The 144,179-nt window shown below is 39.3% G+C and overlaps 4 protein-coding genes and 1 pseudogene across 13 annotated transcripts; 3 read left to right on the forward strand and 2 right to left on the reverse strand.

Annotated features, from left to right (window-relative positions):
* Positions 1 to 4,040: 4,040 nt before the first annotated feature.
* RUFY2 (RUN and FYVE domain containing 2) lies at positions 4,041 to 48,674 on the forward strand. Of its 4 annotated transcripts, XM_045842175.1 has the most exons (18): positions 4,252 to 4,368; positions 6,153 to 6,326; positions 8,826 to 8,943; positions 12,747 to 12,848; positions 14,583 to 14,706; positions 14,908 to 14,969; positions 15,991 to 16,056; positions 21,277 to 21,346; positions 23,528 to 23,629; positions 23,757 to 23,873; positions 24,736 to 24,903; positions 25,583 to 25,680; positions 28,099 to 28,218; positions 36,700 to 36,829; positions 37,142 to 37,236; positions 41,567 to 41,615; positions 46,461 to 46,538; positions 46,628 to 48,674. In XM_045842175.1, the coding sequence occupies exons 2-18, from the start codon at positions 6,197 to 6,199 to the stop codon at positions 46,769 to 46,771; spliced, it is 1,773 nt and encodes a 590-aa protein (XP_045698131.1). In that variant the 5' UTR covers positions 4,252 to 4,368; positions 6,153 to 6,196; the 3' UTR covers positions 46,772 to 48,674. The 4 variants fall into 4 exon arrangements, with proteins under 4 accessions (XP_045698128.1, XP_045698132.1, XP_045698131.1 ...); XM_045842172.1 differs by having other exon boundaries at positions 4,041 to 4,267; positions 46,461 to 48,674; XM_045842174.1 differs by lacking the exon at positions 4,252 to 4,368 and having other exon boundaries at positions 6,122 to 6,326.
* A 583-nt stretch (positions 48,675 to 49,257) lies between these two features.
* On the reverse strand, positions 49,258 to 60,865 carry HNRNPH3 (heterogeneous nuclear ribonucleoprotein H3). Of its 4 annotated transcripts, none has more exons than XM_045842380.1 (10): positions 60,687 to 60,865; positions 55,571 to 55,705; positions 54,916 to 55,054; positions 54,226 to 54,410; positions 53,702 to 53,788; positions 53,280 to 53,395; positions 51,919 to 52,054; positions 50,792 to 50,887; positions 50,611 to 50,703; positions 49,258 to 50,502 (listed from the first exon to the last, which is right to left on the reverse strand). In XM_045842380.1, exons 2-10 carry the CDS (start codon positions 55,680 to 55,682, stop codon positions 50,426 to 50,428), a joined length of 1,041 nt encoding a protein of 346 aa, XP_045698336.1. In that variant the 5' UTR covers positions 55,683 to 55,705; positions 60,687 to 60,865; the 3' UTR covers positions 49,258 to 50,425. The 4 variants fall into 4 exon arrangements, with proteins under 4 accessions (XP_045698336.1, XP_045698333.1, XP_045698335.1 ...); XM_045842377.1 differs by having other exon boundaries at positions 60,706 to 60,843; XM_045842379.1 differs by having other exon boundaries at positions 54,271 to 54,410; positions 60,687 to 60,818.
* On the forward strand, positions 59,710 to 105,606 carry PBLD (phenazine biosynthesis like protein domain containing). Of its 4 annotated transcripts, none has more exons than XM_045842385.1 (10): positions 59,710 to 60,157; positions 87,144 to 87,287; positions 97,828 to 97,927; positions 98,271 to 98,369; positions 99,804 to 99,913; positions 99,997 to 100,026; positions 101,479 to 101,567; positions 101,836 to 102,014; positions 103,894 to 103,956; positions 105,192 to 105,606. In XM_045842385.1, exons 2-10 carry the CDS (start codon positions 87,204 to 87,206, stop codon positions 105,302 to 105,304), a joined length of 867 nt encoding a protein of 288 aa, XP_045698341.1. In that variant the 5' UTR covers positions 59,710 to 60,157; positions 87,144 to 87,203; the 3' UTR covers positions 105,305 to 105,606. The 4 variants fall into 4 exon arrangements, with proteins under 4 accessions (XP_045698341.1, XP_045698339.1, XP_045698338.1 ...); XM_045842382.1 differs by lacking the exon at positions 59,710 to 60,157 and adding an exon at positions 66,325 to 66,416; XM_045842383.1 differs by lacking the exons at positions 59,710 to 60,157; positions 103,894 to 103,956 and adding an exon at positions 66,298 to 66,416.
* A 30,092-nt stretch (positions 105,607 to 135,698) lies between these two features.
* LOC123821086 lies at positions 135,699 to 141,380 on the reverse strand (annotated as a pseudogene).
* On the forward strand, positions 141,353 to 142,252 carry ATOH7 (atonal bHLH transcription factor 7). Its single transcript, XM_045842386.1, has one exon. The coding sequence runs from the start codon at positions 141,353 to 141,355 to the stop codon at positions 141,809 to 141,811; it is 459 nt and encodes a 152-aa protein (XP_045698342.1). The 3' UTR covers positions 141,812 to 142,252.
* The last annotated feature ends 1,927 nt before the right edge of the window (positions 142,253 to 144,179 follow it).

Raw genomic sequence — 144,179 nt, forward strand, 5'->3', positions numbered from 1 at the left:
TGATATTCATGCCAAGGACTGAGACAGCAGTGGCTACCAAACACTAATGTTACAGGCACTCACTTCGATCAGTTTTAGATTATAAGCACCATTACCCTAATAAGATCTCGCTTGTAGTGTAAAGCCAAGATTTGATGACAGTGTAGCCATTCCAGTGGCCTCACTCCTGAATCAGTTCAGAGTTCCTGCTAACATCTCCCTCTTGCCGTCTCTGATTCCATCCCTCTCTCTAAAGGCAGGTCTTCCCCAGACCGACCTGTGTGGTGTAATCCTCTTCTCTGTCCTTGGATAGTGATGGCTTCAACTATCACCTGTGTGGCTGTTTACCAAATCTATACCTCACACTATGTCTTTTAAGTTTTGCATGTAACTTTTCTAGCTCATACTTCCAGAATCTCCTATGAGCATTTCAGACTCAGTGCACATAAAATGTAAATTCCCATCTTCATTTAATGCAGCAATTTTCAACCAGTATGTTGCCGCAGGCACACTGGTGTGCCACAAGAATTTTTAAAACATGCAATGCCTGACGATTTAGTCAGGGGCACTGACCTCTTTCCCGTTAGACTGTCAAATAAAAAATGAGAACAGTCAATGCAACAATATCCAGCAATAACTGAGAATGAATCAAAATTATACTTACTTGTTTTGTCAGATTGGCAAAAAATACAATATATTTTTTGGTGTACCGCAGAACTTTAGTAATTAGTTTATGGTGTGTCATGAGATGATGAAGACTGGAAATAACTGATGTAGTGCCTCCTTCTTGTGAGCCCTATTTTGGTTAACACCACCATCTACCTCACAGTTATCTGAGCTTTAAAGTCTTTGTGTACCTTTCTTTAAATATTTTTTCTCTGATTTTAGTGAGAATTTCAAGCACTGAAGATTTTGGAAAATTAAATTTTTTTGTAATCTCATCCTTTAATTACAGCTACTGGTACTTTGTCATATGATATAGTGTGGTATTTAAGAAATAAAAATTACAACAACCCATAAGAAATACATTTATGTCATGAGTTGGCAGACATGTGCCCATGTGTACATCTGAAACAATACTTTAACAAAATATTTACCCTTTTTATATGTGATACACCTTAATATTTCCCACTCTATTCCATTAAAAACAGCTGGTTGTAAGCTATTAAAATTATTTTCATGTCCCACTGTTAGGCTGGAACCCATGGATTATAATAGAGGGTTGGCCAAAAAGTCCATTTAGTTTTTTCTAAAATAAAAGACATTTTTCATTTTTACCAATAACTATTGATTTGGATATTTTGAGTATGTTGGCTATCTCCTGCTGTTGGTTTCTAGTGGGTTGAGGCCAGGGGTGCTGCTAAACATCTTCCAATGCATGAAACAACCTCATAGCAATGTCAGTAAACTAAGAAACTTCTCAAACCACTTTTAACACTTCAATCAGTCACAGCACCATCTCCGTATATTGCACAAATTTTTTTTGCACTTCAGTTGTGTTTTTACCTTTCTTAAAATAATGAAGCACAGTGCACCAAAAATATTGCTTATTTTCTTCCATCTTCAACATTAAAATGGCTGCACAAAGACCAATTTTGATAAATTATTTTTAACGCACGCTGGTATGACAGCTGTCACAATGCAGTGGAACAAAATTGTTTCAAATTAAAGATAGCTAAACACTACTAGAGCCATCATATGGAAAAAAACTAAACAAACTTTTTGGAAAACCCAATAGAAGTCATTCTCTAATATTTTGTTCATATATTTGTTGTAACTTTAATGGACTGTTCAGTCCAGCAGAGTAATACCTGCTTGAGTGTGGTTGGTAGGGTAGTAATATGGGTGTAATAATTTATAGTTTTAATTTGAACATTTCACCAAAAATGTCATAATGGTGTGCTTGAGTGTGATATTGTTATGTTACGGAATTACATGCTTATGATTTTGTAATAAAAGTTTGTAATACAAAAGGTGTTATTTGTGCTGGATCCTGTATTTTTGCTGTTCCCTATACATGTCTTTTCCTCTTCCCATTCATATCCTCAATCAAGATTTGTCTTTTCCTCCATTATTTATGCAACTTTACCCAGTCTGAAAGAGTTTAATAGGTCATCTCCAAAAAGCCTTGTCTGATTTTTTCCCTGACAAAAGAATTATTACCATCTCTATACTTAGACTATGAAATAGTGCTTTACATAGCTTTATTAGCACTTACTGCTTTTTAAAACAGCAGTAGTAATATGTAGCATGCTTTAAAGTTTGTCAGCAATTTTCATAGATATTCTCAGCTGTATTAAACCCTGCAGAGTACCTAGCATAGATATTCTTTATTAGTATATAGCCCTGGGCAGGTCACCTGAATTGCTAGAATTCAGGTGTTTTGATTAGTAATTCAGCAATTTTCCTAGTCAGTATGTGTTCCCCATTTGGTGTTGTACACATTTTTCAAGTGTGCAGCAGTCTTACAGTTGTCATTGTAAGCAAATCACATTTTAGGCTATCTGGGTGTATGACTGGAAGCTTGTGGCATGATGTGACAAGCTGGTCTACCTGGACTCAGTGGAGAGCTTTGCTGGTTGAAAAGACTGCTTCTAGTTATTAGGATAGGCCCATCCAATTCCAATCAGGTCACCGATGACCCTTAGGTGACTGAGGCTCAATCCTGGGAGGTATGAATCACGATGGATTCAGGGGATGAGGTTTGCATCTTTTATGGGTATTGCTTTGGCATATAAAAGATTTTTACATTGATTTACTTCAGCTTACATTTTATGAGATTTAAAAATTTAAAAATTTTCAAAAAAACACAAAAATAGAGTAGTACAATGAACTCCTGTATTCACCCATCACCCATATTCAATAGATTTTGCTGCAGTTTTCAACACCCTTGATTTTTTAAAAATCTGAGATGTTATAAAGCAAATTCTAGACATTTAGTTCCACCCCTATACGTCAGTGTGTGATGAGCTTTTAAAAATAGTATTTTTGTTACATAATATTTGAAAGCGTTTTTTAAAACCTAGATTCTTAGCTTTAGTAGATCAAGGACTCAACAGATTGATATTCTACTGAACCCTATTAAGGGTAATTAAACATAACACACTAAATTCTAATTCTCTTCAACACGAGGGGGCTAGAATATCCAGCAAATGTTTATTTTAAGAATATGCCCTCAAAGGGAGAAACGGCTTTTTGCTTTAAATAAACTGGGATTTTTGCTGAATTAAATTTCTTTTTTACATGTTATCTATAGAGTCCATGGGGCGGGGGGAGCAGTCTAGGAAAAGTCTTTTCCCTGTTCTTATTGCTTTATAAAATAATTAAATATACATTTAATTTTACTCACTTTTCTAAATGCAGTTAGAATTCCTCTTTAAACCATGAACAAGATGCTCCCTTTTCAAGAAATACCTCGATCTGTTTCTAGAAACTGCTGATCTAACTAGGTAATAGCTCTCTTTTCCCAAACTGATGTAACTTAAACTGTGTCATTTGACCATGAGGGTTTTTTGCTTCCTGAAATGAAAAAAAAAACACTAGCTTTATGTTGACACTAGTTTCTTTGTCAACATAACGAGTAAAATCGTTCCCCAGTGCATTTTTATCACTTAATTTTTTTCAATTATAGTTGATATTCAATATTACATTAGTTTCAGGCCTATGGGATAGTGATTAGACGTTTGTATAGTTTACGGAGTGATCCTTCTGTTAATCTAGTATCCTCGTTGTTTTTTACGAACCAGTGTATTTAATGGTTTGAACGTCATGATTTGGGCTGTATAGTTTCAGTAGATTCTTGCCAACTGTTAATCGCTTCAGATTTTCTAAATTCTTTAATTTCCTACTAGTATGTGAAGATGAAAGGGAAGAGGTCAGGCGCATTAGATGAAACCCTGGCGGACGGGCGGATGAAAACGTTTGCACGTGGCTCACACCCGCTAGGACAGGCCTTCTGAGCGCCGTGGCGTGGAAGCCCCGAGGGTGAGAGGCCGGTCTTCGGACCAGGGTCCCGCCCTCCGGCTCTGCAGAGCCCCGGTCTCCTTCCGGTCCGGGTGGACTGCGACAGGTTTAGCGGAGGCAGGTTTCACCGCTGCCGGCCGTAGGCTCCGCGGCCCCCGCCCCACTGGCAGCGCTGCGGAACTCCCGGGCGCCCTCCCGCCGCCGGGAGCGCTGTGGGCCGCAGCGGGTCTGGTCGCTGACGCCCTGGCGGCCGCCGCGCGTCTGAAGGGAGCTGCTGGCGCGGCCCAGGCAGTCCCCGCCCGAGACCGCGCCGCCGCCGCCATGGGTAAGGGAGCGGGCCGAGAGCGGAGTCTGAGCCCTGCGTCCAGGGCCGAAGGCCGCGGCCGGAGGAGGAGGAGTACTGGTGGAGGGCTCCGAGGCCTCCGGGTCGGAACTGGGGCGGAACCCAGCCTGCACTAGGCCGGGGCAGCTAGGGACTCAGGGTCGCGCGGGGTCACCATGGCAACGCGCGGCCGCCCGTCGTTCCATCCAGCCCCAGCTCTTGGGCCTAGGAATCGTGGGGTGTCAGTCCGCCGACTCTAGCTAGCGAGGACAGGGTCGGCCGCGGTGTCTGTCCCTGGTCGGGGGAACGGTCGGGGGCGGGCGATTACAGCTCAGGTTTGTGGGTGGCAGAGGGAAGACGGGTCTCAGGTTTTGGCCTGGGTCCGGGACACCAAGGGCGGGGGAGGGGCAGCGATGCAGCGTAGGACCCCGGGTGAGCCCTCCACGAGGGTCGCACGGGCGTCCCGAGCTTTTTAGACAGTCTTACTCGAGGGAGATAGGTGGGCATGGAAGGGGCTCTAGGGCCGGGCAAATGCCGGGACTGGCCCTTGGCTCTGCTTAGGGGCCGCGAGCCCGGACGCCTCCGGCGGGGCGCGGCCGGGTGTAAAGGCTCTGCGCGAAGCTGCTGGCGCCCAGGCCGGCCCTGCCAATGCACCCTTTGTCTAGTTGTCGCATCGTGCGTTACAGATTGTGATGGGAACTGTTAAGAAAAATGGAGAATTTCCATAGATTATGAAACATTAAATGGTTTCGCCCCCGAAAAAAAGAGGGAGTCATAGCACTGTGCGTATTTAAAGCAGTGACGTGTGTGGAGATTTTCCACCTGCTGGCCAGGTCACAGTACTTGTGGCTGTTTGCATTTTTTGCCTGACTATATGAGATTAGAACTAGAATACTAGATCATTGGGAACCCTGGACTTTTTGTTCAATGAAGGAAAAACGGACACTTGGTTTACTCCGGGGAAGTAAACTTGTCAGAGCTTACGAAACGCTTTATTAAGTGCTTCATTTTTCTGCATTTCATTTTGTCATCTGTGTTTGCTGAAAATATTCCTGCCACTCTAAACGGTAATGGCAGTATGGGGAAGCATCTGAATTTCTAAGTAAGCGGAGAATAAAATTCGTGGGAAAGAAAAAATATTTTTTTGTGTATTGAAAATATCAATTGAAATAAATTTTTAAATGTATGTGTTAACTTGTTACTCTACTGAATCAGTTGTGTGGAAAGAGGGGTAGGTAACCTTAATGTGAAACTGGATCCTGTTTTTTTATTTCCTCTTGGAAAGTAAAAAACTCACGCAACATAGAACAACAGTTATGATGAAAACACAAGATAATTAAAATGAGTGAAAATTGAATGGTTTCCTCTGTGTTCTCTTGTCAGTGTGTTTTTATGTATCTGTCATGATAGTTATGAGTAATACTGGAATCTTAAAATTTTAAGTATCTTTTATTTTATTGCCAGTTTATTCTGAAATTTTTTTGCCTTGGAATTCATTCTTGGATGGTTCCTGCTATCCACCTTTTGTGTGAGACGCTTAAACATGTTGCATATTAGTTCAAATTTACCTCTACAGAAAGGCATTTAAAAAACCTCATACTCCCTGAAGGGGTATCATAAAAGTAAAATAAATACCAGGGAATAGCCACATTGCAGGATCTTGAAAATAATTTATAAATGTTGGCTGGAGTGGGCTTGATAGAGTTCTGTAGCTTGTGTGACAGAGACATAAAGTGAAGTTAACTAGGGGTGTAGGTTAGTTAGGAAGACAAATTTGTTGACCAAGGAAAAACAAGCACTGTTGGTTTTATAGGGGAAGGAAAGAGTTTGTATATTTTTCACTGTCATGTCTTGCAAATGATCTTGGACTCCTTTCTTGTGCTTTCAGCTACAAAAGACCCCACAGCTGTAGAGCGAGCAAACTTGTTAAATATGGCTAAACTGAGCATCAAAGGACTCATTGAATCTGCTCTAAGCTTTGGCCGCACTTTGGATTCTGACTATCCCCCCTTGCAGCAGTTCTTTGTTGTTATGGAACATTGTCTGAAACACGGTCTTAAAGGTATCATGAGACTTAAAAAAAATTAGAATCAATCTCTCTCCCATCTTAAACATCCTTGAAAATATGTTATTTTTTGTTTGTTTTGAGGCCATAATTATTACTTTACATTTAAAAATACTCGGGTTGGTTTTGGGAGAAAATATCCTACTGCTTTATGTTTTGAAATGGGTGGTCTTAGAAAATGATTACTTGTTAGTATTTAGTTAAAAAGCATATTTAACTTAAAACTTTTTCAACATACTCTGAATTGGTTTCCATTTTCTAGGACATTTATAGAGTTATATTAAAAATGTCAAGTTTGGTGATTCCGATATGAACTCTTTATTAGTCTAAGCCCTATTGAACAAATATATTAACATAATTGATTATTGAAATATAAACTTCCTTAGCACATGGGAACATATCTAGAAAAATTGTCTTCTAAATTGGGTTATGATAGAAATGTGAGTACTCCCTGAAAACAATATTACTAGTGAATATTGTGTTCTTCTATACAGTTCATGTTGAATTATCTTATGTGTAAAATGTATTATAGTACTTAACATTTGTTACATAATAACTGTTCTTTTACTTATGATCATTGGACAGTTTTGGTCTCTAATTCATATGATCAACAGCTGTGTAGACAGCTAGCTATGTGAGTGAAGTTGTTTACTAAGGAAATTATTATAAAGCAAAAGAAACGTGGTTTCTTGCACTAGGAGCCTGAGTAGGCTGGGAGGGCTTAGAGATTCTGACTATGGTGCATGAGAGTGTGGGTAAATGTAAAAAGCAGAAGAAGAGATTTATCTAAACATGGTTTTAATAAAATGTACTTCATACTGAGAAGGAGTCTTAGCACCAAAATTTGAGAAATTCTATGTGATGTTATTGATGTACTCATTTGTTTTTTAAAATTTTATTCATTTATTTTTATTGGGATATAATTGACATATAATATTATATTAATTTCAGGTATACAACACAATGATTTGATGTTTGTATATATTGTGAAATTATCACAAGTCTGGTTAACATCCATCACCACACATAATTACAAGTTCTTTTTTTCTTATCATGAAAACTTTAAAGATTTACTTTCTTTTTTAAAATAAAAAATCAAAAAACATCCTCATCCAAGAATATGTGTATTGATTTTCAGAGAGAGAGAAAGAGGAGGAGAGAGAGGGAGAGAAACATCAGTTGGTTGCCTCTCGTATATGCTTTGTTGAGATACTGAACCGCAACCTAGGCATGTCCCTGGTGACCTTTTGCTTTGCAGGATGACCAAACCAACTAAGCCACACCAGTCAGGGCTTGCTTAACTCTTTCTTTTTTGAAGATTTTATTTATTTATTTTTAGAGATTGGGGAAGGGAGAACGAGAGGGAAACATCAATGTGTGGTTGCTCTCCCTCACCCCATATTGGGGACCTGGCCTGCAACTCAGGCATGTGCCTTGACTGGGAATCAAACCACTGACCCTTTGGTTCACAGGCTGGCACTCAATCCACTGAGCCATACCAGCCAGGCTAGGACTTGTTTTTGAAAATTTCCGTTTCATTTAAAAAAAAAAACTAACAGTAACATAGATTTTTAGTTTTTCCCAACTTGCTGAAATGCAATTTACCAAAAGATGGCCAAAATAATTAAATTTTAAACTTCTCTGATTTTATTTTCTTTTACTTCACAAAATATCATGAGCCATCTCCTAATAGTCATAGGCTTATTTTGATGAAACATAAATCTACTTGTGCTGTTTGATTTTTTCCTCCAAGGAAAAATTGCCTCCCTTCATGGTCGTCCTTGGGTGGTGCACATGATAGGCACAGTGCATCTGCAGGAGAGCTGTTCAGTCTTAAGAAAGAAATGGATAGTGATTTATGGTTTTGTATTACCCAAATCTCAGAGGGAAAAAAAGGAAAAAGGAAAGCCTCAGTTTTTCATGTTTAAAACTAATGTAACTAGCCCTGGCCTGTGTGGCTTGGTTGGAATATCATCCTGTAACCAAGGATTGCAGGTTCAATTCCCAGACCAGGTCTGTCTGAGAGGCAACCAGTTCATGTTTCTCTCTTGCATGGATGCTTCTCTTTCTCTCTCTTCCTCTCTCCGTAAAAGCAATGGAAAAAAAATGTCCTTCGGTAAGGATTTAAAAAAAACTAATATATTTATTTGTCTTTGCTTTATTTAATAAACTGATAAAGATCAGCTTTCTAGGGCCCTCAACCTTTCCATTTTGGTACTGGTAAAGAATGGGCCCAGTTGTTTTTTTTACTATAATTATCTGCCTACATATTTCTGATGTGGAAGAATGGCCAAGGTACATATTTCTGTTAAGGAAAAATATCAGGATCCTGATTAACAGGCTCTTGATCAATAGGACTCTGCAGTGTGATAAAAGATGTAAGGTCTCTGAATAATTGTATGTTGTTAGAAATGTTGAAATTAAATATTTAAACAGAAGTTACTGTATTTATATACATATGTTGAAATCATATGCATTATATTTTCTTTTTTTCAGTAAGAAAATCATTTTTGAGTTACAACAAAACTATCTGGGGTCCTTTGGAACTAGTGGAGAAGCTGTACCCAGAAGCAGAGGAAATAGGGGCTAGTGTCCGAGACTTACCTGGTCTTAAGTAAGTCATATTGTTACTTGTTCATCTGTAACCACAGAAGTATATTCACTGTTCCTTAAAAGTACTTCATATTCTAATTCATCTTTTCTCAGCCTTAAGTAGCCTTCTCCCATTGTCTCCTAATATAATTCTGTTCATTCTTCATGGTTCAGCTCAAATTTCTTGATTTTTCTTAGCCCCTTCAGTAATAAGTAACTGCTTTTTCTTTTTATGTTCTTATCACTATAGTCATTTCTTTATTATATCACTTACTTCAATTCTTGCATTGTATTGCAGGAAATTGCAAGTTCTTTTAAAACAGAATGTATCAATTATGCATTTCTGTTTCCTGAGTGTTAAGATGTTTTGCAATAGTAGGCAGTCAGCAACAATTTGTTGGAGACTAAATTCAGGCAAAGGCTCAGGAGATTTGAGTTCTCAGATGAGCCACCTATATCACATAGGACATGTGCAAATGACTTTCTTCCTTTGAAAATTGGGACCTATAGTATCACCTCCCTGTTTCACTATGCAAATATTTATGAAATGTCCTAAAAGCTGAATAGTTTAGCTAATAACTCATAAGTGTTGAAAATTTTTTGCAGGCAGAAAGTGTTGTTAAGGCTAAGGTCTTACACTCTTTAGGGTATGATTGAGATATTAGAGCTCTCTTAGTTTATCTTAATTCTTGTGAATGAGATCATTTTTTTTTTATGCTTAGTATTTTCTGTCATCATCAGTTTGCTTTCTTTCAGTCAGGTTTACAATTTAGAGAGGATTTTATGTTATGGGGAATATGGTAGCGTTTTCTGGTTATCACAACATCTACATGTTTACAAGTTGTACTTAATTGAGTGATAAAAGTAAGCTATTATTTATTAAGCACTGTATTGGTAATAAGATCATTATTTTACATGGGTTATCTCATAAGATTTGGTTTTATTTTAATAGGAAAATACATGTTGATATTGTTTTTTTAAAATATGTATTTACTTTTTAGAGAGGAAAAAGAGGGAGAAAGAGAGGGAGTGAAATATCAGTGTGTGGTTGCCTCTCAAGGGCTCCCTACTGGGGACTTGGCCTACAACCCAGGCATGTGCCCTGACTGGGAATGGAACCAGTGACCATTTGGTTCACAGGCCGGCACTCAGTTCACTGAACCATGCTGGCCAGGGCTCATATTGTTTTTAAAAAGCCAAATTCTACAAAAGTAAAAAATGTTTTCTGAAGAATAGTAGTCATTAAAATGCTAAGCCTAAGAACCTCAAGCTGTTAGAAGTGAAGGTTAAGTTTCCTCCCATACTACCTGCTTAAATGTTCTGTGAATAAGAAAATATAGACTTCCAGCTAAGATGGAGGGGTAGGTAGACATACTGTGCCTCCTTGAACAACCAAAAGGACAACAGATTTAAAAACAAAAAACAACTAGAACTGCCAGAAAATCGAACTATATGGACATCTGATAACCAAGGAGTTAAAGAAGAACCATTAATCCAGACCGGTAGGAGGGATGGAGATGGGAAGCTGGGCAGAGAGGACTCACAGCAAGGTGGTGGCTGGAGGACCGGGCGGTCCTACATTCACGTGCAGATAAACTGGGAGAAACAACTGGGGAGTGTGACAGACTGCACAACCTAGGGTTCCAGTATGGGGAAATAAAACCTCAAAGACTCTGACTAAAAAACCTGTGAGGGTTGAGGCAGAAGGAGAAACTCCCAGCCTCACAGGAGAGTTAGTTGGAGAGACCCACAGGGTCCTAGAATGTACACAAACCCACCCACCAGGGAATCAGCACCAGAAGGGCCCAAATTTGATTATGGGTAGTGGGGGAAGTGACTGAAAACACAGCAGAGAGCAGAGCAAGCACCATTGTTCCCTCTCAGACCCTCCCCCTCACATACAGCATCACAACCCAGCAACTGGGTTGACCCGCCCTGGTGAATACCTAATGTTCCACCCCTTACTAGGTAGCAGGCTCGCTGAGACAAAGAAAATGGCCCAAATGAAAGAACAGATCAAAGCTCCAGAAAAAATACAACTAAGTGATGAAGAGATAGCCAACCTATCAGATACACAGTTCAAAACACTGGTAATCAGGATGCTCGTGGAATTGATTGAATATAGTTGCAAGGTAGAGGAAAAAATGAAGGCTATGAAAAGTGAAATAAAGGAAAATGTATAGGGAACCAACAGTGACAGGAAGGAAACGGACTCAAATGAACAGTTTCGAGCAGAAGGAAGAAAAATATTCAACCAGAACAGAATGAAGAAACAAGAATTCAAAAAATAAGGAAAGGCTTAGAAACCTCCAGGACATCTTTAAATGTTCCAACATCCAAATCATAGGAGTGCCAGAAGGAGAAGAGGAAGAGCAATAAGTGGGTAACTTATTTGAACAAATAATGAAGGAGAACTTCCCCAATCTGGCAAAGGAAATAGACTTCCAGGAAATCCAGGAAGCTCAGAGAGTTCCAAAGAAGTTGGACTCAAGGAAACACACCAAGGCACATCATAACTACTTTGGCCAAGATTAAGGATAAGGCGAGAATCTTAGAAGCAGCAAGAGAAAAGGAGACAGTTACCTACAAAGGAGTTCCCATAAGACTGTCAGCTGATTTCTCAAAATAAATCTTACAGGCAAGAAGGGGCTGGAAAGAAGTATTCCAGGTCATGAAAGGGAAGGACCTACATCCAAGACTACTCTATCCAGCAAAGCTTTCATTTAGAATGGAAGGGCAGATAAAGTGCTTCCCAGATAAGGTCAAGTTAAAGGAGTTCATCATCATCTAGTCCTTATTATATGAAATGTTAAAGGGATTTGTCTAAGAAAAAGATAAAAAATATGAACAATAAAATGACAACAAACTCACAGCTATTAACCAAACCTAAAAATAGCCAAAACCAAAACCAAATGAAGCAAACAACTAGAACAGGAACAGAATCACAGAAATGGGATCACATTGATGGTTATCAGCGGGGGAGTGGGTGGGGGATAGAGGGGGAAAAGGTACAGAAAATAAGTAGCATAAATGGTAGGTAGAAAACAGACAAGGGGAGGTTAAGAATAGTATAGGAAATGTAGAAGCCAAAGAACTTACATGTACAACTACCCATGGACGTGAACTAAAGTGGGGGAATGTGGGTGGGGGGTGATGTGCAGGGTGGAGGGGAGAAAGGGGGGGAAAATGGATAACTGTATTAGTATAATCAATAAAATATATTTTAAAAAAGAAAATATAAAAGTATAAATGATATCTTTCTCTTTAATAAATCATGCATATTCTCTAAAACTTTTACTTTTACTAAATGATAGAAAAGTGTGAGATTTAATATTTAAGGGTAATTGGATAAAGGAAACATTTGAAAAAAAAGCAAGCAGCCTGGTGACTTTTCTTTGATTAGTTACCAGGTTGGTACCTTCTTAGCTTTGCTGTGATTTTTTTACAGTTGGATACGATGTCAGTTATTTTTTACGGCATTATACTGCTCTATTGATGCATTTTGCATATTCATTTTTAGAAGGCTAAGCCCATTGTGACTAAATGCTGCTTGTAGAAATATTCTCACTTTTTAGAAAGTCATTTGTTCCAATCCTTAAACTGGTACCTAGGTGTCCTACAGAGGCAAGTTTACCTTAGAACTTAAACAGTTCACAGGGATTGGTTTGCATGCTTGAAGAGCTGGCTTAAAACTAGAGAAACGAAGACAAAACCGTGATGAATTGCTTTTTTTCCTTATTAAAGTGTACCTCAACAGAGATAGAACATGTAGTCCATTATCTTTGGGCTGGGGCTGTTTTCTTACCAATTGGTTTTACTTTTTAGGACCCCCCTGGGTCGTGCAAGGGCGTGGCTTCGATTAGCCCTCATGCAAAAAAAAATGGCTGACTATCTTCGTTGCTTAATAATTCAAAGGGATCTCTTGAGGTTAGTACCCTTAAATTGTATTCATTTTCATTTTTTATTTCATTTATATTCTGTCTTCCAAAAAAGATTGAAGATGTAGTAAAAAATGATTCGTTAAATACAATAAGATGGCATGAAATAAAAGGAGGAGCAAAATGAGTGAGAAAATCATTGTGGAGGACATACATTGATTAGGAAATAATCTAAAAATGAATATTGCAAGCTTTTTATCAGCTGATGAGGGGGAAATTTATATTTCTAAGTTTCATTTTTTAAAGTATAGGGTACATTTTTTTTCTAAATTACAGTTCTATGAATAAAAATGTATAGTGGAATTTGGGGCTTTAGTTCAAGAGCCCTCTTTATTTTATTTATTTATTTTTAAAGATTTTATTTGTTTCTAGAGAGAGGGAAAGGGAGGGAGAAAGAGAGGGAGAAAAACATCAATGTGTGGTTGCATCTTGCACACCTCTAACTGGGGACCTGGCCTGCAACCCAGGCATGTGCCCTGACTGGTAATTGAACTGGTGACTCTTTGGTTTACAGGCTGGTGCTCAATCCACTGAGCCACGCCAGCCAGAGCTCAAGAGGTCTCTTTTTAGATCTTGAATGTCCAAACTACTGCTTTGACTGCATTGTAAACCATCAGTTTAAATTGGAGGCCAAATGGTTAAGACAGACTGTCAAAGCAAGGTAATCAGTTTTCAAAGGAAGTGGGCCCATGGTAGCCCCTTAATTCACTCTTGTTCTTTTAGAGTGCATGTCTGATGTTCTGGAGAATTTAGTTGTTTTGGGTTTACTTGTGACTCTAGTTGTACATCTTGGTTTTCCCATATTTTAAATGAGAATGACCATACTTTAAGCACCTGCAATTTCTCAATAATATTCTGAAGGTTAATTGAGTGATTAAATACTATACACGTGACTTCTTTTTTCTTTTAAGATTTTATTTATTTTTAGAGAGGGAAGGGAGGGAGAAAGAGAGAGAGAGAAACATCAATGTGCGATTGCTGGGGGCCATGGCCTGCAACCCAGGCATGTGCCCTGACTGAGAATCGAACCTGCGATGCTTTGGTTCGCAGCCAGCGCTCAATCCACTGAGCTATGCCAGCCAGGGCTTACATGTGATTTCTTGAAGAAGGCATGAGACAGTGATAATTAGTTCTTTTGATATAAATTGTCAAGTATTAATTTTTAAATTGTCCAATTTCTTTCATGAGTATCTTATTTGAACTGTTTTTTTAGAATATAGATACCTATATCTTTTATTGGTTTTCTATTAGTAACACTTGCAATACACATATCAAATGGTCTGACTTGAACATGGGCTTTGAAATATGTCAAATGTTCATTTAGTTACCTTAGTCTTTATTTCAAGGGTCTTAATAAATCCTAGAATTGAAAATTCAACTCTAATTAAAGTGTTGTAATCACATCAGCAGCAGTCACTGTATCTTCTGAGAGTCACAAACATTCCAGCCCTCAGTGATGCCTCTTTTTCTTTTGATCTATCTTTGCTTCTCCTCCTTAGCATTCAAAATTTCTTTTTCAATTTTATCTTTTTTGATCTCTTTCTTTTACATTTTCTGTATAAACATTTAAATTTCAAAAATTTTAACTTCACATATAGAAAGGCTAATTTGAAGATACCTAATATTTATTGGTTTTATGTTTGTAATAAGGTACTGAGATTACAAAATTTAGTTTTTGAAATAAATTTTTGATTCAGTGTTTTTATTATTTTAATTTTCACAGTGAATTCTATGAGTATCATGCACTAATGATGGAAGAAGAAGGAGCAGTAATTGTTGGGCTACTGGTTGGCCTGAATGTGATAGATGCTAATCTGTGTGTAAAGGGAGAGGATTTAGATTCACAAGTAAGTGAAAGTGATGAGTACCAGTGCAGAGTGTTTTCAGTTTGCAGTGTTCGTCTTTGATCCAGATACAACTATTACTTTAAGTTGTAAACAGTGTGGTTAAACAGTAAAGAAAAAATAAGAATAAAATTCAGTTGCATGTTAAATGTACTTCAGATATTTCTCCCCTTTAAATAGAAATAACTTTATTTATAAATTCAGGTTGGAGTGATTGATTTTTCCATGTATTTAAAGAATGAAGATGATATTGGAAATAAAGAAAGGTATGATTTTCATAAGTTATTTCACATGTATTTTTTTATGCAGGTCTTTACAAATCAGTATGAGGTTCGTCTGTTTACAGTGTGTTTTTATTGCCATTATTTGTGTGTAGTTCCTACTTTATTTAGTTTTCACTTCCATATACAAGCTTTAAAAAGCAAAGACCACTTGGAAAGACACCTTGGTCTGATGTATGACTTTGGTTATACTGGTAGTTTCTATAACCCATTTTATAATTTTTTTTCATCCTCATCCAAGGACACATTTTCATTGATTTTAGAGAGAAAGGAATAAAGAGAGGAACATTGAAGTGAAAGAGAAACATTGATTGGTTGTGTCCTGCACGTGACTGGGGATCAAACCTGTAACGTAGGCATGTTCCTTGATTGGGAATCAAATCTGCAACCGTCTGGTACACGGGATGATGCTCCAACCAACTGAGTCACCTCACTGGGGTCTGAAACCCATTTTAGTAGTATGCTGTGTTTTGTGATAAAAGGGATGAAAGCTTATTGTTCACAAGCTTACATGCACTAGTTTATTTCAAGATCTAATTCTGTTTAAATTTAAATTATACTTACACCAACTGCTAAAAAGAAAGGATAATTATATAATGTGATAGAGCTGCTAATTATTGCTACAATGGCAATCATATCACAATATAAATATATCGAGCTAACATGTGGTATGCCTTAAATTTACACAATGTTATATGTCATATATTTCAATAGAAAATAAATCATATTGATACAAAATTTTTAAAATATACTAATGGTACATTAAACCTAGTATTAGCAAGTTATTTAATAAATATTATAGTTATTTAATATAATCAAGCAGCTTACTGCTACAATTATAAAGATTATTACATTTTAAAGGCAAGATAATGTTTCACCATTATGGTATTAAAATTTTAAATGGCTTAGATATTATTTTACAGCAATTTTAGATGATTTAGACATTGTCTTTGGTACCCTCTAAATACCTTTCCAATTAGCACAAAACTACTTTTCCCCCCTTTAGGAATGTTCAAATTGCTGCCATATTAGACCAGAAGAATTATGTTGAAGAATTAAATAGACAACTAAAGTAAGTATTATGGGTACTTGGACTACTTAGTACATTCTGAGTGTACTTAGAACAGTACACTCTGTTCTTCTGTGCATCTTTGAGAAAGGGTTATAATGAATAGAGAAAATAAAAAAGTATAAGGATACAGAGAGTTATTGGAGATAATTCATTTTCAGTAGAAAATGAGAATCTGATCTTTAAATGGAATCCTCAGAGAACTTAAAAATAGAATTTCAAACACATCCCTGTGCCCTTAAGAAAAAAGATTAGATAGGGTGGAAGTTTATGTCATTTTGATGCTTCAAAAATTCATTTTCTCCTACTTCAAAGGGCTTCATGTGTAAATGTGGCTTTCATATTCCATGGTGGAAGTTTTCTCCTTCCAATGTCACCTGGTCATTGGAACTGTCAGTGAATACTCTATCTGGGGAGAATTCCTGGTATCTGTTTGTAAAGTACTATAGTGCAGTTCTGTCTGATAAAAGTATAATGTGAGTCACATAGGCAATTGGAAATTTCTAGTAAACCTTATTAAAAAGGTAAAAAAAAGCTGAAGTTAATTAAAAAGGTTTTTAACCCCAGATATTATCATTTAAATATTTAATCACTATAAAATTATTAAGATATTTTATATTAATTTTTGGTACTATCTTCAAAATTCTGTATGTATTTTACACATAGCACATTTAAACCTGGATTAGTCACATTTTAAGTGGTTAGTAGTAGCCACAAATGGCTTATGGCTACCGTACTATATAACACAGGTATAGTGAATATTTGCTACATAGTTAGAAATAGACGGTTCTCATTAGTTAAAAGGAAGAATTAGCAAAACTGGCTAACTCTGGATGATAGGATTATGAATACTTTATATTTTTTTCTTTATAGTTTTCTGTATTTTCTGCATTTTACCCAATAAACATGTATTATAATCAGAAGATACAAATAAACATTTTCTCATTGAAGAAAAGCTAATAAGCTGTAACTCTTGCTTTCCCTCTGAAATTGGAGACAGGGAAGATTTTGTGTCAGTGTCTTCTTCAGTCATGGAGTTTTAATAATAGATATCATAGGAAACGTGTGCATTGTATGTATCTGTATTTTTGTCATTTGTATTTCTGAAATTGTATTTTTTTAATTTTAATTATTTTTTTAAGATTTTACTTATTTTTAGAAAGAGGGGGAGGAAGGGAGAAAGAGAGGGGGAGAAAGAGAGGGAGAGAAACATCGATGTGTGACAGAAACAATTAGTTGCCTCTTACACACCCCCAACTGGGGACCTGGCCCTCAACCCAGACATGTGCCCTGACCAGGGATCGAACTAGCAACCCTTTGGCTGTCAGGCCAGTGCTCAGTCTACCAAGCCACACTAGCCAGGGCTATTTTAATTATTTTTTAATTGATTTGAAAGAGACATTGGTTTGTTGTCCCACTTATTTATGCATTCATTGGTTGCTTCTTGTGTGTGCCCTGACTGCGGATTGAACCCACAACCTTGGCATATGGGGATGATGCTCTAACCCACTGTACTGCCTGGCCAGGGCTCTGAAACTTCATTTCTAAGTGCAAACTTGTGCTACTTATTTATTTGCTTTTAAACTTTTATTCACTTTTTGGGAACAGGCAATATATTCCCACAGTTCAAACTTAAAAAGGAGCGTTAAATGAAAGGTCTCCCTCTTCCCTGATCTTTAACCTTTTAGTTTCTCTCTCAGGGATTTATTAGCATACTAGGTTCTGATGAATGTCTCTACAGATGCTTTATGCAAATCAGTAAGAATATGCATATATTTTCTTTTTTTTATTTCTTTTTTTTTAAGATTTTTATTTATTTATTTATTTTTAGACAGGGAAGGGAGGGAGAGAGAGAGAGAGAGAGAGAGAGAAACATCAATGTGCGGTTGCTGGGGGTTATGGCCTGCAACCCAGGAATGTACCCTGGCTGGGAATCGAACCTGGGATACTTTGGTTCCCAGGCCACGCTCAATCCACTGAGCTACGCCAGCCAGGGCTATGCGTATATTTTCTAATATTTCTCATCTTCCTCCAGTTCTTTACACATAAGGTAGCATACTTTTTTTTTGGTGTTTTTATTTATTCATTTAATATATTTTATTGATTATGCTATTATAGTTGTCCCATTTTCCCCCCTTCACTCCCCTCCACCCTGTACACCCTCTCCCACCCATATCCCCCCTTTAGTCATGTCCATGTGTCATACTTAATAAGTTCTTTAGCTTCTACATTTCCCATACTATTCTTACCCTCCCCCTATCTATTTTCAACCTACAATCTATGCTACTTATTCTCTGTACCTTTTCCCCCCTCTCTCCTCCTCCCACTCCCCTGTTGCTAACCCTCCATGTGATCTCCATTTTTGTGGTTCTGTTCTTGTTCTAGTTGTTCACTTAGTTTCTTTTGGTTTTGCTTTAGGTGTAGTTGTTAATAGTTGTGAGTTACTGTCCTTTTATTATACATGTTTCTTCTTTATCTTCTTTTCTTAGATAACTTTAACATTTCATATAATAAGGGCTTGGTGATGATGAACTCCTTTAACCTGACCTTATCTGAGAAGCACTTTATCTGCCCTTCCATTCTAAATGAAAGCTTTGCTGGATAGAGTAATCTGGGATATAGGTCCTTGTCTTTCATGACTTGGAATACTTCTCTCCAGCCCCTTCTTGCCTGTAAGGTCTCTTTTGAGAAATCAGCTGACAGTCTGATGGGAACTCCTTTGTAGGTCACTGTCCTCTTATCTCTTGCTGCTTCTAGGATTCTCTCCTTCATTTTTACCTTGGCTAATGTAATTATGATGTGCCTTGGTGTGTTTCTTCTTGGGTCCAACTTCTTTGGGGCTCTCTGAGCTTCCTGGATTTCCTGGAAGTCTATTTCCTTTGCCAGAATGGGGAAGTTCTCCTTTATTATTTGTTCAAATACGTGTTCAATCTGTTGCTTTTCCTCTTCCCCTTCTGATAGCCCTATAATGCAGATGTTGGAACATTTAAAGATGTCCTGGAGGATCCTAAGCTTCTCCTCGTTTTTTTGAATTCTTATTTCTCCATTCTTTCCTGATTGGTTGCTGTTTTCTTCCTTCTGGTCTACTCTGTTGTTTTGAATCCCAGTTTCCTTCCCATCACTATTGGTTCGCCATACATCTTCCTTCATCTCTTTTATGGTAACCTGCATTTTTTTAACTAATTTGTGCCCAAAATCAACCAATTCTGTGAGCTTCCTGATCACCAGTGTTTTGAACTGTGCATCTGATAGATTGGCTATCTCTTAGTCGCTCAAAAGGGTGAGTCCTGGGGCATTGATCTGTTCTTCTGTTTGAGACTTGTCTCTCTCTCTCTCTCTCTTTTTTTTTTTTTGGTCTGGTTGCTCCTGTTACGGTGAGGGGCGGAGCCTTAGGTGTTCTCCAGGGCTGGGCACCCCAGTTGCTAGATTGTGACATTGTATGTGAGGGTGGGGGTGGGAGGGAACAATGGCGGTAGCTCTGTTCTCCTGGGACCTCAGTCCCTTCTCTGGGATCCTGGGTTGCGTGCTCTGCCCTGGTCCACAGTCGCTGCCTCACTGGGTCCACCAGCTGTTGCTTGCGTACTCAGGGTCCACCCGCTGTGGTCTTGCATGCCCCAGATGCCTTATGCGCTCCCGGTTGCCTTATGCGTCCAATTCACCTTGTTCCCTGCACGCGCCACAACCCACGCCCGGCGCTGCTCCTTTCTGTCTCTCCTACCGGTCTGGATGAACGGGTCTACTTCAACTTGGCTGTCCGACTTCCATTCAGATAAATTCTATGTCAGTTCTGGGTGTTATTCTGCCTCTAAATTGTTGTTGTTCTAATCTTGGTTGTGCGTGGAGGTATGGTGCGTCCACCTATGCCTCCATCTTGCCGGAAGTCTAAGGTAGCATACTTTTTTACACTATTCTGTACTTTACTGTTTTTACTCAACAGTTTATCTTAGAGACTATTCCATTTGGTTCAAATGAGCTTTCTCAGTCTCTTTTAAATTATATGTTTGTCAATCAGTTACTGTAATACTAGTGCCTTTTTTATATTTTATGTATTAAAAGCATTTCTTTGTTTTTCTTATTGGAAAATAGTTCATGAACATTTAGAATATTTTGAAAGTGTAGAAAGCAGATAAAAAATAGAATTCACCTGTGTTCCAAAGAAAACCACTATTGAGGGTTTATTGTTATTTTTTTATTCTTTCATTCTCACATATACGTGGGGCAAATATTATTGTCTGATTATATAGGTAAGGAAACTGAAGCTAGGAAAGGTTTTATGAGGTGACACAATTAGAAAGTAGAAAAGCAGTGTTTCTAACCTTGGTCTTTCATCTCCTGGTCCTGTGCTTGTTATAGCTTATCATCAGTGTGGTATTGTTGGTGAAAAATGATTTAATATAAATGAAAAAACACTTTTCCTGTTTCACAGCATAACTAAAATGCCAACAGTTGTTTCTGAAAATGGTATAAAATTTGTTGAATCTATTATACATCTTTACTGTGATGTGTACAGCATATTACATTTTATTAGATAAAGTTTGAGATGGTAAAATCAAGGAGCCGTTGAAAATCAGACTCAGTAAAATGTACAGTAATGTCCAGTATTGATTGATTTAAACAAAAATGCAAAAAACAAGTGTGTTTATGTGGTGTAACCTGACTTTTGACTATCCTTGAAAGATGAGGTGTTTGCTTAGTGTCAGGCTGACTACATTCCTGATACTAGGTATCACATATTTACATTTCTCAACAACAGGTGACTTTGGAGGTCTTTAAGTTTTTATGAAAGTGGAGAGGGGAAACAGAATGGGACTTCCGTTCATTAACATTGTTTATAAGCATCATTAAGCCACTTAATTACAAAATGGACATTTAAAGTTCACCCTTTAAAAATAACTTTTAAATTTAGTTTTAACTATATTTAATACTGTTTTGTGTAAAATTTTTATTCCTAAATATTAGAAGTTAAATGTAAAAAGGGACCCTAAGAATGCAAAAAAGAATGAGCAGCATCAAATAAAATTTTAAAGAAATATTGGTTCTTTTGCTACAGTCTTTACTGTTTTTCTAGCTAAATCAAGTTATCCAACGTATTGAAACTCCCACACTCAAAATTCAGTTGGCATTTGGTACATGTCAGTTAACATAGAGTCCAGGATAACATACTTTTTCTTGCCTTTGTGAGTTTGTGTGATTTTGAATGAGTTTTTTCTTTATTAATTTCAGCAGCACAGTCAGCAGTCTCCATTCAAGAGTTGACTCATTAGAAAAGTCAAATACTAAGCTGATTGAAGAGGTATTGTCATCCGGCCATGGATAATTGTCTTTCATGAACCGAGAATTTGTGATCCTTTTTCATGTTCAGCATGAGTGTAAAAAGCACACACACACACACATTTTCATCATTATGATGGAATACTTACATTGGTTTGGCCAGCAAGTTTGTTTTTTTTTTCTATAAGATGGCTCCAGTAGAGCTTAGTTATCTTTAACTTCATTTGAAACAATTTTGTTAGATTGTATTGTGACAGCTGTCTTATCAGCATGCATTTTAAAAAAAGGCTTATCAAAATTGATGAATTTTGGGGTAGCCATTTTAATATTGAAGATGGAAGAAAATATGCAACATAGTTGTAATTGAAAAGTTGAATGGTAGCCTCTTCAGATTTGTGGTGGTTTGTAGGCACCACCATCTCAAGAGTGGGTGGCTAATCACAGATGTTTCAGAAGGAGCCTGGAGAATAAGGTATTTATGAAGGGTTGCTGGGCTTTCATCAAAGGGCACAGTTCTTCCTAGGATCTTTGTCTCTCTCTCCAGGTTCCAATAACTGCCTAACTTCTTCCCATGACTTCCTGCTGTTACTTGCCCAGAGTATTGCACTGTCCTTCATGGTTTCCCTACACCCTGCTCACATCTCTGAGAAAAAGGCCTTTTAGGAAGGGGATTTTGGGGAGTGGGTGAAAAAGGTGAAGAGACTAAGAAGCACAGATTAGTAGTTACAAAAGTCATAGCGATGTAAAGTACAGGGTAGGAAATATACACAATAATATTGTAATAACTGTATGGTGCCAGTTGGGTACTGGAATTCATATGATTGGCTACCCATATGCTATACACCTGAAAGTGACACAAAATAATATTAAATGTAAACTAATTGAAAAAAAATTAATGAAATTTGCCCATGCAAAAAAAAAAAAGTTTGAGAGAAACCACATATCTTAGGTGAATCTTAATTGTTTTGAGATACTCACCTTCTAGGAATGAACGTCAAGGATGAAACTCTTACATACTCTTCTATAAGTAAGCTGTGCTTCTCATTTTTAAATCTGGATAGCCTGATTTTAGATATAGAGTCACCTATAGTTAGAATTTCATGCTGAAATGATACTCTCCCTCTTGTTCCACTATTCAGATTGCTTTTCTTTTGAAGCATGATCATATCCACTCTATATTCACCTTCCCATGTGTAAAACTCTTTGCATGTGCTCTGGTTTCCTGCACTGTCAAAGTGGCTCTCTGGTGGTCCCAGAACCAGAGATTTATGTTAGCTCTCTTTTTTATACTATTTTTTAATATGTTAAAAATCTATTAAACCATAGAAGTATTGCTTTCTATTTTCAGAATTATTTCAGGTAGATTAAGAAATCTGTTATTTTATTAGTGCTATTAACCCTGTTTCCCCTGTTAATTAAAATTTTTATTTTTTTTAAAACTTGCCCTATGTTTTCAAACCAGGGAAAACATGGTTGTTCGTATAACTGAAGTTAAAAATGCATCTTCGTTTTGATAGTTTGGGACCATGAGAGAGAGCTGCTCACAGGTTTGTGCTTCTTCTTGGCCTTAAGCACACTGTGAAGTTCAGTCGTATCCTTGACAAATTATTCAGAGATTTATTTGCAAGCCAACACTGGGAAGTGGTCCCTGATTTCCTTTCCTAGGATCCTTTTTATTCTGGGCCTCAGAGGCAAGCCATTCATTCACTTAGTCATTCAGGTTTAATTCTGATTCTGAGAGCTGTCTCATATTTGCATTGGTCACTCAGTGTGCCATGTTTCACAGGGCATCCTGTTTGTTATCACAAATGTCATTTCCAATGACAGCAAAACCTTTTTTCCTTATAGATGTTTCTGTTTTTGCACAGTCTTTACAGTTTTATTGTTTACCACATATTTCTTTATATGCTGACTCAGGCACTTTTATTCAGGGCATATTGTAAACCAGATAAACATAATATGTTTTGATTAACATAATATATATTGACTAAGAAAAGGAAACAGTAGAAATTAGTAAATTTCTTTAATTGGTATTCTGGGGTAATAGGAACACATATTTCTTATTAAAGTTTCTGTAATTGTGAGAGTTGTTTGTACTAGTTTTATGATTTTATTTTCTATTATTTATAGCCATGAACATAACCTGTAAAACAAATATAAAGATGTTTAAAATGTTTTTTTGCCCATGTTTCATAATTTTTAGTTAGCAATAGCAAAGAATAATATCATTAAACTCCAAGAAGAAAATCATCAATTACGAAGTGAGAATAAATTGATTTTAATGAAAACACAGCAACACCTAGAGGTAAGTACAGACTGATTGCAAATAGACTGGTGTCAAAAATTGTTACTTTTTGGGACTTTTGTATAGATTGGGTATTTCTGTGCTGTATTAATAGCAGTGATGATAGAATTAAAAGTTTTCTTCCTAGGTTACCAAAGTGGATGTGGAAACTGAGCTTCAAACATATAAGCATTCTCGACAGGGTCTAGATGAAATGTACAATGAAGCCAGAAGGCAGCTTCGAGATGAATCTCAGTTACGACAGGTAGATTGCATTTAAGTTACATTAGCTAATAATAATAATAATAGTTATTATTTACCCTTAAGCAAGCACCATTTAAAATCTCTTTCAGCCTTATCTTCCTTGGTGTGGGATGGCAATCCGCCTCACTCAAATCCCTCAAATTCTTTAAGCTCCCACTGGATCAGTGTTTTTTTAAATGGTGTTTTTAAGCTGTTACAGTGTGTGTTTTTGAAATGAATAGGTCATGACCAGCATTACAAAAAAGGAAATAGAATGCTGTATTCAAATATTAGTAAAATCATACTTAAAATTAACTTTTTTACCCTTTTAAATTATTAAATATAATACCTACAGAAAAATACAAATGTATAGCTTAATGAATTATAATGTAAATACCTGTGTAGCTACTACCCAGGTGAAGAAGAAAGTATTGTGAGCCTTTTCATTACTTTTGCTATTTGTCTTTAATATTAGGAAACATCTTTTCTTTTTGATGTAAAATTCCTTAAGAGAAGAAATTAAAATTGTGAAATAGGATTTTGAGTTATCTTTGGCTTTCACTTATATGCATTGCTTTATTGTTTTACTTAAGGAAAATCAATACTGAGTCTATGAGGCATAAAAATACTTCATCCTTGAGCTAGTAGAATAATGATAATTGACAATCTAGGAAATGCTTTCATTTTTAGCAAAATATGCATTTGAAAATATTTAGAATGTTGTTTTAGGGCTTGATTGATCCCCTTTAGTGGGGCTTATAACTTTGTCAAAAGGAGTAGTCTGCATATTGAATAGAAACTGTTTCGTGGCCTCGTTAACTATCGTGTATGTGATTTTGACATCCTGAAGTGGCATGTGAATTGAGGATACGTTGCAATTACAGGATGTCGAGAGTGAGCTAGCCGTGCAAGTTAGTATGAAGCATGAGATTGAACTCGCCATGAAGTTGCTGGAGAAAGATATCCATGAGAAACAAGATACTCTGATAGGCCTTAGACAACAACTAGAGGAAGTTAAAGCAATTAACATAGAGATGTATCAAAAGTTGCAGGTAAGGAATGTTCTTTAATTCTTGGAATTTCTTGTTATATAATTTGAAAATGAATATTTGTATATAGGGTTTGGTTTTTAATAGATGAGCCTATTTTAACTCTGCCATATTGGTTATAAAAAGTGAGGTGGTTTTTTTTTCTAAATGGAAGCTTCAGATATGTAGCAATGAAAAAATGTCAGAACAAACAAAATCACCTATCTGAATTTGTTTTTTACTGCTGTAAGGTTAACAGTATGAAAGTTAAATCTTTTAGGAAAACTCAATCTAATTATGCAGGACATTTCTGTGAACTTTTTATATAGCATAGTCCTGAAAAAGATTTAATTTTGATTGAAATGCTTTACTATAATGATTATGAATTCTCTAATAAAGTGACATCTTTGTTCAGTAGACTTGTTGCCAAAATCCTTTTACAATTTAATTTCAAAAATAGCATATTTTATAAGAGTTTATCCTGTTGTCTTCCAAAAACAATGAAAGCTGAGTGTTTTTTCCCTTTATTATATTTTTAAATGAAGACTAGTAGTACTACTGCTTTATATCATGAGAGTATTTTAATCTATAAATTAACTGTTCATTGCAAAGTGACAATCCCACAGCAAAATGGTATACAAAACTTATAAATATTCAGGTATAAAAGTCAAAACCACTGTAGCTTTTATGTTTTTCTAAATAGGGTTCTGAAGATAGTTTGAAAGAAAAAAATGAAATAATTGCTCGACTAGAAGACAAAACCAATAAAATTACTATAGCCATGAGGCAGCTGGAACAAAGGTACAGCATTTCTAGTCTTAGTTTCTTTTTTTCCTTTCTTTCTCCCCCTTTCCTTTATTCAACTCTGACACCTGCCGCAAAAACCATTAGGGAAATTTAGATTAGAACATGATTTTTTTTAAGCCCAGCAGAATTTTGCCTTTGTTGTTTTGGTTGTTGCATGGAATCAAGTTGCTTTATATTAGGCTGATTCATTTGAACTTGCCATTGTATAGATTTTTTTAAAAAGGCCTAATATCAGCAATTTCATGTGGTTCAGTCTGTTACGTTACATAAAACAAATACACAAACAGAAACGTTGAAAAAGTGTAAAACAAACAAAATCCGTGGTAGAATTATCCTTGATTGATTTCCATGCATATTGATTGTCATACCCTTTGTCATTCACCATCTCTTTATCTGAAATCGAGCTTTCCGAGTTGACAGTTTAGTTCTGTTTCTTTGAGCTAGGACCCCTAACCCAACCCAAGAAATAATTTTGTTTAAATTGAATTGTTTTATATTGGCATTTTTCACTTTTATTGTTGGAAAATGTAATGTATTTCCATTGATCTGTCATGTTGGTGTCAACATATGTCTTATCATTGCTTTCTTTGAATCTACTTATGAAAAACATAACTATTAATGCTTTATTGACATGAATATTCTTTTATTGACATCCTCTTTCTTCTTTTTTCTTTTTTGTTTTCTTTATCCCCATTTTTACATTTTGGACATCTTTATTACCTTTTTCTGTCTTTGATTTCTGTCCATTCCATTATGAAGTGACAACGATTTGTTAACTCAAACTAGGACAATTGCAATGTCATTGGTGAAATGTGCCAGCAGTGACACTCAGGACCAGTACAAGCTGGTCAAAGATATATCTTTCTGAAAACCACTTGTATTTAAATAGACTGAAAGAGAATCAACAATTTTATAATATATTACACAGAAAAGAATTTATGCTATTAAGTCTTCTAAAGGGGTATTAGGGACCCTGTACACTTCTTGATCAGCTGCTATGGTAGCACACTGCCATAAAGCAGAGTGGGTGCACTTGGATTTCCAAAAACACATCCCTCAAACCTTGTGCACAAGGGCTGATTTTGAGTATTGACCTTCAGAGGTCAGGATTTTCAAATGCAGTTTTATCTTTTTAGCTACTTTTTGATGGAAAATATATAAATTGTTTAAAAATAAGTTAACCTTTGGTTTCACAATGTGTTGGCACAGATTTTTTTTCCACCGTTGGTCCACGGTTTGCCTAATGGCTCTTTTACTAATTTTTAAAATGTTTAAAATAGTTTGTAACCCAGATTGGCCATCATCTTGTGCTTCAGCACCTCAAGTTTCTAGTTCCCCTTAATTGTTTTCTATGATAGCACAACTTCAAGGCCTACCTCACTCTTTTTTTTTTTTTTAGTTTCTATAACATTAGACAAAAGCTCCCTCCACCTTAATATTTCAAATTTAGATTTAAAGACAACTTGAATGTTACTCTTTTCCTTGGAAGTGGCATTCATACCTCTGAAGTATGTGAGGGTTGCCCCATTGGTATGGTTTTAAGGAAGAAAAGAAGAGGCTTTTTTGTTGTTGTTGTTAGCTGAATGGAAGTTTATTTTAGGATTCCCTACAAGGAATTAATATCACTTGAATACTTGGGAGATGTTTTCATATAAAAATACTGAAGTTAAATCTAAGAAATCCTAGGTGACCGTAGGAGACAGGGAGTGGAGCTAAGCACAGGGAGAAGCAATGACTTAAAAATAAGAACAAATGGAAATCACATTTTAGCAAGTTTTAAAAATTCAATGACAAAATTCAAAGAACAAAAATAACCTCTAGAGAATGTTGCCAACTGGTACTAAATACTTTTAAATCTTAAAATGCACACACATATACATACAGCTTTGGCGTAATTTAGTAAATGCATAATGATCCTATAGGGAGGACTAGGCTGTTATTTAAAGTAGTTGCAGGTCTTTGCTCTTGGCCTTGTTAGTGCACTTGATTCCTGGCATACACATCCTAACATAACAATGGGGCTTCTTCACCTAGTATAGGCATAAATACTATGCTTTTCATGGTTTTTGTAAAAAAGTAGTAACACACCTATTATACTTTGAAATCTGATTCATTATGCTCTATAAAAGTGGTAAAGGCTGTATTGCTTTGCATTATTAATTATGAACAAGAAATAAAACAAATTTGAAGATAGTATTCTGGGCATATTATATGTTATATTGAAAAAAATCACAAAACAATTTCTAGACATTGTGTGGCTCTTTCACGTTTGAGTTTGTGAGTTTTCCCCCAAACTTTGTTTTCATTTAGAAATGTTTCTATTTCCCCATTTTTCTTTTATTTGTCTTCTTCACCCTTTTACACCCTAGTTCTAGCCTCAGTTTTACCCAAAGTTGATTTGAATTACACCAGATTGCAGCAAGCAGAGAAGGCGCAAATGGAAGCTGAAGATGAGGACAAGAAGTATCTACAAGAATGTCAGAGTAAATCCGACAGTCTTCAGAAACAAATCTCTCAAAAGGAGAAACAGCTGTGAGTATTTCACTCTTGGAAAAATATACTTATATGAACATAATGCCTACCCAATCCCCTTTCTTTTGTGCATATGGTAGAATACCTTTTTTTTATTTATTAATGATGTCAAGTAGATTGTAGAGTTCTTAAAAAATATTAGAAAACATACGAGGGGGGTAACCCCCAAAAACCTGAATTATCTTCTGGAGGGCGGACCCCGTGTAGTACAGGGTTCACCTGCTAGGTGAGTGTTCTAGGAACCCATCTGTATCAGTGTTGCGAGAGGCTAAGTTTGGCCTCAGTGAATTTTTCTGAAGACTCTCTCAAGGTGTTTGCCCACTTCATGATGGGTAATTTATGAGCACACCTGCCCACACCACGCTGAGTGTTCAGCAGTTTTTACCAAAAAACAGCATGACCTCCATGCCTCATCCTCCCTATTCACCTGATCTTTCTCCGAGCAACATTTTTTTGTTTCCCTGGATGAAAAAAGTCCTCAAAGGGAAACATTTTGCCCATGTGGAAGAGGTAAAACAAAAATGGCAGAAGCACTAAATAACATCAAAATCAAGGAGTTCAAAAACTGTTTTGCACAATGGAAAAAAGTCTCAGTAGATGTATTGCATGAAATGTAGAGTACTTGGAAGGTGAATGAAGTTTAAACATGTAAGAATAAATACACAATATTTTATAGATAAATTCTATTTTTGTGTGTCCCCCCTTGCGCTTATGATTAAAACTTATGTTTTTACTTTTTTACTACTTTTATTGTTTATAGAGCATTTCCAACTGTCTTGCTATGTTTTTGCTCAAGGGCAGTTTTATTCTTTCTGCTGTTAACATTAATCTGATAGCCATTATGTAACTGTAAGGAACATCTATTATCAAAGAACATGATGTTTTCTGGGAACATTTTTTATGAGTACTTCACATGTTAGATCTGTATGTAGCCAACTAGGAAGGATGTCAGTATATGTCACTGAGTTGGAAAAAAGCCAAGTTGCAGAAAGTATGCTATGCTAAGTATGATCCTATTTTTTTATAAAATTAAAATGGTCCTGCCCTAGCTGGTGTGGCTCAGTGGGAGGAGTGCAGGCCTGTGAACCAGAAGGTCACTGGTTTGATTCCCAATTGGGGCACATGCCTGGGTTGCAGGCCAGGTCCCCAGCTAGGGGCATGTGATAGGCAACCTATCTATGTATCTCGTTCTCTGGATGTTTCTTTTCCTCTCTTTCTCCTTTCCTTCCCTTCTAAAATATATCAATAAAATCTTTTAAAAATTAAATTAAAACTGTCCATAGAAAAGAATTTAAAGAATACATATTCTAAGGAGTGATTATCTCAGGGCAGTGATGACAAACTGACAGGGGTATTTTATTTAATTTTAATTTTTATTTTTTATTTCATGTGTCCCCCACCGAGACCTGGCCTGCAACCCAGGCATGTGTGTCCTGACTAGAAATCAAATCAGTGACCTTTTGGTTCACAGGCTGGCACTTAATTTCCTGAGCCACTGGCTGGAGCTGACAAGGGTATTTTAATTTTTACTTCACAAACATCAGTATTTTTCTCCAGTAAATATGTATCACTTTTGTATTATTAAAAGAAAACAATAGAAAATAGTTATATATTATGTTTAACAGATCATTAAACAAGACCACATGCCATATATGATGTATAATTTGCTGAGCTGCCTTTAAATCTACTGGTTGAGGTGTTGTTAAGTTCTTTTCTCTCCTTACTGATTTTCTGTCTAGTAGTTCCATCAATTACTGAGAGAGGACTTCTTGTAATTTCCCAACTATAATTGTGTACTTAGATATTTCTACTTTCAGTTATATCATTTTTTGTTTCTTACATTCCAAAGTTCTGTTGTTTAGTATCTACATGATTAGGATAACTGTATCTTCCTAGTGAATTGACCTTTTTATCATTATTTAATTTGCCTCTTTTTCTCTGGTAATTTTCTTTGCTCTGATGTCTACTTTATTAGAATTAATTTAGCCACTTCTGCTTTCTTTTTATTAATGTTTTCATGTAGTAAACAAAAGATTAATGTTTGCATTTTACTATCTTTTTACTTTCAGCCTAATCTTTATCATTGTAGTTGAAGTAAGTTTCTTATAGTTTAGCTTTTATCCATTCTGCCAGTCTCTCTTTTAAAGATGTAGATAGTCCATTATATTTAGTGTAATTGTTGATATATTACAGCGTAAGTCTGCTATTTTATTATTTTATTTTTCTGTTTTTTATTTCCATTTCATTTTTTCTGCCTTCCCATGGGTTACTTGAACATTATTTAGAATTCCTCTTTGATTATTTGTAGTGTTTTTGAGTGTATTTCTCTATATAATGTTTTAGTGGTTGTTGTACACATTATACTATATATTTGCAACTTTTCACAGTCTACTGATATCAACATTTTATTGCCTTTAGTAAAGTGTGGAAGCCTTACTCCCATTTTATGCCCTCTCCCCTTTATAATATAATTTGCTTAAATATTTTCCCTATGTAAGCATATCAGACAATGTTATAGTTTGTGCATCAACCTTAAAACACAATTTAGAAAACTTTTCTTTTTATTGTTCTTTCTTCATTTCTGATGTTCCAAGTTTCCTTATTTGTGTCTGAAAAGCCTCCTTTAGCCTTTCTTTCAGGGTAGGTGTGTTGATAACAGATTCTCTTGTTTTTTGGTTTCTTTTGTCCATCTGTAAACATCTTGATTTCACTTTCATTTTTGAAGGATATTTTCAGGATATCCTTAGAATTCTGAGCTGACAGGTCTTTTTGTTCAGCACTTCAAAAGTGTTGCACCACTTTCTTTTGGTATTCATAGCTTCTGGTGAAAAAACCCCTGTCATTTGAATTGTTCTGTTCTCAAGATTCTTTCTTTGAACTTATCCTCTTTTGGGCTTTGGGCAGCTACTTGAATCTTTAGGTTTATACTTGCCAAATTTGGAAAACTTTTGACCATTATTCAGGTATTTTTTCAGTTCTACCTGCTTTCTACTCTCCTCTAAGAGTCTAATAACATGAATGTTAGATTTTTTTTTTTTAAATAGTCCCACAGGTACTTGACACCTTTTTTAAAAGAAATTTTTCTGTCTGTTTTTCTCTCTGTTGTTCAGATTGGGTAATTTCTGTTTTTTTTTTTTAAATTTTGAAGTTTATTCATTCTTTCCTCATCATCTTCATCCTCCCAATGATCCTATCCAGTGGGATTATTATATGTTCCAGTTTTAAGACTTCCATTTAACTCTGTATTTCTTTCACCTTTTTTTTTTTGGTAGTACTTTGTACTTTTTCATTTGTTTCAAGCATGTCCTTAATTGATCATGGGAATATTTTTATATAGCTGCTTTAAAATTCTCATCACTTAGGAACTATCTGATATGTTAGCATGTCTGTTTTTTCTTATCCAAGTTGAGATTATTTTCCTGAGTCCTGGTGTTGTTACCAGACAGCCTTGTGCTGTTAGAGAACAGCCAGTGTGGTCCTAGCACTCGCCACCCATAGGCAAAGACTCTGGAGACAGAGTCCGGTGGAAAAAAAACAAAGGAATCCTTTCTTTAAAGTATACATGGCTTGACATAATGGCAGGTTTCTGCCTCAAAGCCTGTTTCCTTTAGAATGCCTCAGAGAAAGCCACCCTGCCACTCTCTGCCAGCTTAGGTCAAGGTTGCACCAGGAACCTCTCCTCCCACCCAAAGTGCCATCCTTTTCATCCTTCAGAGTCTGTGCATCCAGGCATCCTACTCAAGGCTTTGTCCTGTGTAGGTCTGCTAAGCCCCATGCTGCTTGTGGTGGGTCCAAGGCCCTGCCTGGGCTGAGTGGGCAGAGTGGCATTGGTGGCAGGAACTGTCATTTGTTGCAGTCACCACTGGAGGCAGGCAGGTGGCTGCTGTGGCACAGCTTCCAGGCAGCAGGCCACTGACCCACAGGGGAGGGGCACAGGGCCTGCCACTGATAGGTCTTCTCTGGAGGCAGGCAGGTGGCCGCTGCTAATGGAGGCCCCTCATTAGAGGAGTGGCCAGATGGATGACTACAGCTGATGGCCCCTCGCAGGAGGGGTGGGGGTGGGGGGCGCGGTTGGCTACCACTGATGGCTTCCCATGATTTCCTGCAAGGAGGAGGGGTGCAGGGCTTGCTGCTCCTCACCCCTAGCCGCCTCCCTTCCCTTCTTACCAGCCTAGTCACAGCAGTAGTCCTGGCCAAGGAGGACTCCTGGACAGGCAGGTCCCGGAGTGCTGCGGGAGGGGCACTGGGAATGATCCCAGACAATCCGGTTCTCCCAAGGCCAGCCTGTTCAGGAGCCTGAGCCCCTGGCCAGGGGAGGAGAGAGCAAAAGTGCACATTTCCCGGTGCTCAGCTTTTAAAGATTGCCCCCACAACCCCCAGCACTGCGGGAGTAGGTGGGAGGGTATATCCCTCGCATCCAATCCCCTCCCTAGCTCCAGTGTCAGCCCTTTTTGCTGCTTTTCTGCTGAGTCATGTGTGTGTCCTCCCAGTTGTCCCAGGTTGTCCCAGAGTGAGGAATGCACATGCTGACTTCGGTGCTCTTCCATTCCTTCCCCATTTCGGGGGTGGGGTGGGGTGTGGGAATTCCCTCCCCCCTTAGAGTATGTCAGGTGTTTCTCTATTAGGTCCTGAACATTTGGGGAATTGTGAGACTGTATCTTATTTAAATCTTGTTTTAGCAGCCCTCCACTGAACCCACACCAGCAGGGGAATGTGGACATTGAGCATTTATACTAAGTGGGGGTGGCAGCCTGGGACTGTTGTGGATGAGATGGAGAGGGGTGCCTGACCATTGGCAGGGATTGAAACATATTCTTTCCATTCAGTCTCCATGGACACTGTGGAGGGAGGGGGAGTGAAAGTCCAGGCATCCTGGTTGGTCTCTGCTGACACCGTCCTGGTGGGGAGAGGGAGAGGTACTTCATTACCACAGCACAGGTAGAAATCTAGGCTCTCCACTGGGCATTTGCTGCCACTGTCGCAAGGGTAAGCAATACCTTGTTACTGATTCATGCGGGTAAAAGTGCAGGCTCCTCATGTGGTCTCTACTGATAACATAGGGGTAGATCAGGAGAGACCTCGTCACTGCTGGGTGTTGGTTAAAGTTCCACTTCCCCTTTTGACCTTCTCTAACATGGCCACAGTGGGGATTGAGAGGGACACCTCATATCACCCAGTGAGGATGGAAATTTAGGTTTCCCACTGGGCCTTTGCTGACAGTGGTCAGGGGTCCTATGGTTTTTCATCTGGTGTTTTACTGGAATAGGGCATTTATTGTCAAAAAGGTTTTTTACCATGCTAGGCTGCCTCTTCCAAGCTCTTTGGCAAGGAAGAGCAGGCCTTTCTTGAGGCTTTTTTTGTTTGTGCCCATTGGCGTTTGTGGGTTGCAGGAGGCTCTGACACTAAGTCTGAGTTGTATAGGAGGCAAAAAGAAACAGGTGACTCATCACTGTGTTATTCTGTGAGTCCTGGGGGTTTTTGCTGGTCTGCTGCATTCTTTTCCCATTTCACAATCTTATGTTTTATATGTGATGTCCAGGGTTTTCTAACTGTACTTAGTGGAGGAAATGTGTTTACTCCATCTTGTCTGGAATTAGAATTCTAAGTTCCTTTAATAATGCAGGGAGTATGACATTGACTGAACACTTGAATCATTTGTACATTGTGAAACTAAAACCCAGCCCCCACCCCTAAACAAAAACACTCAGCAAAGCATTTTCTCTTAATTTTAAGATTTTCACAAAAGGACTGACAGCACTTTCAGAGCTCCCTTGGCAACAAAAATCACATGGGACGTTTAAGCCAACAAGTTTATTAATGATGCCAGGGTTTTGTTGTTGGAGTCCCTTTGCCTTGCTAGATGAAAAACAAGAAAAGCCAGCTTGGGACATTTTGTCAGTCAATAGAATACTACCTTGAAATCCTGGTATTCTGTGTTGCTGAATTTCTTTTCTAGAGTTTGACAAACCTGTAGGTAAGGCAAATCTGGTAATTTTTCTGCAATAATGCAACTCTTTGATCCCTGCCCAAAGGATGACCTAAATAATGCTACAGGGATCCTCAGTGAGATGTGGGTATAAGCTGCAGAGAGAAGATGTTTGTCTGTGTTTAAAACCATGAAAGTAATTTTGTCTCTCAGTCGGTGCGATTATGGAGAGCATGAATGTGGTAACATTTGGAGATCAGGCAGTGTCCCTGATTACTCAGAAAAAAATGGAACCATTACTATAGAAGTGTTGGGACTTTTTAAAAAATAGTTTGATAAGCATCCTTATTTATTTTTGGTATTACATTATATTGATACTACATAGATACTGAGTTTCTAGAGTGTCATGGTATATGCTCTTTAATCTCTATTTTATTGTATTTACTATATCATGGACTATCAATAAATCAATGTGTATTAATAAATACAGCTCTTCACTAGCATATCACAGTTAACCTAAATGTGCTTTTTTTTTTGAGTTTACATATCTTTGTCTACAAATGATAGATTGCATTTCTTCATTTTGTGAATTGCCAGTTTATATCTATTTTTCCCTTTATGGTGTTCACTGTTTCTTTCCCCCCAAGAGCTCTTATGTATTTACTGTGGGTTTTTCACATATAGTGAAAATGTTTTCTAAAGTTCATTGTTAATTTTTAAACATCGTTCACAGTGGTTTTTATTTTTTTTTTAATACTCACTGTAGGACGTTCTTACCGATTTTAGAAAGGGGAAGGGAGTGAAAAACAGAGGGAGAGAAACATTGATGTGAGAGAGAAACATCAATTGTTGCCTTTTGTACGCTCCCCAACCGGACTGAACCCTCAACCTAGGGAACTGAACCTGCAACATTTCGGTTTGCAGGTTGATGCCCAACCAACTGAGCCACACAGACTAAGACCATAGTAGTTTTTTAATTTACAAATGTATAACTTTTATGTAGTTTTATTTCCCCTTTTTAAATGATTTTCTGATTTTGGTGGTCAATATATGTTCTGAGAATATATTTATTATAACTTAAAAACAAAACTTTTTTTTTCACTGCTTTTATTTTAGTGTATGTTCGTTAAAGCTGGGATCAGTGACACAGGAAAAGCTTAGGATAGAAGAAGCAAAAAGAGATATGCTAGGCAGGGTTGCTTTGGCTCCCCAGAAATGTTATAGGAAAGTGAGCCATGCAGGGCTGTGTGGACCCATTGAGAAGTAAAAGTCACAGTGACAGAAGTGAGCCAAGGTAAGGCTCACTAAAAGGGGAAAAGGGGGCCTTGGAGATAGGTTTAGGGCACTAGCCTGGGAGGAGCTGCTGCTGCCCATTGCTCCCCTGGCTGCAAGTATCATGGGGTCCCTTAGAGTTCAGGAGATGCACGCCTGGGAGGGAGGAAAGGCCTGGGCGTACTGGGTGAGGGTGTGCAGTTTTTTTCTGACTCTGGATGATAACCAAGGCACTCTGTAATGTGGTTTACTTCAGTGTTAGTAACAGTATACCTGTCCCTTTGTATTCCTTTTAAATTTGTAGTACATGGTATTTATCAACAATTTGTAAATTTTGTTTCGAAGTATTTCTTCTCATCAGCTCAAATTACAAAACCTGAAATCTGTTTCACTAAGAAAGAATGTGGCTGTAAATGGAAATGCTAACTTTAATGAGGAAACAAAAGTAATAAAAATATTAATGCAAAGTATTAAAATAATATAATATTCTAAGTACTATATATTGCAATTAAAATGTTAGGCATTAGAAACTAGCATTATTACTATGTACCTCCCCTGTTATACCTACTTATGAGCAATAATTATAGAAATGATTTTTTGTCATTCTAAAATGTAGGAACTTCACTACTTTTGTTTTGCCAGCTAGCATCTGTTGTTAGAATGTCGACATAGTGCTTTCAAATGGGAACTAGTATTTCCAGGCAGTGTGGATTCCCCCAGTGTCTCCTCAATCTTTACCTGTCCTGTAATAATAGGTCAGCTTCCAACAGGAAACTGAAAAGTAGCTCTTTGCACCAGAGCTGAATTTTCCATTACTGATGTTAAATTGATTTAGTGGTTGCTGTAATTTTTATATCAGAACAGTACTTTTCATTAGTTTGTTGTAAAATTTTTCACACAGCACAGAAATGTAAATAATCAAAACCCCATGTTTCTCTCACACTAGATACAACTGGTATAATTACAGCTCCAACCAGTTGTAGTAGTATGGTGTGGCCTTGCAGGCATTTTCTATGCTTGTACAGCATTTACATATACAGAATTAATAAATGACAAATTATTATTTAGCAAGGAGTTTTTGTGGTTGGCAAATAAACTGGTACTTTGGGATCAGAAAAGCCTATGCTGCTGAATTTACCAAAAATATTTATGCAAGGAAATATCTGAAGAAATGAGTTATAAAGGCAAAAGTTATCAACCAAAAAGATGCTCTTTTTAAAGAATATATAAAACCCTCATGTAAACAGTAGTACTGAGCTTCTGTTTACTGTTTGTCATTCAAGGGTGCAACTGGAAACTGATTTGAAGATCGAGAAGGAATGGAGGCAGACTTTGCAGGAAGATCTTCAAAAGGAGAAAGATGCCTTAGCTCATCTTAGAAATGAGACCCAACAAATCATTAGTCTTAAAAAAGTAAATGGTGGTAAAACTTTTAAAATTACATTTTTATAAAAGTTATTTTAAAAGATTCAAATTATAATTTGCCTTTACACCAAGGAAATAACATACTAGTCATCTTTAAAAATATCAGCGAAAAGAGTAAATAGTGGGCGGAAAGTAGCTGATAATTGATAGAGCAGCTATGAACGCGCTTTGGACATAAAAGTCTGTTTTTTGTAAAAAAACTAAAGGACTTGTGTTTCTAATTAACGGTGTGTGTATACAATGTGGAGTTTCTCATTTTTTTCTTTTGAATTACATTGTCTGTTTTTTATTGTTTTGAAGGAGTTCCTTGACCTCCAGGATGAAAATCAGCAGTTGAAAAAAGTGTATCATGAACAGGAGCAGGCTCTTCAAGAACTTGGCAACAAACTTAGCGAGTAATTTCTCTTTTTTCCTTCAGCTAAGTAGTCATTGACTTTTATAAAGGTTTGAGTGTGCCAAACCAAATAGGCAGAAAGGTTGAAATATAGAAAAGAAAGATATGAACTATTAAAAACAAAAGCAGACTCAGCGAGCAGGATGACAGCTATGGGCGGGGGCAGTGATGGTTAGGGGCGGAAGGATCCAGCAAAAAGGAGAAAGGACTCATGGACATGGACAACAGTGTGGTGATTGCAGGAGGGAGGGAGAGTATAACAGGGATAAATGGTAATGGAAAAAACAATAAAAAATAAAAACAGAAACTTTAAAGACTAACAAGACTATAGGTTGGAGAGATTTTATTAAAAATTTTCATTGTATTAGCTCTTAGCTCTGAACGTTTTCTTAAGAGATGAAAGCTAAGTCTCTTGATTTCTTCAAATCATAGTAGTCAGGAGTTAATATATTTTTCTCAGAGCAACAGAAGCTAGCTCTTTCAGAGTGTTTTGAGAAGGACCCAACATTTTCTCCCAATGTTGGGTGAAGGGTATTTCATCCCATCTGGAGTAGGGGCTTAGCTTCATAGAATGTCTGTGGTTGGTTCTGTTGCAATGAAGTGCTGGGTCCCTATAAAGACAAGAAAGAAATGGTGTTCTGCCTCACATATTCCTCCTTGTTCCATAGTCTGTGTTTTGCTAAAGATGAGATTCCATGAAGAAGTCTTGAGACCAGTTTCCAAGGGCAGAGGAAAGAGTAGTTTACTAAAACCTCAAAAGGAAACATCAGCCTTCAGAAAGATAACAGTGTTTAAGATTACAAATTCAAAGAACAATTGCATTGTGATTCTGATAAACGAGATTTCAGTTTTATTTTGGCATCCATTTACTGACTCCTCTGAGCCAGACCTTATGCTAAGTGCTTATTGCCTCATTTCCCATTTGTTCAGTCTACTTGTTGAGCTTCTGCTTTGGGCCAGGCACTGTTCTAACTGCTAGGAGCTCAGTAGTGAATAATCCCCACAACAAAAAATATGTTTGCATTAACTAAGATCATAAAGGTTTAATATTAAAACAGATTAGAATAGTAAAAGAAGGAATTACTTTTTGCCCATCTCGCATTCAATACTAGAGATGTTATAGTTGTATTATTAAAAGCATGATTTAGCCCTGGCCGGCGTAGCTCAGTGGATTGAGTGCAGGCTGTGAACCAAAGTGTCACAGGTTGGATTCCCAGTCAGGGTACATGCCTGGGTTGCAGGCCATGGCCCCCAGCAACCGCATATTAATGTTTTTCTCTCTTTCTCCCTCCCTTCCCTCTCTAAAAATAAATAAATAAAATCTTAAAAAGAAAAAAAAAGCATGATTCTTTGGCTGTCCAGATAACTGAATTCAGACTTCTGTTTTTTTATCTTTAGCCTGGTTCATTGTTTCTCAGATTTTAGTTTGCATGAAAATTACTGCTCAAGATAGGGTATACCTAATAATCTGTACTGAACCTCATGGACTACTTAAGGAATTCTCAAGGGTTATTCTGACTACTAAATTTTTCCCTTGTAAACCGACTACATACCTAATTCCTGTGTAACTCCACACTGTATGCATGGTTTTTTGAAGTTTGTGGGGTTTTTTACTTTAGAATATGCATTAGAGGTTTTTCCATATCAGTACATAAAGATATTCCTTAGGATGAATTTGCTATCATTAAACTGTTTCTAAAATTTTTTAAAACTTTATAATATTTAAAATAACCAGTACTGCTGTGAACATTCCTATAAGTGTATGTTAATATCTCTAGATATACTTTAATAAGTATATCTAAAAAGTAAGTTCCAAGAGGTGATTGCTGAGCCACATGGAATGTGCTTAAAAAATTTTGATAGTGCCAGTTTACCCTACACCTCCAATGTTAGACCCCCACCAGAAGTAGGAGAGAGTGTCTGTTTTTGCCATTCTGATAATTGAAAATACTGTTTGATTTGTGTTTCTTTAAGTATGAGCAGGGTTGACATCTCTGTGTTCTATTTGTACTTGCAGTTTATTTCCTGAAAACTGCTTGTTCATATACTTTGTACATTTTTTTTGGTTGAATTGCTCATCTTTTTCTTATGGGACCTTTGTAAATTAATTGTTGTACAGTGTACATCTTTTTACCCTAGTTTGTCATTTGTCTTTTTACTTCATTTATGATATATATGTCTTTCCTTGCTAATGTTTGTATTCTTTTTTGTTTTTAAAGATTTATTTATTTTTAGAGAGGAGAAGGGAGGGAGAAAGAGAGGGAGAGAAATATCAGTGTGTGGTTGCCTCTTCCCCACATTACCAAATGGGGACCTGGCCTGCAACCCAGGCATGTGCCCTAGACTGAGAACGGAACCGGTGACCCTTTGGTTCACAGGCCAGCACTCAATCCACTGAGCCACACAAGCCAGGGCAAATTCTTTTTTAGACATTTTTAAAATTTATTGATTTGAGAGAGAGAGGAAGGGGTGAGAGAAAGAGGAGAGAGAAACATCAATTTGTTGTTCCACTTATTATACACCCATTACTGGATTCTTAAAAAAAAAAAAGATTTTATTTATTTAGTTTTAGAGAGGGGGAAAGGAGAGAGGAAGAGAAACATCTGTGTGAGAGAGAAACATGATTAGGCTGCCTCTCTCACTCCCCCACCTGGGACCTGGCCTGCAACCCAGGCGTGTGCCCGGACTGGGAATCGAATCAGCAACCCCTCATTTTGTGGGATGACACCCAACACACCGAGCCACACCAGTCAGGGCTCATTGGTTGATTCTTGTGTGTGCCCTTATCTGGGACCCGCAAACTTGGTGTATCAGGAGGGTACTCTAACCAAGGGAGCTACCTGTCCGGGGCTAATGTTTGAGATTTATGGTGCAGCTTTATTAGTTTTCCTTCTCTGCTTCTGAGACCTGTAGTCCCTAAGACATGAGTAGGGCCCATTGTGAGTCAGAACATATTTTACTTTTGTCGACTTTAGTTCTTTTCTGCAGTGACAATAATTTTATGATGGCTAGAGGAAGGACCAATGGCCCAAGAGTTTCCCCAGATGGTACCAGTTGTTTTTTCTTTAAGATTTTATTTATTTGTTTTTAGAGAGGGAGGAAGAGAGGGAGAAAGAGAGAGAAATATCAATGTGAGAGACAAACATCGATCGGTTGCTTCTTGTAAGCATCCTGACTGCAACCACTGGGACCAAACCTGAACCCCAGGCATGTGCCCTGACCAGGAATTGAACCTGCAACCTTTCACTTTGTGGAATGATGCCCAATCCCCTGAGCTACACCAGTCATGTTCCAGACTGTACCAGTTTATCTGCTGAAATACTTACTTCTCCTTGTGGCAAAAAAAATGGAAACAAGTTGAAAGTTCAGCAGTAGATAATTATGTAAATTACTTTATATTCTTTTTCATGGTATACTTGTAATCATTTAATATAATGATGTGGAAGATACTTAATAAGAAGTCAGTAGCTCTGAGCCTTTCAGGTTATATTGTTAAGTGAAAAGGGCTGGTTATGGAAAACTGTCAATAATGATTCCATTTAAAATACACGCACACTCATCAACATATAGAGATTGTCATCTCTGAGAAGTGGGATCACAGGTAATTAAATATTGCTATTTATAACCTGCATGTTTGTTAACACTTATTTTCAGAAGAGAAAGTGTTACATAAAACTGAAACTCGGACACAGACAACAGTTTGGTGGTTACCAGAGAGAATGGGGTGGGGGGAGTAAAGGGGAAGGGAGCCAAATACATGGTGATGGACAATGGTTTGACTCTGGGTGGTGGGCACACAGTGCAACATATAGATCATGTATAATAGAAATGTACACTTGAAACCTATATGACACAGTGTCACCCCGGGAAGTTTAATAAAAAAAGAAAAAGTATTAGTACTATATATTCCTTAATTTTTCCACTGCCTTTTGCATCTGCTAGACAAATGATGTGCATGGTGGTAGAATGTCACCTTTGGGGTCACATTAGAACAGGTTTTGAATCCTGGCTTCCCTAGCTGCCACCTCTGTGACCTGTTACAAATGACTAAACATCATGAGAATGCACTCTCTTCAACTTTAAAATAGGATTTTTGAAGATTAAATGAGATAATGCATGCAAAGGTTATAGCATAGTGTCTGGCATACCATAAGCTAGTAAATGATAGCTATTATTAATATCGTCATGACCACATGAAAATACCAGTATTCTTTAAAAAGCAATTTTAATATTTTATATACTGTGTAAAAGCAATACTTTCCTAATGAATTACTAGATGTTCTATATTTAAATACATGTACTGAAATTTGGACCTATTTGTAATTTTTTAGGTCAAAACTTAAAATAGAAGATATAAAAGAAGCCAACAAAGCATTGCAGGTGAGTAGAAAGTATTTTCCCCAAGTAGGAAAGTAGAGAGATATGTGAAAGTCCTCAACAGAAGGTAAAGCCCTGTGTACAACTAAAGTGTTGTTATTGAGTCCCAGGATTTATTAGAGGCAAAACCACTGAATGGGGAGCCTGAGTGTTGTGGGTCCACTTCACTTTGTCCACTTTCCTATAAAGTGTAGCGTGATCAATGAAATTACCTTTGAATTGTAGAATCCTTGAGTTCCTATGCTAGTCTATTATTAGTTTTTGACCTTCAGTAAGTCACATATCCTCATTAAGTGTCTCCTCTTCTGAAATGGGCTTATGATTTTGCATAGGGTTGCTTTGAATATTGGGTAGGTTGAAATATGTGAAAGTAATTGGTACAATTTATCAGTATTTGGTTCTGAATATGTCTGGATGCAAGAATTCCTTCTATAACATAGGAGAAAATAGTCTCTATGAGTATTTCAATAACATAACTTCTTCTTGCACAAGTTACCCATTTTTAAAAAGATATTTATTTTTAGAGAGAGTGGAAGGGAAGGAGAAAGAGGGAGAGGAACATCAATGTGTGGTTGCCTCTTGTGAGCCCCCAACTGGGGACCTGGCCCTCAACCCAGGCATGTGCCCTGACTGGGAATTGAACCAGCGACCTTTCAGTTGGCAGGCTGGCACTCAATCCACTGAGCCACACCAGCCAGGGCCCCATTTTGTTTTTTATAAAAGTGTTACAGGAGAATAATTTAAAAAGTCAAATGGTACTAGAAACAAATAATGGTAGCAGTCTCTTTTTCTTCATCTTCTTGTCCCTTATCCACCCTAGTTCCCACCACCTGAAGGGAGCTTTCTTCTTTTCCTTTGGATATTTATCCCCCTATTTGTAAATAATATGCAGTATGTATTGTTTTCTCTTAATTTGTTTAAGACTATTTTAGACCTATCTATTGCCTGGTTAATGTGCTGGATGAGGAGTTTTGCTTACTTTCAAAAGTTTTTGTGGAATTCACTTAATGTATATTCTTTATTATGGCTGTTTAAGTACTGTGTTTTGCTGCGTCAAGTAGTATATTGTAATTATATTTTCTTTCTTTGACTACTTTTATTTCCTCTGGAGTTAATTGCCTTTTATTTTTTAAATTTGGTTGTATTTGAACATCAGTGTTTTCTTAATGTGTCTCTTTAAAATGCTTCTTAATAAGAGTTTTGCATGTGGTAAATGAATCCAGTAACTGGTTAGTTGTTTTTTTCCTTTGAATCATCCTTCTTGGAGTTCTCTGCTTTTCTCTACACCTGTCTTACCTGTTCACCCCTGCCCTGACATTTCCTTTTGCTGACATTCTTCGAGTTCCCTTTGCTGTACTCACATGGGAGAGCCACACCATCCAGGGCTGCTCTCACTGTTTAAAGAGATTGATAGTGATGTTTGCCTATCACTATTTAAACTGTGAACTTTTTTTTCCACTGTGAAAGGTATCATATAGTACAGCTTTAAAATACTTGCATACTCCCCCTGCTGGTGTGGATCAGTGGATTGAGTGCCAGCCTGCAAACCAAAGGGTCATTGGTTTGATTCCTAGTCAGGGCACATGCCTGTGTTGCCGACCAGGTCCCCAGTAGGGGGCGTGTGAGAGGCAATGACACATTGATGTTTCTCTCTTTCCTTCCCTTCCCCTCTCTCTAAAAATAAATAAATAAAATCTAAAAAAACCAAAAACTGGCATACTCTCTGCTTTAGTTTGTAAAGTAGAACACATGTGCTCCTGTTTGCAATCTTCTCCCTATAGTAATAACCTTGTATTTTGTATTAATAATGTTTTTAATTTTTATCATTCATGTCTATCTTTAACAAAATATTACCTAGATTTCCACATTTTCACATGCATGAAAATAGATTTACATGTCACATACTCTTCTTTTTTGACCAGCTGTTGGGTCTGGGACAGCTGTCCTACAGTTTACCATATGTTGGGTTTTGTGATTACTTGCTCGTAGTAGTCTTAAACTTGTTCTTCTGTGCCCTTGTCGCCTGTAAACTGGAAGTTAAATCTAAAGGCTTATGCGACCTGCATGGAGACTTTTTATTTCTGCTACCATATTTTTAATATTCAGCAGGCCCCTATTTGCTCACTTTTCCTTTTAAAAATAGCATCCTACTTTATATCTCAGTATGTTTATTGTTGCTTTATGAAGTTTTGTTTTGCTACTGCCACTCTTTATTTGTTCTGAATTTATTTCTTTGAGGTAGCTCTTGCCAAGGTCATTCCTCAAATGTTGGATAATCCCCCAATTTCAATAACACAGAAAATCTTGGATACCCTGTATGTGATGGTTGGGTGGACTAGGGTGGGTTGTTATAGACGGATAGGCTTCAGCATAGAGAAATCTGTTGCTAGTTAACAGAGTTCTGGTTGCTAGTTAGTACCCTCTCCAAATAAATGGTAGTATCAATAGGACTTTTCTCTGGGGCATTTGAGTTTCTCCAGAAAAGGATCCTCTGTCTGGTGGTGGTGGTGGGGTTCCGAGTTCTAGTTGGGTAACTGACATTCTGGAATTGGGCAGAAAAAATAGCCATTTGTTCTCAGAGCAATAGTTCGCTCTCCTCTAGACTTGAAACACCTGTGTTTCCTTGAGAACGGAGCTACAGCTCTCTGGATTCATGTTAGCTGACAGGTGGCAAACGCAAGGCCTAAGGGCCAAATCCGGCCCTCCAACTTGTTTTATCCCTCCTGGCACCTTGTTTCTACCCAGCAGCAGCACCGAGCTCTTGCTTAACTATTTAGGAGTAGTTAACATTTGTACAGTCCTAAAATTACATTCGGCCCTTTGAAGGCAACCACGAGGCTGATGTGGCCCCTGGTGAAAATGAATTTGACACCCCTGTGGCTTACTGATAAATAAGAACTATGGGTATCGATCTCTGAGGTCCCTTTCAGCTGACACACTAAGCTTACTCTACAGCCTTTCTCCTTGGCAGACAAGCAGGGTAAATTCAGTCAAATTGAAGTAAGTGTGGAAGGCCCAGCTCTGCAGTCAGAACAGTTATCTCTGAACCTAATGATGCTGTTTGGAAATCTGCTTTACGTCAGGTTCCCCGTGCTGCTTCCATTAGGTGGCTTTGGGGCATTTGGCAAGTCACTTCCCCTTTTATGGTGTTCAAGTTATATTTGATTATCTTTTAAGGTCTTGTATCTTTAAATAAAAATTTCTGTGATTCAAGTCATTTGATTCTTCGCTGGTGGTGTTTGTGTTTGTCTGAGCTGTCTAGATTTTGTTAACCCTTCACTACTTACAGTCCTGTTTTAAGGAGCCTTAGACTGCCTCGAGTGCATTAACCCAACACAAGTCATCTTACTTCTGCTACAATAGGTGTTAGCTATTAAGACTGTAAAACAAATACGTGGAATTAACCTTGTGATTTTTATCTGTAAACTTAGTCCTTTTTCATTTTCCTCTTTCTTCAATCGTCTGAAGCCTTTTAAGAATTTTGCTTGGAGAATTTTTCTCTAGTTAGGTGATAAAAGGCCCCTCTGCCTCAGAGGTATTTTATAGGTGGCACATCTTCCACCTCCCGAGCTGGATTTACTTGTTCTTTGGAAGTGGCAGCAGTGTGGCTTAGGCTGGGTTGTGTTTAATTTTTTTTTTTTAAGGTTTTATCACTTTTAAAGAAAGGAAGGGAAGAGGAAAACATCCATGTGTGAGATACATCAAACATTTGCCTCTCGTTCACCCCCAACTGGGGACCTGGCCTGCACCCCCAGGAATGTGCCCTGACTGGGAATCAACTGAACTGGCAACCCTTCAGTTAGTTAGCAGGCAGGCACTCAATCCACTGAGCCATAACAGCCAGGGCCAGGCTGTTTTTAAAAGGAACAGGTGATAAGATTAGTCAGAAGCATTGAGGACTCATCCTTCCACCTGGGTCTTTTCATTATAAAACTGGCACCATCTAAACAAAGTTGTTTTACTGGGGAAAAAAATGCTTTCTACCCAAGATCTTGGTTGGTTAAGAATGGGTCAAATTAGGAATTTTAGATACTAAGTTAACTCCCACTTGTTTAAGACTGCTACTAAAGTTTACATAGCAGCTATTAAATGTGTGAATTATAGACCTTGAGGGAAATTAATGACCACATAAAACTAAATTTAATGTGGTCTTAATCTGATTTCCAAATTCTTTAAGTTTTATGGAATTACTGTGTATAAAGTATATATATTGCCAAACTCAAGTGCATTCTACAGTGAAAATTTATCCTTAAGTGTTGGACTAGATAATCTTTAAGGTTCTTTCCTTAATGAAAACTCCCATCAGTAACAGATTTTTATTTTTAAAAAACATTTTATCATGAAAATATTCAAACATATGTAATCGTAGGGAGTAAAACAAACCTTTACCTAGTTTTAGTATTTACCACTATATGGCCAGTCTTGTTTTATGTTCAACCCACATCCCTTCTCCCTCACTGATTATTTTGAAGCAAGGTTCACACATTTAATCTACAACTATTTCAGTATTCCCTCAAAGAAAAAGGACTTTTTTTTTTTTTTATTTTTAGAGAGAGGAAGGGAGGGGAGAGAAACATCAATGTGTGGTTGTCTCTTGAGTGCCCCCTACAAATACCTGGAGCCCAGGTGGAATACCACAACCCAGGCACGTGCCCTGACTGGGAATCAAACTGGCAACCTTTTGGCTGGCACTCAATCTGCTGAGCCACACCAGCCAGGGCTAAAGGACTCATTTTTGATTCTTCATCTGTATACATTCCTGTAAAATATTTTTGGTGGAAAATATTTTTTAATGTAATTTTTAGTGTTATAAATTTGAGCACTAATAGTTACTTTTCCTCCTACTAGGGACTGGTATGGTTGAAAGACAAAGAAGCAACACATTGTAAGCTTTGTGAAAAGGAATTCTCACTCTCTAAGAGAAAGGTAAAGGAAGTAGAGGCCAAAAGTTTTGGTGCAAATATGGCTTTTAATTTTACTCAGTTTTTTCTCTTTATTTTTTCTCTAATGACTAGCACCACTGTAGAAACTGTGGAGAAATTTTCTGTAATGCTTGTTCTGACAACGAACTGCCTTTGCCTTCTTCACCAAAGCCAGTACGGGTTTGTGATTCCTGTCACGCATTGCTGATTCAGAGATGCTCATCTAATTTGCCGTAAGACTCCAGAACTAAATCTTCCTTGTATGCAAGTACCTGTGGTGAATGTTATGTGTGAATATGTGCACATATTCAGACAGCCCTTCTGAAGTGACTTTCGGACAGTGCTGGTACCAGTTCTGTTCCACATTTCAATTCATGGGAATTAAGTTGTATAATTTGGTATTTCCTTTCCACTATTATTCAAAAAGAATTTTCAACAGGGCATGTTTTTAAAGAACTGTAACCTAACTGCAAATTCATGTAATTACAATGTAACTGTCAATGACACTGAAAGGCCAGATAGCATAGCTAACACTTATCTGCCTTACTTTATAAAGGCCTTCTTAAAAATAGGGCTTCAGATTGTTTTATTCTCCAGATGGTTGAGTTTATATTTGATGGTGCCTATAAGTTTTATTAATGCACTTTAAAGCTTCATGGGTCTCAGAGAAAGACTGGAAATGTGCAGAACTTTTCACAAGTGTTAAGATTCCAATTCAACATATTTCCCATTAGCTTAGTAAGATGTCATCTATATTTATTTGGCCCTTTCCCCCTCCCTTCTTTTGCCTACTTTGCATTAGAAAAAGCCAATGTTTTATCCTGTAAAATTTCTTTTCATTTTCTTCCTCTAAAATCAATGTTGTAGTTGCTGATACCTTTCAGATACAGTGGGTTAAAGAGGTTATTTTGCCTCATCCTTTTCCTTATTTTGAAAGGAGGTTAAACCATCATCCTTTTACCTTAAGCTGCTACTTGCAGATCTCATAACTTTTAAGCATTACATTGCAGCCTTCTGCTACTGCAGTATAGAGTAAAAAATTTACCATAAACTGAGCACCTCTAAGCTAGGGTCAGTTAGTGAAAATGTGGTCAACCCTGCCATTAACTATGTACTTGAACCATTTCAAGCATGAGACTGAATAAACACTAACCTTGTTATATTACTTATAGCATACCAAGAATCTGTAAAGTTACCTTTGTATAGTCACTTAAATGACATCACTACTAGGGAACCTACATTAAAAAAAAATTAGTTTAATACCAGCCATGCACTTTGACTGTGTACCTTTCAAACAATGTCCTGTTAGGATACCCTTACATTATTCCTAAAAGCATTATATTTAGTGAATTTAATCATGGCCAGCCCCCTAGGATGGGGGATACCCTGCAGGATCCTTTCCTCAAGAGTACATACTTTCATTAAGCTTAAAAATTATTTTTCTAAATTCCCAGAGTATGAAATTAGTATTTTACTTGAAGATTTTTTCTTCATAATCCAGGTTGAGGTCTTCAGTTAAAACTGAGATTTTTAGGTGGTCTTTCTTGAATACTCTGATAGAAATGTCCTCAAGAGATAGAAATGTCCTCAAGAGATAAATTATATTCTTGAAAAGTTTTGTATTGATGGGATGAACATTTTTATGATTGCTGAAAATGAGATTAAGGAAAAAAGGAAAATTTTCAAATACCAGATGTTTTTTATTACTACTGTGCTTAGAACAAATTTTAAAATGTGACTCCTGCTTAAATTCCAAAGCTGTTTAACCATGATTTTTAGCCCCTACTCCCTTAAATTCTTTGCCATTTAAAACTCATGTATTGCCATTGATTTGGGATTTTTGTAGGTAAGCTTTTATGACAGCAATACAACTTGCTCCATTTAGTTTGGCTTTTATAAAAACCATTTGTACTAATTTTGAAATTTATGTTACAAAGTTTGAATTTGTACTTTGTGGTTGTGAACCTAGTTTTACTTTTCAAGATCTGCTCTTACAGAAACTATAAACTTCACATAGCATTCCCTCATCTAGCTAGTACTACCACAATAATGCTATCATGGTGCCAAGGAATTGTGATTGTAATTCTCCTGCCCTGTAATATTTTAAAATGTGAATTTTATAAACTGAATAAAAGATTTGAAAAAGATTTGCTTTAGAAGGGCAACTTTCATTGATAACATTTTATATTTTTACTCTTAAAAGATTTAAGTACTCTCCTTTAAGTACTCTTAAAGATTTTAAGAGTACTCCTGGGAAAACAAAAGCACATGTAATCTCTAAAGCACATGTAATCTCTAAAAAATGTTAAGTGGGCCCTGGTTGGTGTGGCTCAGCTGGCTGGAGCATCAAACCACAGAGCTGGAGATCATGGGTTTAATTCCCAGTCAGGGCATGTACAAGAAGACAGCCAATCAATGTTTCTCGCTCTACCCCCTTCCTCTCTAAAAAAAGCAATGAAAAGATGTCCTTGGGTCAAGGATTAAAACAAATTAAGTAACATGAAACCAATATTTAAATGGGTAGGTAAGGGAGTAGGTATAGGCATTAAGATTTATCATTGCTTTAGCTGATGATAAACTCCATTTAGGATCACACTACCTTCTCTAAAGCAGAAATCACTCTAAATTTAGGAGTCATTTTGTTTAATCTTCAGTTAGAAATATTTAGTACCTTGATTTATAATCAGAAATTGACACAAAGCATTCTAGGACAGACACCATACTATTATCTCCCACATTGATATTTATTACATTAATATTTCTAGCAAAACAAGTTAACAAGTTCAGTAACTGAATTCACATTAACAGGTTTCATTTTGATCCATTAGCCAATTTGGAAAAAAGCCATACTGATCAAAAGGGTTAAAAGTAAAAAGCACCTTTTCCTTGCTACAGGTATAGTATTTTTTTAAACACAATGGCTCTAAAACTCCAAACAGATAGCAAATGAAAAATCCAACTGTAGGACTATCATTTTAAGACTACAACATGGACTTCTCTTATATCTTTAAAGGTATTTATACAAATATATATAAAAAAACACAAATGTTTTAACTATTGGGCTGAAAATAAAAATACATCTGTGAAAATTATACCCCACAGTAAGTACTTTTGTACTGAATTCTCATTTTACTTGTAGAAACTTAACCTAGTCTAAGACATTTTTGAGATAACTTACAACTGTCAGTTTTTAGAAACATTTTTTGGTACTTCAGTCAGTCAAGTGCCAAGGGGATTTTATTCTAAAATCTAGGGCTAGAGTTTAAATGTCCAACACTGCTATCCTTGGGTAACACAATTATGAATATTCAGAAATCCAGATACCTCTTATTTAGATCAACATTTCAGAGCTATACCTGATAAGTGACATTTGAAAAAACACTAATAGAATTAGCAGAACTCTATACTCCTGACACCATCTAAACTCATCTTTAGGTTTTATATTTACAGTATTGTCCAGGAGAAATTAAAAGTTATACTACTTTCCAAGTTCTATTCCAGGTGTCTGCTTATTAAGACTTGCAGACTATGTAGAGGTGAACCATTCTCCTCTACAATTACACTGTACTACTACTACATGTAGAGCTGATAATAAAATACACCAACCCAAAGCTTATGAAAGCAGCTCGTCCTTAGGAATAACTAGTATATAAAAAGTATCAACATCAGTGGTTTGAATATAAAAATTTATTTTTAAGTCAAAGTATGCAACAAATAAAACCTACAGAAAACAGATTTTCCCATCACAATCTGTTGCTTTACCAAATAATATTTTGAAAACACATTCCTTCAGTCATTATAAAGTTCTTAAAATACAAAAGAAATGAAATCTGTAAGAAAGTCTAGTAGACCAGATGCTGTTGTCAGGACTATTATGTTGGTGGTTATGCTCTAATACATTCCACGCCATCCACCTCCACTCATGCCACCTTGCCCATAGTAACCTCCACTGCCTCCACCACCACGACCTTAGGAGAAAAGACATTAAGAATTTAGTACAAGGTATCAACATAGAAGTTAGTCTGCATCACATATGAGGACTAACAAACTGAACCAGAGTAACCAAAAACACTTACCATAACCACCCAGGCCATCAGGAGTCCCATATCCTCCACTGTAATTGTTCCCCATTCCCATTCTTCCAACAGATCCATAGCCGCCCTGATTATCTTAAAAAAAAAAAAAAAGTTTGAGGTTGACTGCTAAGTGTCTAACTCCATTTACTTAAAACAAAACAAAAAACACAACTTTACATACCCATTCCATCTCTGCCGTAGCCTCCCATTCCAGAGCCTCCCATTCCAGAGCCACCTCCAGGAGTGGAATTCAAGAAGAGTTCAATGTATCGATGTTCTTTAGGAAAAAAGAGGAGAAATGATGGATCAAATTTAAGTATAAAAAGGCTATCTAATATTAATCTAAATGTATGCTCACAAATTCAAAGGGGAAAAATAAAATGAATGGTGAACAGGGCTAAAAAAAAAAAACTAGGTTTCTTTCAAAATGAACACGTTTCTTGCCCTGAACAAGTAATTAAGTATTTGGGGCCTCAGCTTATCTATCTATAAAAAGAACTAATTCCTTGTTTCAGAAACAACTGTTATATTTCTTAAAAACAGATCCCAGGCCCAGTCATAGAACTAAATTAAAGTCTTAAGAGCAGTGTCCAAGAAAATTTAAAAAACACTTCTTTTAGAGAGGTGGGGAGAGAGAGAGGGAGAGAAACATCCAAGTGCAAGAGATACATCAACTGGTTGCCTCTCACACACCCCCACTGGGGACCTGGCCTGCAACCCAGGCATGTACCCTGACTGGGAATTGAACTGGTGACCTTTCCGTTATTAGCAGACCAGTACTCAATCCACTGAGCCACACCAGCCAGGGCCAGGAGAACTTTTTATTAAGTACCAAGTGACTGAAGATGTGTAGCCAGATTTGGGAATCCCTAGGTGAGGTGAAATTTAGTGGATTAAAAACTGATTTGATAACATGCAAAAACAACTCACTTAAGTTGATCAATGTATAGATTAAGAAGTGGCACTAATTTGCAAAAGGCATGGGAACTCAAGCAAGTGCATATAACATACCTATTTCACCCCTTTAATAACTTAAGTTCTGATTTGTCAAGTATTAAGAGTGTGAATTAATGCTTCAATAAAAAGACCTTGAATCATGGGTTTGATTCCTGGTCAGGGCACATGCCTGGGTTATGGGCCAGAGGCAACCAAATGATGTCTCTCTCACACACTGTGGTTTCTCTCCCTCTCTCTAAAATAAATAAAATCTTAAAAAAGGCAGCCCCCTTGAAAACTATTAAAGCCTGATCATAGAAGAAACAAGTTCACACCCAGGAAACAAGACAGCATGCTAAGGCTACTACTTACGCATATTATTCTTATCTTTAGACATGGCAGCTACCGCATCTTCGTGTGTCACAAACTCTACATCTGCTTCTCCTGTTGCTCTGCCATCAGCTCCAATATCAATATGCACTCGTATTGGATTTAGTGGTGAGAAGAACTAAAGAAAAGAACTTGTTACCTTTCTATTTATATTACTAAAATTACCCCATGCCTTTATTTTTCCTTCTCCATTAAGACAAACCCTTCTATTGCCCTGTGTTGCAAGGCCAATAATTACACCAACTCCAGAGGTTCTCAGAATATTAAGACTATACATACTTAGGAAAGCAGAAATTATTTTCTCCTAAAATAATGTAGGTGATATTAGATTTGAGAAGAAAAATATATCTAACCCAGAGAATAGTTTATCCTAAACAGAGGAAAAAGTCTCATGCCCTACTTCTGAGAGGGAGAAGAATAAGCACCCCACTCCCAAGAAAAGTATTTTGAAATTGGGTATATGATTCAAAATGATGGTGTTTGATAAGCCTACCAACTATATATGGATGGCTCCCAAATATATCATTTTAGTTCTAATCACAAGTTAACCAGGTTTACGTGATCTTAAAAGGCACCCGGAACTTAGGCCAACTGGTTCCCAGTAAGAGCTAAAGCAAAATTTTCTTTAAAAGCTAGTAAATACTCTTGGCTTTGTAGGCCACTGGGAGTAAACTACCAGTAAGTGAATATGACTGGATGGCCTGTCAGCTGATATTTGCTGATTCTCTAGCCAATATGAAACAAACCAGTTTTAAATCAGTAGCAGCATCTACTTCCATTACTTTTAGCTTATCATACAGCCCTGAAAGCCAAACCAAACTACTTAAACTTTTCACTTGTTAACAAATTTCTATTTTCAAAACTTCATACAAGGGAAACAATCCCCCAGTCATCACTACTTTATGATGGTTAGTCAGCTTTTACTAATTTATTTTTTTGGTATATATTTAAAAATTCTCACCCGACGATATGTTTATTGATTTGAGAGAGAAAGGGGGAAACACTGATTGGCTGCCTTCCACACACTCCCCAATTAGGTATCAAACCCACAAGATTTTGGTGTTCAGGACTCGGCTCTACCTAACTGACCCACCAGTCAGGGCTTTCACTAAATTCTTAACAGGACTTTATCAATGTAGCCTTTACTTGTTTGAATCCTATGTAGGTCACACAATGGACACAAAAATATTCACAAACCACTGAAGACACACACATATACACACTTTTTTTTTTTAACATTAAAGGTTTCTGATATCAAAACTAGAAGGATGAGAACATTAAGAATGCTTCAAAATTTAGATACCAGGATTAGTATAAAACCATAAAATACTAAAATTACTCACATTAGCAATGTCATTTTCAGTTGCTCGAAAAGGCAATCCTCTCATATGTACAAAATGACCACCATGAAAACCTGAACTTGCATCACCAGCTCCACCATAGCCATGTCCTCCCATGCCTAAAGAAACATTTCCAAATTATAAACTGATACATGTAGAAATGTATTTTAACATTTCTTTCCTATACATGTTTTTTCCTATTCACACCGTTTTGATAACCCCAAGAGATCTAACACTTATAGTTGGTCTAATCATCAAATGGAGAATATACCACTAAGTATACATCTATATAAAGCCCTATGTAGAATACACTAAAATATGCCCTAGCTGACTTTATATAAGTCACCTACATTACAACTAAGTGGCTGTAAAGCAAATGCCAAAATTCACCTAAAAGTGAGTATGTTTTTAATTATTTGGTTTACCTCTTCCATCTCTCATCCTGTCATCAAAGCCATCATTTCCATAGCCGTAATTATTATAGCCACCATAGTCATCAAAACCTCCATAACCTGTACAATTTGAGAAATACGTGACTATACTTTAGAGATAAATTTTATAATGTAGTTTACAAAAGCATACTTTGTGGTAGGCAATTTCGTTAATCATTACAAATTTGCAACTCTCAACATGTGAAAAAAGCAGTTAACACTTGGTAGAAATTAAAAATTTCAAAAGGATACATTTAGACATCCAAATTAATTTTCACCCCAATATCAAACAGACGTCAAACACATGCCAACACCTTCATTTTAATTTCTGTATACCATTTAGGAGACAATATGTGCATCAACCAAGTCCCACAGCTGGCCACGGGAATTCATAGTTTCATGAACAGGTTTTAAAACCTAGTAGGTACTGAAATTACTGCCATTTCTATATTTCTTGACAAAGTGTCAGGAACATTAAGAAAATGACAACAGAACCTTTGTTCATTAGATACACATACCACCATCATATCCATCACCTCCTCGGCGCATTCTGTCATACATACTTCCACGCCCAGCTCCATAATAACCCCCTCTTCCTCCTATTGGTCTATCATATGGTCCTGGTCGCTGGCCCAGCAATCTTCTTGGTGGATCATAAAATCCTTTGATTTCACTCCTGCTACTTCTGAAGATCTCAATATACCTATTTAAAAATGGTTTAAGGTACAGGTTTCAGCTTAAATGTATTAGAGTAAATAAAATATTGGGCAAAATGCAGTATGTTTTTCTATATCCAGATATATAACCCAATTTAAATTCCTAAATACAACATAAAGTTAACATTTTTAAACCTTCAAACTTAAATAATTAATATTTAAGTTTCACATAGACAAATTAGCCATTTGAAATATAAATGTATTTTAGCTTTTCTTTAAGTACACGATAGGTGTTTAGAGAAAATAGTTGATTATACAAAAGCATTTATCAACATCCTACAGAGAAATGAAAACAATCTAATTTTAATTTAAGCAAACTATTAGTATTAATTCCCCACCCAAATCTGTAGTTTCCAAGTTAAATTTAGATAATTATCAATTCTTTTAAAACTACCCCAGAAAAATGTTACTGTTACCCCCCCATTTAAGCAATAGTGACCCACAACCCCCAAAAATAAAAATTTAACACCATCCCAAACTCTCCATCCCCACCTGTGCCCTATTCTTTCCTTGTGTTTCCCCAGAGCATTTTCTGCTATCTCCTTTGAAGCAAACTGCACGAAGGCCTCCCCTGTGCTTCTCCCCTGGTAGTCCATCGTCAATGTTATCCCATTTGGCACGATTTCCAACCCTTTAACCCAAGGACAAATAACCCCATCAAGGGGAACAGTGTTAAAGGCTGAAACATTCCCATCTGAATCAAATATTTAAAACAAGTCTAAACAAAACAAAACAAAAAACGCTTAGTTCCCCATCACCCCATAATACAAATGGAAGATTTTTTCAAATACTGGATTACATAATTATTTTTGCGACCAGTATCTTTTAAAATTACACTCTAAAAGCCCACCTACATTACATTAAAAAAGCTCAAATCAAATTAACTATGTTTCATATGCTAATTCACGGTTCATTTCATCACACATAATTACTTTCAATTAAGTTTATTGCACATTAGTTAGGTGTTACATATTCTATACATTCTGTATGGAATATTAACTGGAGCAAACTTTAAACTTTATACATTAACGAAGATATCATACTCAAATTAAAAAGTCCCCCAAGCAAATGGGTTTTGCAAATTAAAAACTGAGTAATATAATGTACAATTAAAATACTACTAAACTTTGACTAATACTAGAGGTACCTTGAAAGAACTGAACTATTTCCTCTTTGCTGCAACCAAATGGCAATCCACGAAGTCGTACTGTCCCATCACTAGCGTCATTTGGACCATTATGTTTCATAACCCAATCCATCTCAATACCGTTTGATTTAAATGCTATAAAAAAATAAACAAGCACATAAAGCAGTCAATCAAAATATACTCTTGTCAGAGGTACTGAAGAAACACCTCTCAGTGGTGCACAACAGGAAATGTAACATACAGCTCAGTGACTCCAGTGACAATGCTACACAATACAATGGCACAACACCTTTCTGTTTTCAGGTAGGGAGAAAGATGGAAAAAAGGCAGTGAAACTTGACCCCTCCCATGAAAAAGTACTGAATTTATAAGGAGCAAATATATACTGCCCAATTTTTAAAAAGCTTACATAATTCCTCATAAGTCTTCAAACTCTTCCTATTTCTCAATCCTGCCATTTAACATCAACTCTACCTCTTCTTCATCTCTCAAATTTTCACTTACATTGTCCAGGTTTTATTATTCACTTGAATAGCCCTGCAAAATCTTTAAAACTTAACCACTCAGAATTTTGCACATAGTACCACCATCTACTCAGTGAGAACCAGAGTCAAAAGTACAAGTACTTCTTTGATGCACTATAATTCTGAACATATCAAATTGTTTTTGAAGGGGGAAAAATTCTTATCATTTTTAAAACTAAATCTGGTCCAGACACTCCACAAGGTTTAATGACTAAATTAGGTTGAATTTTAAAATGGAGGTAAAAAAGGCCTTCTGACAGTCATCAGTATTTTTTTTGAAGCCACCCATTTTGGAAGTTATTGAAGATAGTGTTAAAAACCAGTTTACTCACTGCTTTATTTTTTTATGACAAATTTTTTAAAATGACAGTACATTCACATTCAAAAAGTAAGCATTAAAGAGTATAGTGAGAAGCCCTCTTTCCCCTCCAAAATGAACCCATCCACCCTGTTCCCTTCCTGAGACATCCATCCTTCCTTTTAATGTTCCAGAACACTTTTAAAAGGTTAATGCAGAAGTCCTTCAGCTGCAGAAACTTACCAGAGCTTATAAATTTCATTATGCAGCTGTAGGAATCCTACTCACCTGATTATTTCAAAACCTTCCCTCACCACCTCCTCCCCTGTAAATAAAACAATTTTGTTCACTCGATTCCTGTATGCTCAAGAACTGTATTGTATTTCATATAAACAATACTCACTAATATTTAATTTCACACGAATGAATTATCAGTTCAACTCTTAGGGGCAACATCTGCGAAGAGTAACACCCCCCACAAGAAATTCATGCATTTCAAAATCAGCTAAATGTAGAAATTTCCAAATGTGCATCACTCAAATCAAATCATCTCTGCATATCGATCACCTCTAGTACCTGTTCTGTTGTTTGTTTTTTTTTTAAAACCAAGAATCCTACATGCCACTCTAAATAGAGATCCCAAATGGCAAAAATACTCATTTTTATCCGATATTATAAACGAATTCTTATTCACACAAATAACTGGTATGAACTTTTAAAGAGAAAAGAAACTTGGTTTGAATCGTTGGTCTGTCACTCACTGACTACCTAATTTAAGCAAATTACCTGACTGCTGTGACTAACTATAAAATACAACAGAGGTGCTTATACTTCACTGGACCGTTTTAAGAATCATTCAGTGCTTGGTCTGTGGCATGGTAACCACTCAGTCAACAGTGGCCATTGTTATTACATTTTAAGGGGCCCTGTGGAACTAGCAAAATGTACCACTAACAAGATAACTGAACCCTAAGGACAGGAAAGTATCCTGAGTCTTAAAAGGAAATAAACATTGTCACAAGTTCTCACATTTCTTTAGAAACTGTCTAAAGCAGAGAAAAGAGGTTTTTTTTGGAAAAGTTTGCTGTAATATATGCATTATTAGCTAGACGATTTAAAAATACTGGTCTAGTAGCCCTGAAAGTAGGCTCCAAAAACGGGGGTGGGGGGGTGTAGTTAAGAGACGTTTTGAAGATCCACCATTTTCTTAAAAAACAAAAAAACACCAACCTAAGAAATAGCTGCTTCCTATAAAAGAGGTTAAGAACAAAATAGGAGAAAAGTGGAGATCTAACACATATTACTTCCTCATGAAAAATTTAAGAACTTTGCAAAGTCAATCTGTTGTTGAAGCCTTGGCTGGGCAGCTCAGCTGGTTAGAGCATCGCCCCAATTCGCCAAGGTTGCGGATTCTATTTCTGATCAGGGAACATACAAGAATCAACCAGGGAATGCATAAATAAATGGAATAACAAAAAACCCCACAAAAACCACAAAACATTAATATGCTTTTTATAACAGCACATTTTATCAATGTGAAGATACTGTTTTGGGAACAAATACGAAAGTTGAAAATATTTTACTACAAGAACTTGCAAGCAAACTAATTTTGACTTTCTGATCAGTGTATACCAATTAGACCTATATAAAAACAACAAATAAAAGTACTGCTATTAAAAAAAAACCCCAAAACACAATAATAAATTGGGGAAAACTTAACCAGACTGGGGGGGGGGGGGGGACTCTTTAAGAGGGCAATTCTCCATCCCATGTGCACTGAGAAGGCACACAAAAAAAGAAAGCACATTTGTCCCCACTGGTGTGGCTCAGTGATAGGTATTGTCGATTCCCAGGCAGGGGACATGCCTGGGTTGTGACAGGCCAGGTATGACTTGTGGGTTGGGGGCATGCAAGAGGCAGCCTTCTGAAGTATCTCTCACACATCTAGTCTCCCTCCCTTCCTCTCTCTAAAAATAAATAAATCCATTAAATAGAAGCACTCTATTATTTCCTCAAAACCCCAAATCTGAGTCTAGAATTCCACTTAGAAGACAAAACCAAGACAAACTCTAAATCTAAAGGCATACAAAAAGACAATCTGCTTTAGTATCTTAATAAAGCTGTTTCAGAAACTACCTAAATAGTTTCTTCTTATTCAGAATAATCTAGCTCACCCTTTCTTTGCAACAGCATTATGACTAATCACAATTGTTAAGATTTCCAGGTGTTAGCACCAATTAAAAATACCAGCAGTTGAAACATTAGGACAACTTCAGTCCATTTTGTATGAGACTTTAGTTTGTCAGAAAAAGCATCTAAGAGAAAATTCCTTCACAGCAGAGATTATACCATCTTTTGAAGTTTAATGTGTAATGGATTTGATGCATCAATAACTTTCTAAATGACAGCCCGTTGGTTCTAAAAATGAGAATTCCAAATTTTGGCAAAAAAAAAATAGATTTTTAACTAAAATGGAAATTTTAAATTATCCCCTCTTCCGATGTGCTTACCCATTTTAAGTTAAAGACAGACACACCACTAATACCTAAAGGACTACAATGAGTTCTTTTCTAGAGCAAAGTTACCCCATTCAGCTGCTTGTTTACTATGAGACCACCAAAAAAAGAACACAGTTGTTAAAAATATAAAGGCAATTACATGGATTTCCAGATTATAATGCAGATGAGGGCAGAGAAAAATATTTCTAAGGCAATCCATTTAGGAAAGCTGTTACATCATATATGTACTACCTTGTAAGTAAACTCCGGCCTGTCTTTTAAAGCTGGAAATGTAGGTATAAGACTTCTTGTAAAGATTCATATGCATTATTGGAACCTGTTATTCTGAGGCCTTGCTTGTCCCTTTCCTACTGCCGCCCTCGGTGGAAATTCCCACCCAATTCTGCTGTGTTCTAAGGACGAAAAATCACACCGTATGGACTGCACTTTCAGTTTGTCTTGCTGTTGAGCAGGGCTATGTTTTTGGTGAAAAGACAGTCCTAGATTACGAGAGTCCTAGATTAAATAAAGAACACGCTTAGCTACAAACAACAACAAACCCCAATTGTATTTTAAAGTATTTTATACAGCCTAATGCAAAAGAATCTTCGCACAGTAACTCAATTCCTACATTCACATTTTTGTCACCACTGGTTGTTTAACCTTTTCCCAAATGTAAAACACCTACTCCAATTCTAACTCAGTATGTGCCAAACTATACAGAACCACTGCTAAACCACCCACCCCGCCCCAAAGTTCAATAAACTGTATCACTAAGTTCACTGGGCCCAGACGGCCTATTTGAAATATGCGCATTTCACATTCCTATTTGGTAAGTCACCCACTTTTCTGCTTACAAAACAATTACCCACAAACTCTTTACGTTTAAGGTAAGCGTGGAAAAAAAAAAAAAAACCTCTTTGGAAAATGAGTACGTACTCTTTTCGAAGTTCCAAATCTGGAATATAAGGGCCGGCTAAGCGTCCTTTATTCCTCCCCGGAGACTTTTCGCTTATCTAGCTGCCCTGGAGACCAGAGAGCTAGGGAGAGTACGCCCCTTCCCCCGCCTCCCCGTCCGGCAGCCAAGCCTGGCTTAAAAGCCTTAGCCACCGGGCGGCGGAGTTACAAAGGAGAACCTCTGCCTGCCTCCTTTGTCCTGGATTTGGGAGTTGAGCGCCTTCGTCGCCATTGGCTTTCCTCCCCCAGCTCCAGCCTCTCTCATCTTGAGAATCTGCGTCAGAAGTCACTGGTAGTCCCGCCAGCCCAGGTAGCCCTGACGAGACTGCGAAGGATGGGAGGCCGCGGTGGGAGGCCAGGCCCATCCAGCGCCATTTCCATCGGGAGCGCGCCCGTCAGCCCAGATCCTCCCCCCACCCTCGCCCAACTGCCCAGCGGTTCCCAGTTCGCTTCGTTCCCCACCCTCATCCCCTCCAGGGCGCTCTGACCACCTTCCAGGCTTCTAAATCAGTTTCGGAAACTGAGGAGCAAAAAGTAGAAAGAGAGGAAGGGCGGGAAGCCGAGGCGGCCGCGCCACCGTACCCAAAATGGCGGAGGCCAAACCAGCAGGGAAAGGAGAAATGCTGGATGACCCCCATTTCGGGCCTCGGCTTCATTCACTGAATTCCACATTAGCAAAACCTCCCCCCGACATGCCTCCCCGCCTTGAAGTGGGAGATCGCCTGGGAGGCGTAGCCTGGCCGCTTCCAAGCAGCGACCTCCACACTTCCCCCCCACCCCCTCCCAGTCTCTTTCGTCCTTCTCCCGACTCCGCTCACGAAACCACCAGCCCAACCTACCCCCTTTTACTTCAGATACCCTGTCAAACGACAGCAGAGCCGACTCCAATGCTTGCGGGGTCCGGTGGAGAGGAAGAAGCCGCTCGCCTAATGTAGAGCTCCCCACAACGGTTCTTCCAACCGTCTCCGGCGGAGGGAACCGCTCAGGGAGCTGCGCAGCAGAGCGAATGGCTTGGGGGGATGGGAGAGAGCGAGCGAGGAGGGGGTGGGTGGAGCGAGAGCAGCGAGAATCCACCGCCCCCGTTCTCGCGAGACGAGAGAGTCGAAGCCACTTTGGCGCGGGCGACGAGTAGCACTCTAGCGTGCTAGTAGGCTGACCAGTTGGTGGAGAGAAGGTTAGGCAAGTCCAGTTAGAGGAAAAGGCGGAGAGTTCCTCCCTCCTTGCCTACTATACAGCCATCGAATTCCCAGAGCCCACATTCTGGCCTCTTTTGGAGGGTGAGTGGTAATAGCGGTTCTGCCAAGGTGTTTGGAGGAATACTGGTGTCACAGTTTGGGAGAGTTCTCTGGTACTCTGCCCCACCACGAACAAATTCCATAAAAGCCCGCCCTTACCGTAGCGTCACCTGCGTGGAAAAGGCGCCACGCGGTTTTGCCACCAAACAGGGAGCATTTTCCTTGTCCACCATGTTTGCAATATGCGGTAAATATAGGAGTTTTTCAACGCTGGGGAGAGTCAAAGTGTCCACTAGCCCCAATTTTGGCCCCTGGCACCTCCTTCCTTTCGCCCTGGCGCTGCCGCACCGTTGTCCACCAGTGGGCCTCGTCGCAGGGGTGGGAGTCGGGAGGGGCTTCTTGATTGATTTCCTCCGTACCCGCGTTCACTTGCAAATACGTAGCTCGCTCTCTGCCCTCGCCTTCGCTTTCCTCTTGCTTTTCATCTCTCGCACTTTGTAACCTGAGTGACCGATTAGCCCCTCAAGGCCGGCTTTGGCTCGTTTTCTAACCAGAGCTTTGCATCCTTGAAAATTCCAAGTACAAGTGACACCGAATAAGTACTTGTTGGTTGTACTCTCACAGCACCAAGGTTCCTAGCGACACCTAATGGCTTTCTATTTTTAATTAGAAAAATGCAAGCTGAATTTCTGCGAAGGGTGGAGGGCAATCCTGGTAAAGAGATTAATGCAAGGTCCAGAAGTAGGAAGGGACAGGAAGTGAGACGGAGAGAACGAGATGAGTTTGAGCGCACGATTGTTTCTGTAGGAAAGGTCGGTGAAATTAGCTTGTATAGAACGTCAGTATCCACTCAGACTTTGTAGTAAGGGCATTGGGAAACGTAGAGGGTGGGATTGGGGGCGCAAGGGGTGCTTACAGTGAAGAAGCTTGCACGTTCCCCCCATGAGATCTCTGTGTAGAATGGACACAGGAAGCCAGTTACCTTCAGTTTCCTTAAATTTCATGGCTAGTTACCTTACACATATTTCATGGCGCCACGTGGTTCTGTTTAAGCCTGCTTCATCCTCAAACCTGCTTAAGACAAGTGTGGGACAGCACCCTCCACTCCTCTCCCCCTGTCTGGCATGCAGAACCAGGGGTTAACCTTTACCCTTCTCTCCTAAGCTTCAAGGGCCCCTCCTTTTCCCTGGGTAACTTGTTTCCTGAGGCCTATTTCCTCGATGGCTCATATCTTTTACCTCTGTGATTTTTTAAATAAACTTTCTCTTATAGTCTGGGGGGCGGGGTGGGGGAAGCCAAGTGCAGGGAACTAAGAATTGGTTAAGCCGTAGTCCTGTAGTGCCTTTCTTGAGCCCACTCCTTTAAAATACCCCTCAGAAAAGGAGAAAGTTACTGTGGTCATTACTAGAGACAGAAACAAAACCAAGATAATGTATTAATAATAGCTCACATTTATTGAGAACTCTCTTGAGCTAGGTGCTGTGCTCAATTCACTGACTCTTTACAACTATGAAATACAGTTGAAATAATTTATAATAATAATAAATTATTCCCAATTTACAGAAAAGGTGCCTGAGATCTAGAAAAGTGAAAAAAAAAATGCCCAAGGTCACACACCTAGTGGCAGAAACTAGGATTTTGAACTCAAATGATTTCACACCAGTGGCCACGGCTTTAAACATACATCATTTTAGGCAAACTTAAGTTACTTCCCCGGAACAAACACTGAAATTACCACCTCCGGAAAACTGCAGTTAACAATTTATTGGCTGGAGACTTTTGAACAGGCCGGAAACTTGATGTTCTGGTGTTGCTGACACTGTTAGCACCGCCGACCCCTTCTTTTTAAAATAGTGTCCTATTGGTAAGACTCCGAAATTTCATACTTCAGATGGAGTTCTTTCTTCGTTTCAAGTCATTTCCCCACTTTATCCTTTTAGTCTTTCCACCCGATTTGGTAGATGGAATTCTGTAATTATTTTCACCCCTTGCCTGAATCCATACAATTTATTTACTGCTTGATTGAGTTTGGCATTCTTTCCACATACCTACTTACTTTGTGTGGTTATAGGCCACAAACCTAAAGGCATTGTAATGACTTTTTACTACCACACCTTGATGTTTTCTTTGGCCATTTCTTTGTATTGTGCACTATGCTGTTTGCCATTGTGAATGCTTAGAAAAAACTTGAAATTAGTACATATATTCCTTTTGCTTTTTTATCATTATAGCAAGTAGGAAGTTTTAAGTTTTTAAAAAAGTACATTATGTAGGGGAAAATCTGATTTTTATTTGACTACTTTACCATTTTTCTTAAAAAAAAAAAGTCTATCAGCTATTTCTATTTGCAAGTTGGATCCTGCAAGTAAAGGTTAGTGAGACAGGCTTACCACTGCTCCTGTAATCCCTACAGAATTGTTTCCAGATGGATCTCTGTGGAATTGTTTCCATAGAGATGGTTAGAGCTAAGGGCTCCCAGCTGCTTATGGGATTTTTTTTTCCTCTTTTGTCTTCCATTCAGTCACTTCAGTGCTTTCCTATTAGCATAGAGATCAGAGGGACCCTGGAGAGGATCTTGTTAGAGGCCATAAGGATAGAAAAGATGAAAAGGGAGAAGGAAATAGAAGTACCCACACCACCCAAGGGAAAACAAGACAACGAACACGTGATCATGTATTACATCAAGAGGAGAGGAGAGGAAAATTCCATGCAGAGCCTGAGAAAGAGAAATACAGAAATCGAAAGAGATTGCACTTTTAGGGGAGGGAAGGCATATTAACTAAAAATTGGTTAAGATAGTTGTTCACATACTCCCTGATGACATTCTACCATAAAAACTGGATTATCATAATCTTTTTGCCTATACAAAAAACATATAAGCTAAACATAGCAAAACTTATAAACAAGTTTCTAGGAGTGTGTCTAAGGTAGTTAATGCCTTTTGAACGCTAAATCTGTTTTACTAATGTTTTTTGAAATGCTTGTTCTTGGATTTATATCATATATATGAGGTCTGTTCAGAAAGTATCCAGCCAGGTAATATGAAAAATAAAGACATTTATTGAAGAAGATACAAGAAACACTGTACATAGGACAATGACACCTCAGTCCTTTTTTCTTTTCAAAGTAGGCACCTTGGGACCTCATACAGTTCTTCCAATTGCCGTCAGCTGCTCTGTTGTATTTTCCTGAATCTCATCAATGGTCTGAAATCTCTTCCCTTTCAAAGATGATTTTAGTTTTTGGGAAAGCCAGAAGTTGCAGGGCACCAAATCTGGGCTGTAGGTGGGCTGAGTCATCTGGGTGATTTGATGTTTTGCCAAAAAACTGCATGAGACATGATGCACAAGTGGGTGCGTTGTTGTGATGAAGCTTCGAGTCACCAGTTGCTCGTAGCTGTGGCCTTCTAAATCATCCTAATATTTTTCCCAGAGGAACATGCAATTTTAATGCAAAATTTGATGCAGGTTTGTTGCTCTGCTGGCCCAGTCTTTTTGCATGCAGCAGCCACACTGTACACATGCTCACTCAACTGGTGTCTACAGTGAAGTCATAGTTCACACATGGGTATTCTAGTCCACTCTCCTCGGCCGCCAGGCTACATCGATATCAAACAAACTGTTCTCTTTATTTTAACAATGGCTGGACTTCTTCTGGACAGACCTCATATCTACTATCTTTAGAAGTGATCTTCCTTGTGATGCTTCAAAATTATTTCTCAAAACAAGGCTTAATTACACAGTTAACATTCTTAATACTTTTTTATTTCTTTAAGTCATATTAAGAGGTCATCTGAGACTAGGGAAATTCAAAGGTTTCATCCAATTTTAATAATTATACACTAAGCAAATTTAAAAGGAAGTCTAAAAGAAATGTAAAAGGAAGAAAGCAGCTAACACACCCTTTCTCTAATTTTTGAAAATAATTAAAATTATTGAACATTCTCTCTGTTCCAGTGGACTGATGTGAAGAACAAGGAAAACAGCTACAAAGAATAGCTACTTAAGGAATTGAAATCAAATTATTGTGCTGCTTTCAATGTGTCATAAGCACATTAATAACTTAGAAAACAGCACAGATAATAGAGTAACAGCCATTTCCTACCTTCCCACCCACATGATTTTAAACTTCTGACTGGTAGATAAATAAAAATACAGGTTTCACTATATATGTACCTATGCCTCTGAGTATAGGAAATCATCTCACATTTATAACATACACATATAGATATACACCGACAGACACGAAAGACAGTTGGAGGCCTTTTACACTTATATCTATCCTTGACAAGCCAAGTTCCAAATGACCTTCCTCCTTTTAAAATAAGGACAGCCATTTTTAATACTGCAGAGAATTGGGTTGGCACCTAAATGGCATTATAGATTGATCTATTTATCTAAATCCTCTTTTTGAAGCTTTGAGAGACCAATTAAATATGTTTTCCATTCATTCTGCCTAATTTTATAACCAACTTTTTCTAATTGTGCATACAAAATTAATTTAGAAGGATCAAAAGATCCTCATCTCAGCCATCTCAGTTATAAATGGGAGGCTGGCTATGGTGAACCTTGTTGGGTTGAGAGGCATGATTTCCCGTTAATTTTGAGCTCTGTAGAGTCTGAAGAAATTTCTGGAGAAAACCAGCCATGCATGTGTCCAGGTGAGCTACAGGTGCTGGATATCCCTAGGACTGTTTTAAGCCCCAGAGGATATTTTTCCTCAGGCAACCCCACAAAGATTCTTAGTTACGTAAGAATATCTGAACAAGGGCCAGGGAGAGCTTGCTGGATGCTGCCGAAACAACCATGCTTTCCAAAGCCCATGCTTCTCTCATGGGTCTCTCTTAGGGTGAACCCATTCTAGAGCACCCTGTCTTCTCCCTGGGGCTCCTGCTGCCTTTTTTGGGATTGACTGTATTACTGCATTGGGTGCCTCATGGCATCCATCTCTACCACTCTGGATTTGGGGATCTGAAACAACGGTTGTCACCCCATTTGCTGTTTGGGTTGGGGAAGCAAGTGTCCTTTCTTTCAGAGCTAAAGAGAGTTGAGCCACTCATTTAACCAGCAATTCAATTAAAAAGCTGAATTAAAAACAGGCAACCCATTTTTTCCCCACTGGGTTATCTCAACCCTTATCCAGCTTGAGGATTTTCTTCTTCTTTTTCTTTTTTCTTTTTGTTCACTCAGACATCCAAGGAAGAACTGGCCATCATAAGCTTGAGGATTTTCTAAGGGCAGCTCAAATAAAGTCATGGCCTGCTACTTAAAGCAAGGAGGGTTGAAGTTCCAAGAAAGATTCATCCAAGTTTACTTGATGCAAAGTGGGAAGCTGGTAGGTCGCAATAGGCCCTTGCTTGTGCCTAGTACTGGGTCCAGGTCTGCAGAGTAGTCCTGGGTGGGCTTTGGAATCCTGCCTACTACACCAAGTAAATGTTGATGTAAGAAACATCCAAACCTGTTGAGAATTTTTATGAGCTTATTTGAGCCAAACTGATGATATACACTAGGGAGCAAGATCTCAAATGCTCCCTGGCTTTTGTTTTTAGGTTGATAATCAACCTCAAATTAGATAATTTTGGCTGAATGGGAAGGGTGGATATTGAGAGAAGGAGAAGAGAGAAGACTAGGAGAAGGTCCAACAGAAATGAGGAGCATTTAAACTAGAACAATGGTATTAGGGATAGATATGAGGATGTTTTTGAGAAATATTTAGGAGTTCCTTTTAGCAGGATTCAGGGGCTATGGATGGGTGACTTAACAGAAGTCAAGGATGAATTATTTTTGGTTTAGGGTTGGATGGTGGGGGCAGTAACTGACACAGGAAATATAGGAATATTGGGTATGTTGGTTTTGAGATGTCATGTACAATCCAAGTGGATGTATCTAGGGGGATATTAATATGTGCTAACTAATATAGATTTGGCATTTATCAACATATATTTTGCTTTTGCATTCTGGAAGTTTTGGTGGATAGGCTCAGGCCAAGTAAACTTGCTATAGAATCTGTTGTAAAAATTGGAATGAGAATTTATTAACTTACATTGAGGAATAATGAGGAATATAACCATCAAACAGATGATAGTTATATTTAATGTAATTACTGATCAGGTAGGGTTTAAGTCTGCCAGTTTGCTATTGGTTTCTGTATCTCTTATGTCTTTATTGTTCCTCTATTCCTTCATTACTGCTTGTTTTGCATTAACTAGGTATTATATATATATATATGAATATATATAGTACATATAGTAAGCATGCATTTGTGAATATACATAAAAAGAACAGAAGGATGCATATACAGAGGGCTACAAGATTTAAGAATTATTATTTTGTTTACTTATTCATAAGATTGTAATAATCATAACATTTCCAAAACCACTACTTCCCACTATTGCTAAAGTTAAATCCAAATAGTATGTATGTAAAGATAGAGATAGTCTTTTTCTGTAATGACTTTGTAGACCCAGTTTTACTCATTTAATTTCAAGATAGAGCAAGATGCTACCGTGCTTTACAAAAAGATTGATAAATTTTTAACTGTGAGACTGTCCAAAAATTCAAAATGTAAACATGCAATAGAGTTGGATAGTCAAATACAGCTTCTTCGTAGAAGAAAGAGCCTAAGGAATTTTTGTCATACACTGAGGGTTTTACTAGTAGCAAACAGTACTGAATCATATTTTTCCTACTTAGAAAGGATCTTAAAATCAGTTTATAATTTATTTTCTGGAGTTTGCCCTAATCCCTTAAACTTCTTTTTTAAAAATAAAATGTATTAAATCAGGGGTGATTGGTTAATAAAATTAGGTAGGTTTCATGTGTACATTTCTATAACATATCATTTGTACACTGCTTTGTGTATTCTCCTCCCAAAGTCAAATCTTCCATCACCATATTTTGAATCCTTGATCATCTTAGGTGACAAGAATGTGGGTCTTATTTTCAAGCAATCAAAATATTTTTTAAAAATTTGGTTGATAGCTCGGACTGGTGTGGCCCAGTTGGTTGGGCATCGTGTTACACAAAACAAAACGTCACCGGTTCAATTCCTGGTCAGGGCACATGCCTGGGTTGTGGGTTTGGTCCCCAGTGTGGGGGTGTGTGAGAGGCAACTGATTAATGTTTTGGCCACACATTGATGTTTCTCTCTGTTTCTCCCTTCCCTTTCTCTAAAAAGTTAATGAATGGTCCTTAAAAAAAAAAAAGGAAACAAAAATTAAAAAACAAAAATTTAGTTGATAACAGTAAGGATGATGAGGGATGTAAAATTTAGCAGAAAATTGGAAAATTTCTAAAACAGTTGGTGTTTGAACATAAACGTAGTTTAGTAATTTGGAACTAGTCTATAAATATTTTAACAAAGGCAGCGTTCCAGAGCTTCTATTAAGTCTAAGGAAACATGCATAAAAGTAAACACAAAGTAGTTGAGTGCCATATATGTATGATATTAGTAGCTAGGTGAAACTAATTTGGAAATAATTTTTCTTCCAAATTTTGACTTAAAAATTTATTTTACTTAGCATTCATAATTTTTATGCTTATTCTTTTCACCAGCTAGTAGACAGTGTTCATGTACACTTAGAATGCCAGTACTCTATTATTAACTATTTACCCTTTTAAGGAACTAAAGGTCATTTATTAATGAGTAGCCTAGTTTTGAGGCAGCAGTCATGAACCAAAGCTAATGAGTTCTTTTATGCTAACAGCTATAGAATAACAGGAATTAACTTTTTGTTGTCTGTAGCCACTGGATACTGTAAACAAACTAAAACTATTACAGAGGAACAAATAAACATCAGTGTTACCACCAGGCCCACCCACGGGCAGGTTTCAAGATCTAAGCTATTTGAAGGAGGGAGGCTTATGATTTTTCTACATTTACATGGTAAATGGAACCAAGATTGGAATTCAAGAAGTGTTTGCAGTGTTCTCAAAAACAAACCTGATGAACCTCTGAGGAAGGTAATGGGATAGGAAATCATCAAATGGGATTTTAGTTGTTTTTCTTTACTATCTTCTTTATAAGAAGATTATATTCATATACTAAATTAGTGATTAAAAAGCAACTTTAACAGAGAGTTGTGGCTGGGTAGCTCCGTTGGCTAGAGCATCCTCCTGATACACCAAGGGCATGGGTTCAATCTCCAGTCAGGGCACATATAAGAAGCAACTAATAAGTGCATAAATAAGTGGAACAACAAATTAATCTCTCTTTCTCTCCCCCCCTCACCTGTCCCCTCCCTCTCTAAAAATATCAACAAATAAGACTAAAAAAACAGTTATAAAAGAGATGAATACATGAGAAATTATATGATTTGTAAGCTTTACCCTCAGGTGATTTTATATAAACAGAATATTTGTTTGGCATTATTGAGGGGCATATGAAGCCACTCTAGAGGTCCAAATGGACTGTGAGTGAAACTAGAAAAGGATAATTTAAAGTATTTAGGTTACTTGAGAAACATATGCCTATAGCTGTACAGAGCCCAGCCTGATAGCTGTGATAGGGGAACTCAAGAGTTCAGGATTTTAGCTTTAGTTGTAGTTGATAGGCTGTCAAGTGACTAGTGTGTGTAGAAAACTGTTGTTCCAGGAACTAGAATACATGATCTTGTGACTCCAGGAGGTCAACAAGAAATTGAACCTTTGTGCCCCAGAGATCTGCAAGTTATCAAGATAGAGGATATCTATGACACAGATAAAGAATTATTGATTAGTAGATAAAGAAATACTAGGAAAATCGCTGCCAGACTATAACTCTTATCTGATTTATCTTTTTCCAAGCTTCTTCCCTATCCTTTTCTTCTCATAAAAAGATTGACTTGAGATGAGAGATTAAGATGGTTTTTAGGGTATATAACCTGCCACATTCTCAGGTCACCAGCATCTGAATAAAGCTCCCATAAAGACTCAATCCTTATCTCTACTTATTGGTTTTGGTAGTGATAGACAGCATGAACACCAACTTTTCTGGTTTCAGCTGCACCTCAGGTCTAGCCATTGCGTTGACCAGAATGCCAGAATTTGTACATGCCCACTTGGTAAAGAAAGGCAAGTTGCTTAAACTTTATCTGCTTCAATTTTTTCCTCAGTAATTTAGGGGAGGTTAAGGCTGCCTTTTCCTTACAGAAATAAAATTGAAATTAATTTAAAAGTGAGATGGAGGAAAAGATATCTTCAGAAATAAGTTCTATCCCTGACTGGTATGGGTCAGTGGATTGAGCATCAGCCTGTGAAATGAAAGTTCACCAGTTCCATTCCAGGTCAGGGCACATGCCTGTATTTCAGCCCAGGTCCCCAGTTGGGGGTGTGCAGGCAGCAGCCTATCGATGTTTCTTCACACATCAGTATTTCTTCACCTCTCTTTCTCTCTCCCTTACCCTCTCTCTAAAAATAAATTGATAATAATCTCTAAAAAATAAGTTCTAAAAAAAAAGAGATGACAATGAAAGAAATAAGTTCTAGAATTAGATCCTCGGGATAGTGGGTTGTGGCTCTTTCATGAGCCTTTCTCCTCTCCCTGGGTGCCTAGCATTGGATGCTAACACACAGTAGCTGTTGAACTGAACTTTGGATTTCTGATCCCACAAAGACCAATCATGAACATTGGCTCCAGCTGGCTTTTATAGCGTCTCCTTTTGTCTGTAGCCACAGAAGACTGTGAACAATCTATTACAGAGGGACAAATAAGCATCAGTGTTCCCAGGCACACCCATGGGCAGGTTTTATCTCTACCCTCTCTATCTGCTCCCTGCCCCCTCTATTTCCACATCCTATTGCTTGCCTTCTGATCAGTCTGTATCTTGTGCCTAAAATGCCTGTTGCCACCTACTGGAACTGCAGAACGCATTTTTGTGTGTGGTTTTAAACCCACTCAAATGTCACTTCATTTCTTGGGCTCCCATTGACATCTGGGTAGAGCTATTGGTCTCATTGGGTTCTGAAACATTTTATCTGTATCTTTTTATTTCATATTACAATTTTTAGATTGATCTTCGTACTGGCTGAGAATTCCTTGAGAGAACTAGTGACTTATTTTATCTCCAAAGTCTAGCATATGCCTGGCATTTAGGAAACACAGTAACTTTTGAAAATAAAACTGTTAATGGGAGTCCTAGCGTAAGCATAATCTGTCACCATAAAGTTCAGAGATATTAATTGAGTAAATTTAAAAAAAAGCCCTTTCTCTACCTTTTGACAGAATAAAAATTAAAGTGAAGTTACATAACACAGTTTATAAATATTTTATACATTTACGGTGTTTTATACATTTATGGTGTTAAATGTTATAGTGGTTCTCCAAGTACAGCATCAGCATTACCTGAGACCTTGCTAGAAATGTAAATTCTTAGGCCCCCCCTCAGACTTACAAAATCAGAAATTCTGGGCATAGAGTCCAGCAATCTGTGCTTTAACAAGCCCCCACAAATGATTCTGATGCATGCCAAAATCTGAAAACCAATGTTCTAGAATGAATAAAAATGCTTTAGAAATGAATGTTATTGGATGGAGTCTGGGCCCAGAGCAGGCCCAGTGTACAAGTTTTAAAAATAATGTTTGTTAAATAGTCTTCTGAAGTTTTCTTAATCTAATTCAGTACAGAAGAATAAAATTTTACAACTCAGTATTTTATCAGGCCTCACAGGGTGGGGCAAAATTAGGTTTACAGTTGTAAGTACACAAAACAGTTTATTCTTGTATCATTATTTATTACTATATTATTTTCCATACGAACAACTATAAACCTAATTTTGCCCCACCCTGTATTGTATAGCATCTCAAATGAAAACATTTCTTTAAAGGGAAAAAATTCTCAAAGACTCTAACAGTCAATATCATTTGTCTGTTTAACAGCTACCTCTACCTGCTGCACTCCCCTCCACATGCCTTCACTGATAAATCATAAGTTGTGTAAGCCAGTCAGGACAGTCGCATTCTCCTTTGTCATATGCTCACTCTTTAGATTCTCTTGCAGGTAGAGATGGCCATATGACCCAATTAGGGCAAGATTGCTAGAGGGATTCTGGAGAAAATCTTGCTTTCTGATAAAAAGGGAAGATCTAAGAGGACAATGGACTGCCACTGCTGATGCCTAGAAATGCAACAATCATCTTTTGACCATGAGGTGACAAATATGAAGATTAAAATCTAACAAAGTAAGCCCTGACTGATGTGGCTTAGTGGGTTGGGCATCATCCTGCAAACTGAAAGGTTGCCAGTTCGATTCCTGGTCAGGGCACATGCCTGGGTTGTGGGCCAGGCCCCTGGTTGGGAGCATGTGAGAGGCAAACAATCTCGATATTTCTCTTGCATATGGATGTTTCTTTCTCTTCCTCTCTTTCTCCCTTCTCTCTAAAAATGAGTAAATAAAATCTTTTTTTTTTTTTAAGAAAAGTTAAGTAAGAAAGAAAGAGTATGGGTACTTAACAATACATTTAATCTGCTAAATAAATATTAGAAGCTCCTACTTCCAAATTTCTTAAGTAAACAACAAATGTCCCTAAGGTATAAACTATTATTAGTCTACATGGCAGCCACTAATGGCTCCCCAAAGATGTCCACATCCTAAGTCCAAGAACTTTTGAAAATATTATGTTACATAGCAAGGGGGAATTTAGTTGCAAAGAGGATTAAGGTTGCTAATCACCTGACTTTAAAATAAGATTATTCTGGATTATCCAGGTGGATCCATTGTCATGGGATCTTTAAAAGTGAAAGAGGGAGGCCAAAAAGTCCAACTCAAAGAGATTTGAACATGCTATGGGCCTGGCTTGAAGATAGAGAAAGGAACCATAAGCCAAGGAATAGAGATGGCCTTTAGAAATTAGAAGAGGCAAGGAAACAAATTCTCCCCTAGAGCATCTAGAAGGAACATATCTGGATTAGTCAATTCAGGATGTCATAACAAAATACTATGAACAGTGTTTTGAACAACAAAAATTTGTTTTTTCAAAATTGAGAGGCTGGGAAGTCTAAAACCAAGGTGCCAACAAATTTGGTTCCTGGTAAGGACTCTCTTCCTGCCTACAGACAGCCACCTTCTTTCTGTGTCCTCACATGGCAGAGAGAGGAAGGGAGCAAGCTCTCTGGTGCCTCTTTTTGTAAGAGCCCTAATTCCATCATAAGGGCCCCCACTCATGACCTCTTCTAAACCTAATAACCTGACAAAGGCCCTCCCCCTTCAAATCCCATCATATTGGTGGTTACAACTTGAACATATTACCTGGGGTGGGGGGTGTCACAATTCAGTCCATAGTAACCCCCTGCCAATACCTTTATTTTATCTCAGTGAGACCCTGAGATTTTGGACTTCTGACCTCCAGAACTTAAATAATAAATTTGTGTTGTTACTAACCACTAAGTTTATGGTAATTTGTTATGGCAGCAACAGAAACCTCATATAGTTCCAATATTCTTTTACTTGCAGCCCAACAGAATTCAAACTGCTGCACAAATTTCCAAGAACAATAAGTTAATATTTATTGAGCACTTACATGCTAGACTTGATTCTAAGAGCATTTATTCCTCAGAGCACCCCACGAAACTGAAACTATTATAATCTGCATCTTCATTTTACAGATGAATAAATGGAGGCTTGGAAAATTTAAGTAACTTGCCCAAGTTCACACATTTAGGCAATACCTACATTTGAACCCAAATACTCTAACTCCAGAGCCCATGTTCTTAGTCACTGTGCCTTAGAATATATCCAAGGACCAGAATTTGAGAAACTCACTCGAGGAGCTAAAATCTTAGTTCCATGAAATTGTAAATCATCACTGAATAACAAATTTTGTCTTAAGTTTAAAAAATATTTATTTATAGAGAGAGGAGAAGGAAAGAAGAAAAAGAGGGAGAGAAACATTGATGTGCAGAACATTGCTTAACAAGCTGAGCCACATCGGTCAGAGCTGTCAAGTTTTAAAATAATGTTTTACACTATCATTGAAATGAACACTCAGAATTTAAAAATTCTCACTCTGGCCAGATAGCTCAGTTGGTTAGAGTGTTGTCCCAATATGCCAAGGTTGCAGGTTTGATCTTCACTCAGGGCATATGCAAGAAGCAACCAATGAATGCATAAATAAGCAGAACAACAAACTGATGTTTTGCTTTTTCTCTCTCTCTCCTTTCCTCCCTCTCTAAAAATCAATCAGTAAATAAATAAAAATTTTATTTTAAAATTCTCTTCAAATTTGCAGACACTGAAGAATACAAAGGACCCTGATACAAGAAACACTAAAAAACTGTATTACATTATGTGTGAAAACTCAACAAGATTTATTTCTAGTAAAATAAAAAGAATTGTCCAAGTGTAAGTATGACAGGATAGTAAGAAGCTAGGCAAAGTCCTAGGCAAGTACAATAGGAAAACTGAGACAAAATAAAACAAGGCCAAACAATGTGAACAACTTACAGCCAGCTAGTGAATCACAAAACCTTATCTTCTCTAACCAAGGACACTTGAGAGCAAATGTTTATACCTCTCCTCCCTAACCAGAGAATACAAAGCTTAAATCACTCTGGTCTGGGAAATAGAGAACAGAGCCCCAGTTAATGCCATTTGTGCCAGCTACACCTAAGGAGAGATGAAGTGAGGGGAGCAAAGAACAAAAACTGCATTAGAGCCAGACAGACCCAAGATAAAAGTAAACCTGTTAAGCAAACCAAAGAATTATCCCAAAGTCCCCTACACACTCATTTTGATGCATCAGCATATTAAAAATGCACCTAGAAAGCTGATGAAAAAATCTGAAACTCTCCCCTAAGAGTCTCACCTGCAGAAGTGAGATAAAGACCCTCAGGAGAAAGACCTAGTATGAGCTCACTGTAGAGCACACCCATGCCCCTTCTGGGGCATGAACTTTTTTACTTCCTCTTAAACTCTAAGTGTCCCCATGAGACTTGCAACCAGGGGAGCAGTGGGCCACAGCACCTCATCTCAGGTTTATCCCTTGACCCTGTCTCCAAGGCCCCCTTTCCTCTGACTTCCCAGTGAGCTAAAACCATGCCCACCTTGACTCACTTATGTCACAGTGACCGTCACCTCCCAGTGAGCTAACAGTAGCCCTGCCCTTGCCTCATTTCTTTCCTGTATAACATTTCCATGGAACAGAAGCAGAGTACTGCCTAGGCTCTCTATTGTTGCTTCTTTAAGCCCTTCGTTTCACTGCCCTTAGCTTTAATAAGTTTACTCCCCAAATCACCTGGATTCATGTGAAATCTTTCCTACACAAAGTCAAGAACCAACACACTACAGGTGGGAAATTTATGATCACTATAGAGGATTTAGACAGTCTTTTCAATGTATGTTTTCTCATCCCATTGAACATGTAGCTGATGGCTAGGACCAATGAAGTTCAACGAGGCAAAAAAATTGCTCCTTTTGGCACCCACGTAATTTTTATAATAGTATGAATCCTATTAAGTTTATAAAAACTATGTTTCATTATCAGAACTATACTTTTTTCCTGTCCTGATGAGTGTGGCTCAGTGAGTTGGACATTGTCCTGCAAACCAATAGGTCACCAGTTTGATTCTGGTTAGGGCACATGCTTGGGTTGTGGCCCAGGTCCCTGGCTGGGGGTGTGAGAGGCAACTGATTGATATTTCTCTTGCATATTGATTTTTCTCTCCCCCTGTTTCTCCCTCCTTCCCCCTCTCTAAAAATAAATAAAAATATTTTTTAATGAAAAGAACTATACTTTGTTCCTGTTGTTCAAATTTTCTAAAATAATAAAGGTAATCTGTAATACAATTTCCAAATAATTGAATAAACAAACTGCAATGTACTATCGATATTGGTAATGCTACTGAAATGGAAATGTTAGTTGGCAGATAATAACATGTTTAGACACTCCTAAGTATTTGTCAATCAATGTATGAATGTCCAGTTTTGATGTATGCACAGCATGTTATTTACCTACTTAATTAAAATATTTACTGAGTGCCTGGTACTGTTATAGGAACCAAGATTCTAAAAGTAAAGAGAAACAATAGGTTCTGTCTTTATGCTCTTAAGAGTCTAGTTAAAATAGTCCAAGAAACACAAAAAAAAACTCAAGATATTTTTTATCTATCAGATTAACAATTGTGGGACACACTCATATCACACTGTTTAAAATGATACACTCTTTCTGAAGATGAATTTAACTGTGTAGGTTAAGATATCCACACACTTTGACCAAAGGATTTCACTTTAAGAATCTATTATAATTAAAGAATCAGAAGTGCAGACCAAATTTTACATTCAACAAATCTGATCACTACATTATCTTTGTAAGTGAAAAATTAGAAATAACAAAATTTACCAAAGAGGAAATGTTTAAATAATTTATAGCATATGAGACTTTTGTAAATCTATTTAAATGTTTCTGATGTATTTATGTATTTAAAGTATTTCCCATGGAAAATACTCATACTGTACATTAAAGGGTAGGAATTATGATTAAAAACTATGTCTAAGGTAATGTTATTGCTTGGGGTCAAAATGTACAAACTTACTAAAAATTATTGAAGGGGATCAAAAGGTACAAACTTCCAGTTTTAAATAAATTATGGGGATGTAATATACAGCATGGTGACTATAGTTAATAATACTGTATGGCATATTTGAAAGTTGCTAACAGTAGATCATTAAAGTTCCCATCACAAAAACATTTTTTTGTTATATATGGTGACAGATGGTCACTAGACTTATTGTGGTGGTCATTTTGTAATATATACAAATATCAAGTCATTATGTTGTGTACCTGAAACAAACATAGTATATTGTCAGGTGTAACTCTAAAAAAGAAAATAAAAAGAAAAGCAGGCATTTGGTAAGATTAAGCAAAACACTTGTATTAAGAAAGAAAGGGAAGCATTTGAGATGCTACCCTTCTTTCTTGGAATATGTCATCAGTTTGACTCATAAACTTAGGAAAATTCTCAAAAGGAAGGAAGGAAAGAAGAAAGAAAGGAAGAGATAGGCTTGCGAGCTGCCAAGAGGGCTGGGCCATGGTGTGGGCAGCCAGCAGGGCTTCCCAGGTTGTTTATCTTCTTGAAAAGAAGTGTGGAAGCTACATTCACCTTCTCCAAGGACCAGACTAGAAGTACTACTAAAATATAGAGAAATCAACCTGAATAATCAGCTGAAGACTAACAGAAGACAAGTCTTATAACCAAGAATTTGTAGAACAAGCCACACAGACCAGCTGGAAGTGTGAAGACATGAAAAGGGTTAGCCCTGCTCCCACAGGCAGCAGCTGAGATTCTGGAGGAATATTTCAGCTGCAAAAGGCTCCCCACAAAAAGCGTGGGGTCTAAAGCCCAAGCTGAGCTTTCCAGCCCAGAGCACCAGAGCTGAGAAAAGGTGCCCACATAATATCGGGCTGTGAAAAGATGTGGGGTTTCTGTCTGCCAGGGAGAGGTGGGACTCTGCTAGAAACACAGGCACTCTTAAAGAGCCAATGCACAAAATCTCTTGCAGCCACTCACCTTGCACTCTGATGGAGGGAGGGCAGAGCAGACCTAGAGTTGTGCTAGGAGAGACTGGGATTTGTGGCTTTTGGAGAGAGAGCTGAGGGGACAACTACCAGGACCCCCTGTGCTGAGTCACTCTGAGGCACCAAAGATGCCTTCTTTCTTGGGTAGAGAACACCCCTCCATCCAGCATCATCCTGGGGGAATGCAATAGCCTCACCATCTAGTCTCCCTGTCCATCCCCCTTGTGGAGCTTTGACCCTAGTAAGGAGTTAGAGGCCTGTGCTGGGTATAGAAGTCTTGGCAGACTTAGGGGACTCAGTGACTCAGTTATGTGGCTTAGGGGTGGGAGCCATTCCCTCTACCTTCCTGTGATCTTGACTGGCACCTCCCCCTCACAGTAGATCTGCTAGTCCCGCTCTCTAAGATCCTGATGGCCTCACCCTCTTGACTTTTGGTGGCACCACTCTGCCAAGCTTTGGGCAAAATCTGGAACAGTCTGAGGTGTGGCTCTAGGATGGGAAATTTTTCCCTCACATGTCCAACTGGGGCAGAGCCTCCCCTTCATTTGGCCAAATCTTGGTCTGTTTGAGTCTGATAAACATTGCTGGCCTTAGTCTGGTGAGACATGGCCCCACACAAAGGTGTGCAAACACCCAGTAAGTGGTAGCTAGAGTCGGTGTACCCTGGGACATTTGCTGAGTGGCCTCAGACCCAGCACTGGCACCAAGATTGCACCTATATGGATGTGGAGAACACCTCTCACCCCTACCTGGTAACTCACTGAGAAAGTAATGCATGCAACTTGAGTACCACCAGAGATTCTTTCAGTGACTGAGCCTAACAGGCAGTTGGCAGGCAGAAGCAAACCTCAGGGTCCCTAGGAACTTCTGCTGATCTGCCTCCGGGCCCAGTGCTGGTGAAAATGAGCCTTTGTGCATAGCTTGACCCTTTCAACATACCCAAGCCCAACAGAGGCAGCCACAAACCATGGATTGCTTTGTAGCTCCAAACAGGTTGCCCAGGGCGAGGCACAATCAGCATCTGATATTGGTCTGCACCAGAGTCCCTCTCAAAAGGTCTCAGAACCAATAAACCCAGTGGCCAGCTTCAGACAACATCAAAGCAGGATCCAATTAGGTTCACAAGTGGCATATCCAAAGTTCTCAGCAGGCCCAGATCCTGATTAGGCAAATTTTACTATGAGGGGTCAGCACCTGCACAGTAGCCCATACACTGGTTAGGGTTGATCCTCACAGTCAGTAAACAAGAGAAAAGCCTACAAAGGGTCTCCCATAGGACTGATTTCTCAACAGTAATATTTCAGGCCAGAAAGGATTGGCATGAAATATTCAAAGTGATAAAAAGGAAGGACCTAATTTCCAGTTAAGATGGAGGCATAGGTAGACACACTTTGCCTCCTCGCACAACCATAGAAAGAATTACATCCAGATCCCAAAATTAACAAGCCCCAGAACCATCAGAAAATCAAGCTGTATGAAAGTCCGACAACCAAGGATTTAAAGAAGACACATTCATCCAGGCGGGTAGTAGGGGTGCAGTTGGGGAGATGGGTGGAGAGTCGGTGTGGTGCAGGAAGGCTGTGGCAGCAGTGACAGTGGAACAGATGGGCGGGATACTTTGGGAGCAAGTGATCCCAGCACAGCCTTGGGTTCCAGCACCAGGAAGATAGATCCCCATTACCTCTGGCTGTGAAAACCAGCGGGGGGGTGGGGCAACAGAAGAAACTGCTGGTTTTTCACTGCTTGAAGGGCCAGCATGGTTTTAGAATATATGCAAACTCATCCACTCTGAGACTCACCATCAGGACAGCAACTGGAAGGGCTCCAGTTGCACACAGGAAGGGGATGAAGTGACTAGAAATGGGGTGAGCACTGCATGAACTGCCAGAAGCTAGGCCACATTGTCCCCTCTCAGTGCCCTCTTCACACAGCCACAAAACAGTGAAGCAGGTTGCTCTGCTGTGGCAATTACCTAAGGACCCGCCTCACACAATTTACAGGTGCCTTTTATCAAGGTAAAGCTAAAGGAATTCATCATCACCAAGCGCTTATTATATAAAATGCTAAAGGGCATATTTAAGAAAAAGAAGATCAAAACCATGAACATTAAAATGACAACAAACTTAAACTATCAGCAACTGGATCAAAAAAAAAAGAGAAAGAAAGAAAGAAAGGAAGAAAAAACTAAGCAAACAACCAGAACAGGAACAGAATCATAGATATGGAGACCATTGGGAGGGTTAACAGCTGGGAGGGAGAAGGGGGACAATAGGGAAGGGATTAAGAAGCATAATTGGTGGAACAAAATAGACGGGGAAGTTAAGAATATCATAGGAAATGGAGAAGCCAAAAAACTATCACGTATGACCTATGGACATGAACTAAGGGGGTGATTGTTGGAGGGAAGCCGGGGTACCAGGTGGAAGGGACAAAGGGGGAAAATTGGGACAACTGTAACAGTATGATCAATAAAAGATACTTAAAAAAAAAGGAAAAAAAGAAAAGCAAGGACCTACAAACAAGACTACTTTACCCAGTAAAGCTATTATTTAAAATTGAAAGAGAGGAGCCATCAGAACTGCCACCATGGCTTTAGACATGCCCAGCAAGATGGTGCAGCACATTGACTACAGGATGGTCTTATCTTCATTGGCATCTTCAAGGCTTTCAACAAGCATATGATTCATGTGATTGTGATGAATTCAGGAAGATCAAGTCAAAGAACTCAAAACAGGAAGAAAGAGAAGAGAAGTGAGTCCTTGGTCTGGTGCTTCTTTGAGGGAAGAACTTGGTCTCAATGACAGTAGAGGGGCCTCCCAAAGATATTGGCATTACCTGAGTGCCACTTACTGGAGCTTCTGGGTGCCCAGGGGATGGTGGGACTGCTGGTAGAGGAATCCCAGTTGGTGTTCCCATATCCCAGGTCCCTGAAGGTCTTGCTGGGCCAGTTCATGGGGTTGGTGGGCCATGCCAAGAGGTAATGACCCTGCAAGGAAGAGGCAATGTTGCAGTGCTGCAGCTGGTGCCACAGGCAGTATTGCAGGAACCCCAATCCAGTACCCACCTGGCCACGTGGTCTCCCACACTCATGGGCCAAGGGGTACCTCCTCCAGGCGTCCTGGTGCCACTTCTTGGTATGAGGCCTCCCATGGGTCTCCCAGTGGGGATTGCCCCCTCGCTAGACAAGTAACTTTCATGGGCATGTCCCCTCCACAAATGTGGTCCCTGCCCCCAGGAATTCAAGGGCCCCCTCCAGAATGCACCCACCAAAACCCTAGACTCATCTTGGCCCTCCTCAGCTTCCTCCCTGTTTCCCAAAAAACTACATAGTCCTTTTATTTCTTTGTGGGCCATGAAACAAATTCATAATAAACTCTTAATAGGCTCTAAATAAGAAAAAAATAAAATAAAATTGAAGGAGAAATAAAGACCTTCCCAGACAAGAAAAAGCTAAACAAGTTCATTACCAGCAAATCAGTATTACAGGAAATGTTAAAGGGTCTTCTTTAAGAAGAAGAAGAAAAAGAGGAACACAGTTACAAAGAATAAAATAGCCACAAATACATATCTATCAATAATCACTTTAAATGTAAATGGCTTAACTGCTCCAATCAAAAGAACATAGGGTAGCTAAATGGATAAGAAAACAAGACCCTGCCTGGCTGGTGTAGCTCAGTGGATTGAGCACGGGCTGCGAACCAAAGTGTCGCAGGTTCGATTCCCAGTCAGGGTACATGCCTGGGTTGCAGGCCATGACCCCCAGCAACCACACATTGATGTTTCTCTCTCTCTCTTTCTCCCTCCCTTCCCTCTCTAAAAAATAAATAAATAAAATCTTAAAAAAAGAAAGAAAACAAGACCCATATATATGTAGTCTACAGGAGACCTACCTCAGAAGGAAAGATACACACAGAGTAAAAGTAAAGGGATGAAAAAAATATTTCACACAAATAGAAATGAAAAAAAATGTAGAGTAGCAATATGTATATCTGACAAAATAGACTTTAAAACAAAGTCTATATATAGTAAGAGACAAAGAAGTATACATAATGAAAAGGGAGCAATCCAACAACAGGATATAACCCTTATAAACATTTATGCACCCAACATAGGAGCACCTAAATGTGTAAAGAAAATCTTGAAGGATATAAAGGGAGAGATTACCTATAATATAGTCATAGTAGGGGACTTCAACATCCCATTGATATCAATAGACAGATCTTCCAGAGAGAAAATCAATAAGAAACAGCAGCCTTAAATGACCCACTAGATCAGATGGATTTATTTATTTATTTTAAATTAAAATAATTTTTATAATACTCCAATTTTAATTGTATTTTTAAAAAATTTTTAAAGATTTTATTTATTTATTTTTTTTAGAGAGGAAAGGGAGGGAGAAAGAGAGAGAGAGAAACATCAATGTGTGGTTGCTGGGGGCTGTGGCCCGCAACCCAGGCATGTGCCATGACTGGGAATCAAACCTGGGACGCTTTGGTCCGCAGCCTGCACTCAATCCACTGAGCTATGCCAGCCAGAGCAAATAAAAATAATTTTTAAAAATGTATTGATTTTAGAGAGAGAGGAAGGTAGAGAGAAACATCAATTTGTTATTCCATTTATTTATGCTTTCGTTGGTTGATTCTTATATGTGCCTTGAGTGGGGATTGAATCTACAACCTTGATGTATCAGGCTGATGCTCTAACCAACTGAGCTACCCAGTCACAGTCAGATGGATTTAATTGATAGTTTCCGAATATTTCACCCCCAAGCAGCAGAATATACATTCTCTTCAAGTGCACATGGAACATCTTCTGGAATAGACCACATTAAGACACTCAAAAAATCTCAATAAATTTAAGAAGATTGAAATCAGATCAAGCATCTTCTCTGACCATAATGGCATAAAACTAGAAATCATTCACAAGGAAAAAACTGAAAAAAACATGAAGACATGGAGACTAAATAACATGTTACTAAACAATGAATGGGTTAACAACCAGATTAAGGAAAAAATTAAGATACCTTGAAACAAGTGAAAATGAGAACACAACAACTCAAAATCTATGGGACACAGAGAAAGCATCCGTAAGAGGGTAATTCAAAGCATTACAAGTCTACCTCAAGAAATAAGAAAAATCTCAAATAAACAATCTAACTTTACACTTAAAGATACTAGAAAAAGAACAACTAAAAAAGCCCAAAGGGAGTAGAATGAAGGAAGTAATAAAAATTAGAGCAGAAATAAGTTAAATAGAGTCTAAAAAATCAATACAAAAGATCGTCGAACCCATAAGCTGGTTCTTTGAAAAGATAAACAAGATCGACAAACCTTTAATCAGAAGAACAAAGTTGGTGGAATTATATCAGATAGTGTGACAAATCACACTACCTGATATAAAACTATACTACAAGGCCATAGTAATCAAAACAGCATGGCACTGGCATAAAAACAGACATATAGCTCAATGGAACAGAATAGAGAGCCGAGATGTAAATCTAAGCCTTTATGGTCAATTAATATTTGACAAAAGTGGCAAAAACATACAATGGGCTAAAGATAGTTTATTCAATAAATGATGTTGGGAAAATTGGGCAGAGACTACATGCAAAAAAATGAAACCAGACCACCTTCTTACACCACACACAAGAGTAAACTTAAAATAGATTAAAGGCTTAGATGTTAGACTTGAAACCATAAAAAATTCTAGACGAAAACATAGGCAGTAAAATCCCAGACATTTCTCATAGTAATATTTTTTTTCTGATCTATCTCTGTGGGCAAGGGAAACAAAAGAAAAAAATAAACAAATGGGACTGTGTCAAACTAGAAAGTTTTTGCACAGTAAAGAAAACCAAAAAAATGAAAAGACAAACCACTGAATGGGAGAACATATTTGCCAATGATATATCTGATAAGGGGTTAAGTTCCAAAATATATAAAGAACTTATACAAGTCAACACCAACACAAACAATCCAATTTAAAAATGGGCAAAGGACATCCAAATGGCCAATAGACATATGAAAAGATGTTCAAGGTCACTAATCATCAGAGAGATGCAAATTAAAACCACAATGAGATATTACCTCATACCTGTCAGAATGGCTATCATCAATAAATCAACAAACGTGTTGACAAGGAGGTGGAGAAAAGGAAAACCTTGTATGCTGTTAGTGGGTATGCAGATTGGTGCAGCCACAGTGGAAAACAGTATGGAGTTTCCTCAAAAAATTAAAAATGGAACTTCTTTATGACCCAGCAATTCCACTTCTGGGAATATATCTGAGGAAACCTGAAACACTAATTTGAAAGAATATATGCACCCCTGTGTTCACTGTAGCATTATTTACAATAGCCAAGATTTGGAAGCAGCCCAAGTGCCCATCAGTAGGTGAATGGATAAAAAAGCTGTAGTACATTTACACAATGTAACACTTCTTACTCAGGTGTAAAAAAGAAGGAACTTTTGTCCTGGACAGTGTAGGTCAGTTTGTTGGAGCATCATCCTTTAACTGAAAGATTGTGGGTTTGATTCCCAGTCAGGGCAACATACCTAGTTTGTAGGTTCTATTCCCATTTTGGGTGTGTACAAGAAAAAAACAATCAATGTTTCACCCTCTCCCTTCCTCTCTCTCTGAAAGCAAAAAATTATAAATATCCCCCTCATGGTGAGGATAAAAAGAAGGAAATCTTACCTTTTGCAACAGCACAGATGGACCAGAAGAGTGTTATGCTAAGTGATATAAATCAGTCAGAGAAAGACAAATACCATATGATTTCACTTATTTGTGGAATCTAATGAACAAAAGAACAAAATAGAAAGACTCATAGCTACAAAGAGCACACTGACAGTTGTCAGAGGGGAGGGGGTAGGAGGCTAGGTGAAAAAAGGTGAAGGGTTAAGAAAAAAACCCCTCAGACAGACAACAGCATGGGCATTACCAGAGGGAAATGGGGGTTCAGGAGGTTGGAGAGGTTAAAGGGGGGGATAAGTGGTGATGGAAAGAAACATGACTTGGAGTGGTGAACCCATGATATAATACACATGATTTATTATAGAATTGTACCCCCTATATGTAATATTTTTAACCAAGTAACCCCAATAAATTCAATTTAAAAGTGAAAAAAAAAGCATGTTAGATAGGTAATTTTCTTTTTTCTTTTCTTTTTTTTTTAATCCTCACCTAAGGACATGCTTATTGCTTTTAGAGAGAGGGGATGGGAGGGGGAGGGAGAGAGAAACATTGACCAGTCAATTTGCGTACACACGCCAACCTGAGACCAAACCTGCAACCTAAGCATGTGCCCTCAATGGGATTTGAACCTGTGACCTATAGATTTATGTTTCAGCATTCCCATCAATGGAGGCACACCAGCCAGGGTGGTCATTTTCTTTTATATGTAATCAAAGTGCCCTCTAATTTGTTGAATTTTCTTTTTCTTTTTAATTTGTTATCTCTTTTACCCCTCCTCCCTGCACCCTATCACCCTTCAGCATTCCCCCTCCCCACCATCACTTAGTTAGTGTCCATTGGTTGTATATATAAGTTCTTTGGCTTCTCCATTTCCTATTCTTAATTTCACTCTGTCTATTTTGTGCCTACCTATTATGCTTCTTATTCCCTGTACCTTTTCCCTCCATTCTCCCCCTTCCACCTCCCCACTGATAACACTCCATGGGATCTCCATTTCTGTGATTCTGTTCCTGTTCTAGTTGTTTGCCCAATTTTTGTTTTTGTTTTTTAGGTTCAGTTGTTGATAGTTGTGAGTTTGTTGTCATTTTACTGTTTATATTTTTGATCATCTTCTATTTCTTAGATAAGTCCCTTTAACATTTCATATAATAAGGGCTTGGTGATGATGAACTCCTTTAACTTGACCTTATCTGGGAAGAACTTTATCTGCCCTTCCATTCTAAATTATGGCTTTGCTGGATAGAACAATCTTGGATGTAGGTCCTTGCCTTTCATGACTTGGAATACTTCTTTCCAGCGCTTTCTTGCCTGTAAGGTTTCTTTTGAGAAAACAGCTGATAGCCTTATAGGAACTCCTTTGTAGTTAACTCTCTCTTTTCCTATTGCTGCTTTTAAGTTCTCTCTGTGTCTTTAATCTTGGGTAACTTAATCATAATTAAGGTGCTCCTGCTTGGGTCCAGTTTCTTTGGGACTTGCTGAGCTTCCTGGACTTCCTAGAAATCTATTTCCTTCACCAGGTTGGGGAAGTTTTCCTTCATTGTTTATTCAAATAAGTTTTCAATTTCTTTCTTTTCCTCTTCTCCTTCTGGCACCTCTATGATTCAGATGTTGGAGCATTTAAAGTTGTCCAAGAGCTTTCTCAGCCTTTCCTCATGTTTTGAATTCTTGTTTCCTCACTCTGTTCCAGTTGGATGTTTATTTCTTAATTTTGTTTCAAATCCTTGGTTTGAGTCCTAGTTTCCTTTCCTTCACTTTTGGTTCCCTGTATATTTTGCTTTATTTCACTTTGTATAGCTTTCATTTCTTCCTTCATTTTGCGACCGAATTCAGTCATTTCTATGAGCATCCTGATGACCAGTGTTTTGAACTCTGCATCAGATAGGTTAGCTATCTCCTCATTGCTTAGTTCTTGTCCTGGAGTTTTGATCTGTTCTTTCATTTGGGTCATATTTCTTTGTCTTGGTGCACCTGTTATGTTGTAAGGGGCGGAGCTTTAGGTATTCACCAGGGCTAGGCAACCCTCTTTGCTGCATTGTGGCGCTGTCTGTGGGGGAGGGGTCAGAGAGGGTAGAAGGCCACGTCCAAGTTTCTAGTAAAGCAAAAGAAACACTCAGAATATTAATAGAATTTATCTCTAGGGAGTGAAAGCACAGGAGATTGTTTTTCCCCTCTGCTTTTCTGTATTTGATAGATTTTTTTTATGAAAAGGAAGTATTATTCTTATAATGACTAATCTTTTTGATTATAATGACTAATAAGATTATAATGACTAATCTTTTTGATTAGTCATAAAATTATTAAGAGTATTGACTATAATGACTAAGCTTTTACTAATCTATTTCATTAGCTCAAAAAAGTCTCCACTTGAAGGTTTAATAAAATAACACAAAATAAAGCATGAGGTTTTTTTTTACTATGAGGTTTTTTTTGACTTAAGTTCAAAATTAAAAAAATGTTATTGCATGGTTATGGGTCACTTTTTATTTTGCCAAGTTTTTTATTTTATCAATGAACATATCTTTTATAATAAGAAAAAATACACTCTTTTAAAAGGGTAGTAATATTCATTGGGTGACTATAAGCACATGTATACCCCTTGGATGTTTTATTCACTTCATCAAAAACATAGCCTTAGCTAGTTTTGGCTACTCTAAGTAAGAATACAATTATGTTGTTAAGTATATATACAGTATAAATGTTAATACAAAAGTTATTCATCCAGTATTTTAAAGCAAATTCAATTTAGAGGCTTAAAAATTAGAGATCACATATCTTTAAATGTAGGTGTGTTAGAATAATTGCTTGACTTTGTATCTGGGAACTGTTAGTTGCTTCTGTACAGCAAGTAAAACATTAACTTTTTAAATTTTTTTGCAACAGCAAGAAGTAAAGCAGATTACCAGTAATTTTGAGAGCCTACAGAAACAGCTTACAAGGAAAATGAAGCTCCCTATTTTCATAGCAGATGCATTCACAGCGAAAGCATTTTATGGGAATCCTGCTGCTGTTTGTCTCCTAGAAAATGTAAGTATTTGTTTGGAAATGCAGTGCCTGGAATTCTAAAGTCCTGTGAAACCAAATATATATATTAATATAAAATTAATATATGTATATTGTTGTTCAAGTACACTTTTCTGCCTTTTACCCCCATCCCAGCCCACCCCCCTAGTCCTCCCCACCTCCCTCTCGTTTCCACCACCCCCCCTTGTTATTGTCCATGTGTCCTTTATGCTTGTTCCTGCAAACCCTTCCCCTTTTCCCCTGAAATTCCCTCCCCTCTCCCTTCTGGTCACTGTCAGCCTATTCTCAATTTCAGTGTCTTTGGTTATAGTTTGCTTGTTTGTTTTTGTTTTGTCAATTAGGTTCCCATTAAAAGTGAGATCATAAAACATCAGATCTAGTTTGTTTACCTCTTTGTGTTTTTTTCTTTTTGGTCAAATTATATCAGCAATTATATTCATATCTGCAAGTTGATTTAGGAGAGAATGCTTATACCTACATGCTTAATTCCAGGGAAATTAAAATTTGTGTAAAGAACTGGAGCTCCCTTTTAGCCATTAGATTTTCATTTAGTTAGTAGCAAATATGGAGGAGAACAAAATTAGATGAGTTTTATGTAACTGGACATGGCTGATACTACATTGAGCATGAAAAATTCAAATTGGATTTTTCAAAGTCTTACTTAAAAAGGGCTTTTTGATTAGGATAAGTATTAACAGAATAGTTAAACATTCCTTGACCTTAGTGCTTTGTGTTGGTCCCTGGGTGTTAGGTGACAAGCCAAGGTACGCTTCCACCCAGAGAACCTAGTGTGAGGGTACGTGTGAGAATTACTTCAAAAACACAGTAAGCAATTCATAATCTTAAATATGTTTTATATTAAGTTGGACAAAGTGTGCTGGGGCATTGGTGTGCCATGAATTTCAACCTGGCCTGCACATTAGAATCACCAGAGGAGCTCTACAAACTTCTGTGCTCAGGCTGCACCCCCAGCCAATGACAACAGAATCTCTGGGAGTGGGACACAGCCAGTGCTCTGTGTTAATCTCCCTACAGGATGCTACTGTGCAGTCAAGATGGGGAATGCCATTCTGGTGTTCTCCTGAGACAGGTGAATACTGTTAATTGAGTCCTTAGTACCCCTATTTTATCTCTCAAATGGGGCAGCAAAATGGTGATCAAGAGTTCAAGAGCCCTCAGCTCACTTTAACAACGCATTCATTACGCAACGTTGCAGCTGGCATTTTTTCAACCACAGAACGCAGAGAGAAAGTAATGAAGTTAATAGGCTCCAGCAACAAAATGAGTTTGCGAGGGTTAGTGAGAGAATGATTAACAATCAGATTCTAAATTGTGCATTTTTTAGAAACAATTTGGCAAACACAACTTCACTTCAAGAAATTTTGAGATTGACTGCATCTGCTTGTCGAGAGTCTTAGCATATCTGCCCATGTTTCCACATGCAACATCCCTGAAGAGTCTTCAAAATAGTTTTGAGTGATTTTTGTACTTAATTTTCACCGAAGACAAGCATTAGCATTCTTCCTCAATTTACTCCTTTTATTTCCAATATCCTCACTAAACAACAGACTTAAGGACCTCTCTCCCTTTATCTACCTACCTAACTACATCTCTCTCTCTTTCTCTCTCTATATCTATCTCCCTTTGCATTAAAATGTATTTTACATGTTATTTATATATTTGGAAAAAATTGGGAAATAAAATTTTAAGCAAAGAACTTAGTATAATTCAAAGATTTGCTTCAGTACCAATGGCAAAAAGAAAAAGAAGATAAAGTCCGTGACTCGGGGACACCCTCTAAAGTCTCCCAGTTCACTTCCTCTGGGTCTTGGACCCGTGAGAACATTCCGACTGGGTGGCCTCTCAGGGGCAACTGAATAGGCATCTAAAGACCAGTTAGCTAGTTCTCTATTCTGTGGACACGAAAATTCTGTTCTCCTGGAGGTGAATTTAGCACTTTCCCTAATTCATAATCAATAAAAGTTATAAAGGAAGTATAAACTGTGTTTTCTGCCCTTGGATTCTCTTATCCGTGGCTGGAGATAGTGGATACCTGAAGTACCTAGAGAGGAACTCTGGAAAATATCAGAGGCAAATAAGTTTTAAATCTTATAATGCTGGCCACGATTCAGGTGCTTAGCTTGTCATGAACATATTCTACAAATCTTTATCGATATCCACCACGAGCCAGGCGCTGGGCTACTGATAGGAAGTACAGAGATTAGTAAGTGTGTCCGCCCTTGAGGTGCTCAAAGTCTAGTCTTGCTCACACACACGTGGGCCCGACCGTGATGTAGTGGCCACCACAGCGGCTGATAGACCTACAGCTGCCAGGTGCAGAGGGCACTCAGACAACGGTGTTGGATTTTATGGAGGAGAAAATACTTCAAATTTTAAGTGCAGGGTTTTAAAGGAATATCCTTTTTGTTTTGTTCTTTTTTAAAATATTATTTAAAATTTGACCAAGATGAGACTAACCACAGAATAACTTGGTGGACAGACTAAAGACTAAAGATTAAGTTATTGCTTTTTAAATGGTTGATAACCATTTGATAAAAGACTGTCGGAAGGAAAGGAAAAAATTCTGGATAACAGAGTTCTGAGAGCTTTTGTAATATTCAAAAGTTGTGCTTTTCTTTAAGAACAAGTACATTTTTCATGTTCTCACACGAGGAACTTATAACACTGTATATTAGGTGAAAAGAAAAACAGATTAAGGGGTAAATGAAACATATATTTGAATAAAGTATTTAAAATCCTTCTAAAAATTTTATTTATTGATCTTACAGAGAAAGGAAGGGGGATGGGGAAAGAGAGAGACATCAATTTGTTGTTCCACTTATTTATGTGTTCATCGATTGATTCTTGTGTGAGCCCTGACTGGAGATCGAACCCACAACCTCGGTGTATTGGGATGATGCTCTAACCAACTGAGCCACCTGGCCAGGGCGAAATATTTAAAATCTTAAAAAATTGATGGTGTCCCTAAACGTGTGACAATAAGTTTGGCAATAAAGACCATGTAGACACATGGAAAATGTATGGAAATAATATTTTAAAAATGAAATAGATACATTATGATGACAGCTAAGTACAGAACTGTAAGAACTCAGGACCAACTATTGAACTGGTCAGAGGTCCGTGACAGTGCTGAGGGGTGAGGTTTTGTTTAGTCTTCTGTAAACCAGCTTTAATATTTTGTGAAAAATAACATATCTTCAGAGGTAAGAAGCCCGTATTTATCTTCATATTCTAAGAAAGCCTCAGTTTTTTTTTGTTTTGTTGTTGTTGTTGGTCGTGTGTGTGTGTGTTTAGCACAAGGTTTCTTAACTGAACCACTACTGACATTCTGGACTGCATGGTTTTTTATTGTATAAGGCTGTCGTGTGCGCTGTAAAATGTTTACCGGTATCCTTGGCCTCTACGCACTAGATGACAGTAGTCCCGCCTCCCCCCTTAGTCATGGCCGTTGAAAATTGCCCCCAGTTGAGATCTGTTGCTTCAGAGAATACCTTTTCTGAGGAAGTTTATTCCTGAGATTTTCTGTTAAAATTCTCCATTAAGCACTTTCTCCGTGCCCAATATATACATTTATTCTAATTCAATGGGCATTTAATAACTTTAAAATAATTATTACTCTTTTAAAGATAAATAATCATTTTCAGTGATGGCAAGGAAGAATAGTTTCACATTTTTAAAGAAGAATGCTTAGTTTTTAGTTCCTGAACTATTTGCTGTTCCAGTTTTAAATTTGGGTGAGAACACCCAAAACCCCTGTACAGCTTAGTGGGTTATGCATTTAAGGAAAAAAAAAGAGGCGTATAGCAATACTGTGTTCAGTCCATGCTTTAACTCGTGTCAGGAAGCTTACGGTGCACTGCCCTCCTCCAAACTCAGTGCCCTCCCTTCAAGAGAGGCTCGCAAATGACTGCACTGGGTCAGAGGCTCCTGGGGTTTCTTGGGTGTTTCAACCTCGTATCTGATTTTTATGCCCAGAAAAGAGATTAGGGAGTGCAGAGAAGATTTTTCTAGGGTATTGAAGGGTTTTCCTTTGTTCAGCATTTGTGGAAAAAGAGCGATGCCTAGGGGGAGGAGGTATTAATGTAGAGATTTCTGCTTTCCAACTATCCTCACTGACTTCTAGAACATAACACTCAGCTTTGGCAGCAGTGACTTCAGAGAAATTCAGCCCCAAACTGTGCTACTTGGCTTTCATATGTTATCTCATTGCATCCTCACAACTACTCCCTGAGTAGGTCTAAATATTATTATCCCCATTTTACAGATGGGGAAACAGGTGGAGGAAGCTTGAGTACTGTGCCAGAGGTCACACACTCCTAAGTGGCTGACTTTAGGATCCCACCCTAGGTCTGTTTGACTGCGGAGCCTGTGCTTTAACCATTGTACTCCCTATTCAACTACAAGTTCTCCTCTTTTATGTGCTCCTTTGGCACTCCTTGGCGCTCCTTACTTCTCAGTTGGTAACAAGTGTCCCTCCAGTAATTTACTCAATGCCTGCCTTCCTCATTAGATGGCACATTCTGTACAGTCTTAGATCCATTTAGACATGTTCCAGCACACTTGGCCTAGCACATGGGAGGCATTAAATGTCTATTGAGCGAACATAAAAAATATAATCAATTAAATTATGGCAAATCTCTGAAGAGTTCTAGTTAACCAAGAATTATTGGTATTTCTGGTGGGGCGGGGTGGGTGGGGAATGGAAAGTGAGCATGAGCTTTGGGTTCTACGACGGAGCCACAGAGACTGGGCATTCATCAGAACCAGTAGGAGCAACTGAAGATGGCTTATGGTTGGAGAACTGCATTGTACGGACAAAACTTCGCAATAATCCAGGTGCCTTAGAAGGAATCTCTTATTTCTTCCTGGAAGATTTAGAACTTTCTACATCCGACTGCTTTCTCTTTGCTGGACTCTATCTGTGGCAGAGGGACAAATAACAACTGAGAGCAAGACTATGTTTAGGCTGTCATATTTCAAAACTGCCACAAGATGGGAGTATTTTAAAACTTCACGTTGATTTTCTGATCATTAATCTTTTGTGGGTCTTAATGGTGATGGAAACTCAGTGTCTTGATGCAGAACATTGGAACTCAAAAGAAAAAAAGTCATAGCTCTGTTTTTGCTGTTGGAAATTTGTCTTACATGGCATTGCCAAAGGAAATAAACTCTTAAAGCAAGAGAATTAAAAGCTGTTGGTTTGTAACTATTTTGTGCTGTGTTTGAAAATAAGTTTGTAGGGGGTTCTGGCCAGGATGGAGGTGTAGGTAGAAATGCTTTGCTTCCTTACACAACTGAAAAAAGGATAACAACCAGTTTAAAAACAATAAACAACTAGAACTGCCAGAATAGCAATCTGCATAGAACTCAGACAAACAGGGAGTTAAAGAAACATTCAGACTGCTGCGCCATGACAGAGAAATATGGCCCAAATGAAAGAATAGATCAAAACTCCAGGAAAAGAACTAAGTGATGAGGACATAGCCAACCTATCTGATGCAGAGTTCAAAACACTGGTCATCAGGATGCTCATAGAAATGACGGAAATCGGTCGCAAAATGAAAGAAGAAATGAAAGTTATACAAAGTGGAAGAAAACAAAATATACAGGGAACCAGCAGTGAAAGGAAGGAAACTGGGACTCAAACCAAGGTTTTGAAACAAAATGAAGAAATAAATATCCAACTGGAACAGAATGAAGAAACAAGAATTCAAAAAAATGAGGAGAGGCTTAGGAACCTTTGTGAAAACTTTAAATGTTCCAACATCTGAATCATAAGGGTGCCAGAAGCGAAGAGGAAGAGCAAGAAATTGAAAACTTATTTGAACAAATAATGAAGGAGAACTTCCCCAATCTGGTGAAGTAAATAGACTTCCAGGAAGTCCAGGATGCCCAGAGAGTCCCAAAGAAATTGGACCTAAGCAGGAACACACCAAGGCACATCATAATGAAGTTATCCAAGATTAAAGATAAGGAGAGAATCTTAAAAGCAGCAATAGAAAAAGAGAGAGTTAACTACAAAGGAGTTCTTGTAAGGCTATCAGCTGATTTTTCAAAAGAAACCTTACAGGCAAGAAGGGGCTAGAAAGAAGCATTTGAAGTCATGAGAGGCAAAGACCTACATCCAAGATTACTCTATCCAGCAAAGCTATCATTTAGAATGGAAGAGCAGATAAAGTGCTACCCAAATAAGGTAAAGTTAAAGAAGTTCATCATCACCAAGCCCTTATTATATGAAATGTTGAAGGGACTTATCTAAGAAATAGAAGATGATCAAAACTATGAACAATAAAATGGCAACACATTCATAACTATCAACAACTGAACCTAAAAATCAAAAACTGGGCAAACAACTAGAACAGGAACAGAATCACAGAAATGGAGATCACATGGAGGTTTATCAGTGGGAGGAGGAGATTAGCGGAGGAAGGTACAGGGAATAAGAAGCATAATTGGTAGGCATAAAATAGATAGGGGTAGGTTACAAGCAGTATAGGAAATAGAGAAGCCAAAGAACTTATATATACAACCCATGGACATGAACTAAGCAGGTGGGGGGATGCTGGAGGGTAGGGGTGGATGCAGGGAGGAGAGGAAGAAAGGGGAGAAAAAAACTGGGACAGCTGTAAGAGCATAATCAATAAAATATACTTAAAAATTCAAATATAGAAAAAGGAAAATAAGCTTGTAGTGTAAAATAAAAAAATTATTGGAACCAAAATTCAGTATTTTAAATGAATGCAGCCTCTTCCTTTTGTTTCTAAAGCTCTCAAAGCAGAACCAGTATTATTTTTCTCATGAGTCACCATTATCTTGACCTTTAGTTCCAGTGTAGAAATTCAGCCTCAGATGGTGCATATTGAGGGCTGCTATTATAAAAATTTCTACATTATGTCTTCTGGTCCCTCAGGCAAATAGCAGGTGATTTTAAGTGTCCTGGGACAGAGAATAGTTACAGAAATTCAAATTGCAATTGATGTAATTCATCAAGGTAGAGAGGATTAAAGAGCTGATGGTCGGTAAAGTATGTGTTCTAGCTGATGTGCACAACAGCCCTTTTGCAAGGAAATTTATTACCAGTTGATGGTAAATCTGGCTACAAAGTGGGATGCTTTAATGCTTTCAGAGACTCTTGTCCTAAAGGTCGAGAGAAACAATAGATAAAGAAAGGAAGGCCAAGGGCAGGGAGAGTCTGGCTGGATCAGAGGGAGGAAGGACTGGCAGGCACTGTGGTTCCTGCCATCAGGGAGGCAATCCCAAGAAAACCAGGTGCAGGCTTTTCTTTGCCACCCCTCCATCCGCCGTTGAGCCCTGTGATTGCAGAGTCTGCATCAGGGAATTAAATGGCTTCTAGTCTCTCTTGGGTGTTGTATGCACAGGTGTGTGGGCCAGTTTCCACAGAGAACATTGTACAGACCATGGCAAGTGCTTCAGTTCTTTTTCTTTTTTTTTCAAATTATAAGAGAAAGCTTATTTAGAAAGCTATAGATGTAGTAAAAGTGAGCCAGCTGGGCTGCATAGGCTCAGGAAACAAGTTACAGAAGCAAAAGAAGGGCTCTTGTAGCTTAGGAGAGGGAGAGGCAAAAGTAACATGCCTGGGGGGAGGACTGGGGGGAAGAAGAGGAGGAAGGGAAAGGTGTGGCCATGCCCCCAGAGGGAAAGCATGCCCAAGTTCAATCCTTAACAGTGTTGCCTTGTAGCCTGGGATGCTCCAGCAACCACACCCTTCCTCGACTCAGATGGGACTTCTCATTCTCCAGGCCCACATGAGTGACAGGGGCTTATTTCATTTCATTCCTACCATCCTAACTCTCCTTGCCTCAGTCACAGAATCCTAGAGAGTCAAAGATGTAACAGACAGATGTGAGATCAAGTAACTTTCCCAAGATGCATACCCAATACAAAGCTCTTTGCACACATTGTCCTGTCCAACTCACCAAAATTTGCCCTTTTTCTAGGTCCACTTCAAGGCCTCATCTTTAAAGGTCTAGCGTATCAATTGTCAAAATCTATGTATCTCAGTCGCACACTGTACACAACACCATGTGTCTCACATACACAGGTACTCTCTGGTGTTGTTCACTGTCGCTTTCTGTGTCTGTCCTGACTCCCCACAAGAACACAGGGCCGTCCGTATACACCAGGGCTTCTCAAATCCTAATGTGCACACGGGTCATCTGGGGTGCTGGTCAAAACGGAGATTCTGATTCAGAAGGCCCATGATGGGGTCCAAGACTGCATTTCTGACAAATTCCCTCGGTAGTGCTGCTGATGCTGCAGATGCTGCTGGCCCAGCTCAGTAATTAGTTGCTGCTTTCCCTTAGAAACATTGCAGGGGCCCATCTGACCCGATGCACGTTGGTTTTCCTGCCTGCAGTGTGTTAAAGGGATAGTAACAGTCTGTGTTATGGGGAGGCAGGGTAGTATGGCAGCCACTCAGAATAAAAAACTAACATTAATCAAGTACTTGCTTGTGTTGGGCACTGTTATGAGCACTTTACATACATTACTAGATTTAAGCTTTTGAAAGAAAAACATTAAGTAAAAAACAAAACCAATTTGTTATGTTTGGGTTTTTAGAAAATAAGTTACCAATTTCTTAACTGATCTCTCTTTCTGTAGGACTACAGAACTTCTATAGATTTTGAATATAGTGCTCCTTTAAGAAAACCTTAGTAAATCTCTTGCTAGATTTTTATAGCAGCTGATAGTTTAAAATTCATGATTGATTTTTCACAAGAGCCACTGTTTAATGCCTTACACAAGTATATGAAAAGTGTTTCAAAAGAATTTGAAACCACTAAAAAACAAGGGCGCTTAACTTGTGTAACTCAGCTAAGTGAATTATGAATTTATTAGTATTAAGTTATAATTCTTATTTCTGGCATTCAGAATCTCAGGAATAGTAACTTTGGCCAAAGCAAAAATTCATTTGTCTTTAGAATTCAAAATCTAGCTAGTAAGCATTATGTTGATTAAAAAATTTACTTTTACTCTCAAAAGGAAAACGCATATTTCTGACCCATTGTTTTCTGGAGGTAAGAGGAATGTGTCTGTGTATGAAAATATAGTATGCACACATGTATTTTTGCGATAATTCTTTGATTTAATACTATTAATCCCATTTTAAAGGTGTGGAAACTGAGGCTCCATGAGAGTAAATGACTTGCCCACCCTCTCACTGCTATGAGGGGCTGATCCAGATACAGCTCCAATTCTGTCTGTTTCCAAAGCCCACACTATTTTTATTAAAACAATTTTTTAAAATCCTTATCTGAGGACATGTTTATTGATTTTAGAGAGAGAGAAGAGAGAGGGAAATATCAATGTGAGAGAGAAACATTGATCGGTTGCCTCTGGTACACACCCTGATCGGGGATCAAACTCGAAACCCTTTGTTATACGGGATTATGCTCCAATCAATTGAGCTACCTGGCCAGTGCGAAGCCTACTTCAGTCATTCATTCACTCATTCATCCCTCCCCCAAGGACATTTCTTTCATTGCCTTTAGAGAGAGAGAGAGAGAAAGAGAAACATCGATGTGAGAGAGAAACACAACAGGCTGCCCCAATCAAGTGAGCTACACCTGCCAGGGCCCCAAATTATTTTTAACATGTTATTTTGGAAAATTAAAAACCCACAAAAAAGTTTCAAGAGTGTACAATGAACATCCATATACCTTTCCTCTAGATTCTCTGGTTGTTACCATTTGCAAAGTCCACACTCTTAATCACTCTACCATTGATTAGGCATATCGTGATCTTAGGAAGTTAAACAACCTCTCTGTTTAACTTCATCTGTAAGTGGATCAAATACCCATATTGAAGATTTTTAGAACAAAGATTAATTGAGTAATGTATTTATTCTTTCAGCAAATGTTTATTGAGCCTCTTCCATCCTGGGATGAATACAACGCATTGTTCTAAGCCAGGACAAAGCAAAATAGCAGTCTGTGCCCTCTTAGAGCTCTGAGTCAGAGGTGGAGGGACTGTGTGAAGGATGACAGTGAAGGACATGCTAGGTGATTTCAGGTTGTCTGAGAGCTGGGGAGGAGACAGTGCTTGCAGGCAGAGCAGTCTGGGAGGCATCCTGCAGGAAGTGACCTCTGGCCTGAGGCCTGACCCGTGAAAGGGAGTGAACCTGCATAAATGGAGGCAGAGTGGTCCAGCGTGCCTCCTTCGAGTGCCGAATATCTCTTCATCCAACAAGAAAGGGAGATTGTGATGTTTCCATTTGTGGAGATTGTTTTAGGTAAAAATCTCACAAAGGATAGGCCGGGCCAGTTGGGTGTTCAGTGTCTCTTCTAGCTTCATACACTTACACAGCTCTTCATAAGGTGCTCAGACATGGATTTTTAAAAAGCAGTTTTTAGAAAAGTGCCTAAATTCCTTGGCAATTATTTCCTTTTAAGCATGCAAGTTTTAATATTAACAAATTGTGTTATTAACTAATGACAGTTGCTGTCCAAAGAAGTCTGACTTGTATTTCTGGAATCTCAACAACTTTTTGTTTCTAATGTAGAAATTGGATGAAGACATGCATCAAAAAATTGCAAGGGAAATGAACCTCTCAGAAACTGCTTTCATCCGAAAACTGCACCCAACCGATGACTTTACACAAAGTAAGTAAACATTTTTAAAAACCATTCCTGAATGGTACCAGAAGCTGCTTTTCCAGTGGGGCAATGACATTTAAGGGTAATGCCCACTTGCTGTTTGCATGCAGATAGGAGAGAGAAGGGGAGATTCTGATTTGGTTTTCAGTTAATCTAGGGGAGTGGGTTTGGTTAGTTTGATGATTCAGCCCCAGATCTAGTGTTTAGAGTTCACTCCTCCTTTCACAACATGCTTCAGCGATAGACCGACACTAATGAAATACTGAGAAAAGAATAAGAAAATGAAAAGTTTGTGGCTCATTTGTATGAGAATGACTTTTGTCTCTCTTTGATTTGTCTTTCTCTGAAGGCTCCCGCTTTGGATTAAGGTGGTTTACACCAGCGAGTGAGGTCCCTCTCTGTGGCCATGCTACCCTGGCTTCTGCAGCTGTGCTGTTTCACAAAATAAGTAATGTGATTTTTTAAAAAAATGAACCTATCACTTAGCAAATAGCAAATATATTTTAAAATTCTCACATTCTTTCCAGCCAACCAAGTGACTGCTATAAGACATTGCAGGACAACAGCATACATTAGAGAAGGGGACCTTCAGGCTGAAGAACATGAAGCCAACTGTGCAAAGAGTTAGAGTGGGAGGAAGAGTGTTTCTGGCAGAGGCAGCAGCAAGTGCAAAGCCCCCGAGGCATTGTCTGTATAACCTGAGGCTGGAGCTTCCTGCGGGAGAGGGTGATTGGCAGGAGATGACGCTGAGAGTTAGGCAAAGGCACCTCTGTAATGTAATCCATTGTGTGTTTTAAAAAGATAATTTTAGTTTCAGTGGTTAGGAGATTAGAATGAAGGCAAGCAAACATCATAAAATATTGTTTAGTAACTCAGTCTTGAAAAGCAGACTTTACTTAAGTTGTATGTGAAAACCCCACATTGGTTAGTATGAGGCTGAGGTTTGTAATGATAGCTCTCAGATTCCCACTGAGCGTTTTTAAAGTTAGATGAGATAAGATATGAAAACCTGCTTTGTAAATAATAGTCTAACACCAATTATAATGAGAAAGTTAAACTTTGGGTCCCAAAATGTAAATTTTACACTTAGTGAAAGTTAATAAGCAGTGCTGAATTTCCTCACCTTTGAGATATGTTTAAATTTTACAGAAGTATTGGGGGGAAGGAATTATGTTACAAATCTTTGTTTCACCAAAAATGTTATGTGCACTGAAGTTAGGTAAGTGGCTCAAGTTGTATTAGAAACATGGAGGGAGGGCTATTATATCTGCATTTATAGCCTGATCTTTAAATCAAAATTTTATGTATAGCTTGGTTTAGTTAAAATAAATCTGACTTGTTCATGCCAGATTGTTGTTCATAACTTGTATGTTCTGTTTATCATCACTTGACATACCTTAGACTAGTAAAGCTTATAATTCTACAGTTATTATAGGTTGATATAAAATTGTATTAGAAAACATAGCATCCCCATTAGGTAGGCTTAATTATTACCCTTTTTTATTGGTAAAATCAGTATAGATTTAATTCTGACCTCATTTTATTGATGAGGAAATTGAAATGTAAGGTTAAATAATTTGCTCAAGGGTACAGCTAGGAGGCAGTAAAGAGTTGGGATTTGAAGCCTTGCAATATGATGCCAAGTCTAATCATCCACATTCTTAGTTTTCAAGTTAGAATCCAGGGAGGGTTTTCCCCACTGTGGACCCCAGCAAACCAAACCTGGCCCCCCGTTGCACGAAAGGACAGCAGTGCCACAGGATCTAAGACAACGGTGACTGAAATGGACATATAAACATATAACAATATAACAAAGTTTATTTTCCTATTTCTTGACTCATTTTCAAACAGTTTTCTGATTGAATTTTTTTTTTTTTGGCAGAAAATGTGAATAGCGCTCTAACCTTTGTGACTCTGAGTGGGGAGCTAAAGGCCAGAAAAGTAGAGGACGGCATCGTCCTGGACTTGCCTCTTTATCCAGTCCAACCCCAGGTCAGCTCTTTGTAGTTAATAAACTGTGTACAACTGCCAGCTTGCCTGTTTTCCAATGATTTTTGTCTTTTTTCCCCATCTAGGACTTTCATGAAGTAAAGGACTTGATAAAGGTTAGTGAAAAGAATACAAACTGAGTTCATGTTTTTGAACATTTGTTATTGTTTAAACACAAAGATGGGGTACCATTTGACCCCGAAAGACAGGCCTGCTACCAGTATCAGTGTTCCCATCTAAGCTGAGATGAATAGTGAACTGTGCACCCGACGTTTGAATTTTAATATTAAATCTATTTGGTGAAAAAGTTAACCAGTTTTCCCTGACTCTTCATTGTCAACCTTAGCCTCCGTGGCAGGAGTGGCAGTGTGGGGAGAACCGCTTTAAGCATGTTGGCAGGAGAATGGAAAATATTTAGAGTTCTTTCTACCTTGTTTGTGGTAGAAAGAACTTAACCTGACCTCTCTAAGCCTCAGGGTCAGCACTGTGAAATGAAGATGATAAAGGGTTATTTATCATGAGTGTTGTCATTTTGTGTTCCTAGAAACTGGCAATAAGATTCGCAGATGAGAATTAAACTTTCAAATCAACTAAGAATCCTTGCAGAGAAGGGCTGAATGGCCCTTTAGAGAGATGGGAAGGTCCCCGAGAGAAAGTGGGATCTGGCTGGTGGAATTCCCGTTTCTAGAGAGAGGGACACAGGTTCGCTGTGGTCCCAGAGGCAGACAGCCCAGGAACCCAAGGTGGAGGGAGTCTTGCCCCTGGGACTTGGAGCATCTCAGTCCTTGACCTGAAGCCACCTAAGACTTGCCAGACAATGCCTATGTCATCCCATTGTCATCTGCTTGGCTGGCAGCCCGTGGGAGTGCTTGGAGGGGCTTTTGTCCCCTCAAAATCTCCCTCACAGTCTTACATAAAGGGTGAATATCTTTAGAAAGTGTAGCTATGTTACTGACCTGCAACATCCCATCTAAGTGAAAAGAACTGCTTGCCAAGCAGAGCAGCAGCATTAAGGTGAGTCCTTTGGTCCCCAAGTCCAATCCAGCTGCCAGCCCCAAGTCCTCACCTTGTGAAATGTTCTCATCACTGCGGTGGGAACTCCACGTGTTTTATTTAATCACCACAATGACTCCAAGAGATGGGCTTGAGGGCTGCCTCTCGTCACAGGGGACAGGAGGCAGCAGTAACTCAGAGCACTGACTCCAGGGCTCCCAAGACCTGGGTCAAGAGGTGTGTGTTAGTGTGACACCTTGGGCCCTAGTCTTCCTTCTGAGCTGTGGGGAAAATACCCATTTGAAGGAACTGTGTAGAGGCACGTATTAACACTTGTGAATAATGCCTATATTTGGCTCCCAGAGGGTGAGCTCAACTCCTTTAAAGGCCTCTTTAGTCATCAGGAAAATGACCATCCTAAGGCAACACCTTAAGCCCTGAAACCGAACTAAAGCTTGGGGACTCCATGGGTGTGTCTGACACACTGCAGATGCTCGTGAGAGGTCGTTTACCATGAAGGGGGTCAAGGACTCGGCCCAGAGCACATTCCTGACAAGTCTGATCTGTCTCCACAGACTGCCATAGGGGACACGCTGGTCCAGGATATCTGCTATTCTCCAGATACCCGGAAGCTCCTTGTCCGGCTCAGTGATACTTATGACAGGTGAACAAGATTTTTGGCTTTGTCAGCACTTTGGGGAGGGCCAAGCACCCAGATTTATAGCTCTGGCTTGGTCTGGCTGTGCTGTGTCCAGTCAAACCATTTTTTATGCAGCCAGAGAGTTTTGTTCTCAGGTGGGAAGATACTCCATTTGCTTTTCCCTTCCCGCTGATCTGTTTGGGTAAGCCACACCCTGGCCTGCTTTACAGAGTCTATGTAGTAGGTGGTCTGTGGAATGCGTTTGTTCTAATCCATCCCATTTATGAACAAGGTCATTTCTGGAGAAACTGAAAGTGAACACACAGAATCTGCTGCAAGTAGAGAACACAGGGAAGGTGAAAGGACTCATTCTCACCCTTAAAGGACAGCCTGGTGGGCAGACCCAAGCATTCGACTTCTACTCCAGATATTTTGCACCGTGGGTTGGTGTGGCGGAAGACCCTGTAACAGGTACTTCTTGATGTGGTTCCTGGGGAGGGTTAAACAGTGAGGAGTGGGAGGATAACAAACAGCTGTTTAAGTGCCCTTCCTGTGACTTTCAGATTGCTTATGCTTTCAGCTAGCTGCCTCTGTTTCCCCATCTTCCTGCCCCCATCCCTTCACTGACATCTCATGTGAAAAACACAGAATAGGAAGCAGTCTAGCAGAGTTAAATTTCAATGTCAAGACAGCCTGGGTGTGTATCCTAGTTTTCTAGCTGTTGACCTTGGGTAAATGGCTTAACTTTTAAAAGTATACATTCTCACCTCTATAAAACATAAATAATACCCAGAGGATTATTGAAACCCAATGCAAGTTAAGTACTTATCACGGTGCTTGGCACATAGTAAGTGCCCAATAACTACTAGCTGTTTTAATAATCATGAAACTGGCTCCCTGAGCAAACACTTCCAGACCTGCTATTTTTTAAATTCAGGGGCTGATGTCTTTTGTCTTTTCCAGTGACTATCCTGCACAATTGCTGACATCTAGATAAAATTGGTTTTGAAGGATAAACTCCTGGGCTGCAAGTGGGAAGAGGGACAGGAATAGTGTTTCTTTTCCTCCCCTCCACCTTTCCCAGACCTGCCTCCAAAGTAGGTGGGGTGACTTTGGGAACAGGGTTATTCAAGATCTTCTACCAGCCAGAAGCAGAGGCGTGAGATTTAAGATGGGCAAGAATGTGAAACCTCCTACTTTCATCCTCTTCAAGAAGAGTGGGCTGCGCAGCAAAAGTGGGCAGCGCTCCATGGATGGGATGGTGGCCAGGCCAGAGGGAGCTGGGCGGAGACTTGCAGGCTCCTGTCCTGGTCAGATGGCAGGGGCTGGGTGGTGTCAGGACTTTGACTTAGTTACTCTCTAAGGAACAAAACAGGTGAAATTTAAACTCAGTAAGCAAACACTTTTAAAGACTCAGGAAAATGCCCAAATGACATCCAAAAAGTCCAACTCAAACCTTCCCCCATGGACAATAAGTTCTGAGTAGATTTATACATGTACAGCTGCCTTACAAAGATTTTAATTGGCGTGGAGGACAAGTGTTTTTCCCCTGGAATAATGCTTTTCTGGAGAGGAAAGGTCTTCGGACAGCAATGACCAACCATTTCAGCTTGCCTGAAATTGAGGGCTTTTCAGCATATGGGAAAACCAGGACAGTCTCAGGCAAACTGGGATGGCTGTTCACACCATGTGGGCTTCCCATAGCATTTACTGTTTTCCTGAAAGAGGGGCCTTTTCCAATCCGAACTTCAGGGTAGGACTCCCTCAAAGACTTTTCTGGCAAAGACTTTATACTTTATAAAGTATAAAGTAATAACTTTATATAACATTTAACTATCTGTTCTCTGATCAAAACCCAGAGTACAATCATGTGAAAAAATACCTCACTGAAAGAAAGTTCTTTGGCCACCGAAAGTCTGGGACTGTGCGCTTGGTGGAAAATTTGGCATTTTGTCAGAGCTTCCACCTTTCTTTGTGTGCGCATCCTAGGAGGAAGCAGATCTTTTCCCTGGAAAGATCTAGAAAGACTCTTGTGAAGGACTTGATTTTCCTACCATGGCTGACAGTGAATTATAGACAGGACAAGAATTAAAACCTGCAGTTTAATCCAGCCTTCAGAAAGTATAAAGCATAACAAATGTATCATTTGGAGAAGCTTATCCATAAATTCTATGTCTTCCTTTCTATCTCCATTCATAATTCCACACACTGCTGTGGCCATGGCAACATAATGACTAAGTCATCTAAGGTTTAGTCAAACTGTGTAGTTGATTGTGACTGCTTATAAGTGTACCACAAAATCTCCACAGTTTCCTTTGTGACTGTATCATAATTTTTCATTTCTTTTAAGGGTCTGCACATACAGTTCTCAGCAGCTACTGGTCCCAGCAATTGGGGAAGAAAGATATGCATGGTAGGACAGCTCTTTTTCAGTTAAAAAAAATGCCTAACCTTAAGCTAGTATTCCTTCTCATATGTACTCTCCACTTGAGGATATAATAAAATGTTATGTATCATTCACGTGAAAATGAAAGGTTTTTAAATTACCTCACCCTGAACCCTCTATGCAAGAGAACCTCTATCCCAAACACCTTCCACCGCCCTCCCAACACACAGACACACTTCTAGTACAGTAGCACCCAATAAATGTTTGTTGAATAAAACTAACTAGCTGTGTTACTTTGACCCAGAGAAGTTATATATGATGCGACAAGTTTAGACTGGATGATCAGTTAGGTTCCTTACTGCTATTGCTAAGTCACAGGGTTGAATCAAACAAATTGCTCTTGGACCAAGTCCCCAGCTGATTAATATATTGCTCAGCGGAAGGAAAAATAGATCTCAGACATTTGAGGCTACATGGCCCTAATAATTAAAATGAGTCCTACCCTAAAGAGTAGAGGTCTTACTTAGTAGGAGGGCTAGGCCTCTGTGACACTAATTTGGGGATAGCAGGGTGGCTGTTCTTTCTTAGGTGAGACTAGTTACTCCCCAAAGGATTGAGCTCCAGGAAGGCTGAGGCCATGCCCCTCGTTTGCCTGACACATGTGGTTGCTTGATGGCCACAATGAGGGAGTGGACTCCCCTGATCTTACTCAGACCTGGAAAGGTGGGGCCTTCTCAGAAGGGCCAAGACCATTCCTCCTGATCTTCTTAGACATCTAGTTCTTTTGTCTGCCTTTTCACACGTCCTTGCTTACTCCCAGACAGAGCTGGGCAGGAAATTACGGAGAGGGTGTATCTGGGGCATTTCAGGAGGTGAGAGAGGAGTAGCCCAGGAAGGGAAGACACAGAGTTGTGTGTTTTGTGGATCCCCTTGTATTTGTGGCCCCTCAGTCCTCAGGAGAACCCGCTGGGCTGGGTTCTCAAAACCAAACAAATATAATTATAACTTACCAACTAAAACAAAACGTTTATTAAACCACCGAAAGTATAGGAGACCTCCGGATACTGCTCTGGCTGGAAACTTTTAGTTGTGTCAGGGTTACAATTAACGCTGTGAGCTGTACAATGGACAGATGAAGGAATTTATTCCTTTAACTGACCTGAGAGGATTCTGGAACTTGTAATAAGAGGTATCTCACTATATTTTTTTAATTAAAAAGGGTGAAAATGATCTTAATTTGTGATTCATTTTGTTTTCTTCAGCCTTTCAGTGTTCCTGCCGAGGAGGAGAGCTGGAGATTTCACTGCGTTCTGATGGACGGGTTGACATTAGGGGTGGCGCTGCTGTTGTTTTAGAGGGCACGCTGATGGCCTAGAGTTGGCTGTGCCCAGACCCAGCTATCTTCAATGACGTTTCGTAAAGAGAAACATAAGGGGCTGCCTTTAGCTTAGCAAGCTTGCATAGTAATCTACTTAACCTCATGTTAGACATAGCAAAATGAAGACACATTAATGGATATGTAATAATATGCCCTGACTAATTAACTATTGAGTTTTGGTTCTACCTGTATTTGAAATGTAAGTAACTAGTAACAAAAAATAAGGTTGTTCTTTGTGACTACCAATCACAAAATGAGGGACAAATTTATGAGGAATAAAATCAGACCATTTAAACTTAGGTTAATGTGGTAGAATATTTTGTAGTCATTAAAAAGACCTGGTAACTATGTAGAAATATAGAAAATCTTTACGATATAATACTAAGAAAGAAAATTATATTAGGCTATAAAATGTTAGCAGTGTTATGCCATCTATGAGAATATGAATTTACATGGACAAGGATGGGTCATGAAAATAGACAGTGAAAACAGTTCATGTGTGAGGAATAATATTTGGTAATAATTTTAATGTATCTAAAAAATTATTTTATTGGAACACACTGGGTTCAATAACTAAAAATGAGACATATAACTAAACAACTAAAAAAACAGAAATTAAAAAAATGTGTATGTATTTCTGTGGTAATAAAATTAAAACACTAAAGATAATTTAATGTCTTTATCTAATATATCGCTTTAGAGTGATAAATTAAAAGGTATTTTCTCTTACCTTAATAAAGGGGTTTTAACATAATTTTAAATTCTGTTAAATCTATAATATTGAAAACCTATAACTGACTCTGGGATGGGGACTGTTTTCAAGTCATTAAGAGTGTTTCTTGTGCTGGCCGGGTGGCTCACTTGTTTTGTCTTCCGTGCACCAAAAGTTTGTGAGTTCGATCCCCAGTCAGGGTGCGTGCAAGAGGCAACCAACTGATATTTCTCTCTCACACTGATGTTTCTCTCCTTTCTTCTGTCTTAAAAATCAATACATATATTCTTGGGTGAGGATTTTTTTTAAAAGTGTTTCTTTAAGATGACCTCATTGATGGCCATTCTTGGCCATCTCAAAAACTGCAAGCTGATCAGTTAGAAATTCTTGTCCCAACACTTTTCACCTTAATGCTACCATGTTTTCTATATTTATTAATTTTTGCTAAGGCATGTGAGAGTGAATGTATTACACAAGTGATCTTGTGTTTCCCTTAATTTGCAACAAAGAAAGTAATTCACTGGCTTCAGTGCTTTAGCTTACTGAGTGACCAGTGGCCCACCACACACTGCACACACAGCTCATCACAACTCATCTGCTGGTCCTGACACCGAGGGCAAGAATCACCGGGGGGTTCTCACCAAATGCAAGGTTTTCACAACCTAGAGCTGAATTGTATGAATAATTTTATATAAATGTGCAACTGCAAGGGTCTGGATTTTATCTCTTAACTGTATGCTAAGTTCTTAATAGCTATTTTGGGGAAACAAGTCCTTGAGATGACTGTAAATTCTTTTTTTGCATGAAAGTTGCTATTTGAAGCATCTGGGTTGACTTTTCATCCTATATTTTCAAACCCTATATTTACTTTTGTAAGTAAAATTTTTCCATTTAGCAATGGAGAGATGAGTCAGAATAGCCAGGGCAACTGTAGTATTTAATGTGTTTACTTGGTCACCCTGCTGAAGACTGAGTGGCCATAGTGGCTGCAGCCCTCCAGAAGTGGCCTCCAGGGAAGCTGGGGCAGGGGTGGGGAAGGACAGGCGCACTCAAATAGATAAACAAGAGGAAATGAAATGACATCTTCAGGTAGTAGGAGCAAAGCGACTCTAGAATTAGCATATGGGTGACTTTTCTGCTGACGTGAGCAGGGCAGGTTTGAGGGTGCTTTAAAATCTGTAGTCCTGCTAGGTTTTTCCTTGCCTCTTCTGCTTCTGCCCACCTCCTGCCTATTTCATCTTACTAAGAGTGGGTGTAGGGCTTTGAGGAGAAAGATTGTTGGAGATGTATCCCAGCACTCAAGTGTAAGGTTACCATTGATTGAAAAATGTGCTCCAGGGTGGAGGGGAGTGAAGGGAGGAAAATGGGACAACTGTAATAGCATAATCAATAAAATATATTAAAAAAAGAGAATAGTATGGGAAATGTAGAAGCCAAAGAACTTATATGAATGACCCATGGACATGAACTAAGGAGCAGGAATGCTAATGGGAAGGGGATGCAGAGTGGAGGGGAATAAAGGGGAGATGAAATGGGACAACTATAATAGCATAATCAATAAAGTTTATATTTAAAAAAGATGTGCTCCCAGCAAAGTTGGCCTCCCGTGGTGTAATGAGTTACATTGGGTTATGCTAACGTAGGAAATATCTACAAAGTCAGAGTGGTTTAATACAACAAACTTTTATTTGCACTCAGATTTTCTGTCTATCACAGGTCAAGAGGGGTTCCATTCATTGTGATCATGCGGGGGCTCAGGCTGGGTTTGCATTCTACCTTCTCAGTGTGTGGCCTCCATGGTTCCTGCAGCAGGAGAAGGAGTATATGAAATTCTCACTCTATTTTGGCTCTGAAGTGATGTGTCAATTCTGTTTACAGCCTATGGACCAAAACTGGTTACATCCTCCCATCGAATAGAAAGGGACCTTTGAAGTGTGGGGGACTAAATATAGCCACCACAGCTTGAGAAGACTTTTAGGCCCCTCAGATGATTCCCCCTTGGGTGGCATTATTTGGGTAAATTCATCACGGTCTAGGAGGTGTCCAACCTTTTGGCATCTCTGTGCCACACTGGAAGAAGAGTTGTCTTGGGCCACACATTAAATACACTGTGGCATGTAATCATAAAAAAATCAGATAATGTTTTCAGTAAATTTACAATTTTGTGTTGGGCTGCATTCACAGCCATCCTGGGCTGCATGTGACCCATGGGCCACAGGTTGGACACCCCTGATAGGGACTCAGAAGTGCAGGCTCAAAAGCCTATCATGTCAATGAACCAAGAGTGAATCGATCTCTCAGGTGCAGCTTCACAGTGACCTAGCACATAGAGACTGAGACTTAAAGCCAGAATACCAACTTTTAATTTCACAGTGAGGAATGTAACTACGGAATGATTTAGATCAGAGCATTTTCTCCCCATTTGCATTTCTGTTTGGGAAACCAAATTATAGTCAGGAAGCTGTTTGGTAACTATGGAGCTAAAATAAGGAGTCAGCAAAATGGACCCAAATGGCAGATGTCATCAAGACATGATAAGCTTTCTCACTTGAACGGTGCATCAGAATCCCATCATCCTGCACTTAATTTACTTGAATTTAACTTTATAGGCTTGGAGCAAGGCCAAATGTGACTTTAGTGTTTAAATATATTTATTTTGGGAACAACCATGATCCCAACTTCAAGCCGACGGTTTTGTCTAGCACTCAATAAAACGGCGGTGTGTGCCAGCACTGGAGAAAAACTGGCGGTGCTGGGCTTGTGCGCTGGTATAACTGCACATTAGGTTTTGTAGGTTATTTTAGGGTTTTCAAGGATAATTTTGACAACACTCAATTTTTGCATTATACAGCATGGTAGCCTGACTCCAAAATGGCTCTCAATGATCCCCGCCTTCTGTCATTCAGACCTTGTGCAGCCCCTTCCCACACTGCCCCAGGGCTGGTCTGTGTGACCAACAGAATGTTCAGAAGTAATAGCATGTCACTTCCATTAAGTTATAAAAGACTGCATCTTATGTTTTGATCAACTTCTATGTGTGTCTGTCTTTTTCTTTCTCTCGATTTCTTTTTCTCATCACTTGCTCTGTGGGAAGCCAGCTGCCCATTATGAGCAAGGAACTGAGTCCCCTGAGCAACAGCCACATGCATGAGCTTGGAAGCAGATCCTCCAGCTCATGGTGCCTCAGAGGCCTGAAGTCCCTCCACTCCTTGATGGCAGCCCTGTGAGACTCCGTGCCGGAAGCACCCAGCTAAGCTGTGCAGATTCCTGATCCACAGGAACTGAGAAAAATAAGTGTTTGTTGTTTTAAGTCACTAAGTTGTGAGGTAATTAGTTTTGCAGCAATAGAAAATATGCATGGGATCTTTTTATTTTTAATTTTAGTATTTTTCAAGCATACACAAAAGTAGGGAGAATAATATAATGAGCTTTCACGAACCTACCAGATTCAACAATTTTCAACTTATGGTGAATTATTTATACTTCCACCCACTTTCCCTCCATTCTGGATTGTCCTGAAACAAATCCCAGGCAGACATACTTTCGTTGCAAATATTTCAGTATTTAGCTCTAAAACATAAGGGCTCCTAAAAAGAATAGTAACCTCAATGCCAATATCACATCAATGGAAGACAGACTTTTAAGGTAACCCCATGATTCTCACCTCCTCTAGGAGCTGAGGGCAGCCTCTACTTGAGAGCCAGCATGAAAACGAGGCCCTCAGTCCTACTAGAGCAAGGAACTGAATACTGGCCATGATCTGAGTGAGCTCCCAAGCAGATCTTTCCCCTCAGCTGAGTGTTCATATGAGACTGAGACCCCAGCCCTACCTAGCGCCCCAATTGTGGCCGTGCAGAGGACCCAGCCTGATCCACAGAGACTAAAATAAATATGTGTTGTTTTAAGCCAGTACGTTTGTGGTGATTGTTACACAGCAATGCAAAATTATTACAACATTTAAAAATTAGAATGTTATTGAATATCCAGTTAACAGCATATTTTCTTGATTGTCTTACACATTTCTTGCAGTATTTTTTAAGACATGGTGACTTTAGCCTGCACTTGTGTGAGATGTGAGCCCACTGTACGTAACCTGCCTGTCTCACAGGCCCAACCAGGCTGGGCCCTCTTGTCTTCCTGAGTAACTTTTCCCAGGGCCTCCACTGCTGGCCAGCCCTGTCTTACTCTGCGATCAGAATATGGTCAAGCCATTCCATTCCTTTTTTAAAAAATCCTCACCAGAAGATATGTTTATTGATTTTAGAGAGAGGAAGGGAGAGAGACACACACATACACATCAATGTGAGACAGAAACATGGATGGGTTGCCTCCCCCGACATGCACCCCAACCGGGGATTGAACCTGCAACTGTTTGGGTGTACGGGAGGATGCTCCAACCAATCGAGCCAGCGGCCAGCGCAAGCCATTCCATTCCTTTAATGTTGTTAGGCACTAACAAATACCCCTGAGGTGGGGGCGGGGGCAAAAATCTTCACCCTGGTTGAGAACCACTGCTTTAAGTTGACCATGTTTTTCACTTCTCTTTTTTTTTGTTGTTGTTGTTGGTATGGTTTAACTCTCAGAGAGTGGATTGCTTCTTTCCAAGTTCACTTCAGGGTGGGAATCCCCCTTGCTGTCATTCCCATGTATTCTGCAAGTTAAGTGCCCAGCTGGGATCCGATTCACAGCCTGTGGGTCCGACCCACTGTTTGGCAATCTGACATGGCTGGTAAATGTAATTTGCTGTCTCCTGTGCATAAGACACCCTGTTAGAAGCTGGACAGGTGGAGAACTGGGGGCAGGCTGCAAAGACGATTGGAAAGGGAGCTTACAGAAGTCTCAAGGGATGGGGGAGACAAGGCTCATCCTTTCATGAAAAGATAACGAGCACTTGCAACTGGTGAGTGATTAGGGCCCACATATGGCACAGACACGGAGTAGCATGGCACAGCCAGGGGAGTACTGAAGGACAGGGCTCAGGAAGGCAGGCGCATGAACAAAGATTCAGAGATGAATGCACACCTGGGTTTTGTCTAGAGTTTCTACATCTAGAAAGTATTTGTTAGGTTCTGTGGTGGCTGAGGGACAAATACGAGAAATTAATTCTTTAACAATCTAGTTGAAGAGATAGCATGTAAACACAAGGACAGATAAATAATGCTGAAATATATTTTAAACTTTTTAAATTATAAAATCTCTAGAAAGGACTTGGGGGTTATCCCCAGTGTATGAGAAAGGGTAAAATTATGCTTCTCTAAGTGTGGTTCCCCGACAGGCAACATCCATGCCACCTGGGTGGGAGCTTGTTAATAAAGCAAATTCTCAGGCCTTATCCCAGACTTACTGAATCAGAAGGTCTGGAGGTGGTAATCAGAAATCTATTTTTAGCCCTGGCTGTGTGGCTCAGTGGACTGAGTGCCAGCCTGCGAACCAAAGGGTCGCTGGTTTGATTCCCAGTCAGGGCACGTGCCTGGGTTGTGGGCCAGGACCCCAGTTGGGGACATGCAAGAGGCAACCTATCAGTGATTCTCTCTCTTTCTCCTTCCCTTCCACTGTCTGTAAAAATTGAATAAATAAAATCTTTAAAGAAAAGAAACCTGGTTTTTAATAAGTTCTCCAGGTGATTCTGGCATGTGCTGAAGTTTGAGAATCACTGGTGGTCAGGACTCCAGATTTAGCCACTGTTTTCTTTTCACGCAAGCAACAATTGTTTATGCAGCTCAAGAACTTTAAAATGTGCATTGTCTCAAAATCTCCCTGACCAGACCAAGATACTTGCTGCTTAGTGCAGTTTTAGAGGACCTGTTTTTTGTTTTTTTTTTTAAGCTTCCAGTTCTGTTCAGCATAGAAAAATGAGCTGTGCTCAGGTGGGAGCTGTTTAGTAATGTGTTGGTAATAAACAGATTAGTTAATCAGCCATGATTTATTAATGATGAATTAATTATACCTGATTGTGCAGTTCTGCTAGCTAAATGGAGCTTTAAAGGAGTTATTTTATTAATCATCATGGTGCTAATTGCAGACACTTACAGAAAGATCACTAATTAAACATGCCACCATATGCAGAACAAGTTGGGCTGCTGAGACTGGCAAGAATAAGAGATACAATGTTTAGAGTAGCTAAAACAAACTTTATTTTATGCAATATTAGGGAGTTGGCTTGGCAATGTTAATCATTGACTTCAAATTTAGACTGTAATCTTTTTTCATGGGAATTGATCTCTATATCAAAAAGTATATAGTACTCTAGTGAGATTCTGTTAAGGGGAAGATTGATCAATCCTACTTTCTGTCTTACACACATGCAAACTGCTATACTGAGTCTTTGCTAAACAGAGACCACTGATTGATGGGGATGGATTTATAGCAGAGAAAGTCAAAGCCACACACCAGTCCTATGTACCACAGAGCTTCAGGTGAGTGGGAGGTTGTGAACTCAGAGACCAGGCACACTCTGTGTATTGAATCACAGTGAGCAGATTCAGAGCTTTGTGCTATAGGAGCAGAAAAAGAACTGAGATTGTTAAGTCAAAAGGGCATCAGGTAAACTCAAGGATGGTCAAGTAACAGGAAAAATTGTTTTCAACTTTTAGCTCAAGATTAAAGCCAATTCATGATTTTTTAAATAATATTAACTTCTCTTTATTTTTTTTAAAGATTTTATTTATTTATTTTTTAGAGAGGGAAGGGAGGGAGAAAGAGAGAGAAGATAAAACATCAATGTGCGGTTGCTGGGGGCCGTGGCCTGCAACCCAGGCATGTGCCCTGACTGGTAATTGAACCTGGGACACGTTGGTTCGCAGCCCGCACTCAATCCATTGAGCTACACTAGCCAAGGCTCATGATGTTTTTGTAGTTATGAATATTTGTTTGGAGTTATGCAGCATCCAAACACCACCCTCCTAGCACGGTGGACTGGGAAATTTTCACTGTGAGTAATCAAAGAGGTAGAGCCCAACTCCCACCAAGAAACCAAAGCAGCCAGGTGCTGCCTCTCCCTCTCTGCAGACTAGGGGGCCATGCTACTCGGGCTTAGCCAGATCGGAATTGATCTCCTGGGAATTTGGATCCTAACAAGGGAAGCAGTACTGTGGGGGTGGTGGGGCCCTTGCAGTCGCTGCTCCGTGAGCTGAGCTAGGCTTCTGATAGTTGAGACACTGCTCAGAATAATGGATGCAGGAATATTTGGGCAATTTTGATTTATTAGAAAATACAGTCAAGTCTATATGGTATGAGCATCTACAGTAAATGTGTGATGATAAGGATTATGGTGATGATAGACTTTAAGGTTGTCCTGATTTTTCAGGAGAGCCCTGTGCTGCACAATCCTTAGCCTGTTCATTGGATTAGGATTAAGCATGTGATACAACTCTGGCTAACAAGACATGAGTAAGTTCTCAGTTCAGGGAGCCAAGTGAGGAAAAGAACCTGGAGTGGGGTAAACCAGCTTTTGGCATGCATCAATTTATTTAATCCCCCAATTTTTGATATGACATCCCACCTTCATATGTGCTTGGTGCCCCCAACTCCAGCGATCTTCTGTTTTATATTGTCCAGAGAAAAAAAATCTCCCAAGTTTTTCCAGAGCAGGGAGAGGGCACGTGAAATTTGGGCACATACACATATTTTAACATATGTATACAATGTATATCTACCATCTAGACATGGAATATTTCCATCACCGCAGAAGTTTCCCTCATTCCCCTTCTCTGTAAAAATACAAAAGCAAAAATGAAAAATAACTTTTTATCCCTCACTCCATAAGAGAATCATTATTCTGTGACTTATATCACCATAAATTAGTTGCCTATTTGTTAGTTTTTATAAATGGAATCATAGAGTATATACTGTTTGGTGTTAGGTTTTATTCAGTAAACAAAATTTTGGGGTTTCTACCGGCTGTTATTTCTTTTTATTTCTATATAATATTCCACTGTATAATCATGCTACAATTTGTTTATACCTTTTCCTGTTGATGACCGTGGGGGTGTGAAAATTCTTATATGTCTTTTGGTAGACACAGACATTAATTTACCTTGGATAGCATACTTAGAAGTATAACTGCTAAGTTAACTTTAACATATGTTTAACTTTAATAGATACTGCTAAATGGTTTTCCTGTATAGTGGAATGAATTTACACTTGCACCAGTAATGTGTGAGAGTTCTTCTTGCTCTATATCCTCACTCTCTTTGGCATTGCCATCTTTTAAATTTCAGCCTCTCTGGGGCAGCATGTAGTGATGTGTTACTGTAGTTTTAAGTTGCATAATCCAGTGGGAACTGGGACAAATCCCTCTTCATAGGCTTTTTGGACTTTTGGAGATCTTCGGTAAAAGTGTCTAAGTTTTTGTCCACTTTGTAATTGGGTTGTCATTTTTATTGATTTGTAAGAGTTCTGTATCTAGTTTGGACATGAATCCTTTGTCAGATGTATGTATTGTGAATACATTCTCAGTGTATGGCATGCTTATTCACTTCTTTTTTAAAAGTATATTTTATTGATTATACTATTACAGTAGTCCTAATTTATTTTCCCCTGACCTCTCTGCCCGGTACCCTTCTTCCCTCAAGCAATCTCCCCCTTAGTTCATGTCCCTGGGTCATGGATATAAGTTCTTTGGCTTCTCCATTTCCTATACTATTCTTAACATCCCCTTGTCTATTTTGTACCTACCATTTATACTTCTTAATCTCTGCACCTTTTCCCCCATTCTCCCCATTATGATCTCCATTTCTATGATTCTGTTCCTGTTCTAGTTGTTTGTTTAGTTTTTTTAAATTTAGGTGTTGATAGTTGTAAGTTTATTGTCATTTTACTGTTCATAGTTTTGATCTTCTTTTCCTTAAATAAGTCCTCTTAACATTTCATATAATAAGGGCTTGGTGATGATGAACTCCTTTAGCTTTACCTTGTTTGGAAGCACTTTATCTGCCCTTCAATTCTAAATGACAGCTTTGCTGGATAGAGTAATCTTGTGGTTCTAGGTCCTTGATCTTCATCACTTTGAATATTTCTTGCCAGTCCCTTCTAGTCTGCAAAGTTTCTTTTGAGAAATCAGATGATAGTCTTATAGAAACTCCATAGGTAACTCTTCTTTTCTCTTGATGCTTTTAAGATTCTTTATCTTTAACCTTTGGCATTTTAATAATTATGTGTCTTGGCATGGTCCTCTTTGGGTCCAATTTGTTTGGGACTCTGTGCTTCCTGGACTTGTATGTCTATTTCCTTTGCCAGATTAGGGGAGTTCTTTTTCATTATTTTTTCAAATACGTTTGCAATTCCTTGCTCTTCCTCTTCTCCTTCTGGCATGCCTATGATTTGGATGTTGGCACTTTTGGAGATGTCCCAGATTCTTCTTATTCTCTTCTTTTTTTTTTTTTTAATTCTGTACTGGTTGACTGTTTATTTCTTCCTTATATTCCAAATAATTGACTTGAACCCCAGCTTATTTCCCTTCACTGTTGGCTCCTTGTGGACTTTTCCTTATTTCATTTAGTGTAGCCTTCATTTCTTTCTTTATGTGTTTGCTGTACTCAATGAGTTCTCTGAGCATCCTTATCACCAGTGTTTTGAACTCTGCATCTGATAGTTTGGCTATCTCCATTTTACTTAGTTCTTTTTCTGAGTGTTGATCTGTTCTTTCACTTGGGTCATATAACTTTGTCTTTACTATTTGGCAGCCTCCCGGTGTTTGTTTTTGTGTATTAGGTAGAGCTGCTTTGACTCCCTGTCTTGGTGCATCTGTTACATTGCAAGGGGAGGAGTCTTAGGTATTCCCCAGAGCAGAGGAACCACTTTGGGGCTTTGTGGTGCTATCTGTGGAAGAGGGGTCAGAGGGGGAACAGTGACGCTTGCCCAGCGCTCACCCTGTGTCCAGTCATTTCACCTACTTCCCATATGTGACTGGCGCCCCTTTAGCTGATGCCCTGGTGATGGTTGCCAGAGTGGGTGGGTTTGCATATACGTTCTAGGACTGTGGGGACCATAAAAATGAACTCTCCTGAAAGACTGGCAGTTTCTTCTGCTGTCCCACCCCCCACTGGGTTTTTACAGCCAGGAGTTATGTGGTTTTATTATCCTAGCACTGGAACCCTGGGCTTCGTGCTCTGGCTTAGGGCTGGGATTGCTGGCTCCCCAGGTGTCCCCTCTATGTCCCTCCCAGTTTTTATTCACCACAGATGAATGTGGGACTGCCAGTTATGCCAACTGCTGCCGCCACTGCCTTATCACGCCCATCTCACCACCACCACACAGCATCCTCTCTGCCCTGGCTCTCCATCTCCACCCCTCCTACTCTTCTGGAAGAATATTTCTTCTCTAAATCCTTGGTTGTCAGATTTCTAATACAGTTTGATTTTCTGGCAATTCTGGTTGTTTTTTGTTTTGAGGTTAGTTGTGACCTTGTGCGAGGTGAAGCGTATCTACCTATGCCTCCATGTTGGCCAGAAGTCTCTCACCCTCTTAATGATGTCATTTATTGACAGAAATTAATTTTAATAAAGCCTAACATCAATTTCATCTTCCATAGTTAGTATTTTATGTCCAATTTAAGAAATCTTTGCCAGCTTTAAGAATATCAAGATTATCTCCTACATTTTCATTTAAACAATTATTTTGCATTTCATATATAGATTTATGATTCATCTCAAATGAAGTTTTATATATGGTGTGAGGTGAAGACAAAGGTTCATTCTTTTTCCAAAGTTTCCATACAGACTTCTTAGGTTCCTTTCTGATAGCACCCTCCCCAACTGTGCGCCTTTAATACCAACAGACCTCTCGGTCTTTAACTCTGATGTCTACTTCCTCCAACCAGTGAGAGAACAATTCTCTGCTCTACTCCATGGCCCCACAGTCTGGCCTAGAACATGTCCTTTGGGAGAAAGCTTTGATGAATGTGCAACCTCCACTTTCTCAATGATCACAGCCCTGTTATTTGTTACTGCTCAGTATCCACAATATGTTTTGCATATTTTGTCCAGGTTTTAAGTTATAAATTTTTTTTTTTTGCAGAAGGAGGTTAAGTTTGAGACCAGTTACTCCACGCTGGCCCAAATTTGGCATTCTATAACCACTTCTTAGAACTTTCAACTGGTCCTGGACTTTCAGCATCCACAGCTTATCTTCATACCGCTAGCCACCCCTAACATTCAGGACTAACTTGTGCTGCCAGTTTCTGAGTCTTGTGAGGATCCAGTCACCTAAATTAGATTGATTTTTTCCCCTACTGCTAGTGTAGAATTTGATCATCAGTTCAGCTAAGTCAATTACCACTTGATCATAATGTTTTTAGCTTCTAAAATTGTACTGTTACTCCTCACTACTCTCTTGATCCTTTTGAACTATGCCTTTAGAAATACCTTTATCAGCCCCAGCTGGTGTGGCTCAGTGGACTGAGTGCTGGTCTGCGAACCAAAGGGTCACTGGTTTGATTCCCAGTCAGGGCACATGCTTGGGTTGTGGGCCAGGTCCTCAGTAGGGGGTGTGTGAGAGGCAACCACATATTGATGTTTCTCTCCCTCTCTTTCTCCCTCCCTTCCCTTCTCTCTGAAAGTAAATAAATAAAGTCTTTTTTTTAAAGTACCCAGTCCTAAATCACATGTTCTATTTATTCATGTTTTCTCAGTTTCCAATTTGATTAGTTGTCTTTCCTTCATGTTCATGATATTGACACTTTTGAAGATTATAGGACTTTTTTTGTCTGGAATGTCCCTCAGTTTGGGTTTGTGTGATGCCTCTTTGTGGTTAGGTTCAGGATAGGCACCACTGGCAGGAATACCACAGAGGGACACTGTGTCCCTGTTGCATCCTATTGAGTGGCATATACAGGTAATATAGCTGATGCTATCCAATGATTTGATGGCATATATAATCAAATCGTTATGATTTTGATCAGCCCCAGGACTGATGACCTTCATTCTGATTACTTGATTAAGGTGGTGTCCACTAGATTTCTTCACTATAAAGTTACTTTTTCCTCTTTTGTGGTTAATAACCATTTTGTAGAGTACTTTGAAGCCATTTAAATATCTTATTACTTAACAAACTTTTCAATTCATTCATTTATCTAAATTTCTATGAATTCACAGTTATCTATATAATGTAACAGACTATAATCTATTACTATTGGTATTTGTTTTGATGCTGAAATTATCCCAAATGTGGCTATAGAAAGCCCATTCAAGCTGGCTTTGTTCACATGATTCTTTAAGCACTTCCGTGCTTTTTGGCACAATGAGATTCCAGCTCATCTTCTTTTTATATGTCCCAGACCTGGAATCAGCCATTTCTCCAAGGAGCCCTGATTCCTGCTAGTGCAAAGTGGCGTTTCGAAGCCAGGGCCTAGTTGTTAGGTCTATCGGGTATTGCTGCTCCAGCATCTTTCAGCAAATGGAGTTAGGGAATAGATTATTTTTCCCCCTAGTTTTACTGAGCAATAATAACATACACTCCTGAATAAGTTTAAGGCATACAGCATGATAGTTTGATTTACATACATTGTGAAATGATTAGGGAATATATGTTTTATACACATTTATTTCTAATCTATCTATACATGTTGAGAACCATGAATGCAAATGAATACCTCCAATTCTAATCCAAAATTGAGTTCTTTCTGTATTTGTGACTCCTTTTACCAATGGGGAGAAATATCACTTCCATTATCATTAACACATTTATTTGATCAATCCCCTTCATGTAACCATCTGCCATCTGTCCATCCCATACCCTGTGGGAAAGCCCTGTTTTCCCTGCTTGGACTCTCCAGGCTACCACCATCACTACACGGATACCCTCCTCTCCTTGCTTGGATTCTGTACCCTGGGTCCCTTCTGTGTCTGCATGCCCTGTATTAGGTGCATTCTACCTTTTCGTACTGGTTTCTCCTTTCTTATCTCAAGACTTTCACTGAGTGCCGAGTGCTTAGTTTTCTAGTCTTGCATTTGCTCAGCATTCCATCTGTAAATACTGAGTCTTTTTCCTTTTCTTGCCAACTCTCACCCCTTTCTTCTCCAACTTGTACTCCTTCCCCATTCCCCACCCAAAAAACTGTTGTTCGTAACCTGGTATACTCTCCCACACTTTCACGTTCATATAACCCATCAGCTTATATGCACACATATATACAACTTTGGTTTTGTATATGTTTGTTTTAAAGCAATAGTGTCATGTTACATAACCCTCTGCTTCTTCCTTTTTTTATGTAGCATTCAACTGCTAGAGATCTTTTAGCTCATTCTCTAGCTTATTCTTTCTCAAGGCTGAGCATTATTCCACAGTACAGCTGTTCCACAGTACAGCTCTTCCACAATTCATTCAATCAGCCTCCCTCAATCTCCCATTGAAGATCTTTTACTTTATTTCCAGATTTCTACTATTATAAGCTGTAGTACACAGAACCATTTTATTTTGTTTATTTATGTCCTGGTACTTTTATTTCTGTAGGCTAGATTTGAGAGGGATTTCTTGTTTGAAATGTACATTTTTCATTTTGGTTTTTAGTCAGATAGCTTTCCAAAAAAAGCTGTATGTAGCTGCTCACATTGCCATTAGCACTGTAACCTTGTCATCGCAGACCTGCCAGCAGAGTCTGGTGATCTGGTTATGTCATACTCACTGTTACTTCATTTGCACTTACCTGACTGGGGAAGTTAAACATCTTTTGATATATTTACTTAGCATTCATATTTTCTCTTTTCTGAACTGTCTATTTATATATCTTGCCTATTTTAGATTGCATCTTGTTATCAGTTTGCAAAAACACTGTATATGATGACTTTTTATGTCATAGGTGTGGGAGTGTTTTCCACAATGTTTTGTCTGGATGCCTTTTATCAAACATATTTTAAAGTATTGATGTAGTTAGTCTATTACTTCTTATATAGCTTCTGGGTTTACACTCTGGTTAGGCTGCTCTTTCCTACACCACAGGTGGTGTACATTGTATCCTGTATTTTCTTCCAAGATTGTTAATGCTTTAGTTTTTGCACTCAGTTTTTAAAAATCCATCTGAAAATGCAGGGTCTGGCACCAATAATGCCCCCTTTTAATTACAAAATCTTTTATTATGAAATCATAAGCATGCAATTCTGTAACATAACAATACCACATTCAAGTATGCCATATGACATTTTAGGTGAAATGTTCAAATTAAAACTATAAATTATTGCAACCATATTATTGTCCTACCAACCACCTTTAAGCAGGCCTTTCTTCTCCTGGACCCTGTATTTATTGTGCTCCCCAATTCTGAGGGTCAGCAATTTGCACAGGACATAGTGGGAAAGGCTTCTTCTTGCTGCTTGATGTCAGGGCGGAGCTCAAAGGAAGGGCTGTTATCATTAATGGCTTGTTTGCACATGTTTGGAGTTTGTGTTGGGGACACTCAAACAGCTGGGAGCTGGAACGGTTTGGACTCCTTGGACAAGCTTTATCTATCTTTGTAGTCTTTCTACATGATGTTTCCAGCATGGTGGGTTTAGATTAGTTGGATTTCCTCCATGTTGGCTTGGCTCCCAAGGCTTTGAGAGAATCAAGCTGAAGCTCTACTCTCTTTTATGACTATACTGGGAAGTCATATGATTTCACTTCTGCTACTTTCTACTGGTTGAGCTATTTACAAAGGTCTGCCCAGGCTCATGGGGTAGGAACACAAATCTCACCTCTTAATGGAGGAAAGCTAATGTCACATTGTAATAAGAACACATGATATGGCGTATGTGTAACTACAGCTATCTTTGGAAAAATACAATCTACCACAAGAGTGTTTAGGAGAATTTCCCATATTCTTGAGAAACTAGGGACATTAATGGTTAGCAGGAACAAAAAAATATACCTCCACTTAAAAGAAGAAAACTGATGTAAATCCTGAATTTTTTTTAATAGAGGAAAGGCAACTCCAGTCGTCAAACCATCATCAACAAACCAACGGATGTGTTTACAGAGCATCATCAAGTACTCTGAAATGTTCCTAGACTGCTGAACCAAAAGATACTTTCAAGGAACCAGAAACATTTAAGTATCAGCTCTGACACACTCTGCAGGCTCTCAAGCATACTCTGCAAGGTGGATGGACCAGACTGGATTTATTCTCCACTCAGAGAGTGAAATGGTGTTCCTTGGCTTAAGCTCTTTGTCTTTATCTGTTCAGGCTGCTAAAACAAAAATGTCATACACTAGGTGGCTTATAAACAACAGACATTTATCTCTCATTGGAAGTCCAAAATCCAGGCACTGGCAGACTTGATGTCTGGTGAAAGCCCACTTCCTGGCTCATAGATGACTGTCTTGTTGTGTCCTAATGTGGTGGAAGGGGCGAAGGACATCTTTAGGATCTCTTTTTATAAAGGCACTAAGCCCGTTCATGAGGGCTCCACCCTGATGACCTAATCACCTCCCAAAGACCCCCACCTCCAAATGCCATCATATTGGGAATTAGGTTTCAACATAGAAATTTTGGGAAGACACAAACATTCAGTATGTATAGCCTTTGTGGGGCAATGCCTTGTAGTCATTGTTTTCTGATGCTACCAAATGCTTCTGGAGAAGCTACAGTGGCCATTCCTGTGGATGAGAGGTTTATGACTTTATGCAAGAGCCGCATGAGGTTATCACAATACCTTTGGGCTAGGTTATTTTAAGTTACAGTAGATAGACAGCTTGTGAATTTCACCAACCAACTGGAGGCTCGCTCTAGCTAAAATCATGAGTTCAGCATAAAAGAAAAGAAGAGGTAAGTTAAAAGTGAACACCTGTTCTTCTAAAATTGCTCTACTGCAGGTACCAGCCCTAGAGAGTTGGCAGATGGTTTTGTGTTTCTAAGCCTGACCTTAGCAGCCCTTCATCAATCTTGAGCTGATTGATTCTCAGGAAATAGGAGACTCTGGCTTCCCCGTGTACCCAAGACACCTTTGATTTAGTTACTACCTGAAGACCAATTAATTAGCCCACACTGGTTCTCCTAACAAAGCTAGGAAACACTGGGCACAGCTTGGCTAGGGTGGTTTTTTACTAGCTCATTAATTACTGTCACCCCAGACATGGATAATCCTAAAAGATAAAGATAAAAGCATCATTCTGCACCAGGGAAGACTGGCGATCTCCAAGGCCTGCAGCTATCCTGCACTGTGATGCCTGTAGACAAGGGGCCCCATTCTTAAAAAGTCTCCACCTATAGCACTGAAACCACTGACTACTTCTTCCCTTTCATCTTAACTCATGGCTGCCAAGGGGCAGCTTGTTAATAATGAGAGAATTTGCTCCTTCACTCCCAGACACTGTACTTTTTTACATTTAAGAGGGTTTACTTAAGTTATTCTTCTTTTTAAGTCAAAAAGGATTGAATATATATTTATGACATAGAATTAATTCATAATTGACTCAGTTATCCTCTAGATAATCTGGGGACCTTGTCCATTCAGCCAGTGTCCCCTCCTTTATCTTTCATCTGGCCCCATTTCTCTCCTAGTTTCCCCTCAGTCTTTGCTCTTCATCCAAAAACTGGGAAGAGTTGAGGCTGGATCTGAGGTGTGATCGGAAGGGGTAAGGACAGAATAGCACACTCGTTCTAAGATCAGGCACTCTGTGACTCTTCTCCTTTAAGAGGATAATCATAAATTGACTTTTATTACTAAGAAGTTCCTCCTCATGATGTTATATTTTGGTAGATAAACTGAGACATATTAAGTTTTTTAGTTTATTTGAGCAAAAATCGATTCCAGTGGGGCAGTGCCAAGACTGAAGTGGTTCAAGCACCCCACTGCTGGGAGGTAGGGGCAAGACTTTTACAGAGAAGACCTGGAAGTGGAGCAAGGAAATTATTTGATTTGTCACAGCTTAAGCCAGTGTTGCAGTATGTGGCTACTCGTGCTTAGCTGTCAACAAGGTTTTGATTTCTTAACCATGAGGTGTTTCCAGGCTTAGCTTTGGGTTTACTTATGTAGGTGGCTCAGGCATTAGAACCACATCTGTCTAATGGCTTCTTTGTTTAATTAATTTAACAGTAGTTATGTATTACTTTTTTTTTATTATGGAAAACTTCAAATAAAAGCAAAGCAAATACTATAGCTACTTCCTGGCTTCCTTCCCCATGTGCCCTCCCCCCACTCCCATGTACCCATCATGCAGCTTCGACATTTATTAACTCATAACCAATTTTGCTTCCTGTGTGCTCCCAAAACCAGGTGTTCTGTGATCCATGTTTGGATTCACCTGAAACCCTGTTTCCTCAGCCGAACAGACCCAGGAGGTGGCTCTGGATGTCAGTCGGTGTCTTCCGCTCCGTCTTGTGGACCAATTCTTGAGAACACCTCGGGTGTCACATTCTATTAGACCTGACGGGAAACTCTAGGCGTCCTGGTGGCGGGCAGGACAAAAGGACAGCTGTGCTGGGCTGCCCACCAATTAGGGCATCTTTGGAGACTGTCCTCCAATTATCAATTTATTTTTTAGGAGAGCTTTAATTATGCCATCAACAGTCCTCACTTAACAATCACAGGCACTCTGGCTGAGGGGGGAAATGAGTGACTGACTGACTAGATTTGCATAATCATTTACCCTAATTAGAATGTCAAAAGTTGGTGGCAAGAGGCCCAGTTGTGCTGTGACTTAGTATCATTTTAATTTAGTCTAATTCCCCATTATTACAACTGTCTCCTTCTTTGCAGCTCAGGTCCTTCGTCTAAAAGATTTGCAGTAAAAACAGAATGGAAAAAGAACTAATAACTCACTTGTAGGCTGAACTCCTGAAAAACTCTAAAAGTTTCTTCCCTTAACCCGAACCATGGCTTTAGCTTTTATCTAAATTTGCAATTGCAAGGCCTTTTAGATTGGGCACTGGTAACTTCAGCAGACACTTGGCTTTGACTCCAGAAGCCTGCTCTTGACATGTGCACTCTTGTGTGCACACTCACACTTGTAAGGTGGTAGAATCATCTTCAGGTGGTCCCAGGAGAAAAATAGTGTCTTTTAGTAGTCACTTTCATTCTAATGTTTTAACATAAGGATTTTGGTGGGTAATAATAATGATTATAAGATATACTCATTAATAGATAGTATTTATAGTAACATGTAAAACTTCTAAGACAAACATTTTGGACTGCAAGATTTGAAAACTACAAAGATTGCTAAAAATACACAGAATGCCAGGTCTCAAGCACAAAACCACCCTGACCCCTGGCAGACTGTTTAGGCACGCATGGGTGATTTCTGGGTCTGGCTGGTGAGCTACTTACCCAAATCCTAGTTAAATCAGGCATCCTCTGTTTTTTCTGCCCTCATTCCCTTGTAGCAGCAGGAGGCCACCTATTTAATTAGTTGGGGGTGGAAGCCTCTGTATTCTCCTCGGGTCAGCGTTAGCCCTAGGGTTGGATAAGAGGGTGAATCCAACGCATGGGCGTGGCTAGCCTCTCCCCTGCAACATATGGGGAATCTGCCACGCCTTCAGCCCAAGTTCCAGGAGCAAGCGTTAGTGGGGAGGACTTCCCCGCTGGGAACACACCCTGCAAGCCAAGGGCAGGTGGCTTCACTAGTAGAGGTCAAGCAGTTCTTAGACCAAACAGCATCTGGTGAACTGTGCCAATTGGAAATCAATGTTCCTCTCAGGGTCTGTTTAATTTTATGGTTGTTTGCACAAACTTCTAGCCACTAATGGGCAGGGCAGAACTCAGCACATCCTCCCAGGATTGTTCCAATTGAGTCTGTTGTCTCCTCAAGCCATTGATAGTTGAATTAGAGTCTGTTTACTAGAGGCTGGTGTTAGAGCCCCATGATCAGGCTAAGCCAGACTGGGGTGGGGTTAGCCACTATTTATCTAAGGCCTGGAAGTCTGACCACAAATGCAATATGTGCTGGCCTCCAAAGCCTTACCACGGCCTAAGGGAGACAAGTGGCTTTCTCTGTGTGTGGCAATATTTAATCATGATGTTCAATGTTGGAGCTCCATTTTAAGTAGGCTAGTCTTCTTTGGACTAATATAACATTTTTAGTGCTTAAAATGTTATGTTCTGCAGTCAGATAAATTCTGGTCCAGCAGAAGGACCATGGGGTAAGTTTATTAACCTTTCTGGCCCTCACTTCCCTCATCTGTAAAATGGGGGTAATGACTATACCTACCTCGCTAGGCTGCTGAGAAGATCAAGATAATACATTGAAAAGTTTAATATAGTGCCTGGTACATTAATGTACTTTTAACAAATCTTGAGTATTAAAAATGACAATAAAGGTCATAATGATAATTCCAGCCATAAATGAACAAGATAGGCATGTTAAAATAGAAACAGATGATCTGAATGAGCTGTGCTGGTTTTAAAATCTTGATTTTAACATTTCTACCATTGAACTCTGTAGTCTTAAAGATGTATGGGAATTCTTTAACTTGCCCATTTCTCCCTGTTGACTCATTGGTCTTTCTTGTTTTTCAATAGAGACATACTGCTATATTTTGATTCACCCTGTAATGAAAGGGTTGTTGCTTTAGAAGTGCTTCATGTGGATCTCCAGGTCCTATCAGAACCAGAATGCCAGGGAACCCAGCTATAGTCATGGCAACAGCCTCTGTCCTATTTCTCAGGTGGATCATTCCCTGGAGAGCATTAGATAGTCAAGATCTAGTGCCAGCTCATAAGGGAGAAATACCTTTGTGTAGCTGGGGATGGGGTCACCCTCTTCAGGGCCAGACGCTCTGGTGGAATGTGGGCCTGCCTGGCTGTATGTTCCCCACACTCTCCTCTGTCCAGGCAGCTTCACAGCAGTGGACACTGAGGGAGAAGCAGTGAGGAGCCTCTTCCGAGTGGGGCAGGATGAGGAGGACTGGAAAGGAAGGGCCAGTTCTCTCAGATGAACAGGGAGCAATGGTGGTCGGAGAAATGTGCTGTAGCCAGAATCACAGTTTCCACGGGATGCTTGATTACCTTTACAGCTTCAGCTGGATCCCGTCACTGGGGCAGTAAGAAAGGGTCCTCCTTTCTCTGACAGACACCAACGGCAGTGCCACCTGACAAGCTGGCCATTCCAATTCTCTCTCCTCAGTACGTGAAAACTTGACTGGACAGACAAGTGGGTTGGAGCAGAGTTATCTCATGACAGTGCTTCGGGGCCAAGAGTAATGGCTCCTAAGGTCCCAGGTCACCTTCATTCATGTCTGGCCAGAGAATCGGTTTAAGCTTCCTTTGATTTAGGGAGCTGGTCCTCATATCATCCCACATCTCCTTTTTGTTTAAAGACTAGTTTCATTTATTTTTTAAAAAGATTTTATTTATTTATTTTTAGAGAGAGGAAGAGAAACATGGCATTGATTGGTTGACTCTCATATGTGCTCCGACTGGGAACTCAACCCGCAACCCAGGCATGTGCCCTGACAGGGAATTGAATTGATGACCTTTCACTTTGCAAGATGACACTCAACCAGCTGAGCCACACCAGTCAGGGTCTCATTTATTTTTTTCCCAATAACTTTAAGCAGCACTGTTTCCTACTAAAAACTTAAAAAAAAAAAGCCGAGAGGGGTGAGTTCTGAATGTAGGCTTGTGATGTTTTGTAAGTGGTTTAGTCTAAAACCTCTGGGCTCTCCAATTTGAGAATATCATACTAACAAAATTTTCCCCATAAAAGACGGGCTTCTTCAACTGCAAGAACTCTAAGGCTGCATGCATATGCCAGGTAGTTAGCCAGCTCAGCCTGTTCCTTGGTTAAGTGATTGACATCTACATATGATAACCTGGGATTTCAATCTGTGCCTACACAAAATGACCCAGATGGCATCCTCAAGAATAGGTGACACCAGAGCATTAATTCCTTTAAATGCCAAAGGCCTCCGAGAAAAGGCCCCAGGCTCATCTAAGCTGCACAAACTAGAGCAGCTAAGTACATTTCTTGTTCTTTACAAACTACAATATTACCTTTAGTGATGAACCGGAACAGCATCAGCTATGCTAATCATCCAGTGAGGCGGGCCATGGATTTCCTATTTTACGACTGGAAATGTTTTTTTCCATAGGATCCATAGTACCGGTCCATGTTTCGGCACTGATTTAGATTGCAACGGCTTTAGCCTCATCTTCTGTGAGGGGCTTCCTCTGAGGATCCAAATGTGAGGGTAGGTCCCCTTAACAATAATGACTCTGAAGCTGGGCAAAACCCCTGAGCAAGAGAGGAGTCTCTCTCCTAGCTCCCTCAGATAAGATTTTCCTTAGAATGTCACCAAGGGATGGGAAACTTCATTGCAGAACTAAAGACACAAGTCCCTAGTAGGTCCAGTTCAGTTTCTTTTCTTTTCTGGCCATGGAGTACATCCACCCCCAAGGCCATGACTAGCCTGCTCCCAGATAGCTACCCCTGGCACAAACCCATCCTCACTTCATTCAGGAGCCATTTAGGGCATCAGTGGTATTGTTGTAGCTTATGACAGACTTCATGATTCATCAAAACTTTCTGCAAGCTCCCTGGAGTTTTCATGTTTCCATGTCATGAATTAGCAGTTACAGCCTTCTTATGGAGCTTCCCCCTTGAGGACTAATGTGCCTCCCATTTGTCTGTCTAAGGGTCCCGCTCTCCCCTTCTGCCCCACATGGAAGACAAAGGAACTGGGATCAGACCAGGGGTGAAGCAGCTGGGTGTATCTCCAGGAAGGTCTTGGGTAAAACCAGAAAAAAGTTGGATTAACATCTGGGAACCCAAACATAGACTCTGGTGTGACTGAACGGGAAGAGGGTCCCCTCCTTGACTCGAGGCACTGATACTGATCACCAGAACCCGAAGACACACACACACTGCTCCTCTTCTGAATTGTGTTCCCATTTCCTAAGTATCATCAAATATAACCCTGAATGAAAATTTTCAACTAATTTCTTTCTAATTTCAGGAACTCATATCGTATGATCAAATTTCTCTCTCCCTTTTTTACTTTGTGTTATAGAAAATTTCAAACAGGGAGAAGAGTATAATGGACCACAATAACCCTATCTATCATCTATCAGCTTCAAAAATAGTTAACTCATGGGCAATCCTGTTCTACCTGTACTTCCACCCATTTCCCTCTTCCTTGATTATGTTGAAGCAAATCCCACACATTACATGATTTCTTGTGAATATTTCAGTATGTATTTCTAAAATACAAAGACATAAACAATATGACCATGATATCTTTATTATAACTAAAATAATTAACAGTTCCTTATTATCAGATTTGCGATCAGTATCCAAATTTTCCTCACTGCACATAAATAGTTTTAGAGTTGACACACCTGGGTCGGGATCCAAATGAGATCCACACATTGCATATGGTTGGTATGGTTCTAGTCTCTTACCTAATTCCACAGGCTGCCCTCTCCCTTCTCCCCCTCATACAGTATATTTACTGACAAACCAGTCGACTGTCCCACTGAGATTCTCAATTCTGGGTTTTGCTGATGCCTCTACCTGGTATCACTTACATGTTTCTCTGTCCCCTGAATGCAAATTTGTTAGACATGGAGGCCTAATAAGAGTCATGTTCCACTTTTTAGTAGGTATAGTAAGTGCTGTGTTTTTCCATCAGGAGGCATACACTGTTTGATTCTGTCTCTCCCGTTTTAATGGGTTAATTGGACAATAATTGGAAGCATTCAAATAACAAAGATAGGTTATTCACAGCCAGGTGTCTACTACCAGGCCTTGGACAGTAAACGGTGAATCACCACAGTTTGAATCTGAGCCTGACACTGATGCCCTTGTCTCTGCTGACACTTTTCTCCTCTCCTGGGTTCCTTTACATACATTCTGGGCTGGCTGCCAACTGAGCAGGGAGTCTCTGACCGTCCTCCTTGCCAGCCAGTTTTTTGTCCTGAAAGTTTAGCCAACCCCAGCACATTTCTGAGCACCACCCAGATAATTTGGATGCTCACAGGTGACTTTATAAGACAAATCTTCAGGACTGGAAAGAATGACTATAATGTAGGAGAAAAGGAGTTGATGCATTGGTTTAAAAATTGTGAGTTAAAAGACTTGAGTGTAAAGATACATAAGTTTCTTTTAAAAAGCAGTCACTAAAATGTTTTAAGATGATCTTCCCCTTAATGTAAAAGTATGGATTCAGCTTTCATTTTCCAAAAATGTTTTCTGTACATACTGCTCTACGGACATCCTCTGAGATGGTGAGGTTCCATGGTGATATAATTTGGGAAACTGCATGTTTCATCCTAAGAAGGATCACAATCATAGTAAAGGCTCTGAATAGCCCTGCAGTAAAAAGGCTCCATAGCTTTGTTTAAGTCAGAATTTCCTTTTCCTTACTGAAGGTAACAGTTTCAGGATACACTTTGGGAAGGACATTTTATGGAACCAATAAAGCTGACCTTCTGGGTAAAGTGAGACATGGGAGAGAGGGGTCACTGAGAACCAGGGCCACCATCATGGAATTTCTCTGACCCATCAAGTCTGGGACACTTGGGAGATCGAATTAGGTTGTTATAATTGGCTTCTGCAGAAAACTTGAGTCCTAGGGGTGTTTCTTGGCCTAACATTGTCAAGTATTTAAGTAAACTTTGCCTTCCACCTGGGATGACTTATCTGCCTCCTGTAAGCCACCAGGGTACATGGAGGCAGGAACAATGTTACCCAGGTAGTTACCCATGAACACTGAATGGAGCCCAATTCTGTGCCTACAGATTATTAGTTCCATTGCCCAGTCCTCTTTAGCAGGGCTGGGGCAGGCTGGGCCTGGCATGGTGCAGCATACACGTCTCAGTACATTTAATGAGTATCTACTATGTGCCAGGCATCATTCCAGGTACTAGAGGCACAGTGATGATCAGGCCTTGTCCCTGGAATCAAAGCTCTTCCAGACAAAACCCAGCACAGCACAGAGCATGGGCTCTAGAAAGAGAAATGCCTTTCAAATCTAGTTGTTGACAGTGTAGCTCAGTTTAACCACAGTCCTTGGTTTCCTTGGTTGCAAAATGAAAACTTTAAGTTCTTTACTCTAAGGGTAGTATGAAGATAGGAACTACCACCTGGTAGGCATATGGTGTTTCTTGAAAGTGTTAATTTTTTTATGGTGATGATACTGGTTTCCTTAGCTTAAGGTAAGCCTGAGCAAGAACTTCAGTCAGCCAAGCTAGCCGAGCAGCAAATACAGATTTATTAAATACTCTAGCAAGATCCAGATATCTAAAACTTGCCCCTTACTTCAAAGAACTTACAACCTATTTAGAGAGACAGAAAAAATTTGTTAAGATACTAATAATACCAGTTTAAAATATTCAGCGGGGTAGAGATATTTATGGTGTGGTCAGCTCTATTTTTAGTGTCTACCATAGTACCTCGTACATAGTAAGTACAATACATATTTGTTGAATAAAGGAGTAAATGAGTATCAGTGTAAGACAACGAAACACAGTAAGTTGGTACAAGGTTGCCAAATGAATAAAGGAAGAGTGCGCATTGACACAGCCACCAGTGCTGGGTTCCACCTGGAGACGGCCTAGGGGTCTGACTGGCACGGGTCTGGCTGTGGAGGCATGGCACTTTTTGCCCCTCCTCGCCTTTGGTGGATGTTAGTTAGTAGGAGGCTGGGGTGCAGGTGGGGAAGAATCAAACATGATGGTGAGGAGGGATGGAATGAAAAGACCTGGGTGTTTGGACATTTAGAATAACTTGTTAAGCTAAGCTGCTGAAATTGCACAAGGAAACAAAAAAGCCACACCAACTAAAATCAACAGAACACTGCTTCCCCCTGGGGCAGGGAGCCGCATCAGCGGCTGGCCTGGGCCGCTGAGGCCTCTGGGCTTTTACTCTGAGCTGACTCAGGTACTGCCTGAAACCTGGATTGTAATGAGAGCCACCCTTTGGGGAAGTAAGCCACCTGCTCACTGCGAAACAGCGAATACCACAATTTCAGAGCAGAAACAAAAGCAGCTGGGCCATAGCCACTGCTTTTGGAGGGCATAATTTACCCCCAAAGGGTCCATATTAGCAGGAGAAAAAAAGAGAGCTGTGTTGATAGGGGAACAGCATCTATTCTCCCTTTGTGTGGGGGGCCCTTCTGTCCATCTTTTCCTCCTCTCTTCTTTCACCTGATATTTCTTGAGCATCTATTATGGGCTAGACACAATTCTAGGTACTGGAGACACAGCTAGGGATAATACAGAGGAAGACCCTAAATTCCTGGGGTTTCCAAACAAACAACTAAGGACATAAAGAATCTAACAGATCAGGAGCTGAATAACACAATGGAGCCAGCTAGGAGAAATCTGGGGAAACTGCATTTGAGGCTGAGGGAGCAACCAGTGAGAAGCCCCAAGGTGGGGGTGAGCATGGGCAGTAGAGGAGCAGCCTTTTGAGGGGGCAGCAGTAACAGGAGATGTCAGAGAGTTAGGGCGACTGCCTAGAACCCTTCTACCTTGAGAGCACAGTAAAATCCCTCTCCTCTGAGCTCCTACTGGCACTAATCATATATTGCCACATGCCTAGGACAGTGGTACCACCTTTTCTGATCACATGCTCCTATCAGGAAAAAAAAAAAAGGATCGGCATATACTCACATATATGTATCTATACTTTGTATATTATAAAACACACCCCAAGGTAGAAATAAAAAGAATGAGATACATATCAGCAAAACTTCTAATCTTTTTCCATACTCTAATGGACTCTCTTGTGTGCCTCTTGGGGAGCATGACCCTGATTTACCACTCAGGATAGTTTTTTGATGTGCTGGGTCTATCTCCACAACTGGATTGTGAATTCCATTAGGCTAAAGGCTGTCTTATCCCTGGTGTTGCCTGGGTGAACAGGCTGAATGGATGGAAATAGTAGTAATCACAGTCTAAGAGACAAAGGCTCTAATTCTGGCAGATACATAGACAATGGCGCACCAGTGTGGAGGGTCTCCACTGGGAGGCAGGGATAGGTCCTACGGCCTTAGTGTGGCCTGGATGAAAGGTTCCTCATATCAGAGTTCACTCAGGGAAGCAGAGCCACTCTGAGTATTATGGAAGATGGAATTTAATACAAGGATGAGGATTTACACTACTTGGGAAGGAAAGAGGAACATAAAGGTCCCAAAATGGTTGTTTAAGGATCAGAGAACAGTCACTAAGCAGCCCAGACCCGAGTCTGGAAGCCAGGCATGTCAGCTGCTGAGATGAAACCAGGTGGGGACTCTGGTGCAGGAGTTAGCTTCTTTGTGGCTACTACCTCTGTGAGTTTGGAAGAAGCATCTGATGGTGGGCCTGGGGGCCACTGTTGGTCAGCAGAGCTGGTAGGGGGAAGGGAGCACTGGATACCCAATGAGAAAGAGCAAGGAGAAACTGGAATCCACCGACACTTCTGCGTCTCCCTCTCATGGCCTCCAACCTACAATGATGCTCAGAGCCTGGTGGCTTCATTTCTGCCTCCCAACGCTCAGCTCCTGCAACTTCATTTTTGCCGAACTCAAACCTGGAACCACGCAGGGAAAGCATTCTGAAAAACGTAGCTTCCACCCCTAAGACCGATTCCTTTTGTTCTTCCTCTAAACTCTTGAAAAGAAACATGATTATTGATTCGTCTTCTCAAAAACCTCAGCACTAGGAAGGGAAAGGCCTGGATGGTGAATGCAAAAATTTCAGTCACTGGAGAAAGGAGCATTCCTTGAAAAGTAACACTTGAAACTCCGAGAGCTCACTTAATGTCACTGATAGATTCTTGGAAACTGCGACTTTAAGCAAAATGTACAACAAAAGCAATCTTACCATAGGCTAATTGATATAAACAAGAGTTAAGTTCCCACAGCATATTTCTGGTCACAAAAACACCACAAAAGTTCTAAAAGACCCCAAAACGCTTCTAATATTAAATACTGAAGTAAATGTAAATTATCTATACATTTAAGGATTAATAAAAGCAAGTAAGATCACTCTTTTCCAACCTGCTTATTTCAGTTCAGGGTTGCAGGTGGCCAGCAGTTCTCCCAGCAGCTCAGGGGAATAAGGTGGGCACCCACCCAGGACAGGATGCCCTTCCGTGGCAGGCACATCACACCCACACCCACGCCCACTCAGACTGGGGCAGTGTAAGCACAGCGATTTGCTACTGTACACTGTTCCGGGACATGGGAAGAGACGGGGGTACCTGGAAAAAACCCACACAGACATGGGGAGAATGTGCAAACTACTCATATGGAGACAGTCACCTGGGCTGGAAATCAAATTTTTTTTCCTCATCAATGTTATGAAACAACACTGAGTGAACAGGTATTCAAGGACCTGCTGCATGTGTCTGCAACTGTAAAATGAAACCTCACACTATAACGAAACCACCAAACTTACTGCCCACTAAATTTGAACAGCCTTCTTTTTTTTTTGGCTTCTGTCTTGGTATTTCAAACTTAGATTGTTCCAATGTCAAAGGCAAAAGGAACTCCTTTGAACTTGCCCTCCTCTTCCTGTCCCTGCTCAGTTTATGGGGCAAACACTGAAAAGATGGGAAATACAACAAAAATGAGCATAAAGAGAATGGCTAGTCTATAACCTACATAATTGCAATAGGTCATTTTGTTTATCTAAACAAGCACCTATATCACATTTAATTATATGCCAGGCATACATGTAAGAGCTTTACAAAGAGTAACTAAATCAAGCCTCAAGCTGGCTGGTTCTATTATCAACCCTCTTACAGATAGGATGAGGCGTAGAGATGTTAAATAAGTTGCCCAAGGTCACATAGCTGGAATTCCCATCATTACCAACTATAGTTTTATGTGTAAAATGTTCAAAAAGTATTCCTTAAATCAATATCTGCAGAAATTGATGAGTTCACTTTCATTATCACTTGTAAAAACTATTCATAGTATGTAATATTAGCTGTCACTTAAAGAGTGACTTTCTTAGGGACCAGGCAAAGTCCTTTACAGGTACAATCTCATTTTAATGTTCACTCATGCCCTGTGAGGTAGGTATTATCACTTCACTTTGCAGAAAGAGAAGCAGAAGTGATTTCTGCAAGAGCATACAGCTAGCTATAGGAAATCCATGATTCAAAACTGACTTCCAAGATGGGGCTTAGCTCAGACACTAAAAGAAGGCTAAGATCCACTATCGAGAAAAATGAATGTATAGTCCAAACCATGCAAGTCGGTTTGGGTCATGGTGACAATGAACTCTGACTGCCAAGCCAGAATGCTCATGCAGTGTGTGGAGTGACTGGGGGGTGGACAATCACCTGGGGCCCTTTGGTGAGCTGGTACTTTCTGGGTCTGGGGCAGGAACCCCCCATCTTGTTCTTGGCTTCATTATTGGTCTCTGTTCTAAGTTTCTTCCCTCCACTGGGGTTTCTCTTCTGTGGATCTTTGAGGGGCAGAAAACAGAGGTACAAGACATTGCCCCTCCCTTCCTTTCTCTAAACATATAAATCCTTTTGTGGGTTTCCCCTACCCTTAGTAACTGCATAGTACATTATAAAATTATAAGAACTTTTAACACCTTGCATTTCTGGTCTTTAACGAAATACAAGTGGAACTTGACTTCATCATTCCTTTGTCTTTCCCTGACTTACCTGAGTCTTTCGGGGACCCCTCCAATTGCCACACCTCCAAGAGGAAGCCCAGTTCTTCATTTTCCATATTTTCCTCTGCAAATTTCAGAAACACTTTTTTTGCCAAGTGTTTTCCCTTCTTTATTTATTTTTAAAATCTTCACTTAAGGCTTTGTTTATTGATTTTAGAGAGCTGGAGAGAGGGAGATAAAGAGAGAGAGAGAGGAATATCAACTGATTGCTTCCATACGCACCCTAAATGGAGACAGAACCCACAATCCAGGCATATGCGTTGACTGGGTTCTGAATCTGCAACCTTTTGGTCTACAGGTGGCGCTCCAACCAACTCAGCACCTGGCCAGGGCTCCTCTCTTTATTTTAATTATGTGTTTATTTGGAGAGTTTCCATTTTAAAAATGAAATATGGTTTTGGATAATAAAGGAATGTTTACCCTTGAACCTAGTCAACATATTTTATTTATTTATTTACTTATTTATATTTTTCAGTATTCGTTTATTAGGTTGAGACTCACATGTTTTATACTTAATGACATTTTTCTTCTCACAAGGATCCTAACTATGGTGTGTTTTTTATACCAGAACTATTTTTAGTAAATAAAGTCAGCATTCAAGCATCTTATTCAAGGTTACACTGCACGTATTTGGAGAGACTGGACTTGAACTCACTTTGGACAGAAAACTTCTACTTAATACATGTAATTTATGATATCCTCCTCCACTCCTTGATGAATAAGGAACATCATGGGTAAACTGACACATCCTTGAGAACTCACTCTGTAGTGAATGACCCTTATAGAAGGTCTTGAATTAAAAAAAAAGTTGTTGAAAAGCTTTCCTTATTCTTCTCAGTAGCAGAGGAAATGAACTTGTAAAAATTTGGCACAGATGTCATCTCCATACAGGTCTTTTTTAGGAGGCATTAGTCATTTTCTTTGGGATTACAGAAAATAGTGAATTAAGATTCTTTACTAATGCAAACAGGACACTGGGAAGATACGTACAACACAAGGCAAACTCTACACACTGTTGTGGAATGAAGGATGTTGAAATGAAAAAAAGGGGAGAGGCAGCAATAAAAAGCTGGTGAGAATGGTGCAGATAAGCTCAGCACGCTGGGTGCACCAAGGCCAGAGGCACGACAAAGATGTGGGTGAGGGTGTGAGAGGTTTAAGAGCTTGGAGAACACGGTGCCACGGGGGCAGTACCCGTCATGGGATTGAAATATGGAAAAATTTTCTGAGCAAAGGAACATGAAGAGAATTTATAGATGAGAAACCCATGGTCTGTAACATGACAAATGAGAACATGCCAGCATTGTAGTCCAGGAAAACACCGACACGACAGGGAGGAACAGTCAGGGAGAGAGTTAAGTTAGATACAGGCAACCAAGAAGGGTGAATCCACAAAAGCCTTGTGTTCAAACTGATTCTGTAACCTTATAACCCAACACCCATTTTTAGATTGATAACTAGAGTTAACAAAGTATTTTTTGTCTCATACCCCAAGATCCAGGTATGTTCCTCTTACACATCTACCTCCCAATAATGTTTCCCTGATGTGATAATCTGTATACTGAGTAGAGTGTAATCATTGTTCTGATTTGTATTTACAGGATGAAACAGTATTCATATCTCACTTGTGTCTGAGCCACAGAAATGGCAACATTTGGTGTGTTCTTGGGAGGGTCCAGGGTAATGTGAACCCAATAGCAGCGCACATCTGCCAGCTCATTAAACACCTTCAGCATACCACTCAGGTTAGGAACTTGGAACACTCTCCTTTGTCCCTTGGAGATAGTTTTTGGCTTCTTCAGAGTGAAGGTTTTACTCCTTTCCTGATGCCATTTACATCCTGCAGCATTTTCATTGTTGACCCCTGTAACTGATGCTCCAGATCTGAGATGATACCTCTCAACACCTGGCTCTGCTGGACCAGCTCACTCTCAGCCTGTTCCAGGTCATGGAAAATATCTCCCTCCTCCTTCTCCAGCTTTTGCGGCTCCTTCTGCTCCTCAGTGTCCAAGATGCCTCTCAGTGCCTCAAAGTGCCTCTCGGACACTTTGGCTCTCATGTTATATTTGATTCTTTCATTTGATGTCAGTTTCCAACTTTTCAGCTTCCTGGTGCTCTGCCCTCAGCCTGTCCAAAGCTGCCTGGACCTTCTCTTTGTACTCCTGGGGCAACTTCCTCCATGATGGTGTGGTGACCTTGGTGCTCTTCAGACTGCTCGCAGAGCCAGCAAATGAACTTCCCATCCTTTTTACAGAAGAGCAGGAGTTTCTCTCCTTGGTGCACACAGAGATCTCTCTGTTATTCCTCCTCTGGGGTCAAAATAACCTCTCTAAGTGTCTCCACTATATGGGCCACATGCTGATAGGCCCGAGGTTTCCAGGCTGGTAACTGACTGGCACAGAGGGAGTATTTTTTAATTTTGCAATCAAAATCTGTAGCTAGTGTAATCTCTCCTCCTTCGCTGATCATGGACTCCGTGTTGTTTGCAATGATGCAGGCTTGACAGAATCTGTGCCCACAGGCCAGGTTCAGGGGTTTTGTCAGGAAGTCTAGGCAGATGGGGAGGTCTAGGCAGAGGTCTCCTCCTCCTTTACATTCATTGGGATTCCTGAAGCCATTGCGGCTGCTCCCTTTCCTATCTGTGCTTATCTGAGGCTCCTCTAGCTCAGAGATTTCCTCAGTCTTCTGGGGAAAAGGGCACTTTTTCTGGAGTTCCAGCCAGAGGGGCAGACATGGTCAGGATTCAGTCTCCAAAGTAGGGGCCCGAGTTCACCCTTTGCAAAACGAGGAGCTGGTGAGGTACAATGGGCCCCTGCCGGTACCTAGCAGCAAGTCAGGGTCTGCGAGGTGGTCCTGGGCGGGCTTCTTTGGAATCCTGCTGCACTATGCCAAGTCAATGCCAACATAAGAGACATCTGAACCTGTAGAGAATTTTTGGTGAGTTTATTTGGGCCAAACTGACAATTGCCAGGAAGTAAAATTTCAATGGATTGAGAAATACTCCCTTATTCTACATATTTTATGTAATAATTTCCAGTCATTCATCTTTTACCTCTAAAATAATATTTCCCCAGTTTGTCTACTCCTACAGGTGTAAGCTCCTTCTATCTTCCCCTCTCTCCCATCTCCATCTGCCAGTTTTGATTTCTGGCCAACCTCCAGGCATATAGTGACTGCCAATTCACTGAGCAGGATCATGCCCTCAGTATAGAAACACTGTGGAAATTAGTCTGACATGCGTGCTCTTCAGGCTCAAATAGCTATGGGTGTGTTTTTGATAAGAAATAATTAATTTTGCAATCAAAATCTATAGCTAGTGTGCATTCTTTATAGGATGAGGTAAGAAAAATCATTCTTATGGGCTATTCACTAGGAATGCACTCACTCTTTTTTTAAGATTTTATTTACTTTTAGAGAGAGGAGGAGGGAGGGAAAAAGAGAAGGAGAGGAACATCGATCGGTTACCTCTCACATGCCCCCAGCCAAGGACCTGGCCCAAAACTCAGGCATGTGCCCTGACTGGGAATAGATCTGGCAACCTTTTGGTTTGCAGGATGATGCCCAATCCACTGAGCCACACCAGTCAGGGCAGAATGCACTCATTCTTATTGGCATCTATCTGTCATTCATATAATTTATTTTCTAGCCATTCAGTGTGGGTCATTTATTACCTATTATTTTTTAGACAGTGTGCTAGACACTAGGGTTATAAAATAAATGACACTGTCCTTCAAGCACAAACTTTCTAATTGTATTCCTAAAACTTTTACTAGTGACTTGTCTGAGTTTGGGAAGTCACTGGTGAGTCTCAGTTGCTCCACCAGTAAACTCAGGGGCTTGTATTAAGTAATCTCATAATTTCAAAACCTCTAAAATCAAAGAACACAGATTTGACTTCTCATCTTAATTCAGTCGTTAAATTGCTCAGTGCTGTTGAGCACAGTGTTTAGTTTCCGGGTCTCAGTCTCTTTCTCCGTAAAATAAGTGGGACTCCCCATATCAGGTTTAAAAAAAGTGTGTTCCAAGGAACTCTGTTAATAGGACTTTCTAGGAAAAAAGGTTCTATTCAAGCAAGTTTAGGAAATGCTGGAGTCAAGAGATTTCTTGACTTCTGGACTTCTTAGAAATGTTACCAATTTTGCTTCATGATTCTCCAAGCAGGAGATAGCAAATGTGTTTCCCAAACTTACTTGACAATAGAATCCTTTTCTCCAGGAACATCTTTATAGTACTAATAAATAGTCTTTCAGAATACATTTGAGAAATGTCTTATATGCCTCCCAAGACCCTTTATTGCAATAATACCCTCTATCTTTGGATCGATTTCATGTCATAGATATCTGCTAGTTTATGTTCTAATATAGCTGTGCTGTGTGCAAACTGCTTGCTATTTTCCCTTTCTATGCTTTTGATTCTTTAAAAAAATTATTGATTGATTTTATAGAGGGGGGAAGGGGGAAAGGGGAAGGGAGAGAAATATCAACCAGTTGCTTTCCATATACACCCCAACCGGGATGGAGCTGCAACCCAGGCATGTGCCCTGCCCCGACATCAAGCCAGCATCAGTTTGGTTTATTGAACGACACTCCAACCGACCCAGCTACATGGCCAGGGCCGCTTTTGATTCTTTTGGAGCACAAGCCATATAATCTTACCAACACTGAATACATGCCCTGCCTGCAAAATCATGCATCTCATTAGCCCTTTGGTCATTAGTGTCCAGAGTAAGTGCATAGTATGTAGGGAAGTAGTCCAAAGAGTAGCACAGAAGAGGCTCCTTGTGGGACGAAATAAATGAACATGAGAAATAATATCATTAATAGGGCAGATTTCCATAAAAACTAAAAAAAAAGATACGTGACATTTTGATGACTAAATAACACAGACTTTTCTGTCACAAGGCTACTGTTCCTGACCAAGCCTGTTAATACCCAGAGTAACAGAGCTGAGTGGCTCCATGCAAAAGTCTGTTCAACATCTGTCATGCCGCAGATCATTAATGTTCAATTACACTCTATTGTCTTCATATCACTCAACTTCATGTCATTGTCATTGCTTCAGCTGGGGATTAATCAACTATTTATGGGCAGACTGGACTCGGAGTCACGGCAGTCACAACGGGGTTTCAGTCTGAGGCAATGTCAAGGAAGCAAGTCACAGTTAAAAGACTCCTGATTTGTTGAGAGTTTGTTAGTAATGTAATTAAACAAAAATGGTCAAGAATAATGCTGACAAACCCGTATTTCAAAAGGAAAAAAAACATATTTGGTCTTCCTGAAGAATCCAGAAATAACCCTGGCTTGAATCTATTTGGAGCAGGTTTCTTTGCTACTTTATTCTATCTTAAGAGCTAGAAAGAAGCTGTGATGAGAGAATCAAGCTAATGGATTCTCTGTATAAATGAGCTTATCATTATCAATAGTGGAAATCATGCTTCATTACTGTCACTGAGGGCAGTTGGCACAACTGAAACATCCACAAAGTATGAAATATTTAGAGTTTTATGAGGTGGGGGGACTTTCATCAGGAACTATTTTTAAAAACCTCACAAACTACTTAGATGTTTCTATTTTGCACATATATGTTCATTAAGATTAGTTTTATTGGATTTAAACATCCAATTAAATAATTAAGTGACAATCGTCTTAATGTATGTCCCCCAAACATTTATGAACCTGTGTCAGGAGAAATGGAGTATAAATTCTGAATTAATTTACCTAAGTTTCCCAACTCACGCAATCCAATTATATAATGAGAATAGTATAATTTTTGACATACCATTAATATCTTTTGATTGTTATGATAAATTATTCTGTATAAAACAGCCAAATTATTTGCACAGTAAAATTCCAGGTCTGCAATATTAGGACCTGCTAATTTGTCCCAACTTAATAGCTAAAATTAAAATGTCAACATATGAGATCAGCATTATCCAAAACTGGCACTTATGTTGACAAAGCTAAATCTTATACTAAACTGATACAGTGTATAATTTCAAGACCAACGTATTCAACGCAAATGATTTCTAAGAAACTTAAAATTCTGGTTAAGTTTTTGACATGTAAGCTGCCCGTTGACATGGGAAAAGATGGACCAAGCTCTCTCCCCACTCCCACCCCACCCCCACCTTGTTATTCTTTTGGGAACAGCCAGGCCCCTCCAGATGGTGTGTTACTGTTGGACATAGCTTTGGAGAAACTTCAACAGACGAAGGCTGTAATGTCAGGATTTTGCTGTGCATCGTCCCCCTTCCCCCCCTGCAGTTCCCAGGGTAGGAAGGTGCTGAGATGGAAGCCGAGGGACGCCCGCCCACCTGCCACCACCTGTTTCCTCCTTCAGCCCTCTGCTATAAATTCTCCTCCCTCAAAGATTTATCCAGCATTCTCCCACAGCTACGGCGGAAAATGCGCTTCTTCCCTATCTGAGCTTCGAGAAAGATTTCACCTTCTGAAAAGAAGTCTCGGGCTTTCCCAGAGGACTTGAAAGGCCTTCCCCGAACCAGCCACACTAATTTCTGCGGCAAGAAGGTTCCCTTCTCTTTTTCAACTTCACATTGGGAAAATGACTTTCTCTTCAGCTTTTCCATTTCCCCTAACTTTGAGCAAGTGAAGAGAAATCAATCTGATTATCCAGTAGGCCAGAAGGCGGAGGCCCGTGCTTCCCAGTGTAAACTCTGATTCCACGCGAGTTGCTGTGTGTATAACTTACTTGCTGAGAAGAGGCACGTTGGGGAGCTGCTCAACAGACCAGCCCACCGTGCAGTTTCTGAGCCGGCGAGTGAGCTCGGCGCCTCCCTCCTTCCGGCGGGAAATGAAGTCCTGCAAGCCCAGTAACCCCGCGACCGGGGCGCGTGCCGCGCCCCCGTGCGCTGGCGGCACGGAGTGCGCGGGCACGTGCGCCGGGGCCGGCCGGCTGGAGAGCGCAGCGCGCAGGCGCCTGGCGGCCAACGCGCGGGAGCGCCGCCGCATGCAGGGGCTCAACACTGCTTTCGATCGCCTGCGCAGGGTGGTACCTCAGTGGGGCCAGGATAAAAAGCTGTCCAAGTATGAGACCCTGCAGATGGCGCTGAGTTACATCATGGCTCTGACGCGCATCCTGGCTGAGGCCGAGCGATTCGGCTCGGAGCGGGACTGGGTCAATCTCCACTGCGAGCACTTCGGCCGCGACCACTACCTCCCGTTTGCGGGCGCGAAACTGCCAGGGGAGAGCGAGCCCTATGGCCAGAGGCTCTTCGGGTTCCAGCCAGAACCCTTCCAGATGGCCAGTTAGGGCGCGCGGCCCAGCTGGGGATGTGGGGGCGAGGAATGCCCAGGGATCCAGCTTCGGAGCCGCACCCCTTTTCCCAGCGTCTGCAGGGGCTTTCGGTGGCCAAGGATGCTTTCTTAGAAAATTAGCAAACTTTCAGGTTACTTTTATTCGCATCACTAGTCAGTCTATGGACAAAATAATATTACTGCCTGTCTTTTTCCCTTCTTATCAGTATTTTCAGAATTCATTGATGGATCTTATGAATGGTTTTGATTGCTGTGAAAATAATTCCCCTTCTCCCTTTTCTGGACTAGTTTGAGGGAAAACAGTCATAAGAAAAGATAGAATTAGGCTATACTGCAGTTTTAGTCCTCAGAGAAATAATCACTTGCTTAAACTTTGTAAGTTTGTCCTATTCAGACGAAGTTACAGTATCCATTCCTTGTGTATAGTAAAACAGAGCTACCTTCGTGTCTTGTAAATGCATTTATGCTTAGTGCATTGTGTGTGCATGCATGAAGTAGTCAGACTTTTTCCTGTAGAGTACATGGGCATGGATGCTCTGTATTTTTAAAAACTGTATACATTGTTCAAATATAGATTTTGTAAAATATAGATAAAAACTTGAGTTTGTTTTTTGTGCCAGGTCCCCTGCTAGTTTATTGATGGCATAAAGGCCTAATTGGGGGGTGATGATATTGAGTGCTTCCCTGAGCAATGAATGTTTAAATCTAATCACGCCAGTGGTAAATGAGCTGTTTTGTAATGCTTCTTCAACAACCTCCCCCCCCCACACACATACACAAGCTATGTGAGCACAAGTAATTAACTTGAAAGTTTTCTCTGTCAACTTGGAAATATAGATTTTTTTCATGTTTTTAATGATTAAATTAATTGAAATATTTAGTTTTAAGTAACTAGATATACAATTCCTCAATATTTTGTTTTTTGTTAGACCAATTACTATTAATTCCTTCAAGTACCCAAATATGTATACATTGTTCCTACATACAACACACACACACACACACACATAAGCTAACGCAAAGATAAATAAAAAATGTTGCTTTTGGAAGTGATTTCCTTTTAATTAGTGCAAATTTAGCAGTAAGAGTTTCACTACCATCAAGGCCAATCAAGATAGGAGTAAAGTAATACAGATGATATTTGGTTGAATTACTTTGATAAATTTGCTTACCTATTGGATGAATAAACCAAACGTTAACAGAAAGAGTGACTTTGTGGTCAACAGCACTGACTGTGTTTGGGAAAATGACTGTCTTGTTAATAATAAGTAGGACTCAAAGTTACCTCTGGAAGTATCACAAATGAACAAAACAACAATGCCTTCCAAACTCTTTTATTACGGATTTCAATGCCTCACATCAAATACAATCATCTATTTGCAATTGAGAGTCTCCATTAAATTTTTTACTTTCTTAGTTAGAATTATCAAAATCCATTTAGTTTGTAGTGAATGTGTCTTCCCCCAGTACAACTTTAAACTTGCAGAATCACAAGTGTATCTCTAGAAATCCATTGAGAGACTAACGAGAAATTTCCCTTGTTAGCTGATAAGAAATTGCAGAGGGCTGAGGACTTTGTTTTCGCACCACAGATCAGAGAGTAAAATGTTTAACTTCTTGACCTCAACAGCTCTTAGAAGACACTACAGTCGAGCAGCCGACACAGTTCTAGAAGTGGTGATGCTAGGACCCTTTTCTGGTCATGCTCCCCTCCACAGTGTGCATTTGGGTTAATGACAAGGCTTCGGGGATCTGCCTGACTCAGTATTTAGGTACAATGGCTTACTTATTTAGACTTAAAAGGCTTCATAAATAATCCCAGGAAGTTTGTAGAGTTTGAGAATGAATAAAATCAGTGTAAAAAATGTATTAGAGAAGCTCTCAAAAATGTGTTAAGATCACTAGCCTATTTTCAGGTAAGGTTCACATTCCCCTGCCTGGACTGTGAATAAACACCTTATGAAAGAGAATGTTCTTTTCATTTTCTTTCTCCAGCTTTTAGTACAGAGGTTTAAACAAAATGAACACCCAATAAATATTTCTTGTATGGTTATTAACAGCAGTTTCTTAGTGAAATTGAGCAATTTAATGAAAATGATGGGATTGTAATCCCATGCCTCTCCTTCCCCATCCCCACTCTCCCAAAAGAATGGGAATCTGTCTGGTAAATGCTATGCCTTTAGCTGCTTAATTCTGTGTTTTGGAAATCTTTGCTCTTACCAAATCCCGAAGCTTTCCACCTGCCTCGAAGTACTATTTTTTTCCTGGAAGATATTTCAGGGAAATGTAAGTAGGTCTCAGTGATCCACCACATCCAATCTTTGATAAAACTCCTAAAACTGTATGTTGGGAAATCCATCATA

The sequence above is a fragment of the Phyllostomus hastatus genome, unplaced genomic scaffold, assembly GCF_019186645.2.
Source record: "Phyllostomus hastatus isolate PE091 unplaced genomic scaffold, TTU_PhHast_1.1 phas_contig_38, whole genome shotgun sequence".
Classification (NCBI taxonomy): Eukaryota; Metazoa; Chordata; class Mammalia; order Chiroptera; family Phyllostomidae; genus Phyllostomus; species Phyllostomus hastatus.

Bases quoted from the DNA above. Each gene is read 5' to 3' on its own strand.
- PBLD (XM_045842382.1), top strand. From the start codon at position 66,336: ATGGCCTGCTACTTAAAGCAAGGAGGGTTGAAGTTCCAAGAAAGATTC. The intron at 97,928-98,270 runs GTAAGTAAACAT...CTTTCTCTGAAG, and splicing joins AACCGATGACTTTACACAAA to GCTCCCGCTTTGGATTAAGG. The intron at 100,027-101,478 runs GTTAGTGAAAAG...CTGTCTCCACAG, and splicing joins AAGTAAAGGACTTGATAAAG to ACTGCCATAGGGGACACGCT.
- ATOH7 (XM_045842386.1), top strand. From the start codon at position 141,353: ATGAAGTCCTGCAAGCCCAGTAACCCCGCGACCGGGGCGCGTGCCGCG.
- RUFY2 (XM_045842172.1), top strand. The intron at 8,944-12,746 runs GTAAGTCATATT...TTTACTTTTTAG, and splicing joins CGAGACTTACCTGGTCTTAA to GACCCCCCTGGGTCGTGCAA. The intron at 37,237-41,566 runs GTAATTTCTCTT...GTAATTTTTTAG, and splicing joins CTTGGCAACAAACTTAGCGA to GTCAAAACTTAAAATAGAAG.
- HNRNPH3 (XM_045842380.1), bottom strand. From the start codon at position 55,682: ATGGATTGGGTTATGAAACATAATGGTCCAAATGACGCTAGTGATGGG. The intron at 54,411-54,915 runs GTGGGGATGGAG...ATTTTTAAATAG, and splicing joins AAGGAAAGAATAGGGCACAG to GTATATTGAGATCTTCAGAA. The intron at 50,704-50,791 runs GTATGTAAAGTT...TTTTTTTTTAAG, and splicing joins CTACGGCAGAGATGGAATGG to ATAATCAGGGCGGCTATGGA.